General features: G+C 50.7%; 6 protein-coding genes and 1 long non-coding RNA gene across 11 annotated transcripts in view; 4 read left to right on the top strand and 3 right to left on the bottom strand.

Annotated features, from left to right (window-relative positions):
- The window catches only part of LOC122389930, a 5,192-nt gene extending 1,758 nt beyond the window's left edge, over positions 1–3,434 (top strand). The window contains exons 4-7 of one of the 2 annotated variants that reach the window (XM_043382438.1): positions 539–801; positions 961–1,124; positions 1,384–1,560; positions 3,003–3,434. In XM_043382438.1, the coding sequence (XP_043238373.1) occupies positions 982–1,124; positions 1,384–1,560; positions 3,003–3,231 (549 nt within the window). In that variant the 5' untranslated portion in view covers positions 539–801; positions 961–981 and the 3' untranslated portion in view covers positions 3,232–3,434. The remainder of the gene's footprint in view (positions 1–538; positions 802–960; positions 1,125–1,383; positions 1,561–3,002) is intronic. The other variant, XM_043382439.1, reaches the window with a different exon arrangement.
- Positions 3,435–5,803: 2,369 nt separating this feature from the next.
- On the bottom strand, positions 5,804–14,710 carry LOC122389929 (POU domain, class 4, transcription factor 3-like). The gene is made up of 3 exons (XM_043382437.1): positions 13,844–14,710; positions 7,999–8,298; positions 5,804–7,169 (listed from the first exon to the last, which is right to left on the bottom strand). Exons 1-3 carry the CDS (start codon positions 13,994–13,996, stop codon positions 6,483–6,485), a joined length of 1,140 nt encoding a protein of 379 aa, XP_043238372.1. The 5' UTR covers positions 13,997–14,710; the 3' UTR covers positions 5,804–6,482.
- Positions 14,711–26,674: 11,964 nt separating this feature from the next.
- Positions 26,675–28,671, top strand: LOC122389903. Its single transcript, XR_006258044.1, has 2 exons — positions 26,675–26,751; positions 27,726–28,671. It is a non-coding gene; the product is annotated as an uncharacterized LOC122389903 (long non-coding RNA).
- A 22,918-nt stretch (positions 28,672–51,589) lies between these two features.
- On the bottom strand, positions 51,590–56,974 carry LOC122389910 (corticosteroid-binding globulin-like). Its single transcript, XM_043382404.1, has 4 exons — positions 56,941–56,974; positions 56,127–56,215; positions 52,857–53,018; positions 51,590–52,534 (listed from the first exon to the last, which is right to left on the bottom strand). The coding sequence occupies exons 1-4, from the start codon at positions 56,972–56,974 to the stop codon at positions 51,590–51,592; spliced, it is 1,230 nt and encodes a 409-aa protein (XP_043238339.1).
- An 868-nt stretch (positions 56,975–57,842) lies between these two features.
- On the bottom strand, positions 57,843–76,064 carry LOC122389912 (cilia- and flagella-associated protein 74-like). Of its 4 annotated transcripts, none has more exons than XM_043382407.1 (19): positions 76,043–76,064; positions 74,988–75,194; positions 74,302–74,510; positions 73,909–74,059; positions 73,186–73,344; positions 72,725–72,898; positions 70,717–71,433; positions 69,346–70,410; positions 68,867–69,003; positions 68,478–68,591; positions 67,955–68,246; positions 67,472–67,608; positions 67,107–67,233; positions 66,819–66,932; positions 63,380–63,514; positions 62,806–63,002; positions 62,179–62,455; positions 61,797–61,952; positions 57,843–59,549 (listed from the first exon to the last, which is right to left on the bottom strand). In XM_043382407.1, exons 2-19 carry the CDS (start codon positions 75,132–75,134, stop codon positions 59,100–59,102), a joined length of 4,758 nt encoding a protein of 1,585 aa, XP_043238342.1. In that variant the 5' UTR covers positions 75,135–75,194; positions 76,043–76,064; the 3' UTR covers positions 57,843–59,099. The 4 variants fall into 4 exon arrangements, with proteins under 4 accessions (XP_043238342.1, XP_043238343.1, XP_043238344.1 ...); XM_043382408.1 differs by having other exon boundaries at positions 76,019–76,043; XM_043382409.1 differs by lacking the exon at positions 76,043–76,064 and adding an exon at positions 75,990–76,027.
- Positions 64,136–66,570, top strand: LOC122389914 (chitinase-3-like protein 1). Its single transcript, XM_043382410.1, has 2 exons — positions 64,136–64,283; positions 64,821–66,570. The coding sequence occupies exons 1-2, from the start codon at positions 64,278–64,280 to the stop codon at positions 66,360–66,362; spliced, it is 1,548 nt and encodes a 515-aa protein (XP_043238345.1). The 5' UTR covers positions 64,136–64,277; the 3' UTR covers positions 66,363–66,570.
- Positions 76,065–76,296: 232 nt separating the features above from the next.
- LOC122389924 (phospholipid-transporting ATPase VA-like) lies at positions 76,297–141,772 on the top strand. The gene is made up of 22 exons (XM_043382430.1): positions 76,297–76,389; positions 77,402–78,283; positions 113,476–113,680; positions 115,888–116,083; positions 119,014–119,267; positions 122,100–122,249; positions 123,659–123,778; positions 124,435–124,626; positions 127,101–127,251; positions 127,830–128,039; positions 128,940–129,055; positions 130,741–130,875; positions 131,261–131,387; positions 132,103–132,280; positions 132,527–132,736; positions 132,994–133,148; positions 133,536–133,862; positions 134,155–134,312; positions 135,256–135,360; positions 136,288–136,478; positions 138,195–138,350; positions 139,408–141,772. Exons 2-22 carry the CDS (start codon positions 77,412–77,414, stop codon positions 139,469–139,471), a joined length of 4,272 nt encoding a protein of 1,423 aa, XP_043238365.1. The 5' UTR covers positions 76,297–76,389; positions 77,402–77,411; the 3' UTR covers positions 139,472–141,772.
- The last annotated feature ends 374 nt before the right edge of the window (positions 141,773–142,146 follow it).

Here is a 142,146-nt window from a genome sequence, read left to right as displayed (position 1 = left end):
CCGATGTGTCCCGCCAGTGTGGCTTTGCCCGTGGCCTCGGGTTGACCTGTAGCCTTGACAAAAAATTTCGTGTCACCGAAACTTTGAAGCGGAATAGCATGTGCCACGAAGCACCGAGCGAACCGAGGCCAGCACCAAAAGTTTACCTCGCCGGAGACGAGTCGAACGGTCCCACTTTCGTCCCGATCGGTCCACCCATTTTGACTCCAGGTCCAAAAATGCTTGGACAAACTCACTCACATACTCACATACTCACTCACATACTGACAAACAGGCTTGGCCGAACTTTTCTTCAGCGACCCACCAATGGGAATTTCCGGATGCAAAAGCATGCTATCGCATGCTTTTGATCCTCCAATTCTGGATAACTACGACCGTAAACAAACTGACCTTCATCCGTCTCTTTATTGTTATGCAAAAAAAAAAAACAACAACCACCAAATGACGCTTCTTATGGAGCTCTTTTATACCTCTCTATTAATTTCCAGTATAACCAGGCGTGAACAAGCGTGACCTGACTTTGACCTCTTCATTCCAGCACACTATCTCAGTGTCTGTCCCTGCGGCGACAGCAGCGGGGTCGCAGTTTACGTCTGAGGGTGGTGGGCCACGTACGGGAGGCGTTTTTTCGCCGACTACCTGCGCCAGCGACTGGGCGCCGCTCCCGCACAGGAGGGGTGCCGCCTTGTCAGCACCGGTCCCGGAGAGAAGGTGTTGGGGAAGGAGGAAGACAACCAGGTGGTGACCAAGGATGGAGGTCAGACGTGCGTCAACGTCTACCAGACGAACGACATACGGCTGGTGAGACGGGACGGAGGGTGTGAAGTGCGAACCGATGGGCAAACGAACGCAAGAGGGTGGGATAATGTCCGTGGTGACTGAGACATAACGAGTGCTGATGTATAAGCATCGATACAAACTGTGACACAGCCGACACTGCTGACTTGACCTTATTTCCAGGAGTACAAACTGCTGGGTCTGATGAGCGAGGACATCTTCAACTACGTGGGCCACCTGAAGCAGGAGTGTGAGACACACGGGTGTGAGGCGGACCTTCTGATCATCTCCGGAGGCGCATCGGAGCTCCTCAACTCCACGTTCCTGGAGAGCTTCGAGGGCGTCAGGTGAGATGTGCTTATTCATGTAAATGGTTCGATGAAAGCACACAGTTTACAGTTAAATATCAATTTGTCTCAAGAATGAAATAAATTTTCCCCTAAATAAATCGAGATAAATTTGTCTGGAGTAATACACAAAACTGTACTTAATGTTATAATCGTAGAATTAGCGGCGTTTTGAAGGCAGTTCCATGGACTCTACTCACAAATGTCACCACTCTTCATTGTGCTGACTGCTGACGTTTGGACGTTCTCCTCCTGACAGGCGGTTCCAGCGCCACTTTAAGCGTCTGCTGCCGCTGCTGTTTGAGCTGGTCACCGGCCACGGAATGCAGGTGGTGTGGAAGGTGCACGAGCCGGTCACAGACGAGCTCATCGCTGACACGTCCATGGTGCGCAACGACCTGCTGCAGGAGTACAACGCACTCATCATGGAACAGACGTGAGTATAACGCACTCATCATGGAACAGACGTGAGTACAACGACCTGCTGCAGGAGTATAACGCACTCATCATGGAGCAGACGTGAGTATAACGCACTCATCATGGAGCAGACGTGAGTATAACGCACTCATCATGGAACAGGCGTGAGTATAGAGCACTCATCATGGAGCAGACGTGAGTATAACGCACTCATCATGGAACAGACGTGAGTAAAACGATCTGCTGCAGGAGTATAACGCGCTCATTATGGAACAGACGTGAGTACAACGACCTGCTGCAGGAGTATGAGTTCATCAAGCAACAGACGTGAGTACACCGCGCTCATCATGGAACAGGCGTGAGTAAAATGCACTCATCATGGAACAGGCGTGAGTAAAATGCACTCATTACGGAACAGACGTGAGTATAACGCGCTCATCATGGAACAGACGTGAGTATAACACACTCATCATGGAACAGACGTGAGTACAACGACCTGCTGCAGGAGTATAACGCACTCATCATGGAACAGACGTAAGCATAACGCACTCATCATGGAACAGACGTGAGTATAACGCGCTCATCATGGAACAAACGCGAGTAAAACACGCTCATGACGCAGACGTGAGTACTGCGCACTCATCATGGAACAGACGTAAGCACAACACGCTAATTATGGCACAGACGTGAGTACAACACGCTAATTATGGCATAGGCGTGAGTATAACGCGCTCACCATGCAATAGACGTGAGTTTAGCCGACAACGACCTCAGCATTCAACAGTCTTTGACTTTTGAACACTGTATGCCATTCAGGCGCTGATAATGTTTTGCGCGCTTTTTTGCCACACTGATTCTGCCACAGTTTTAGACGAGCAGTAAAAAGTCAAGCTCACAAAGCATCCATGCCTCGGTCCCATGCATTATGGATGGCGGTAGCATGGGCATTGACCCCTAAAAAGCTGCGCATCTTTGAGACGCCTATTTATTATTCGCAACCGCAAGGAGACTTTGAGCTGAGGGCACTACGACTTTTGTGTGTATGACTGTAGAGCATCCGGTTACTTGTTACGAATATTTAGGATATAGGCATATGACGTTTGCCTACTTATCTGGAGACTTCGTAAGATGGGCACTGATCAGTGCTCGGTAGGCTCTTTGAACTGCGTGACGCGCAGTGTCGACCGCTAATGTGCCGTCCTCTGTATTGAACTTTATCTCAAATAGTCACGCCCGTCGTAATACGCTCGGCGCTTCGCGTTTGGCCGTCCCGTACTAATGGTGAAATCAGTCGCCAACATTTTCTAGGCTCTGCTCGTCTATTAGCTCTGTTCCGTGTGCTACTGCTGTATCGTGCTCACGCTGCACATGCCATGACTGGCAGGATCCGCTCGCCTTTTCGCATCTTCCAGCGCTGTCCCGTGTTCTGTATCATGCTGACACCGCTGACACTACCGTCAGGATCCGCTCTCCTCTGCGTGTCTGGACCTCTCACATGCTAATGAAGCTGCGTCACATCGAGGACTGCGCCGGTCTCAAGGACACGGACCAGTTGAACTCTGCCGACTGGCGCTGTGAGGAGGAGTGGGTGGCCGGAGACCGCGCACACCGCGAGTACGCTGACGCCCTCTTCAACAGCGTCTGCCACAACGTGGTGCGCATGCCGGAGAACCCCTGCTGTAGCGCCTGAGACGGACAGGGGGGGGGGGGGGGGAACGTGGGAAGACCCTCCCCGGGAGGGTGAGGGTGGAAGGGCTGGAGAGGTGAAGATACTCATGGGGAGATATTAATGTGCAGATGTGGAGATGTGATCTTTCATCATTGTGACAACTGACGAAAACAGCCAACAGGCATGTGAAAGAAATGAGTGGGCATTAAATCAAATTGTCTGGAGATAAGCTTTGTTTACGAGTGACGAGCTAGCGTTGGAAGTGTTAACCACCGTATCCACGGTCGACAACAAAAACAGTCACAATCGTTCGTAAATTATATTTATTTGTGCAAATACGAAAACGCATTTTGTACACGGTAAGGATCAGGCGATTCGTAGAGACACGTGAAAAAACTACAATATGCATAAGTAACAGTAAATTTAGGTACTTGCATGCCTACAACACATACGACATTTTAAGGGCATCGTGGATATTTGGATGATGTGAGTGTTCTGCCGAGCTTTCTGTGCCGCTGTTCATGTTGTACAGGCAGTCACTGTCATCTGGGGTCTTTCCGGACAGGTGGAAGGAGGCGAATATTGTTCCCATACATAAAAAAGGATCAACAAAAGTGGCGGCAAACTATCGTTCGATTTCACTTCTACCGTTGTTTGGTAAGGTTTTGGAGAGGATAGTGTATGAGTCACTGTATGCGCACGTTCGCGGTGTTCTGTCTGAGAAACAGCACGGCTTTATCGAACATCGTAGTTGCGAAAGTAACCTATGTCACATTGTCCGTGCAGGCTGGCAGGCAATCTCAAACGGTAACCAGCTTGATTGCATATACACCGACTTCTCTGCCGCCTTCCAAAGTGTTGACCACCGTCTATTGTTACACAAGCTGCACAAATCATACGATATCAACGGCCCTGCTCTTGCACTACTAGGCTCGTTTTTAGAAAACCGTAAACAGCGGGTGGTGTTAGACGGTCAAACGTCTGCTTGGACTCCGGTGATTTCGGGCACGCCGGAGGGTAGCCTGATTTCTCCCCTCTTGTTCATTGCATTTATTAATGATTTGCCATCGTATGTTCACTCAGAATGCCTGATGTACGCTGACGATGTGAAGATTTACCGGGAGGTACGCACAGATGCAGATGCCGTGCTGTTATATGACGATCTCACCCGCCTAGTAGAATGGTCGTCATCCTGGAGATTAAAACTAAATGCGTCAAAGTGCAAGTCATTTACCATCACTCTCAAACGGTCACCCATCATCAGCCCCTATAGAATAGGTGGAGTGACGTTAGATCGCGTCACCACTATGCGCGATCTGGGAGTTACTCTGGACCAGAAACTCACCTTCGAGCGGCATGTTGATTCGATTGTCGCGGCGGGCAATAGAGCACTCGGCTTGTTGATTCGGTCACTCCAAGCCGGAGCGAGAATTAGGTATGACACTGGCGCTATCACCTCAGCATACTTCGCCAATGTACGTTCGGTTCTCGAGAACTGCAGTGTTGTGTGGGGCGGAGCGGCGAGAACACATACGGATCGCATAGAACGAATCCAGCATAAATTCCTTATTTGGCTTACAGTTAACTCTGTCACCAACTCGGATTCTCTCTCTTACGAAAATCTTCTTTCGGCACATTCTTTCACTTCTCTGGCAGCACGACGGGTGCAACATGACTTGGTTTATGTAGCTCGTCTTTTCAAGCACAAAATTGACTCCAGTTCCCTGCGATCTCATTTTGGCCTCGCCGTCCCGCCTCGATCAGTTCGCCGCCGTGATCTGCTCGCCGTGCCGTTCGCCAGAGTCGAAACCATCAAGAATGGGCTCTATTGTAGGGTGCCGAGGCTCGCAAATGAATTTCTGCGTGAAAACAACCAGCTAGACCTGTTAACGGACTCCTTAGCCACAGTGAGGAAAACAGCTAAGTCTTACGCTGCTCAGCTATCCTCCCGCGCCTTTCCCACAGACCAATGATGTTGCCGTGTGTCGCAAGATTGCGGTCTGTTTTGTATCATTTATTGTATACCTTTATTACGTGTTTGTATGATCAGTGTGCCTATGCCTATGTGACTTTACCCGTAAATGGGCTTTTCCCGTGGGTGATACTGTGAATAAATGAAAATGAAAATGAAATGATGCATTTTTGCGCAAGCGTGGCCTTTAGTTAGAGTGTCTGTGAAATTAAATGACGATTTAAATAAGTTCGTTCCTTTAACTGATTCAAGCCATCTTCAAAGTGCCAACTTATTCTTGCTGCAGTACAATACACTAAAACCGTCTATCGTGAGCACAAATTAAGAGATGAAGAACGACCCGCAGCGCTACCTAAACGGGAAATTTAAAGTCATCACTACAAACAATGCGCAAACGTTTTGTTCAATTAAACGGTGCTGTGCTGAATACGAGACAGATAAACGCTCCTTTTAGTAACAATGTAGGTATCCTTAGCAGCCTCAATGATGCGCTTTATACCGAAAAGCGCGACAAGGCCACAAGGCACGTAATCAAAGCACGACTGGTGCGTAATCCGCATGACTGGTATTACAGAATCAGCATTCATTTAAGGAAGTAAACCCTAATATTCACATACATATGTTACGGGTCATATGTATGTTACACATTACACGCGTCACGCACAAATTCAAGCAGCGATCAACAGGCGTACGATTACAATGGCAAGGAAAACATAATGGCGTTGTGCAAAAAAGCACTTTGCCTGAGTGAAACGGTTTCATGAGAAATTACACCCTTGAGATCTATAATTGTTTTGGAGCCTTAGACTTGAACTCTCATAGACTAGGACGACTTGTAGGCACACGAGTGTTTACCACTCATTCGAATAACACGCTTGACTAGAGGATTGTTCAGAAGAAAATTATTGCACCGTTAAAATTCTGCGCTGGTTTTCGGACACACAAGAGCTTCACGTGCAGGTACGTTTCTCCATATAATCGCCACTTCGTAGGCCAGCCGCGTCCCTTGTACTTACGTACCACAGTCCTCCAATGCCCTAATAAACACGACACCACTAGGAAACTTCGGACGAGACAATAAAGCGCCCTTAGCATTGCCGCACGATGGTACGTCGGGTCCTCTCGCCAACATCAGTGGAAACTTAATTGTTCTTTCCTTTCTATGCATTTCAATGTAGCAGTCTTACTTCGAAATGCAAGCCTTTGAGGCCTGCATCACACAGGTCAATGCAAATTATAATGTTATTCATACTCCGGTAGCTTCGCCTCTCCCTTCGGAATCAAGTCGGCAGGGCGTCGGTCAGCGCCGTAACGCCACAAACTTGAGCCTTTTCTGCTTCTGGCGCTGGTTGCAGAACCACACACGCACCACATTCTTCTTCAGGTCGAGTTTCTCGGCGATGGCGGCGATTTTCTCGCCGCTGGGCCGCGGCTGCACGCTAAAGTACGCCTCCAGCGAGCGTTTCTCGGCGGCGGCGATGGAGGTGCGCTTCCTCTTCTTGTCGTCGCCGGGCAGCACGGACGGCGCGGCCGGGTCGGCGCGGCGGTCGCGCGCCTGCGCCTCCGCCTCCTCCAGCCAGGCGTGCAGCACGGGCCGCAGCGCCAGCATGTTGTTGTGGCTGAGCGTCAGAGACTCGAACCGGCAGATGGTCGACTGGGAGAGTGCCCCGACGCCCGGCAGCCGGAGCGCGCCCAGCGCGCGGCCCACGTCGGCCTGGGTCACCCCCAATTTGATGCGCCGCTGCTTGAAGCGTTCGGAGAAGGCCTCCAGCTCGCGCGGGTCGGCGTCGGCGGAGTCAGCGGGGACGACCGACAGCGGAGGGTGCAGCGGCAGGCCGAACATCGCCGCGGAGGTGTGCGGGGGCGGGGGCGGCGGCCGGCTGTCCACGGCCGGAGCTGTCAGCGCCGTCAGCGACCCGGCGCTGGCAGAGGACGCACACAGCGGCTCGAGCAGCTCCAGACTCTCCATTCCGTCAGCCGAACACGACTGGAAACAGACAGTTGCGAACCGGTTAGATTAGACTCACGGTGCACGCAGGACAATTAATGCATGCAGTAGGTGCATAAAAAGGGCACAGCAAATATCGATCGAGCGGGTACAATAACCGCAATTCGCCTCACACACATGAAGCAAGGTGAAGACACCACAGCACTCAGAGATATGCTTTGTTTTGAGCAGCAACACAGCACATCATTTTCGTGACACGGAGTCTTTTCCAGCGGACAACGGTCGTTTACCAACAAGGTGGCGACACGGCCTGCCAACCTGGACGGACGAGCAAACAACGTGTCTTCAATCCAATCCCCCGGCCGGCCTGGCGATAACAGAGCCATTCCACGGCAAACGCACCCATTCCAGTGCCATAAACAGGTACCAATTTTAGGGAGTGAAGGCGACTATTATAGCACCATCTACGCTGAAATATTTCTCATTCCTTTTGAAGTATGCTCGTTTTGTACGGAATATGCCCAAAAACCTCCGGTCCCGTATAGATCCGGCCTCAAACTATGGGCATGAAGCGGGAATTATTTCGACAACGTTTTCAGTCCTGGTGCCATCGAAATGGAACTATAGGAGCTGTCTGAGAATATTATAAATACAATAGAGAATAGTTCAAGAAAAGAATATACCTAGGTAAGCCGCAGGTAGGTATAGCCTATAGGATTCATTTCAACTCCAGGCAGTCATGTAGGTATAACGTCTTGAAATGGGCGATACGTTACCCCATGGATGGTGCCTTACTACAACATCTAGGCTCATGTGTCGGACCATTCCGCACTGGGGACGCACATTCCGCACTGGTTTGGCACATTACCTGGTGTTTGACGGCCGTCTGTGGCTGCGGAGTGAGGGGCGCCGGCCGGTGCTGAGGCGGGGGCGCCGGCCGGTGCTGCTGCGGCACCGGGGGCGCCGGCGGGGGCGCCCCGCCGTACACCATGTCCCACACGGCGGGCGGCAGCGAGGTGGGAGGGCTGTGCGGCGCCGCCATGGACGGGTGCGCCGCGCCGTACCCCAGCTGCTCGGCCGGTGGCGGAGCCACGCCGTGACGACCCATGTCGGCCAGCGCGCCAGCCCGGCCCAGCAGGGCGTCATTCAGACCGCCCAGCAGAGGTCCCTGCCGACAGAGAGGGTAAGGGCAGGTCGGGTCAGGTCAAGTCAGCTCAGCCCAGCAGTAAGCCATTCAGACCGTCCAGCAGAGGTCCCTGCCGGCAGGTCAAGTCAGGTTGGGTCAAGTCAGGTCAGGTCAGGTCGGTGGTCCCTTACCATGGGCTCCGCCACCGGGGGGGGGGGGGGGACGGGGGGACTTGTCCCCCCACCCCAATATTTTACATTTTTAACATTATGCCTACGGGTGCTGCATGGAAAGAATCGATTTCAAACGGCTTTGCCCCCCCCCCCCCCCCAACCATCGGGTCGAGACGGAGCCCTCGTCCCTAACGAGTGCCTACCGGGGGCGGTCACCGTTCACTATTCACTGGTCACTGTTGACTGGTCACTGTTCACTATTCACTGGTCACTGGTCACTGGTCACTGGTCACTGGTCACTGGTCATCAGTGGTCAGTGGTCGCTGGTCAGTGGTCACTGGTCACTGGTCAGTGGTCAGGTCAGGGGTGATGTGTTTTCGGTCCGGCCCGACAGCAGGAATGACAACCATTAGCAAACGCGAACAAATATGGGATCGAAGCTCGAATCGTTGATTGTCGATTGAACCATATCCAATGCATGGCCGATGCATGCCTGCCTATCAGAAGAGTGAATGAAAATCCGAGTAACTGGAATTCGTCTGATATGATCGAAAAATGATTCGTCCGAGGACACACCCCACACTACGCCGCTTACGCGACCAGCGCATTGTGTGTCTCCGGCAGAATCGGTCACTGTGTACCGTTAGAAGGAAGACTACTTGCCTATAAACTGGTTACCGTAATTCACTTCACATGTACGTAACAAATGCATTGTGATCATAAGCCACTGTTCATGCTTTAAACTGCGTGTACGCTATGATACAACCAAGATTATCATTGAACGTTGCATTGACTTGGTTTTGTTATACAAAATTTTCCTTTTGAACAGCGGAGTTGTAAGTTATTTGGAAATTCTGGTCTCAGTGAGAGGGGTAGCGACGCGCCCGGTCGTGGCCCTCTGACGGTGCAGAGCGAGACTACCATGCACTGCACGGTGCAGGTGCATTGTGCAATGTCAGCATGGCTGGGCTGGCAGCCGGCAGGTGTCATGACTGTAGCGGCGCCAGCGTCCCGAACGGGTTTACGGAGCGGCTCTCGCCTTCCAATCAACTCGGCGTAGCCGGCCCGAACAAAGGGGGTCAGCTCAGCCCCAAGGTGGACAGTTGCCCAATCCACCCACTTTTCCAGAATCAGTTCCTATGAGGGGATCCATATTTTGTCCTTTAACCCTTCCACTTCTCGACCGAAACCCTCTCATCATTTCGGGTGGATTCTTGGACCGAAGGGCGGCCAAACACGCGGTGACTCGGTGACTGCGCACAAGGCAAAGGACCAGTCAGTGCCCTGGCACCTAGGCGAATGTTGCTTGAATTGATTTATCAATAAATCGATAATGACAAAAAAAGGAACGAGAAAATAGCTGTAGTTTAAATGCATTGAAACGTTTGCCATTATTTGATTCATTTATGAATTTTCGCCGCAGCAGCACACTGGCTCATGCCGCGATTGGAAACAGATACCAACCGGATACAGCATCATATCCTAGATATTGATATAGAATACTTCTTTCATCAACATTCCACAATTTCATGCGTCTTTTTATTCTCGACTCTCGAGCGAGGAGCACATTCATTTACCCGCTACATTGTGCATTTCCCAATAAATGAAGATATAGAGGATTCTTCATGGCTCCGAGTGGAAGATAAGGATATCTTTTCCAAGCGGGTTACTGAAAAACCGAGCGACGAAGGAGCGAGGTTTTTCTGTAACACGCGAGGAAGAGATATCCGATCTTCCACGAGTGAGCCATGAGGAATCCTATATCTTTCTATGTTGAGGTTTATTCTTAATTAATAAAATATTATATTTAAATGCATTCATCTATATAAAAGTAGATTCAGAGTAGTTCTTATTTCATAAGTTTCATCCATAAACAACCATTAAAAATGTCGTTCGGTTATTGACCCATCATCACATGAGCTCTTGATTTTTCGCTATGAACCCTCGAGACCTTATCTTTGCATCTCAGAGGGATGCAGATATACCTAACAAATTCTTATCTTTGCATCTCAGAGGAGTGCGAGATAGAAATAACCCTGCACTGTAGACCCAATGGCAAATAAACCTCAACTAGAAAGAATTATCTTTCAACTAGAAAGATAAGCTGTGATTAGATGGTGTGCATTTTCAGGCAAACTTGCACTTGATGTTACGGAAATATTATGGTCTAGAAACCCGGTTATACAAACAATCATTGCATATTTGCCAGGGCCTCCTCTAACATACCCACTGGGTGGGCAAATGCCCACCCAGTCGCCACAATTGCCCACCCAGTGGCGTCGATTTGCCCACCCAGAAGCAAATGCAAAAATAAAGGTCCGGCCGGACGTCCGGTACTACCTTTCCGGTCTTAAGCAAACTGGATGCTGTTTGAAGGTCAAAAAAAGTTTTCTGGTTGCTCGATATTCAGGAGCGTAGCCAGGATTTCCTCAAGGAGGGGGCTAAACGCACAAGGGCGCAAGATAACCCCCTCAAAATCCAAAAAGCCATCGGGTTGCATCCAATATTTTTTGGATGGGGCCCAAATAAATGGAAAAAATATTCATTAACAAACAGTGTTACAACTGAGGGGGTAAGCAGTATATAGGCCCCTGTTAGACAGGCCCACGAATAGCTTCATAGAGTCGCCAGCCGGTTCTGATGGCGGTCTGAGGACCCGTAGGTCGGATGAGGGTTCTTCAGACCGTCACAGGCCCATGAGAGCCTCGTAAGCCGTCTGAGGGTCATATAAGCCGTCTAGGGCCACTCAGACCGACAAAAGGCCCCTTGCACTTGCAGAGGCCCAGTCAGGCCGTCGTAGGGCCCTCTCAGACAAACTAAGGGCCCGTTCAGGTCATTTGAGGGCCTCCTCAAACCGATAAGGGCCCCTCAAATCGACAGTGGATCCGATCCGAGCTCCCTCAAACCGATATAGGGTCAGACCAACAGTCGGAACGCATTGATTCTGTTTACACACCGTTGGACCCAAGTTGGACCCATGCCATCCAACTGGCTCCCTGGTTTCAATAGGGCCCCAAGGCTCTAAAATTGGGTCTCTCTTGGCCAAAGAATAACTACTCAGCTGTGTCAAAGGATCTGCCTCAGGGCCTTTGCGTCGCCAAGGGCCCACTGTGTCAGTCAGGGGCCCCTATGGAATAAGGACCCCTGGCTTCCAGGAGGGGCCATGGTCCCTTTGGCCCCCTCCTTGGCTATGCCACTGCAGGTGACAAACGTTCTTTCAGACGACCAGGGGGCAGGGGCCCAGGCGACCAGAACCCCAGGTGACCAGGGGCCCCCAGGCGACTAGCTCCCCCCAAGCGACCAGGGGCCCCCTGGGCGACCAGAGGCCCCAGGAAACCGGGGGTCCTCGGATGAGTGCAGGGGCCCATTGGGTAATCAGGGGCACCTCGGGTAACCAGGGCCACAGAAATGAAACTTGAATTGATATAAATTTGCTTCCGAGTAAAATACGTTTTATCCAGTGTTAGAAAAAATATCCCGGGGCCTGTGGGGCCCCCATGGCGCCTTCTGCGCTCAAGGGAGGGGGCCATTGCCCCCGTGGCCCCTCCCCTTCGCAACGCCCCTGCCGATATTGGAGTTATCAAGTAATTGTCTCGTAAGTGAAAAGGCACGTACAATAAAGGTACAACCCTCTGCAAGCTGCGTGGTAGGTATTTTTTTTCGACAAAACCGAGAATAACGCGAATACGCTAACGGTCATTCGGAAATCGTAACAGCAAGACGCGCGAGACTCCGCACCTTAGATTGGGCTTATTTTGATATACATTTTCCATCTAGTTTGACAACAACACACAAAAGCTTATATTTCCCCCCAAATCAAACTTTTGCTTTTTTGCTACGGTAAGAGTACACATTGTTCAGTGACTGAATTAATCGAAGGGGTGGAGCATGGCGCATCTATATGCAATGTGTTCCGACCGACTGATAATCATAACCTTTGAGATATTAGGTATCGGTTTTGTCGAAATAAGAATACCTACCACGCAGTTTTTGCGGAGGGCTGCAAGTACAGCCCTCTGCAGACTGCGTGGTAGGTATCCTTTTTTTCGACAAAACCGAGAATAACGCGAATACTATGCTATCGGGCACTCGGAAATCGTAACAGAAAGATGCGCGAGACTCCGCAGCTTAGATTGGCATTATCATCGTATGCATTTTCCATCCAGTTTGGCAACAAAACCCAAAAGTTTATATTTGCCCCCAAAACGAACTTAAACATTTTGTTGCCACACAAGGCGTAGGTATGCTTTGTTTATTGATAGGCCCTATCGAAGGAGTGGAACATGGCACATCTATTTGCAGTGAGCTTCGACCGACTGATAACATGACTTTTGAATTATAATCAGTTTTGTCGGAAAAAGAATACCTACCACGCAGTCTGCTGAGGGCTGTACATGTAATCTGGAACGAATCGCTCGAGCATCGCTAACCATAAAACATACGACAAACGTTAACTATCATCTTATTTCCAATAATGGCACAGCTTATTTCGTCTCATCCCCGCACCCCCCCCCCCCCCCGGTAACAGGTTTTGAAATTGGTTGAACCCCAAAACAAGTGGCTGGATCCGCCCTTGGGCGGGGAAGTGGCGAAAATTTTGCCCACCCAGTGAAAAATCCTTAGAGGAGGCCCTGATATTTGCCGGGGGAATCGACGCCTTCCGGCATATCGCTCTCCCCTCCTCGGACGTAAATCGATGTGATCTGATTGGCCCGAGGCGCTCGAGACGCCGGCTGCTATTGGTGGAGGCGAGATAGTGGGCGGGGCCACGTCGGAGGACAGATGAGAGGCGGAGGAGGTCTGGCGAGATCCGTGGGAAACCGGTGGGAACGGACGGTTAGATCTCCGTGTGGCGTGTATTCATAATTGCATCGAGCTTTTGGTGACATCCCATGCAAAACCAGCATAGATCAAACATTTTGCGTATTTCTTTGCAGTTTGATAGAATTCGTTATTGTTATAGCCTGTTGAACCTAGGCATTCTGTGAATATTTAATGCCGAATCGCGAAGATGAGTTGTTATATGGTTGCTAAATATATAATTCGAGCTCACCATTATCAGCTTCAGGACAGCATGAATATTCATGCTGCTGTATTATCTGTAATTAAAACATTCGACATTGGACACTGGACAGCCACGACTGAAATAATGGGCGAAGGATCGGGAACGTGACCCCAACACAATTAAAGCATCCATAAAACATACTTCACACGAGGTCATAGAGTTGCTTTATGTAGCAGATTTACCTTAGATATTGAGTCAGCCATTGAGTCAGTAAGAGCCACGCTCAAAACTATTTTTGCGCATGAGAAACAGCCATGTGATAATCCAAACAAAAGGCACGACAAGACCCGTCCATGAGAACAAAGCGAACAACTCGCTGCGCGAGCGCCCGTCCTTATCCGCGTCTCACCGTGTGATCGAGCAGGCCGCGCCGACCCGTCTCGTGGTGTCGGTAGCTCGGCGGCGGGCTGTAGTGGCCCGAGAAGCAGGCGGTGTATCCGCCGCCCGGGGCGCGCTCGCCGCTTCCGCCGTACATCCGGCACGGCGACTCGGAGGCGAGCATCGCCGTCACTGTCCTCACACACTTGTCACTGTCCACAGCACGACAAACGCGGCACTGAACGAATAATCCGCCACTGGGTCAGCCACTGAGGCGCCGGGGCTAGTAGCGATCAGTCTTCCTTAACTCACAGTATCGCAGCTTCGCAGCTCCAGAGACGGCTTGGTATACCACGTGATGCTCCGGTGAATCAGCCAGCCGGAGCAAAGTTCCAGTACAGAATCGTTATCAGGGATGCCTCTCGATTTTCATTCACTCGGAACTCCTATAGGCTCCATTAGTCCGAACCTCTTCGTTTTGAATCGCCCGTGAAATTTGTGTGCTGGAAACGCTTTAGAGACGATTCTAAACCAGAATGTAAGTCGGACGAAAACACTAGAGCCAAAAAGCTCCGTCTCCTGTCCACACTACGATCAGGTGCCACCTCCCGGCAGTCCGGCCGTCACCCTCACGCACGAGCGCTGACCACCGACTGAGCCGGGGGGTGCGGTCCACTAGCCCACCTGTCCGTCCCCCTGGACCGGCCGTCCCGCTGGCCAGTGAGCAGGTGGGCCGCACGGGCCCTGTCACCGCCGACCGCCGACGCAGCCGACAGTCCACCGACAGCTACCCCCGCCGCTACCGACACTGTCACCGATTCCACCGCCGCTGCCCCAGCTACGGCCCGCGGCCGGCGGCGCACGCGCCAGCGGCGTCCATTTTGGCGTGCGGTGAGCGGAGGACGGATTGTCGGCGGCGATACCGGCTATCAGATGGCGACGAGCTCATTACACCGCCACAGCGACGCCGACGGCCGTCCCCAGCCGCCCCCGCCCCCGCCCCCGCCCGACGGCGGCGACAGCGACGGCGGCGGCCAAGTGGCTGGGGAGCCGTTTGATGATATAAGCCGTCGTTGTCGCCTGATGGGGAAGCCTGGAGGGACGGGGGGGGGGGGGGTTGGAAGGGCAAACAGAAGTCAGGAAAATATACTTTTGGATGTGCCATTGAACGACATTGACATTGATTGATCTTCGTTGAATTGATGGCAGCTGCGGAAACAGTAAAATAAAGGTTAGCAGTGCTATAATGGGTCCCAGTGCCTGAGTATTGGCATGCAAAAACCAATTTGGAGTCGTAATATTGAAGAGCATAGAGGCTTTACTGCGCCGCCTGAACCAGCTTTTTTGAATATTTGCAGAGTTCAGGCCCTGAACTCTGCAAATATTCAAAAAAGCTGGTGGGTAGGTAGGTATTCACGAGCACGATGCACTATTTCATATAGGTACGCCTAAGTGTGATGGTCCGACAAAGCCCTCGAGTGTCGTAGACGGTTGGACGACCCACCACGGAAATTTAGGCTCCGCTGCTCTATGGACCATATTCCCCACACACCCGCCCATAGCTTATAATTTTACCGATATTGCATGTCATCCAGGGGGGTTCGCTCCCGTGCCTTCAGCATTACGAAAAATGGCAACAGCCCGTGAGCAGCATCAGCGCTCACGCACATGTTCAAGGAAAACGACATGTAATGGACTGCTAACGACGGCCCTCTCCACCAATCAGCGCTCGGCATCTCGAGCGCTGATTGGCTGGTAGCAAACGCGTCATATGTGGGTCTCATTTTTTGCGATCAGTGAACGCGTTATTTAATACACAGTGGCCAATGGAGAATGGCACGCGGAACTGAAGGTCAGTCTTTTATTGCTTCGTACATGCGAATGGGGGTATTTGAGTGACATTTGACACCATTTTCGAAATCTACAGTGAATTTCTGATCGACTCATGTATATATTTTTATGAATTTGACAGTATTAGTGCTACATAGTCGGTGTTTTATGTTGGTGTTGTTTCTCTCGACCTTTGTCTTGGACTCTTATCCTATCTTTTCTCGAAAATGCTTGCCATAACCAGGTCTTAACTGTATCTGTATAAAGGGAATATGTGTTGAATATGAGGAGAAGGTAGTAATGACCATTCTGCCTATCAAACTGCCAGAAGGTGTGCTTGTAAGGTGATTGAAACTGCAGTACGGGTTGCAGATGTGGGTTTGACATTAGCATTGTTGTTGTAACCCCACTTGCTCTAATAAAATGGCAACATGGGGTTATGTACCCACTATTGCACAGCCTGGTATCAAGCTGGTTGATATGTGGAGGATAATGAAAGCATAAAAACTTTTCTCTAGTGAATAGGAGCGTTGCGTCTTGTGACTTATGTCAAGTCATTTTAAATGAAATGATTGTTATTGTAACTTTTACTTCAATTATTATTATTGCTAGTTTTGACCTTTTTAATCATCAAGTTTTATGTGTACCAATTTCATATGCCAGTGTAATGTCTTTGCGGCTTTGTGCAGTGAGCGTGTCTTGAAACAAACCAATTTATTTTGTACCTTTTTTTACTTCAACAAATGTATGTCAAAGGAAAAAATGTCATGTCTATTATCATTGACACTAGTACTACTACAGCTAACTTTGCCTATATTCCTATCTTTCAGAGGCATTCATCTGCTTTCCAGTGCAGTACCTAGGAGGCTGCAACTGAAACTCGCACAAAGGCAACCAAGTGTCACTTCATCAGCCTACAGTAACAGCCCATCTGTAATCAAGATATGGGTGAAGTGGCATAGAAGAACAACCAGTAAACATGAAAAGATGTATTTTGTTTTGAACTATTTCTTAGCATAACTGAACAGCAAAGTGCACACTTACTGCTTTTTATGTTTGCCCTGTGTGCACTGTGCAGTTTTGAATTATTTTAACTATGAAATGCTTTTGCTAACTACTCTCTTTACATAAGCTTCCTTTGTCATGCCTGTGTAATTTTGAGTTTACATGCATGATGTAGGCATGTTAGCATGTATTTCCCTTGGCTTCATAAAACTACTTCCAAGCATTTGTTATGGACATTGGTGCTACCTATATATGATGCTTCAGATGTGTCCAGTAGTTGATGAAGGGAGAAGAGTAGTAGGACAGCTGATAGGCTGATAGCTATTACCAAAAATATGTGCTTGTCTGCACTTCGGGCTGTTCCATCATATGCAACCTCTATTTACTTCCTTGCGTTAGAAACACTCCATCTTTTGTTTCTTTCCTGTGCGCCCATTGTTTCCGTGGTGCTATAAGCGTCAAGTTTGAAGTTGGTATCCAAGTGAGCAAAATTTGCATTATTTCAGGCCGTCTTGAATCATTCGTCTTGAATTATATCCCTAACTGACATCCTGTTATTTGTCCTGCAATGTCTGTGCCTGTGTCCGCCCTTACCTCCGGCTCCAGCCTCCAACCAGGCCTGCTGAGCTCTGTCGCCGGCGCGGTGTGTCGCAACGTGCTGTTTCTCCACTCCACCCGACAGCTGCTAGGAATCATCCTGTGCCATGCGCCATGCGACACAGCAATTGTAAGCTGCAGGTCACATTCGGAATGATTGGCTCCGCGTATGTGCATCCGGCCGGGTGCTAGTCGATATCAGGGACGTGGGTCGGACTGTTGTGGCGGCGTGCACTGTGCTGGTTGAAGTTGTTGTATTTCTGTTAGTGAAAAGCATTAATACATAACCGTGGCCGCAGTCCAATGTTATTGTGGATTTCAGAGGGAGTGGTCAGTCAGGAGGGCCCCACGTGGGTATAGATCCAGTGTCCAGTGGGATTGGCTAAGATTTCCGGCGATTGATAAACGCTTCTATGATAGTAAACCTATTGAGTTATGAGGGGAGGTCACGTGAGGGACCTGACCTTACTAAACTCTTGTGAAAACACGACACATACGAACGGTAAGAAACCGACAGCTCTTCTTTCTGCCAAGTGTCATCTTTCTGTGAAGGATTTCTTGGCACTGAGTGTCCAGAAATTGCGTTGCTTTTGGACTGTGTAGAGGCTCACGAGCAATAACATAGGTCAACAACCTGACGTACCTTAAATAGGTATGCGACTTGTACCAGAAGATCCAGCTTGATCAAAAGATTGTACATGTCAAATTTCAGCTCTTTAGCTCAAAAGAATTTTGAGTTATCGTAAAAACCGTCAGTGTGGCACCGTATCGCCTCCCCGCGCGGTCGGAAGGTAAAAGTTCGCCGGCTTTAACTAAACAAATAGTCGTCGTATCGCAAATTCATTGACGGCGTTCGAAGCGTCGTTCAATTTACTTTCGAAACATATCCTAACATTAACATTTATCTGCCTAGCGCAATCTCCAACAAGCAAAAGTTCCGTGCATGCATCCTCATACAGTGTTAGCGGCCGCCGGCCGCCGGCCGCTGACCCACATTCGCGTCATCAGGGAATGCCGCAACTAATTTATTGTTTCCAACTTTTTTCCCGGAGCGTTCTACCTGGTTTATATAGCCTTGATGTCATCCCGCACCGTACCATTCTGCCTCCCACACTGAGAAAACAGTGTCCCGATTTTCGGGCTCAGAGACCAGTTTTCGGGCTAATGTACCATATTCAAAACAGACAGCACATTTCGAGAATACTTTCTGAGCTAGCGCCACATGGGCTCATACGATCCCTTAAATCGGTATCATTGATCGCAGAAACAGAGCTCAGTCAGTACCCATTATCGGTGTCAAGCTCTAAAACTAGTCTCACTATGATACCAGTTTTCAGCCTGATCCCCATTTTCGAGCTCACCTGATTCCAGTTTGAGGGCTCAAATTGTGTGGTGAAGCCAATATTAGGGCTCACGTCATCGCTTTTCGGGGCTTTGGTAAAAGCTGGATTGCGTCAGCTGGCTGGCCAGCTGGCGACGCACGAAAGGTATTTAATTTTAGATATACCTAAGCGCGGTAGTAGGATGGACATAAACATTTCAAATGGCTTTAAATGAAAAATTGATTGGTAAATATTCATTCTTTTATATCTAGCATTGATATGTAAGAAGCTCTGCTAGCGCCACCATACGGCGCCAGCTGGCAAAAAATCCAGTTAATACCAGAGCCCGCTTTTCGTCCGATGCAGCCCCTCCTCCCCCCCTCCCCCGTGTCCAGCAGCTGCGAATAAGACGAAGCCGCGGACAAACTTTATTTTTGCTCGGCCAGCCTAGCGCCAGTCTCGAGCGGTGGGACAGTTAACCGGCAATTTTGGCCGGGATGCAAAAGTTACGTTAAACCGGTTTATGTTAACCCGGGAGCAAATAACAACGTGGGAGCCTATCTTAGGTGTGGCAAAGCTAACGGATTACTTACTTGTTGCCGAGGTGCCCAAAGAAGGTACTGGAACCGAAAACACAACATTGGTTCATGTATTTATTAACATTCATACACACAGTCATACTTGTGCAAGGTGTCAGTGTTCGGTTGTGGGGTGTAATAGCCAGGGAAAAAGTTCTATGAACTGAAAAACCCGGCGCCTATTACTTCGCAACATGGTTGTGTATTCAACATGAACTGCAAGGACTGCAGACGACATTGCCTGTGCTAACTTAACGTCTCACGGGCAGCGCCGCGCTCTGACACCTTGGTCCCAGAAGCGGCGGCGTTTCTGACCGCAAATCGCCGGAGAGCCGGTCGACGCCGTTGAGGGGACTGAGCAGGCCGCTGCCAGCTCCACCTTCACGTCCGCGCGGCGCAGCTCGGTGTGCGGCGGCGGCTCATCGCGCGGGCCGCACCCGTCCGTCCGCTGCACGAGCCGCTTTTCGATCCGACAGCGCAACACCGGCACGCCATTGTGCTGGCTGAGCGGCGGCAGCGGCACGTAGGCAACAAAACAGTAGAAATCGATGGGCCTGGATCGGCGTTGCCAGCAACGCCGGCAGCGGCGCGGCGGGAGGCGCCAGTGCCGCCGTCGGGGACGTGTGCCCTTCGCTGCGCTCATTCGAGTTGGCCGGCCGGCCGCGCGGCGTAGTCCTTTTGACACGGTGCGAGAAGAGCCGGATGAAGGTGGACTTTTTATTGGCGTTGCTGGTGCTCACGCCGCCGGCGTCCAGTTTGGGCGGCAAGTCCGAGTACCAGGAGTCGGACAAGTCCCGCGCGAACGCCGCCAGCCGGTCGTCGTCACTGCTGGCGGCGGCCCGCCGACGGCGCTGCCTCAGAATCGGACGAGTCGGTGGTACTGAGCACCTCGCGGGACGGGTAGCTGGGAGTGGGCCGGCCGCGGCCCCTGCCAGGCCGCGCCACCTTCACCGGCGCAGCCGCCTTCAAACTGCCCTTGCTGGGCGGCGGGTTGGTCGGCGGAGGCGGCAGCGGTGCCTCGACGTCAGTCCGAGTCGCTGTCACTGGGCGGCCGCCGCGGAGACGGCTTCTGTTTGACCCGCAGCCGGCCTGGGCCGGCTCGGCGCCCTCGGCCGGCGGCGCGCGCCGTTTCGAGCGTTTCACCTTTTCACTGTTACTCTCGCCTGGTCCTCAGCGTCGAGCGGCTCGGCGCTGTTCGGTTTCATGTGGCCCATGCTGCTGGGAAACTCGGGTGGGGACAGCTTTCTGACTGGAGTGCCGTCGAAGATGGAGGAGACGGGGGTGCTCGCAGAGTCCTTGCCCAATGCCCATGATAGAGCCGAGGCTCCACTGGACGCCCAGCTTAATCGGGCTATCGCCGCCCTCCTTCTATGGTGGATTCTTCGGCCCCCTACAGCCACTAGGGCCATCATATACTCCCAGATGGCGGCACCTAGGGGATGAGGGGGGGGGGTGTCTGGGCCACTTGTCCACCTCGTGGCGTCGCCAGCGACGCCTGCGAGTCGGAGCAAATGATTATGGGGTCTTCCTCGAAGGACGGGTGCTTCAGGAGATGTTGCTTTGCCGTTTTGGGCGCCACCATCTCAGATCGGTAAATGGAGCAAATCCTCCCCGCCGCCTCCCGCAGTACCAATGTTGTACTGTCTGGGTGCTCGGTGAGGACCCCAGCGCCGCCTTCCTATTACTCCCCCGGTCGCAGACCCGTCGACCCAGGCCCACGTCGCACGCTGGGGGAGCGCTCCCAGTCACGCCTCCGCAGCACTCCTCCTCGCTGTCGCGGACGCCCCGATCGGCAGCAGGTCCAGGTGGACCGTGACGCCGTCTGTTGGCGTCTACGGGGGCAGTCTCGTGGATAAGCGCGCCTCGGCGGGCAGCGCCACTCCAGTGGTCCCACACCGCTCCCCCGCGCTCTCTCCAGCCGGTCACTGACTTCAGTCACGGTTGGGGGGGGGGGCTTCCGCCACGACGCGGCGGGTCCTCCGACGGGAGGGAGAGCGCCTTCGCCAGTAGGCGCGATGCCAGCGCATCCCTCCTCATCTCTCCATCGGCACGACGCCCGCCTCGGCCCTCACGGCGAGTCTTGGAGCATGGAAATCGGGCAGCCAGTGATGACTCATGCCACCATCAGCATCTCCGCCTCCAGGACGCCAAGATGTGTGGCCGCAGCCGCAGGCAGCCACGCCGACCCCGCTGCCCGCATGCCCAAGTAGTCTCGAATCGCTGACACCTCTCCTGAAACAAGAGTGGTGTCGTAAACTTAAACACCTTGCTGGAGCCCGCCAGCCGCGACAACACCGCCACACCAATTTTTGTGACCCCGGAACTTCCGTCCCGAGCCTTATTTCACGGCACGATGCTACAGTGCGCTACACGTATTGTGGTATTCAGCTTCCATGGAAACATCAACTAATTTGGACGCTCAAACATGGGAGTCAGGAGTGGTTAAGGCCCAGAGCGTTCTGTCTGGTTTATAAAACCTTGGCCAGCAGATGTAAACGTGCTTTTTGTATAAGTGGCTTAATTTTGACGCAAAAGGGCACTAACCTTCGGCGCAAATAATGCAGAAATTTCAGCGCAAATTGCAAAATAGCTTGCGCCGAACTTCGTCGCATGACGGCTTCACGGGCGTCCGGCGTACCATATGGATGTTTTCCAGTTTGGGCTGCAGGTTTTAGCTCTAGGTTTTAGACTGTAGGTTTTGGGTTGGGTTGGGCTGGGCTGGGCTGGGCTGGGCTGGGCTGGGCTGGGTTGGGCTGGGCTGGGCTGGTTGGGGTGGTTGGGTTGGGTTGGATTAGGTTAGGTAAGTTTAGGTTAGTTTAGTTTAGGATAGATATGAATACCTATTTTTTGTAAGTTGAATTATTTTTTTCATTTTGTAGCATCATATGCCTTCCATCTTTGAACTGCCATATTCAAGCACCAGAATAAGTATGGACTTGAACCTTTTCCAGTCTGGATGCCTGTATGGAAGTTGTGCAAAATCATGCAGTTGAAGGTATTGTAACCACAAATAAGAGCTCATGACTCAAGTCTCAACTTGTCCATAATTGGTTATCTTGATGTATACTTGTAGACCCTTCCTCTTACTTGGCACACAGGCATGGTGTCACAGTGTTCTAAAATTGGATTTCAATTGGGTGTCCCAATAAAAAAAATCTGAAGACAAAATGAGATAGATTTAGTCTTTCCGCAAAACTGCATAATGCCATTTTTACCTCAGATTTTGTCAGAACCTTCACAGGATCTGAAATGAAATGATGTAGCGTAGATGCATCAACTGTCAAGTCATGCGTAACCTGGCAGCTGGCTGTTGAATCAAACTTTTGACATATTTTTTTTAGCAAAGATGAAATAAAGCCACTTGTCATATCAGTTGGGCAAACTAGGCGGCGGGAATCAAAATATGGAGGCATCAAAATATTGATTCTAGTGGGCGGAGCTTTGACCATATATGGGCATAGAATCAATATTTTGATTCAATTTGGGACATTCCCACCTTCAGACGACCCGTTACGGCGGAAATAACCCCCATGACGGCGAGATTTTTCGACAAGTCAATACAAAAAACTTCCCCGCTTCAATTTTTCGCTGCATGGCTATCAGCCGTTTGTCGCGCGTACCTTTACGAATGGCATAAAGTTTTCGCCGCCATAATTCAACAAAAACGTGCTGTTAAAACTTGCTCTGTTTATCATTAACGACGAGCCTTTGTAATTTTTTCATAATTTTGTCTAAAAGAAAATAAAAAATGCGTTATTTAGTTGTATAATTCATTTATAAGAAATATTCTTTTTCTTTGTATCTAGCCACGATTTCCGGTTCCCGCCATTTCGCGCCGGCGTATTTACAAATTGCAACCGAGCTCCGCCGTAGGGTATTTTATTTCCGCCGTAGTGTATTTCACTTGGGGGATTTTCTACCATACATCTGCCTGAGCTTAGGGCAATTACAATTTGTCGGCGACGTTAAAAAAATATTCACTTTTTTCGCAGTATAGGATATCGCATGTGCATATTTCTGCCTTTTTGGGTGCGCTTTATCGGTTTTTCGTGAGTAACTCGCGTAAAAACCGTCCGATCGCGACGAAACTTCCAATGCCCCCGATTTTATCAATTTTACACCTACCCTGAAAATTTCATGACCCTGACCCAAATGACCTTTGACCTGTGACCTATTTCTCGAGACCATGTTTGGCCCGAATCGCGATTCGGCGTATGTCGGCTCGCATTAGCCGCGCGGTTGCAGTCTTCACGTGGCTTCAAGCGTTGAAACATGTGATTTGATGCTGGTCCCATGCATTAGGGTGGGTGTCAACTGTCAAGGCCACCGGTGACCGGAAGGTCAGGTCAGCTCAATGACCTTTGATGACCTCGGTTCCTTTTTCGAGTTTTACATGTTTTTAGGCTAGTTTTTGGAGCTGATTTAGAATTTGGCAACCATTTGAACATTACAGGGGGTGTAACGAAATTATCCGGACACCTTTCTTCCCGCTGTAATTAAAAAGCAAAACAATCTGGTACTTGTTCTTTTAACCCGGCAGTTGCTGGGGTATTTCGCCACCCACCGTTTGCTGGGGGGGGGGGCGTTAAACGCCCCCAGCCGATAACTCGAGAACCAATAGGCGCAGCGAAACGCACGAGGCGGCAAACGAAAGAGCGCGACGAGACGCTTCAGATGAGTACTTTAAAGTTGAATTTTGAGGTCACAGGTCGGGTCAAGGTCAGGTCAAACACCTGAAATCGGGCTTTCAGTAGCATGGACTTCAGGACTTCGCAATGGGCGCCTCTCGTCATAAACTCTGTCCAAACGGTGCACAATCCATCATATAAGGCCTACAAGAGTGTCAGCTCCATGTAGGGGTCAGTCAAGCATAGGTCAGGGTCAAGGTCAGGTCAACCGGGTAGGCACATATCCCCGAAAATCAATACTGATATTCGCAGCCTGTGACACATGTTTTATAGGTAATTTGGGGCGTAGAACACGATGGTGACATTCATTTTATCATATGTGTACGCGTTTGGCTCAAAAAGTTCAATTTAAGAAATGCATGTATCATGGTCGTGAAGTAGTCACGAAAAATTGCCTGGATTCAGTTCAAGATTATGGAAAATGCGGAGCGATAATCAATAATCGAAGATAGCCATTTGATTGATCATAGTATTGGCAGTCTAATGGCGTTTACGGCATGTCTGTATGCCTATTCTGTGATTTTATATGATTTTTTGAACATATGCCGTTTTTGGTCGAAAACTCAGAAATCATGACGTCACTAAAACCTCGATATCTCAAAAATTTTCCGACCGATTTTTTTGAAACTTTGTCACAATAAACTTCGATCAATTCCCTACAGGTACCCAAAATTTGGCGCGCCTGCGGCGCGCCGTTTTTATGCTATGGCCCGGCGAAAAAAGTGGGGGCGTTTAACGCCCCCCCCCCCAGCAACTCGCGGGTTAACTAAGCTTGTAGCCACCTTTCATAAAAACACAGTGGTGAATGTTCTGGAGCATTTCAGCCAATGAATTCTCCAGCACACTGGCTTTGATGCAGACCAATGCCGTCTAAACCTGTGCCTGCAGTTGAGCAGTGCTTATGGCGGGTGGCTCTTCATATACCTCCTGCTGAACAAGAGCCCACAGGTTTTCGATTGAATTGGAATCGCGACTTTTTCCAAGTCATAAGCGTTAGCCCAGAATGATTGAGGGTTCTATCGGCATCACTTCCCGTTCTTTTAGGGAGTAGCGCGCCGCCCCGCATGAAGACAGCGTGGCTTGAATCAGGCATCAGTGCGCGTTCAGAAATCGTTCAGGCATCTATGCCGTCTGGTTGAGCGCCTCCAATCATGCTCCACCACCTTCCCTGGAAAAGCTCCACTCTGGCCTATGGGGCAAAATATAAGGGACAAAAACACAAAACAAGACAGATAAAAACAAAGCAAAATTAACTCATTACCTAATGAAATTCAGGCTGGAGCAAATACATAGGTAATAGGTATCTATGTCAAATTAGAATGAAAGATTAAAATCAACCTGACCAGGCCTTACGGTCTGACCTGGTCCCAACCACCTTACTTCGCCTAACTTAACCCAATCCTAGCCTACCACAACACCTGCAGAGGTACCTTCCTGTAAAAATGACGCCCAGGGAGGTGACTGTCCAACTTATTGGAATACTACCATGATTGCTTGTCAAAATGTGTGTCATCATGCTCTTGTTTGACAAGTGATGTATAATAAATGTGATATTCAATCATTATCTCCTGACTGTTGACTGTTGAGTGGTCAAAATATTCAAATAATCAGGGTACAATGCTGTGCATAGTGCACACTAATCATGTTGTTTTTGTGTAGGCCCTGCCCTCTGCACATTGTTGTGTGCACTGCTATGTGCACCTTAAGTAAAAAAGTGACTGGTGGTACATGACAAAAGGTTGTGCAACTGTGAAGTTCATGCCCTTGGTCAAGCTGGTGCCAAATGCCTATAGCTATAGCAGGATCAGTGAGGGTTGTAGACATGCCACATACATTGTGTAATTTGAAGATATTGGCACAAAGTTCATCCGCAATTACTATGCTTAACACCTAATGTAAGAAGCGACATAAATGCCCAGATGATAAAACTCTCTGGTCAACATCACACAAATTTATTGACATACTTTGCAGGTTCATATTTATATTCATGGCAAATACTTTCAATTTGATTCAGAAACTAGTTGCTAGTCAGCTTGCATTTTTGTAGGTACAACAACGACCATATATTAAGTCATAAAAAACCTTCTCATAGCATTCATCACATACCTTTTTACCGAACAAGTACCTAGCTACCATGCAATGATTCTTAATTTTTTTCCGCAATCCATCTATATCTCAACAGACACAATGAATTTGAAATACCCTAACAAAACCTATAACTGTACATAAGAAGAATGCAATACTACAAGAACTATGAATTTCTGAAGTTATTCTCACATGCTGGAATGTTGAAACTCTACTTTTGTCGTCCATTTCCACGTATGATTGAGCCATCATATCAAACTGTTTTCGTTCTTCAGTTACAAGCTTTCGCACAAATCTTGAATTTTTACGCATCATCTTGAACCATGCTCCAGTCTTTCCAACAAGGTACTATGTAACATCAAAGCAATTTTGATTTGTTACAACAGCTTCAGATCATGATAGGCTTGAGGTTTGTTACACCATTTGCCAGACAAATATCTACAAAATGTGTATCAATTCCCAAACGTAATTGATCATATCAGTATTTGCAGTTTCCGCAAAATGTTTCATAATACTATTCTATGTTTATATAAAGAAACTCAAATAATCCACAAATTGTTATTGAAACACTCCCACTTCAAGAGTTCACAGCAATAACAATACAAAGAAGCAAACAAACATTGCGCCAGATTTCGTATGAAACGCGCCATCGTCCTGAAGTTTCTACCACAGACGGTAGTTCAACCGCAACCGTAGTGCAAAAACCCCTGCCCACCTTACCCCACGGCGGAGCTCGGTTGCAATTTGTAAATACGCTTCGCGCCGGCGTCGTGGGTGTTTGGATGCAACGTAGTGCTCCCGGTTTTATTTTGTTTAAGCGACCTTTTCTGAAGTGTAAGTAACAATGGATCATATTTTAAGATACTTTGAAGTGTGTTTTTCAATTTCAGGCATGTGATCTTAACGTTTCTTACCGAAAACTCGTTTTAAGAGATGGTTTTAGGAACATGGCGCGGTAGCGACGTCAGCGGCGCGGGACGCCTTCTCACTCTTCTATTGTCTTTTTAAGCTATATTTTTTTGAAAATGATGTCTTAGGTGTAGTATTTCAGTGAAATATGATGTCCTTTAAAAGTTACGGTATAAATTAGTTACAAGAAGCCTAATGTTTTGTCTCACATGATAGAATTGTTGGGTGGACTCATGAAATGGGGGCAGTGCATGTCCAGTATTTTGCATAATTTGGATGTTTTAGCCTCTGCTTGTGTCTCTCTCACCCAATTGTTGCTACAACTTTAATTTGTAAGTGTAACAAAAGCAAGTTGCTGAATGGTGTAAGCCATATTTACATTATGCGTGATCTTCAAGAAAATTATATGTGTCTAATGTACGTCAGTCCAGGGAATGCTGGATAGTTAATTTTCAGGATTGTCCATGCCAAAGTTAATTTTAGAGGCCAGTTTTATCAACACAAATAGCTGCCTGCTGGAATTTTTTGCCTAAAGACTGCTTCACATATGGAGCGTTAACATGATGGGCACGTAAACGGATAGGGCTGTACCGTTCATGCTCTGTATGTGAAGTAACTTTTAGACCCAAAAAAATCCAGCAGCCACCTATTTTTCTGTTGGTACAACTGGCCTCAGATCTACTTTTTTGGCAGAATTTATATAACTGCATGAGATGACAGTTGTTGGCGCAACTGGTGGCGTTCAGTGGAAATTTAAGCGACATCAAGTATTTAATTTTTTATTGAATATATTCTAAAATTAATAGTTGCTGAACAAGTAGAATAATAACACATATAGTTTCCTGATTTATTGTCCACAAATGTCCTAATTATTGTGTTCTGTTGACTGTTTGCTGCAGGTCAACCAAGGATCAAACACTGGTCGTTGCGGGGATCGGCTTCAGAGGGTCAAGGATGGCGTCTTGAATCGCTGTTCAGTCGACAGGCAACTGTATGACAACGCCATCCCTGTCAACCAGAGCGTCGACCGAAGTAGGGCGGCGCTGCGCGGACCTGGCCGCACCCGACCAACCGGTGGAGTACCTGACTCGGGCTGGGCGGAGACTACCTACATCACGACCTTTTGAACTTTGATCTCGTGGCGAGAAACAATATGACGTAAGGAAGTGTGTATGTGGCTGGCGGGGCCGAGGGTGAAATGCGCCACGTGTTTATCCTGCCGGATGACGACAGCGTCACCAACCTGTCAAAGAACGAGCTGGTGCAGCGCGTGATGACTGCTATCTCGTCCCTAGAACCGGAGTAGAAAAACGTGCGCATAGCCCAAATGAAGCGAACCAAAACACAGACAGGACTGATAGCTTTTCGGTCGAGAATGTTCTGAAGATGCTGATCAGTAGACCAATTGGTGACCGTTTTCGGTGGTAATATGGGATCTTGTGGTGTTCCAAAGCGACCTGCTTTGGGTGTGGACATAAGTGGCTCAACCTGACAGGATTGATGTTTTAGGTAGCCGTGCTAATCATAAACCCTATAGTGTATCTGTACAAATTTTGTTTATATTTATTTCATGTATTTGGTTCGAGACCGAAAATCGCTCTCAGTAATTAGGCAACATCGAGACGTTGAGGTCATTCTCCAGACATTTATTTGTTTTTTCTTACCTGTCCACGGTATGTCTTACTGGTTAGGTCTCAGTTTCAAATATTATTATATGGATGTGAGCATCAACGACAGGGCTTTGTGATGGCAAATGTGTGGCAATTGCAGGGATCGTTGTGAAATGTGTTATGAATATCATCGTATTATTTGCGACTGCAAATACATCCGTGTATCATATTTTCATTCAAATTGTGCAATTTGTGCAACGGGCTGAGTGTATCGTTCGGCGAAATATCTCTTACTGTACTCCACAGAAATGGGACGGGATACAGATGCGTAGAAACACATTCATGAACACGTGAAAGACGATATGTTAACTTTTTTTTACTCAAAATCAATACTACAAAGCAGGGATGTGGAGTCGTGAAAATGTCAGACGGCTTCGGCTCCGGAGGAAAAAAATCGGCTCCAGCTCCGGCTCCGGCTCCGAGTAAAATGGTCGGGCTTCGGTTCCGGCTCCAACTCAGTACAACCCCTATACAAAGGTCAGCACGGCTCCCTTCACGCATTCCCTCGAAGGCTTGCAGCTTTGAGCAGGGAGCCAGGGTGAGTGCTGAAAATCCCTGGTCTACCGTGGGAATAAGGTCTAGAAAAAAATTACACGATCCTGTGCTGATAATATCTTCATGAATTTATTGAATTTGCATTATTTGCACACAAGAAACATTCCATAAATCAATTTGAAGAGTTAAACGCCTGCAGAAAGTCAGTTTGCAGAATCAATATATTGATAAACCAGCTGATTTCAGAATCAAAATAATGATTAGCCAGCTGTTTGCGGAATCAAAATATTGATTCTCGCCGGGATTAGCCGCCGTGATGAATCAATATCTTGATTATTTTCAAGAAGCTTTCCTAAACTAACCAAAGAGGTTAGGGCTATTGTTTCGTGCCTGGCGGGTAGCTTCAACGTTGTTCTTCATTTTGTGAAGAAACTATCTTGAAATTATAGCCGGTTGCTGAAGAATTGACGTTTCTGTGATGGTCTGCACGTATGCCCATATATGGTCAAAGAGAATCAATATTTTGATGCCTCCATATTTTGATTCCCACCGCCTAGTTTGCCCAACTGGTATGGAGCCCTAAAACGCAGCTCGAATTGAGCCCGAAAAGGAAGACGAACTGATGCCGCTTTCGGGGCTAATGTACTTTGAGCCCGAAAAGGGCGCCTAACTGATCCCGATTTTAAAATCATACAGATTTGAGCCCTGTTTTGGCACTCATATGAGCCCTTATTCAAAAATGTTCTCAAAGTGTTTTCTGAGTGCACCCCATTATCTGAGCCAGCAAATGACGGCGGCACCCTATCGCCATCTCCGCGGCTGCCTCCCCGGGGAGGAGGGGAGACTCCCGGAGCACCGCGTTCTGCCGCGCTCCCGCGCTCCAGGCCGGGAGGCCCCATGAAAGGCAAACATTCAATTACACTTGATTGGGGGGCGGCTGATTGTTGCCGCGACTCGGAGTGGAGGATAACGACCAGGAGCGGCGGAGGACGAGAAAGAGAGAGAGAGAGAGAGAGAGAGAGAGAGAGAGAGAGAGAGAGAGAGAGAGAGAGAGAGAGAGAGAGAGAGAGAGAGAGAGAGAGAGGGGGGGGACGGTGGTGACAGGGGTACCTACTCGACCGACACACAGCTGAACTCGGCACCACGGCTCCCTAGCTCCTCGTATGTGTAAATAAGACCAATATGTGTATGTAAGTACGACCAATGATATGGTCGTGTTGGCTCCACGACTTCCTAGTATGGTTCGGTAGGCATGTCATGGTACATACAGTAAGTATACTCATGGTAAGGTAAGTACATTCATAGGTGTACCTTCCCATATAGGTGAGTTGGCTTGACATTAAGAAGGAGGATAGTCGCAGGTGCATGGTGTTAAGGCGGAATCGTTATGCAAAGCAATGCAGAGGCTAGGCGCCTAGCCTACCTAAGCACATGCACGGAAGCATCAAGCAACAGGCACAGTAGTCAAAGTCAAAACTTAAAATATTCAGTTGCATATTTTTGGGCGGACAATGACGTCTTTATACACAATAAAGCTGGTGAATGCACGTCGACATGCATATCGCGGGGCATTCTAATGCTACCCAACCGGAAAGCTTCAGAATATTCAGACACCAAATCACGGGCTAACTGTACCTTATACTGACAACTTGGTTGCACCAAGACATATCACAACAATGCTAAAACACGACACATCACCTCAATAGCATGCTCGAGTCCCGTCGATCGCCGCAACGGTTCACCGCTTCCCGAAACTCGACACTACGAGCGGCCATAACACTGCCGCAACAAAACGCGCCGCTCGTTTGGCCGACCGTTAAAGGGACCCTCCCACCTTAACATTAGTTTTGAGTTGAGATAGCCAAGTTTGCGGCCAGGCTGAGAAACCACCATTTATCCTGGTCGCAACCCCCGCAGCTTTATGGTGTTCAAGAAATTTCTTCCCTTTACTTGCAGGGTGGGACCAGCGCGTATTTACAAATTGCAACCGAGCTCCGCCGTGGGGTAAGGTGGGCAGGGGTTTTCGCACTACGGCTGCGGTTGAACTACCGTCTGTGGTAGAAACTTCAGGATGATGGCGCGTTTCATACGAAATCTGGCGCAATGTTTATTTGCTTCTGAACTTGTATTGTGATTGCTGTGAACTCTTGAAGTGGGAGTGTTTCAATAACAATTTGTGGATTATTTGGGTCTCTTGATATAAAAATCGAATAATATTATGAAACATTGTGTGGAAACCGCAAATACTGATATAATCAATTGCTTAGTTTGGGAATTGATACACATTTTGTAGAGGTTTGTCTGGCAAATGGTGTAACAAACTTCAAGCCTATCATGATCTGAAGCTGTTGCAACAAATCAAAATTGCTTTGATGTTCCATAGTACCTTGTTGGAAAGACTGGAGCATGGTTCAAGATGATGTGTAAAAATTCAAGATTTGTGCAAAAGCTTATGACTGAAGAGCGAAAACAGTTCTATATGATTGCTCAATGAAACGTGGAAATGGACGACAAAAGTAGAGTTTCAACATTCCAGCATGTGAGAATAACTTCAGAACTTCATAGTTTTTGTAGAATTGCATTCTCCTTTTGTACAGTTCTAGGTTTTGTTAGGGTATTTCAATTTCAATGTGTCAGTTGAGATATAGGTACATTGCGGACAAAATTTAGAATCATTGCATGGTAGATAGGTACTTGTTCGGTAAAAAGGTATGTGATTAATGCCACGAGAAAGTTTTTTATGATTAAATATATGTTCATTGTTGTACCTACAAAAATGCAAGCTTACTAGCACCTAGTTATTGAATCAAATCGAAAGTACTTGCTATGAATGTAAATATGTACCTGCAAAGTATGTCAATAAATTTGTGTGATGTTGACCAGAAAGCTGTTGCTGTATCATCTGGGCATTTATGTTGCTTCTTTTATTAGGTGTTAAGCATAGTAATTACCTATGGGTGAACTTTGTGCCAATATCTTCAATTCACAGTGTATGTAGCATGTCTACAACCCTCACTGATCCTGCTATAGCTATAGCCATTTGGCTCCAGCAAGACCAAGGGCATGAACTTCACAATTGCACAACCTTTTTTATGCACCACTAGTTACTTTTTTTCCTTAAGGTGCACATGGCAGTGTACACAATAATGCGCAGAGGGCCTACACAAAAACAACATGACTAGTGTGCACTATGATGCACAGCATTGTACCCTGATTATTTGAAGATTCTAATCACTCAACAGTCAGGAGGTCATTTTTGAATGTCACATTTATTATACATCACTTGTCAAACAAGAGCATGATGACACACATTTTGACAAGCAATCATGGTAATATTCCAATAAGTTGGACACCTCCCTGGGCGTGATTTTCCAGGAAGGTACCTCTGCAGGTGTTGTGGTAGGTTAGGTTGAATTGGGGTTAGGTGAAGTAAGGCAGTCAGGATCAGGTCAGACCGTAAGACCTGGTCAAGTTGATTTTAATCTTTCATTCTAATTTGACATCGATGCCTATTACCTATGTTTTTGCTCCAGACTGAACTTCATTAGGCAATGAGTTCATTTTGTGTTGTTTTTTATCTGTCTTAGTTCATTTTGTGTTGTTTTTTATCTGTCTTGTTTTGTGTTTTTGTCCCTTATGTTTTGCCCCATAGGCAAGGGTGGAGCTTTTCCAGCGAAGGTGGTGCTGGTGGGGCAAAAAGCTGTCAAACCTGCAATGCTCGGTTGTTAAGTTAGATTATGTGCAACACTGAATCAATTCTTTTAATTACAGAACTAACATTTTGAATTACACAGACATTTCAAAGCTCCTCAATGCGAACAACATAGTCGTTTGCTAAGCAACGAAGTTCTACAAATAAGCAAAAGTTGGAGGGGCAGAACGCTTTTTTTCTGACAGCTTCGTAACATGTTACGAAGGCACTAAAACTACTTCAGTACAGGGTGTAACGAAATTATCCGGACATTTATTTTTTCGCCATATCTGTTTGCACAGTTTCCTAATCCTTTCTGATGTTAGAAGTGGGAATATTGGATGAATACGTGCCTCTGCTATCGGTTTTCAACTCAGCAGTGACCTGACCTTGTCATGTGACTGTTGCTCTGCGTAGGAGTCGATTCACAGACGGGTTCACATGGTAGTTTTCGTCCAAGGCAGTTGCGAGAAAGGGATACAATCTCTCCTTTCGTGGTAAAATTGCATGGCGGCATCCACGGCGTCATGAGCCAGAAGCTGGTCTGCCAGCAGCTGGACATCAGCAGCGGCCAATTGCACATCTGCCTGAGGTGTAATAATCTGGGACTTCGGTGGCAGACTCAGCCCAGTCGCGACCACAAAAGCCGCCCTTGGTCAAGTGGTGAGGAGAGTCATCAAGATAGCGGCAAGGAAACGGCACCAATCAATCCGCAAATTGACTCGAATTCTTACCAAGTCAGATAATAAGAGATCCCATATCATGGTTTACCGCTACCCGCCCTTTAACTTGGTTCTAGTGCCCTTCAAACTGAAAAAGACAACGAAACTGACGGGAAAATAACCAGTTCACCACCTTTCGCCTCACGCCAGATCGCGTCCACTGGTTGAAGAATGATAAGGGTGAGGTGGTCTGGTTGGATGGGTAGCCGTTCGAGCTGTATTATCCTTTGAACCGTCAAATCGGCCATGTATGGGCGGCCAGCCGCTCGAACTTGCTGGCCTTCGCCGCCGTCAAACATCCGGACAACATCCAGAACTGGAGCATGTTCAGCTGCCTAGCGATCCTCCAATAGAACATAGTGTCACAAAATACCGCCATCAACGTCAAGTATTACCGGAGAAACATACTGGCCAATGAATAGTCGGAGGCGTTCAACCAGACGGTATAGGAGGCCCTCCTATACCGTCTGGTTGAGCGCCTGAGGGCTCGGTTTCTGAACGCGCACTGATGCCTGATTCAAGCCACGCTGTCTTCATGCGGGACGGCGCGCTACTTAAAAGTCCCTAAAAGAACGGGAAGTGATGCCGATAGAACCTTCAATCATTCTGGGCTAACGCTTATGACTTGGAAAAAGTCGCGATCCCAATTCAATCGAAAACCTGTGGGCTCTTGTTCAGTATGTATGTAGGGGAAGGTGGGGTAAGACGGCCCAGCGGGGCAAGACGGACCACCAGCCCTCCCGGCTGAACCGCTGCTGGTATCTACTGCTTTAAGCACTCACTGTGTTTGTTTTCCTTCGTAACAATGGCCACCTTGAGCTCATGCTGCTAGGATGCATAGCTTTTGAGTTATTGAGAAAAATGTTGTTTTTCGTCAAACCGATCTAATATAAGAGGTCTACGGGTAATTCAATTACGGCGCCTTTTTTGCATGATTAGTTTCTATTTTGCACTTAACTGTGAAGAACAAAGTTATAAATTTAGTTATAGTCACACTTTAGGAAAGGCAAGGTTTTGCAATGTTGGGCTATTTGACATATACGTCATGATAATGACATAATTTAGATTTGGGGCGAGACGGACCACTGTGGTCCATCTTACCCTGTGGTGGTCCATTGTACCCTGCATATGGAAAGTTCTTTTCCAAAACATTGACACAAGTTTAAGTAAGCTAATTTTTCAGGAAGGAGTCTTTGTTGCATGTGAGCCATGCATGCAAGTGCTCAGTTAGCATGCATTCATGCCAAACGACAATCAACACACATGTTCCCAGCTTTTAGCTGCACTTCCATCACACATGAGTAAAGAATAAAGGCTCATTTTGTTATTTTACCATTCTGGTTACTTTTTCTTACAAGAGTACAGAGCAAAAGTGTAACACACATGAACGGATAGCAGGCACTGCTGGGTGGTCCGTCTTACCCCACGTTTTTTCTTGTCTGAGTTTTTGACATGTCCCTCTTTAAGAGCACCCACCACCTAGATGTCTTTAATTTGAAATTTAGTCTTTACACATATCAACAGAGGAAGGATTGAGTATTCCGAAGAATATAAATAATATGAATTACGAGAGCAGTGTTGCAAGATATGCGGCCTCAAACCTTAGCTGGTCCGTCTTACCCCACCTTCCCCTATGTATGTATGTATTGACACCAAAAGCCTTCCACATATGGCGTGGCGATTACGGCTTAGGTGACTGAAGAGACGCCCGCCACAAGCACCGCCCAACCGCTGCCACAGGTTTAGACGGCGTTGGTCCGCATCAAAGCCAGTGTGCTGGAGAATACATTGGCTGAAATGCTCCAAAACATTCGCCACTGTGTTTTTATGAAAGGTGGCTACATGCTCAGTCAAAATAAAAAGTACCAGAATGTTTTGCTTTTTAATTACAGCGGGAAGAAAGATGTCCGGATAATTTCGTTACACCCTCTGTAATGTTCAAATGGTTGCTAAATTCGAAATCAGCTCCAAAAACTAGCCTAGAAACATGTTAAACTCGAAAAAGTGAACCGAGGTCATCAAAGGTCATTGAGCTGACCTGACCTTCATGTGACACCCACCCTAATGCATGGGACCAGCATCATATCACATATTTCAACGCTTGAAACCACGTAAAGACTGCAAACGCGCGGCTTATGCGAGCCGACATACGCCGAATCGCGATTCGGGCCAAACATGGCCTCGAGAAATAGGTCACAGGTCAAAGGTCATTTGGGTCAGGGTCATGAAATTTTCAGGGCAGGAGTAAAATTGATAAAATCGGGGGTATTGAAAGTTTCGTCGCGATCGGACGGTTTTTACGCGAGTTACTCACGAAAAACCGATGGGGTCCGCTCAACGCCTCCCCCTATACGGGCGAGGGAAAAGCGCAACCAAAAAGACAAAAATATGCACATGCGATAACCTATACTGCGAAAAAAGGTGCATCATTTTTTAACGTCGCCGACAAATTGCAATTACCCCAAGCTCAGGCAGATGTATGGTAGAAAATACCCCAACTGAAATACACTACGGCGGAAATAAAATACCCTACGGCGGAGCTCGGTTGCAATTTGTAAATACGCGGGACCAGCGTGGTCCCTATCTCTTAACCATTACGGGAATCTGATGACGTCATCAGGCTTTCGAACGTCCGTTAAATGTTTGACTAAAACGTTTTGTAGCACGCGGTGGTATATGCTGCTTTGCGCGCAACAAATGCCGCACTTTCAAATAAAGTCGCTAGGAACAGCGGAGATCCCAAAAAGTAAACAAAAGTAAAAGTCTAATATCTTGAAAACTGGTGAATATTTTTCGATGAAATTTGGTAGATATTCGTTTTTGCTCTTTCTGAACCGAGCGACATCACTTTCATGCCAATTCATTAACTTTTTTGAAGGTGGGAGGGTCCCTTTAATTGGCGCCGAGCAGCTGCAGCGGTGTCCGTGCGGACAGTGTCCGGCGTGGTCTGGCAGCGCCGAAATCAGCGCCCGCCGGCCGGCCGCTCACTTCCGGCGGACATCCGGTCCACCCGCGGTGTGCATGTGCCACAAAAAGGCCCCCTCCGCCCCCTGGACTGACCGCCGGACCCGCCGCCGGCAGTCGGTAGGTGCCCCGGTGGACGTATTGATTTTAGTCGTGCCAGGATCGAAAGGGGACAACTCACGCCCCGCTGTGATGTACCGATATAGAGTAGACTGCAGCGGCCAGACGGCGACGCGTTCAAGCGGCGGACGATGATGATGGGTCGTGTACCTAAAATTGAAAGTGGTTATGGACGGCAAAAAACGAAACTCTTTGCATTCCTCGCATTGGGAGATGAAATGCCTACATTTTTATGCTTAAAAGTTTAAACATACCTTTTACCCAGTTAGATGCTAAGTAAAAGTCAAAACAGATGCTTAGTCCAACTCTTTCGAGACGTTTTCTACTATGAGTGAATAAGCAATTTAATCCCTCTACGTACAAATACTGACCAGTGACCACCACCCGAGGACTGATAGCTGGTCACCACACATTCATAGGATTGGTGCTGAGGATATACGTAAGGAACAGCGGTGACAACGAATGCAACGAATGTTATCTAAACAGGTTAATAATACATATTGTCCCGATAATAGACCAGGCACGTTCGGAAACACTACTTGTCCAAACTCAAGGCTGAACAAACCATGTAATCCCCGAGTCCAAGCTTGCCTGTCAACACCACTCCTAATAGGGACGTCATGTCAGATTGAGCGCGACCCTCTAAAACAGCCCTCGCCAGACAGCTGGCGATCATGGAATATTTATGCGACAAACGCACGGCCGCTCGATTGGCCGTGATTTGACCGTTCCAACGGAACTGAACACTCAGTCCGACCCATGTAAGCGGAAGTAGCAGCACGTGCAGTCAACTAATTTGTAATCAATTACCGGGGTAATAACGGCCTTCGCCAGCAAACTCAATTAACATGACAAGCACGCATGGGGTAACCACCCCTTAGTCTCGGAAAGTAGCAAATAATGATATAAATTGAGATTCAAAATTACATAAATTTGATGAACTCTGTTCAATCACGTTATCAGCGGTGAGCTACGCATTTGCCGACTTTTGTCTGTAATTCTATTTTCATGTCATTCAAGGTCTGGCTATTTCATGCACAAACGCATTCTGAATCTCAAAGCTCGTTCTATGCAATAGTCCAATGCACAGAGTAACCTAAACGCAGAACAGAGCAATAACCACGTCGAAGCCGTAATCGCCACGTTATATATGGGAGGCTTTTATGTCAATACATACAATACTTACCTACATACATACAGATGTGCTGATAGAATACTTCCACTGCTTCGGTCAATTTAAAATTGGGTATTAAATCTGAGTGAACTTCGATTAATTAGAACGCCGATCCTGAAATGAAAATGTGCATTTAAAGTTTATTCAGAAAATCGACAAGGTCATTTCCGTGGCGACCGTCTCCATAATCCTTTGATATGTCTCGCTCTAAGTCGTCATATAAATCGTCACATAAGTCGTCTCATCTTAGCTAACTTAATCGCTTCATCATCGTTTTAACGTTGCTTGTATTATGCCATCTTCTAATTTAATTTATGGAGACAAATGCGTCGACACATACCATCTCCGGTGACGATAAAATATATTTGCATCTTTAATATTCTAATGAGGCTGAAGTTTGCCCAGTTACTTCAGCTTCATAACCGTTTAAAAAGCACTCCCACATCTTTCAGCATTCGTTCAGTTTTACGGAAAGGAAATTCACGAACTCACAAGAAACCAGTATCCGGAGGGGGGACAGAAAATGCCAGCTGGTACCTCCCAGCGTGGCCCCTAACCACAGGTATGTCGCGATAAATTTTTCAACTATGCAGCCCGCATCATTTCTGGAAAGCGTAAATTTGACCATATATCCGCCGTGCGAGAAGACCTGGACTGGCTGTGTTCCCAAGACCTGGTCGTCCATCACACCCTCACACTGCTTCATAAGGTCCGTCAGACTGGGCAGCCCGAGTCTCTGGCTGCTCGGTTCTGCACGAACCGCGAACGGCCCAACCATGTGCGCAGCACTCGCAGTGACAACCTGCTGAGTCTCCCTGACATAGGTACGCGGCACGGCGCGGCGGCGGGAAAGCGGCAGTTTACGTACCGTGCCGCAGAGCTGTACATTCAATGCTCTCCCCGCCGCCTTTACTGATCTGACCGTCACCGAGTTTAGAAGCCAGCTGAAACGTCGACTGACGTCTGGTGCGGACGAAGTGTGATATGTATAATGTATGTGCATTGTGTTGTGTGCTTTTATCGTGATTTTTAAGCATTTTTTATGTCATGGCATGATGTTCTTTTACCCACTTCATCGCCATCTTTTATTGACTCAGTGCCAAGAATAGCCTCTTTGACTTCGGTCATAGATAGAGGACGGCCAATACGAAGTAAATAAATAAATAAGTATGTGCTTACCACGGGTAGTGCCATTCGCTCATTACCACCTTTACCAGTCATCCATTCCACCCATATTCTCGTCCTCAGCGTCGGCGTGTTTGCAGCCGACTCCTAAGCTGGCTTGTTGTTATTTGTATGTATAAGGAGCAAGATGCAATGTGCAAGACAACAAATAGATAGCACAACATAACAAAATATGGCTGCTTCCTATATAGAGGGGGCTGCATAGACCAGAACTGGACGACTTTCACGGTCGATGAGCTACAACAGACGGCGAAATTAAATGTCGCGATAAGGGCACATGAACTGTGAACAGGCTGTCCGACAGATAGGTGTGGCAGTGGCATTTGGCAAGCTCGTACGAACATAAAGTTGGTAAGTTCACTACAGGTGCACGAAATTGGTTCGTGGTCTGATAAGGTGTGTCGCAAGGTAGTCTAAGTCTTTCAGCCATAAGTGTGTTATTTTCTGGTCCAACACTTAATTCGCCACGTGCCATTATTGTGGCACGAGAGGTTCCAGCGAGCACGTGGCGCGCCATTGCGTGAGGGTTCCGTTTAATTTTTAACACTAATTGCTCCCATCCGCGTGCATCGTTCGTTAGCCTGTCAGCACAACTATTGTGACGTCACAGGCGGTGTGGCCGCGATGACGTCATCGACGCGCTTCTGACGAAGTCACAAAGAGTTCCCCTGCCGAGTGATGTAATTAATTTCCAGAATGTCCATCTTTTTGGTTCATGGATCGGACAGCATCTGTTCGAAACATGCTGATGGTGCTTAGAAAATGAGGCTTACCTTTTTATGCAGGTTGGTTTGGCTGTTATAAAAAAACACCATAAAACATGACAAGAAATATCGGTTTTGTTCTCTTCGCCAGGCAAGTCTAATTAACCACTAAAACACAGCAAGTAAAAATAAGCGAATTGTATTCCGTTCTTGAGTGGAAAATACAAAAGGTACACTAAATATGAACGTATAAGGTATTGTTATATTACTAGGTAAATATACCCACATAGACCACTATATAGTGGTCTATGATACCCATTTTTTTAGCAACGAGTGGCGATGCTGAACGTTTGCTTTAATTTTAACAAAGACCCGTCCTAGGACTACAGACCTTGAACCTACCATTCTTTACATGAACCTACCTTTCATCCAGGGCTGCGGAGTCGGAGTTGGAGTCGGAGTCGGAGTTGGTCAGAGTCGACGAATCTGCCTGGAGTCGGAATCGGAGTCGCCAAAAATTTACCAACTCCGACTCCGGGGCCGGAGTTACGCAAAGCAAGGCGTTGAAACGCGCAGAGGGTCATTTCAGACAAGATAAAAATACCTATATCCGGACTCCGACATGAACTTTACTATCATGATAAGAACTTGAAGATAACGCCTGGGGTCAGAGTTAGAGTCGGAGTCAGAGTCGGAGTCGATCTTTGAAGCTGGAGTCGGAGTCGGAGTCGGATTCACCAAAAAAATCCATCGACTCCGCAGCCCTGCTTTCATCAAACTTACTCGTATATTTAACCGATTTCATCGACTAAGCGTGGGAGGCCATTCTTGAGCATTGCCTGCAATTTATATTTTACGGTGTAAATATCCAATAACCATCAATATTGTCACACATTTTCACTGTCCTGTGTGATGACAGGAGCAGCTGCCGCGGCTGAGACCGCGCAGTTCAGTCGGTCCCCCTGTAAGTGGAGCCGATATAATTAGAGCCGACCTCCACGCCAGCCACTTCAATATCAATCACATCGCCTGTAGGTACACCCATACAGCCACACACAGACAGACAGACGGTCACGCAGCGGGAGCGATCACCTGCCCGTCCAATCCGAGCCCCCTTCAGCGGCGGGCGTGAACAGCCGTTTGCAGCGGGGGTGTCGAGCTTGGCTGACTTATCGAGCGGGCGGTGCTGGGAGAGAGCGCACCTGCCTGTCCGCCGAGAGGTGACCCCATCCCTCCCCCGCTCTGCCGCCCAGCTATTGTCATTGATATTGTGCAATTATTCGGCAGCCGAACGGCAATAGATTCTCCATTACTGTCGAGGGATAATTATGGATCGACTGGGTCCCAGAGGGTCCCCACAGCACGCAGCTCGAGTGGAAGGCGAGTAAGCGAAAGGGGTAGGATCGGTGGACTATGAACACGCACGTCAACAGGGCCCTTAGAAACGTCCAAACCACATGACTCCCAACTTTAGATAATCATCGCTCATTTCCTAGTTTGTCAGCGGCTCGGGTTCATTCATTAGATGGTTAGTTTCTGTTAACTGTTAGATCCAACGCTTCTGTAGCTATACTGTGCATGCCTACTATCTTAACTACTTAACCGGCCAGTCCTCAATCCTTTCCTGAGCTCAGTACTGCACGCTGGGTAGCGGGCTGACCCCCTGCCGGCCACTGCCCCGGCAGCAGGGGGAGGGGAGGGGGGCAGCAGCAGTGATCGGACGGTCGCGTGCCGTCCACCAGCTCAAGGGGTGCCGGCGCCGCTTACCGTGACACTCACCACAGCACGTGCGGGGCGACCCACGTGCGGCCGGCGCACGTGACACGTGCCGTGAGTCGGGTATCGTGCGCCAACACTCACACGTGCGGACAAACAGTGGCGATAAGGCCGGCGTGCTGTTAATGACCGCAGTCGGACCCCGCGCTACCGGCTGTTGGTGCACAAAATAGCGACGATGTGGAACGTGCGTGAAGTTAGCGTCGTATTCCGCGACGGATTCAGCGTCGAGTCCGAATTTCAACTAAACCCAACCTATCCGATGCAGTTTGGGACGCTGATTCCGAATATTGTATTCATTTCAAATTTCAAGGTCATCTTCAAGGTCAAATCACGGATTGAAATTGAGTCCCCGATTTTTCCTACACCGATCGTCCGATCCGATTTCTGAAGGTCGCATTCGAAAGCTAGGGTCAGAATCTCGAGTTCCCTAATATATACCTTATTAAAAATATTTGACCTTAAAGGTCAAATCACGGATTGAAATTTTGAGTCCCCCTATTTTTTCTACACCGATCGTCCGATCCAATTTCTGATGGTCGCATTCGATAGCTAGGGTCAGAATCTCGAGTTCCGTAATATATACCTTATTAAAAATGTTTGACCTTAAAGGTCAAATCACGGATTGAAATTTTGAGTCCCCCTATTTTTTCTACACCGATCGTCCGATCCGATTTCTGATGGTCGCATTCGATAGCTAGGGTCAGAATCTCGAGTTCCCTTATATATACCTTATTAAAAATATTTGACCTTAAAGGTCAAATCACGGATTGAAATTTTGAGTCCCCCTATTTTTTCTACACCGATCGTCCGATCCAATTTCTGATGGTCGCATTCGATAGCTAGGGTCAGAATCTCGAGTTCCTTAATATAAACCTTATTAAAAATATTTGACCTTAAAGGTCAAATCACGGATTGAAATTTTGAGTCCCCCTATTTTTTCTACACCGATCGTCCGATCCAATTTCTGATGGTCGCATTCGATAGCTAGGGTCAGAATCTCGAGTTCCCTAATATATACCTTATTAAAAATATTTGACCTTAAAGGTCAAATCACGGATTGAAATTTTGAGTCCCCCTATTTTTTCTACACCGATCGTCCGATAGGATATCTGATGGTCGCATTCGATAGCTAGGGTCAGAATCTCAAGTTCCCTAATATATACCTTTATAAAAATATTTGACCTTAAAGGTCAAATCACGGATATTCGACCTTAAAGGTCACATCACGGATTGAAATTTTGAGTCCCCAGATTTTTTTCTACACCGATCGTCCGATCCAATTTCTGATGGTCGCATTCGATAGCTAGGGTCAGAATCTCGAGTTCCCTAATATACACCTTATTAAAAATATTTGACCTTAAAGATCAAATCACGGATTGAAATTTTGAGTCCCCCTATTTTTTCTACACCGATCGTCTGATCCAATTTCTGAAGGTCGCATTCGATAGCTAGGGTCAGAATCTCGATTTCCCTAATATATACCTTACTAAAAATATTTGACCTTAAAGGTCAAATCACGGATTGAAATTTTGAGTCCCCTATTTTGTCTACACCGATCGTCCGATCCGATTTCTGAAGGTCGCATTCGATAGATAGGGTCAGAATCTCGAATTCCCTAATATAAACCTTATTAAAAATATTTGACCTTTAAGGTCAAATCACGGATTGAAATTTTGAGTCCCCCTATTTTTTCTACACCGATCGTCCGATCCGATTTCTGATGGTCGCATTCGATAGCTAGGGTCAGAATCTCGAGTTCCCTTATATATACCTGATTAAAAATATTTGACCTTAAAGGTCAAATCACGGATTGAAATTTTGAGTCCCCCTATTTTTTCTACACCGATCGTCCGATCCAATTTCTGAAGGTTGCATTCGATAGCTAGGGTCAGAATCTCGATTTCCCTAATATATACCTTATTAAAAATATTTGACCTTAAAGGTCAAATCACGGATTGAAATTTTGAGTCCCCTATTTTTTCTACACCGATCGTCCGATCCGATTTCTGATGGTCGCATTCGATAGCTAGGGTCAGAATCTCGAGTTCCCTTATATATACCTTATTAAAAATATTTGACCTTTAAGGTCGAATATCCGTGATTTGACCTTTAAGGTCAAATATTTTTAATAAGGTATATATTAGGGAACTCGGGATTCTGACCCTAGCTATCGAATGCGACCTTCAGAAATCGGATCGGATGATCGGTGTAGAAAAAATCGGGGGACTCAAAATTTCAATCCGTGATGTGACCTTTAAGGTCGAATATCCGTGAAAGGTCAAATATTTTTAATAAGGTATATATTAGGGAACTCGAGATTCTGACCCTAGCTATCGAATGCGACCATCAGAAGTTGGATCGGACGATCGGTGAAGAAAAAATCGGGGGACTCAAAATTTCAATCCGTGATTTAACCTTTAAGGTCAAATATTCTTAATAAGGTATATATTAGGGAATTCGAGATTTTGACCCTAGCTATCGAATGCGACCATCAGAAATCGGATCGGACGATCGGTGTAGAAAAAATTGGGGGACTCAAAATTTCAATCCGTGATGTGACCTTTAATGTCGAATATCCGTGATTTGACCTTTAAGGTCAAATATTTTTAATAAGGTATATATTAGGGAACTCGAGATTCTGACCCTAGCTATCGAATGCGACCATCAGAAATCGGATCGGACGATCGGTGTAGAAAAAATTGGGGGACTCAAAATTTCAATCCGTGATTTGACCTTTAAGGTCAAATATTTTTAATAAGGTATATATGAGGGAACTCGAGATTCTGACCCTAGCTATCGAATGCGACCATCAGAAATTGGATCGGACGATCGGTGTAGAAAAAATAGGGGACTCAAAATTTCAATCCGTGATTTGACCTTTAAGGTCAAATATTTTTAATAAGGTATATATTAGGGAACTCGAGATTCTGACCCTAGCTATCGAATGCGACCATCAGAAATCGGATCGGTCGATCAGTGTAGAAAAAGTAGGGGACTCAAAATTTCAATCCGTGATTTGACCTTTAAGGTCAAATATTTTTAATAAGGTATATATTAGGGAAATCGAGATTCTGACCCTAGCTATCGAATGCGACCTTCAGAAATCGGATCGGACGATCGGTGTAGAAAAAATCGGGGGACTCAAAATTTCAATCCGTGATGTGACCTTTAAGGTCGAATATCCGTGATTTGACCTTTAAGGTCAAATATTTTTAATAAGGTATGTATATATTTGGGAACTCGAGATTCTGACCCTAGCTATCGAATGCGACCATCAGATATCCTATCGGACGATCGGTGTAGAAAAAATAGGGGGACTCAAAATTTCAATCCGTGATTTGACCTTTAAGGTCAAATATTTTTAATAAGGTATATATTAGGGAACTCGAGATTCTGACCCTAGCTATCGAATGCGACCATCAGAAATTGGATCGGACGATCGGTGTAGAAAAAATAGGGAGACTCAAAATTTCAATCCGTGATTTGACCTTTAAGGTCAAATATTTTTAATAAGGTATATATTAGGGAACTCGAGATTCTGACCCTAGCTATCGAATGCGACCATCAGAAATTGGATCGGACGATCGGTGTAGAAAAAATAGGGGGACTCAAAATATCAATCCGTGATTTGACCTTTAACGTCAAATATTTTTAATAAGCTATATATTAGGGAATTCGAGATTCTGACCCTAGCTATCGGATGCGACCATCAGAAATTGGATCGGACGATCGGTGTAGAAAAAATAGGGGGACTCAAAATTTCAACCCGTGATTTGACCTTTAAGGTCAAATATTTTTAATAAGGTATAAATTAGGGAACTCGAGATTCTGACCCTAGCTATCGAATGCGACCATCATAAATTGGATCGGACGATCGGTGTAGAAAAAATAGGGGACTCAAAATTTCAATCCGTGATTTGACCTTTAAGGTCAAATATTTTTAATAAGGTATATATTAGGGAACTCGAGATTCTGACCCTAGCTATCGAATGCGACCATCAGAAATCGGATCAGACGATCGGTGTAGAAAAAATAGGGGGACTCAAAATTTCAATCCGTGATTTGACCTTTAAGGTCAAATATTTTTAATAAGGTATATATTAGGGAACTCGAGATTCTGACCCTAGCTATCGAATGCGACCTTCAGAAATCGGATCGGACGATCGGTGTAGAAAAAATCGGGGGACTCAAAATTTCAATCCGTGATGTGACCTTTAAGGTCGAATATCCGTGATTTGACCTTTAAGGTCAAATATTTTTAATAAGGTATATATTAGGGAACTCGAGATTCTGACCCTAGCTATCGAATGCGACCATCAGATATCCTATCGGACGATCGGTGTAGAAAAAATAGGGGGACTCAAAATTTCAATCCATGATTTGACCTTTAAGGTCAAATATTTTTAATAAGGTATATATTAAGGAACTCGAGATTCTGACCCTAGCTATCGAATGCGACCATCAGAAATTGGATCGGACGATCGGTGTAGAAAAAATAGGGGGACTCAAAATTTCAATCCGTGATTTGACCTTTAAGGTCAAATATTTTTAATAAGGTATATTTTAGGGAACTCGAGATTCTGACCCTAGCTATCGAATGCGACCATCAGAAATTGGATCGGACGATCGGTGTAGAAAAAATAGGGGGACTCAAAATTTCAATCCGTGATTTGACCTTCAGAGGTGAAAAAACCCTGCTACTCGCCTGCGTGCGTAGCTGACAGCCACAGCAATAAAGAGACAGATTCGAGCATCTCAGTTGATGCATTTAAAATAGATAACTAGTCCGTTTCCGCTAAAATCAGAGCTGTCTTCCCATAGAGGGCCACTATGGACCACGGCACAAAAATTGAACAGCGTCATCTCTTTGTAGACAGCTGGGGCTGAAAAATCCCGCCGGTGCGACAGCCGGTGCGTTGTGAAGCGCCATAGATAACGCAGGAAAAACGGCGACAGCGCGACAGCTCGTCCCCGCTCGTCGCCGGTTGAACGGTGCCGGGGACCGGCGCGGCCTTGGCCGCCGCCGGAGTAGGGAAGGACCGGGCGACTGGGACGGGGGACGTCACATCTGGGCCACAACTGGGGTGAGGTCCATGACCATCGGTCCCAGAAACTTGGTAGGTGCGTTGATAATTGGTTCTGACTACTGAAGCAAAGGCAAGTGAATCAGTGACAATTGACAATCCTTCATAGACCCGGGAACAGGGGGGGCAGCGGGGGCGCTTGCCCCCCCAACTTGAGAGCCGAGGGGGCGGCGCCCCCTCAACATTGAGGCAGCGTGAAAGGATCTTTCTTCCCTTTTCCGGACTTCTTTCCTTCTTGTCTCCCATCTAAACATCATCACACGGCATTTTCCTAGCTATCTGAATGGTTTCTGCTGATACAGTATCGATTTCACAACATCTGCTATTGTCATCCCGCTTTGGTTTGGGCCTGGCCTTGGCCATGAGTTTGGCAGGCCAGATTTTATACTAGACCATTTTGAGAAAACTTTGAGAAATATATAACGTACAACGGTGGTAAAATCATTGCTATAATATAGGTATAAGTTATACCACAGTTTACCCGCTCCGGGTGTGAGGGAGGGGTGTGGGGCAATGAGTGCACTGACGTGGCGCCCTCGGAAGGCCGGTATCTATGGGATTAAAGCTCAGCGACACTAAGGGCTTGTCTGATGCATTCGGTTATCGGTAGCACCCTCAGAATCACCGGCGTATAGGGCCCTCAGAACCGCCGGTAAGGGGCCTTTAGAGGCATTGGTATGGGCCGCCATGCAGGTGCTGGTTCGGGCGCACAGAGGTGCTAGTGTGATTCTCTCAGAGGCGCCGGTGAGGGTCCTTACAGGCGTTGCTCTGGGATCTCATAGACGCTGGTGTGGAGCCGTTACAGACGGGTGTGGGGTCTTTAGAGCTCCTGACGCGAACCCTCTACAAACCAACAGGGGGTTCTCAGTGACCGGCACGGGGCCCCTAGGCCGGCAGAAGAAGTCGTGTGGGGTCCTTAGAGACCGGCATGGTACTGTCAGACGCCGGTGGGGCCCTCAGGGCTCAGAGTCACCGGTGTGGGGCCCTCAAAAGTTTCCAGTGGGTGGCCTTTAGATGCGCAGGTGTTGACTGTTGGGTCCTTAGAGCCGCCGATATAGGGCTTTAAAAAGCACTGGTATAGGCACTCAGAGTTGGGGGTGTGAAACGCTCAGAGACACCGGTGTGGGCACTCATAGGCGCCGATGAGGGCCCCCACAGTTGCCGTTATGGGACCCTCGGAAAAATAAGTGTGTGACCATCACAGGCGGGAAATGCCCCTAGAACTGGCCCCTCATAGGCCGGTAAGAACTCTCAGAGGCCAGTAACGGGCCTTTGGAGACCACCGAGGGGCCCTTAAAATCTGCAAGATTCCCTCAGAAGCCGGCGTGGGGCCCTTGTTGAGATTTATAGTTTGGTTATTTAGGGCCCATAAGGTGCTCTAACGAGACCTATGAGGCCATTCTGAGTCGAAATATGGACATCGTTAACCCTCGGCGGTCAAATGGCACCGCAGGTCCCCTCGGACCCGAGGGTCCCTTTCAACCCGATGGGTGGGGGGGTGGGGTGGGGGGGGGGGTACGTGTCCCCTTAGACCCCTAACTACGCCACTGCTTCATATGCATCATGTCAGGCATTTTAGGCTCGCCCCCCCAACTTGAAAGTCGTTCCCGGGTCCCTGCTTTCGTGAGTTCTGATTGAACTGGATCAGGAAGCCAGGACGAGCTATAGGAAGTCGATCAGACCTATAGGTAAGTTGGATGGTAGTGATTTATTTTTGTTGTGTTGTGTCACTGAAATGTGGTGATGCGTTGTAACGCCCAGAGTTCGAAATTTGAAAGGTCAGTTTCTTTCTAACACTCTAGCCTCATTTTCATTTTTAGGTCTAAAAAGGTGATGAGAAAACGTCAAAAAGTACCTTCTGTTTCAAGATTAGGTACTTGAAAAAAAAATCGTGACAGCTAGACATCGCGTAGGTGACAGCTTTTGAGTTTTATTCACCTCTGTTGACCTTTAAGGTCAAATATTTTTAATAAGGTATATATTAGGGAACTCGAGATTCTGACCCTAGCTATCGAATGCGACCATCAGAAATCGGATCGGACGATTGGTGTAGAAAAAATAGGGGGACTCAAAATTTCAATCCGTGATTTGACCTTTAAGGTCAAATATTTTTAATAAGGTATATATTACGGAACTCGAGATTCTGACCCTAGCTATCGAATGCGACCATCAGAAATTGGATCGGACGATCGGTGTAGAAAAAATAGGGGGACTCAAAATTTCAATCCGTGATTTGACCTTTAAGGTCAAATATTTTTAATAAGGTATATATTAGGGAACTCGAGATTCTGACCCTAGCTTTCGAATGCGACCTTCAGAAATCGGATCGGACGATCGGTGTAGGAAAAATCGGGGACTCAATTTCAATCCGTGATTTGACCTTGAAGATGACCTTGAAATTTGAAATGAATACGATATTCGGAATCAGCGTCCCAAACTGCATCGGCTAGGTTGGGTTTAGTTGAAATTCGGACTCGACGCTGAATCCGTCGCGGAATACGACGCTAACTTCACGCACGTCGATGTGGAAGGATTTTAGGGCAACAGCCGGACAGGAATTCGCAGGAATTTGATGACAATCGGCTGAAAATGTCAACGACTCTGCTTTCAACAAAAGAATGATAAATTTGAAAATAGGATATTGGGAAGGGGCACACTGGGCGAGATATAGGTAGGGAGCATCATCATCGGAGGATCGGAGAATGATCGAAGTTAACAAGGCATAAAAGGCAAATAAGCCTTCCACAGCGAGCAGCGAGCGCCTATATCCGAAACGTCATGGCAAATATCGGTCGTCTTTGACCTGACTCCAAGCGCCACAGTGCTTGACGTGTTTTCCGAAGCTCTAGGTAAACAAGGGTCGAACCGGCGAGGTGGGGTCGAGGTCCACCAAGCATTGATTCGAGTTGAAATACTTTACAATTCACAACCAACCTTTTGCAGAATGTAGGCATCATATTGGGGATAACCGAAGTTATATGATAGGGGAGAGTGGGGCAAAGCGGCCAGTGGCCACCCTAACGTTTCTCACGATGCCAACGCTTGATTTTTAAACTTGGAAAGATTCTTTCTATACCAATGTGATCCCTAGTAAGTTGCCTTTTATTTCAACTGCGTTTTATTTCCAAAGGCGTTCACATATGAAAGATATTGACAAAACTTTAAACCTATGCATATTGGCCACTTTGCCCCATACCCTGGGGCAAAGCGGCCACCGGCGTCTTCTCAAGTCCCGATATGAGAAACAAAATAGTTGCCTCGTGTACGACTAGTGTATTTGATGGTGACAAGGTTAATCGAGGATGGATGTTTACTTTATCATCTTCCACCTGTAGGTAAACAAAGAAAGGATTTTCATGAAAATAAACATTTAATTGCATTATTTGGTAACTCATGCAACTGAAAAGTGGCCAAGATGAATGCATGACGACACATTTCAATATAAATAATGTTTTTTTATCCAGATGGAAGCAACTTATGGCCAATTGGGGGTGGCCACTTTGCTCCGGCCACTTTGCCCCGCGCATACCGTCCGAGACAAAAATATTCCAGCTTAGCTATTAGTGGGGTAAAAAACATTAAAATTGGTAGAATACATGTATGTACGATAACCATGCAATGCATGGACAAGAACGCTTATAAAAATTCCAAAACGGTTATGGAATAACATAACATTTAGAAATTGTAAACATAGTTGGTAACCTGGCAAGAAATGCTTTTCCGTGTTTCACAGAACAATGGTGATGGGCCTGAAACCCCGGTCTGGCTCATTCGAACGACCGTGAAGAGAAGTATAATTGGAAACCATAAATTGGAACTGACGCCAGCTATGAAGGGCTAAAACGATGGGTGGCCGCTTTGCCCCACTCTCCCCTACCTACATTCTGCACATATGATACATATATGATACATATAAGTCATAACCGAAGTCGCTCTGTAAAATGTTCCCGGGCTGGCACTTCAGGGTCGCCTGACTCGACGGGTTCCCAGCGCCACCTCTCAGCCGTCCCGGTACGGCGGTGCGTAACGGAAGAGGGCGCTAGCAGCCCAGGTCGGCCGTGCTAGTTAGTCCCCACGGCACCGGGCACACTGCATATTGCACATACAGTATCAAGGCGTGTGTGGCCATCCAACGTGTAATTCAAGCCCAAGCCTCTTACAGACAGGCTAAAGTCATCATCTCGAGCCCAAAGTAAGGCGATCAGATGCCCGTTTCGGGGCTGCGAAAACTTTCGTAAACGTTAATGAAAATTGAGATGGCAATGGGAGCGTTGCTCGTTAGCAAGTAATCTTGCACAGCTCGCATGCGTTTTTCATACTGCAGCCTGCGTAGTGCGTTGTGTGTGCGTAATAAGCGTTTCTGTAGAAGTGCCTGCTCACGCTATAAAGGTCAGCATTCTACGCGTTTGTGCCTATAACCCGTTTGCCACTATCATAGGTAATCGAATCGCACGTCGCATAAACTAAAAACTTCACTGGAAAATGACTTTTCAGAAATTCCCGGCATCCGCTTCTAAACCTATAAGTCATAATAACAACGGATCAAACGAAAGCTTAAGATCCGTGACATACATTCAATGTATAATGATCCAACCAAAACTAATCAGACTTAACACCACTAAGAAGCCAATAATGACGCACGCTGAACGGAATAATCTGCAATAAATCGTAAAAGTTCAAAGGACGATTGTATCATCAGAACTACATTCGATGTGCAGGTTGCAGCGTATATTCGTGACAAACGCAGTAAAAAGGTCGCTATTACAACTGATTTAATGCCGCTCTTCAAGACACGATATGTGTGACTCGGCTGAACTGAGAAGCAGATTCATCCATATTCCATAATATTCCCTACCGACGTAACTGGGATTTTATAGCTGAAAGGAAACACAGGTGAGCCCACTCTGGTCACGACACGATTGCATCATTCAAGCACTGTAGCTTATTGCACACTTTATTTTGACCAACAAAACATAAAATCTTAGTTCAAAATGAATAACTCTTTACCGTGGGCTTTGCTCTCGCGTTGTACGCTCACGTTTTATGTAAAGCCACATCTCGTGATCCAAACTAGTGCATTTAAAACATCTATCATTGCATCTACCACCCGCGTTCAATTTCTACCAATCCCCCTCCCTTCCACTCCGCCTCACTCCCCGCCCACCGGACCACTCCTCAGAACCTGACGGGACTGCGGCGGCCGGCCGGCGCGCCGACCAGCGGGTCCACCACGTGAGCCGTGAACAGGGGCAGGCCCAGCTCCACGTGCATTACAGAGGCAACGAACGGCCGGTCGAGCTGCAGCACGGCGCGCGGCGTGCTCTCGTCAGAGCCCGCTCGCGGGATGATGCTGATACCGGCCGCTCCAGCGGCGCGCGTACCCTTCTCGTCGACATCGATGACGGCCCGGTGCACGAGCTGGTCCACCTTGTCGGCACCGTTGGGCCCCAGGCCGCCCTCCAGCATCGGGCCCAGGCCGAGCGACAGGGCCACGTCGCGGTAGTCGTGCTTGACGGACTTGATGGAGAACTTGGGGAAGGTGAGAAGCACCTGGGTCTCGAGCGGCGATATCTCCGCCAGCGCCTCGTAGTGCCGCCGGGAGAGCTTGCTCACGACGTCCTCACTCCGGTTCGCTGCCACAAAGAAGAACATCTCCATGTGGAACGCGTTGTCGTTGTACGGCACGGCCACGCCGTACAGGCCGTCGTCGCTGGCGTTCAAAAACCGCATCGAGCCGGAGACGAGCACGGCGGGCACGGCCTGCTCGCCGGCCGGCCGGCGGAATGGCAGCTCCTTGGTGGAGATGGTGAGCTCGGGCAGCCAGGGACTGGAGAAGGCCAGAGCAGCGGCCAGCACCAGGCGCGAGTCCGGATCCAGGTGGGTAAACAGGTCCGAAATCAGACCGTCCGTGGCCGCCGACACGTCAGAGTTGATCTGCCGCACCGCCTCGGCGGCGCCCAGGTCCAGCTCCCGGCCGGTGGGAGGGGACAGCAGCTGCAGCAGCCGCGCGCACAGCTGCTGCTTGGACACAGAGGTCACCTGCGGCTTCGAGCACTCGGTGCGCACGCGAGGTATGCTGTACGCCCGGAAGAAGCTCTTCACGGAGGACTTCTCAGCAGCCTGTGGGAAGGGAAAGAGGTGAGACGGAGCCGAATTTACGATCTGCTGAAAATCTGCGTTCTGCTAAAATGTCGGCAATGAGACTGCATTGTATGATAACTTGATCATATCAATCGCATACATTGTTTCAGGCAGCCGAACAGCTGTCATCGCACCAAACAAGAAAGGCAATGACATGACGGTTTTTAATAGCATAAATGCCTTAAAATGCTGCAGCACAAATAGCACGTTTATAGCAGACTTCAACTCCTTTACACTGACACGACCATACTGCGATTCAGAGTGCGCCCCTCCCACACCACCCCACACACTGCCTACTCACCATTTGGTCGATGGCCTGGCTGAGCTGGGCCGGGTTGGCGGTGCCCAGCTGCCTCTGAATCAGACTCTGGATCTCCGTGTTGGCCGCGCGGTGGGCGCCGGCAATCACGTTAAACAGCGCCGCCGGACACACCACCTCGTTCTGCTGGCCCGAGAGCACCTCCTGAGGGGAGAGAGGACAGATCAGGTCAGGTCAGGTGCCGCCGGCACACCACCTCGTTCTTCTGGCCAGAGAGCACCTCCTGTGGTGACACAGAGAAAGGTCCGGTCAGGTCAGATCAGGTACCGCCGGAAAAACCACACCAGACGGTGAGGTTTGTGATGGTATGATGCAAGGTTCGATAAAGAGTATATAATGACGACTCGTGAGCCATGAGCGGTGTGTATATTCTATTAAAGCACACCCCTCTAGCTACGTTGCTTTCGGGACTATATAAAGGACAGTTGTCTACATTCCACTGCGTTCACGTGCCATCGTACCAAGGGAATTGTTACATAAGAACCCAAATTGGTACCGCAAAGCATTTTCAGCCTGGATAGCTAGCTTTGCAGTGCCGCGATACTGACGATTTGTACCACCGATATGCGGCTGTCGCCAGCGTTCTGCCCATCGGGCCATACTTGAAGCGTGCTCGTTATGGATCGTAACGCCGAAAACTTTGCACTTTGCTTGGTAAACGGTACGGCTTAACTCTTTGGAAGACTTAACATGACACCATCGCTTCCCATGTCACCGGAAAAGAATGCTTTCTGACCAGTGACCACTCCTGTCTTATGCTTTGAAAAATGCATAATAGTTCACAATGCATCGCACATATGCGGTTGCATTCAAAACCATATACTCCAAAGTCCAAACTATCTAATTCCAGGGGAGAGGGGGGGGGGCACCTTTACAAGGTCCTATCAACCTATCAGCTAACCTCCGCGACCCGACATATTACATGTTTTTGACCGCACATTGCTATTCTAAACGAATGTTCCTCTTTCCCAGCGGATAGCTTTTGCTAGTAAGATGCTCATTCTTCAATCGAGGATCAATCGCGCTCATGCATTTATCTCAAATCACGAGGACTCAAAATAGGCGGTCACGAAACCTTTCGTGAAATGCTCAGGACTCCAGAAGTAGGTACGCAACTCGCAATGAAAAGGTTCGGCGACGGCCCTCGACGTTGCGCGAGAGCTGACAGATGCGCGCAGCAGCAGCCGGAGGCGACCGGAGGCTGCAGGCTGGCTATATGGGGATGGACCTTTCACCGAATAAATCTGAGGCGAATCTAGTATACGGGATGGGCGCAGCTGCGAGCCAGGAACGGTTGCTCGGCACTCCAGAGACTGGCGTTCAAAGCTCCTATGCAGATTTACGGGTCGGGGGCTGGCTCATAGCTTCTATGCAGATTTACGGGCCGAGGGCTGGCTCATAGCTCCAGAGCAGTGAGACGGTGACCCAAAGCTCTACTGCAGAGAGACCGACCGGCGCGGCGGCTGGCAGCTAACGGTACCCGTATGGCCGTTACGGCGCATACACCTCATTACCGCAGTGGCGAGCCGGCGCCGACCTGACCCGGCTCCAAGGCGCAGCGCATGAGATCGTATCCAGGAGAGCGGCGCCCACTGCTGGCTCTCCAGCTCTGACAGCGGCGGCTCTGAGGTGACACCCACGGCTGATGGGCCGATAGGCCCGCCGCGGCCGCCGGCAGCGCTCAGGACAGTGACCGGCGTCGCCACAGGCCCGGTCAACTGCACGACAAACCGGTACAGACATTCACTGCTCCGTCCGGCGGCTGTCCGTCCAAGGCCGACCGCCGAGATGGCCAGGAGAGGCGGCAGAGGTGTCGTCGAACCCCGGAGACCTTTCAGTTGCAGTGTGTCCCAAGGGCAATCCAGTCCGTTCTGATCACTTGTTCATAATATGTTTGGGAGAAACAAAGCTAGACATTTCTAAATACCTTTGTGCATCGGAGCTGCACCAGCGGCGTCAAACTCCTAGAACATCTTACGTCCTTTCATATGCAGATGATATGAACAGATTATCTGGACACGATTTCTCACCCAGATTCGTAGAACTGCACTGACTCATCCCGAGACACTTCCGCGTTGAGTCCGGTAAGACGCAGGTCGGGCTAACGCCTGGGTCACCGCACTCTGATCCGAGCAGTGCTCAGACCGGTTCGGCTCAGCCTGAGCCTCAGTGCCATAAGTCACGACTTCTCGACCCAGTCTCAGCGGTAGCTAGACCTGGGGTTACACACCGAAGCGATGGCACTGTGCGGCGGCGACCACCGCACTATCCACTCAGATCAGATCAGCAGGCGTTACGACGGTGGAGTTATAATCCAAGGCTGTCCAGCGCCATCCGAACGGCAGGGAGACAGAAGCTAAACTCTGTCCAAAATCCAGCCGGTAGATTGGGCCTGGCCGAAACCAGCATTGGCCGTAACGGCGGTGGTTAGATTCCGTGGATCGCAATTTACGGAGATCCCGACGTCAAACCAATGCACTGAGGGAGACAGGCCGTGCAGCAGCGAATGACAAAAGTCAAAGAAGGGCATAGTTGTGGACTGTGGTAAATGTTATTATCGGTGGGCTTCAGAGACTCCTGTGCTGCTTTTTCAGCGGTGAGCCATCACCAAAGGGATAGCTGACATATTTGGCGACCAGAGCGACATTCGAAAACCACAGCAGAGGCGGACACACTGGGCAGTAGCAGAATCAACAAAACACCAGCGTGCAGCAAGAAATGTCGCGTCTCGGGATCCGGGACGGGAACCATCGATAAATAATGCTGTCGGTGTCCCCGCCCACACACTATGCTTGAAGGGAAGTATTTGCAGCGACCGGGGGTCACGCACCGAGCTCATGCACCGCAATACTGACACCGAAACATAATTCGAAGCGTCCAGACCAACATCGGCAAAACATCGGCAGCCGGCGAGCGTGACAACACGACACGCTCACCGGGCCAACAAAAGAAGCGGGCCAGGGTCACGGTCACGGTCAGACGGAGAGGCCATCAGCTGATCGGAGACGGCTCGCCTAAAAACGAGACGAGCGAGTGATAAATAGGCCCGAGCCCGAAGCATTACAAGCACTTCTAACTTAGATTCAAGTGAGAAAAAAACTTGATTTTAGAAAGGAAAACGTGGTTAGCGTAATTTAGTTCAATCAACAGGCGAGGTTGGAAATGTGGGGATAACTATATAGTGGCATTTATATCATAATCTTACATTTGCTTCCAGAACCCATTCGTGCATGCCCGTGAGCACGTTCTTACCCTGAGGAGGTGGTCATTGAGATCGAGCAGCGGGCTCTCCTTCTCGATGACGAGGCCCGCGGCGGTCGCAGCCAGCAGCAGGAGCGCGGCTGTCAGAGGGAGAGGGTCGGCCGAGGTCAACTGGCCGCCGGCGGGGTCACAGACGGCGGGCACCCGACACCGGGCGGGCCGCAGGACAGGCGGCCGCACAGCCCGCGGCGCCCGCAGCGAAGGTCGGATTGCGCTAGGCGCACATTGCAAAATATTACACAGACCGGGGAGCAGCCGGGATTTGAGCAATCGTGCCGAAAGGACCACCGGTTCCTGACGAAATGGACTTCGGCCATGTGGTGTGACGTCATCGACGGAGACCATGTGCCGATGTCGTACTTTAACATGTGGTAGTTCATGCCGCAACCGAGATTAGGGAATGGACTTAATAATCAAACCAAAGGCATGCTACCGTACAAATTTAGGCTTCCTTTTATCAATGCTGCTGAAACCGATTGCATATCCAGGCTTCGAGCAGACGCACATTAAAAATGACGGTACGACCTCTTTTTTTCGGGAAATTTACGAAAGTGCACGATTGAGAAATGGATGAACACAGAATCGCCAACGAAAGCAGTTGAAGCAACAGTGACCACATAGAGGCGAGACACCCAACCGGTTCCAGCTCATAACTGAAGCTCAGCTTCGACCCTCCCCACTGACATCACAGGGCGATACAACAAAACGAACCAAACACAAACACCCAAATTAAGCTCACAACAAATTAAGCTCGCAGATCAGTCTGACCCCAAACACTCCCGTCCCATCCCCAAATCTCTCTCACCTGCTCTGAGATAGTGTCTCCCCGTTGTGTCCATGTCTGCAGCTGGCGCTCCTCTCACTATGGCGACCGGTACGCGACTGACTCCCGTCTGCTCCGACCGTCCGACCGACCGGCCTCCTCCCGGCGACCCAGACCGGGGCGCGGCGGCCGATCAGGTGCGCCGCGCGGTGCAGCCAACTTCTGGAGCCGACCCGCAGCTCCGACCGGTTTCGCAAGCTGCGACTGTCGCTCGCTGGCGACTCTGGCTCCGGGTCCAACTTCGGTGGGCGGTAGGAGGCGTGGGTGGTGGTTACTGGTTGAAGACTATTTTAGACTCGTTGAAGACAGGTTGGAAGTGGGTTAGCTAATCGTGTTCCAAGGAGGATGAATCTGGTTGAAGGCGCTTCAAAGCAGTTTCCGGCAGCTGAAGGAGGTGCTCGCCGCTGAACGCGGACTGGAAAACCAGCCGTGACCGGTCAGTGACCAGAAGGTCACAGTCGACCGATGACCAGTCAATGACCGATAGGTCAAGGCCACACCTGAGATCAGCCGATGACCAGTTACACCAGTGATCGCCCACTGAGGTCCACTTCCAAGGAGCGATCAGTAGGGTCGATTTTCCACGCAGGTACTGCGTCAATAAAATTCAGCCATCCATGACCCGACAAGCGCCGACCGCTCAGATGATGCACGCAAACAGGGCTCGGTGGGAAAACGAGCCACAATGGTGCAGCCCTGACATACACTAACGGTACAAAGGTAATGGCACGGCAATGAGCGGGATTGCGGTCGTCACGAGAGGGTTCCTTAGAGAGATGACGGGCTCGATACGGGCATCTTCTTACGTCACCTAACCTTCAGCCAGGGAAAAGGTGATCAATGATCATTGATCACTGTCCCAAAACCTGTCTGAGTTTGTCGTGAAATTGTTATCTTGTCTCACAATAAAACAATACTGACAAAGAAATAAGTTCGACGCACGGCACTAAGCGAGATAATTTGAGACCCAGACGCAAGGAAGATGAAACGGACAAAACCGCGCAATGAGCGAGACTTGGTGACCCACATCAACACAAATTTAGAGTGACCGCTTTCCGCCTTAACAATTTTACCAATTTTAAGGACAACTTGTAATTAGCATGGGATTCATGTTGGTTCCGTCTTTCAATAGTCGGATCAATTGTCAAGTCAAGCGACCCCCTTAACGTAATGTACCTGTCAGACATCTATTCCAGAACGTCAACTTCCCAGTGAACGACAAATATGTATCCTTAATTCTCTTGCTTCTCAAATGATCCCTGACGGTTTAATGTCGCATATCGCAACATGTGTAATTTACTTTTTAAACGGGAACTTCTACATGCGTTCACTGACAACGACCCCGCCCTAGAACGGTGCTATGCATTCATTCGACTTAGCAACATGCTAGTAAATGTACTAGGAATGGGATCTCGACCGTCTTCTCCGGAATACCATAGACCTCCAAATCCAGCTACGTAGCCTTTTAGGTCATGTCGGTATTTCCTTGGTTCTAATTTATGTACACATAAATTCTAAACATTTACAAGCAGGCATCACCATTGTTTTCATATTTCAAGATCACAAATAAGCTACCACGAAGGTCTTCACACTCGTTACGTGGCTACTGGGCTCGGGGCTTACGCCTCACGCGAGCAAAGCATTAGGATTGCACATTGTTTGCCCTCAAAATCCTAAAGTTTTACCCGATTGTGAAGTAGGTCAACGTCAGTAGGTCAAGTCCGAAGTCTTTGGAGCTCATTTTTCAGGCCACGGAGCTTCCGCGCATTAATCGGATTGGAAATGACCGTTGTGGTTTGTACTCCGAGAGATGAGAGGCGCGGAAAAATTAAGTCCCATATTGTTCCCGCTTCAATGTTATCTCAAGAAATCGGTTATCGGTGCCCTTGCCAATTTTCAGAAATAGAAGAAATTGCTAAAAACCTTGAGAAACGAGACGAGAAATGCATCAAGTTGAAGTTCAGAGTCGTGCCTGCTAACGCTTCATAATTCGGACAAATGAAAGAAATTCGCTGCATTTGCGTTCACAATATAATATACACAGGACAATTTTCAGACAAATGACTATGAGACGCAAAATACTGTTAAGATTTCTTTCACGTGATTCCATGCTTAAATTTCTCTGCCGCTTCGTGTATTCTTTACTTCTTCTTCTTTCCTTTACCGCTCTTCTCCGCGCTATGTCCCGCGCTCTTTTCCGCACTCTTCTTTTTCCCATCTTTCTCTTTCGCGCTCTTCTCCACCTTAGGCGCCTTGTAGCCCGGCGTTTTCCCAGTCGCTGTGAACACCAGCTCATCCAGCCTTTTGAAGAGCCTCAGCACGAGCTGTGCCTCATAGAGCGCCTCCTCTGTCGGAGTCAGCAGCACCTCCAGGGTTGCCGTCCGGTAGGGGCCGACCTCCAGCCGCTGCGCCGACACCGCCCACGCGGCCGCCAGCGCCGGCTGCGGCTCTGGCTCGCGCCGCCCGCTGCGCCGGTCCCCTCGCGCCGAGCCGGAGCCGCGTGACTTGACCTCCGGGTCAGCGGGCAGCAGCGGCGGCGCCGGCACCAGCTCGACGGCGAACTCGAGGGGAGCCTCGCACTCGTTCGTCACCTGAAACAGCACATAGTGAGGAGTGTGGCTACGACAGAGCGCCAAAGGCGAAAGGCAAAAAAAAAAAGCGAAGAAACAAAGTTAGAGGCAAGCTTGAAGATGATTGGTAGGTATGAGGGGCAAGACCACCATAAAAGACAAGGAGTCCGAAAATGAATGCCCAGGGTCCAAAACCATCAAAGTTAATCTGTTATACTACCCCAGCCTATCACTTGATGTGGATTAAGCTAGCCAAAGCTGGTGTAAATTACTGGACTCTCCTGATCATGAACAACAGACACATTAACCCGGCCACTTTCAATCACGACTTGAGTGCAAACTAAGGTCAACTCGGTGTTCTGGATCAGAACGAACACAAACAACAATAGGTGTCCCAGAACACGACAGCGGACAGATTTAAGCTAGAATCCAAAGAGCCTCTGAGAACTGATCATAAACACTCCTCGGGAAGCGGGATTACTGGGGCGATGCAAGACACGAAGGGTTCCGCGGGCCTGGCTGTAGGGGAAGGTATAGCCACGAAAGGCCGGAACAGCCGTTCCGTCAGGACAAACATGCCGTCAACGCTATTTACAGGAAACACTTCAGGCAGAAATTCCAAGGGCGAAGTTTATGAGAAATGCAAACAATCAGGCGACAGCAACAAGATCAACACAGCATCACAAACAAGATAATGACCACGACGACTGACGAGGCCTATTCCAGGTAAAACACATTGCAAGTTACATGGATTTGAAAAAAAAATGCGATCCCAAGGACACAAAATGATCGTACACGGTATTCTGCCAAACCACGTACTAGCTTTCGAACATCTTCATGAGACTGGCGCTCTATCATCGGATAAGGCTACTGTAAAAAATGTGTCGAGTGTCGAGGCCAGACAGCTCTGTGGCTTTGAGATTCAGATTCGACTGCGCTGGGGGCTTCTGGTAGGCTTCACAATACATTGTCGAAGAAGAAAAAACATCCAGTGAAACCAATGAACGCATGCTAGGCGGTGTAAGCACATCGGAATTCAAGATGCATCACCTCAACAAGACTGGCAGCTGACAGCTACCATAGTTGAACAGCCCATTGTCGACAGCAATAGCGACTACACACACGGCTTTCACCCACGAGCTATTCCCATTCTCCGTAACGTTTCTATATCGGCAAACTACGCCGGGAGTACGCCCACCAAACCAGTCAGACAGTACGACTAGAACGAGCTCGGCTCCCGGCTGCCTAATCCGTCACCAGACGGACTAATCCGTGCCGTCTTTCTCGTCAGCCGGCTGGCTTCTATCCCCACTCGTTCCTACTGGATAGTCCACGTGTGTGAACTGTGAACTGTGACGTCGCGGACCGGACTGTCGAGAAATACGGCGCAAAACCATTATCGGTACTATCGGCAAACGGTACAGGGACCAGCCTCGGTAAATTAAACTGAGGAGAAAGTGGGGAATACAACTTATCAAACAGCATCACTGGGGCCAATATTAATACCATGCCGAGGTCAGGGCGAGTAAAAATAGCAAACAGTTTTGACAGAACTTCACAGCATTGAAGAAAAGACAAATTGCACAAACATAATAATAGCAGACACTGCTATCATAGCAGTATCAGGACCATAATGAGCCTGTGCTCCTGTACCTTTGTATCTTAAAAAAGAAAGCCCATTTTGCCAAGGGATTGTGATACCAAGTTGTCAATCAATACAAATTTCACGAAAGCACCGCAGTGAGAGACATTTCATGCTGCTGCGGTAGGAAGGGTATGGTGGGTATCTCGGATTATTCGACCGAAACTAATTTGACGGAATGTTAAAAGCGGTGCTCCATTTCTTATTTAGCTAAAGGCCTATACGGTACCTGGGGGGGGGGGGGAGGTCGACAGTATTTGTTTTTGTTTTGTTGGGTTAGCCCTTTCGATCCATTGAGACCGTTGCAGAGCCAGAAGAAAGATAGAAATTAAGGGGAGACATTGGTCTGGGCGGGCACCCTCGTGAGTCACCGGGGCTGAGCCCGTTGAGGGACAGGTCGACCAGTTCCCCCCCCCCCCCCCTCAAGCACTCACTGCACCCGGCTACGGGTGTGCTCCTTTAGGAACTGCGGTGCGCTCCAATGGGAGCCGCCCGCATAGGATAAAGGTGCCTGTCCAGCCCGGACCGAGGGTTGCGGCGTGGGGGAGAATGATTTGTTTATCCTGAGGATGGAAACGACGGAAGGGGGGAGGCAGTATGGTGAAGATAGGGCGACAACAGCTTACCGTGATCTGCTTCTTGCTCGCTTTACCGAGCTTAGCCTTCCCCATGTTGATGATGCCATCTTCCGGAGTGAATGAGAACTCTTGTTTCACTCCACGACCGTAGAGGGCGTATCGCAAATTGGTGTTCCCTCCGGTAATGTTCCAAAACTCCAGCTCCTACCGCAAAGCGTCATCGTCAGTCTTGTCAGTTAACGCACTATTTTTGCATTAGCACCATCAGAACTCATTCATTCATCAGTCATTTAGAAAGAGATTAGAGTTACTATCACTAGACAAGGAAGAGAATGTGATTTAAAGTGAAGCACAGCCATTTCCATTCACGTCACAGTCCCCCTTCGCCCCCCCCCCCCCCTGACTGAACCCTATCTAGTCCCTATCTTACCTGACTGAGCCTCTCTGGCGTGTAGCAGACGCGCGCCACACTCCTCTCTCCCGGCGGCACCTCCCTCAGCGGTTCCACCAGTCTGAACGGTCCGTGCGGGTCCAGAGCCGAGGCGCGCGGCCGCAGCGGCCCCTCACCGGCGCCCTCCAGCGCCACCTCCAGGTAGGCGGGCGCGCGCAGAACGCGCGGACCAAAGTCGAGGCACAGAGACGAGGCGGGTACGAGGTGGGGCGCCGCCGTGGTGCAGACTACCTCCAGGTACAGTACGTCACAAGGCCTGGGGGATAGAAACTGGGTGTTAAGCGCAGTCATGATGTAGACAATTTCGAGATACAGAACGTCACATGGCCTGAAAGACGAGGACGGGTGTCAGAGCCGCGCCGCTGTGGTGCAGACTAGGACAGAGACTAAAATCGGGCCGGGGACCAGCCAATTGCTGATCATGTTCAGAAATAATCGATCATCTACCACGCCAAAGCTTACTACATAAGCGAAGCTCAGCCAACCGAAATGTAGGTGGTGGCGCGATTTTAAGCCACCGCGCCGCTATGGACCATTGAGAAGCCAGTTGTTTAAGTCTTCCAGTCTTTCAAAGACCCCCGATAACCCCCTAATCCTCTCTCTCACCCACTGCTCTCCTGACCGGTGTCCCCGTGCCTCACGCAGCACGGGATCACGTAACGGTACGTGGCCGGCTCGTACGTCCTCAGAAGCACCTGCTGTGCCTCCCGGTACAGATCGCTGCCCGGGTGGATGGTGGAGGGCTCCGGACACAGGATCATCTGAGGCCTCTCCGCTGACTTCTTACGACCCTTCTTCTTGTTCTGTGGAGAGTATACGACACGCATGCAACGTGAAAGGAAGCAAAAAAAAAAAAAATGAGCGTAAAAAAACATCAACGGACAACTAGGTGCGCTTTGACGTCCCTCATCATCCGTGTTGTATGTCATCGCAAATGTCATATCATGCTTGGTCAAAATAAAAATAAAAATAAAAACTGAAACTGACCAACATAGCCATTGAGCTACTGTTACTTCAAAGGCAGGAAACCATAAGAATCGTATAAGAGTTACACTAGAAAACTTGCACGCCATCGGGAGCTTATGATCAAAAGCCATTTCGCATATCGCATATTGCTCATAGCATATCGTTATGAGACGTTCTCAGATTGATGTTCCGTGCCGTGCCGTTTCGGACGCACCTTGTCACCTTTGGCGGACACCTCCGGCTCGGCGGCCCGCTCCATCTCCAGCTGTTCGTAGCGGAGGAGCGAGGCGGTGATACGAACCTCGGTCGGATCCAGGATGGGCGACACCGTCACCTCGACACGGCGACTCTGAGGAAACGCACGGGAACGGGAGGTGAATACCGACGCTAGAGTCGGAGCGGGTAGGCCCGCAACCGTGGGAAGCCCGCCAGCAAATACATCTGTCAGTGACGTGAAAAAAGGATGGTAATAAACATGGGAAATATTATTTAGGAAAAGTATCGTGGTTTTCGGATTTTCTGTTACCACATAGCGTGTCTTTTGCTAATGTCTAGTAGTGAAGCCTAGGATGTGTGTCCAAAAACAAACTTCCCGGTGCCGTGGTACATACAACCGCTAAAATTCCACGAACATGAATCAGTACCTCAAAGCTTCCACAAGATATTATCACCGAGTCTGAGAACTGGGTGAACTCAGTCACCCGGGACTTCTTTTGAGCGCCTTGCTCATCGCGGGGATTCCAAAAACCGACCACCAGCTTCTTCGAACCAGTACAAATCATCCCGAGCCCCACAAAGTTCCCCGAGGCGGCCGGTAAACCCACACCTCAGCCGCGCTCTACCTCTCCAGAGCAGCCAGCTTTTAGCAGCACGTCTGTCCCTGCACCGACAGAATAGTGGCGCCAAACCGGTTTCGCGCCATCTCCGCATCTGTGGGAGCCGTGCGGGGCTCAGAGCGGCGCGAGGCACAGCGCTACTGGGCGAGTAGTCGGCGGAGTGGCGGCGGGAGGGCAGTTTATAGGGTGCGCTGGGACGGTGGTCACTGCCACTTCTCCGCCCGGGCGCTGAAAGGAGCGTGTTGGGGAGAGGCGACGAGAGTGCTACGAGTTAATATGAAGGTGAGTGGGTAGGAGAGAAACATTGGGTACAGGTAGACGGCCGTGTGCTTGCATTTTTCTTTACTGGGAATCGATTGTTTATGCATGCGGTGCCTCCTGACTGATGCAACTTGCTCAGTGCTCACTATACTGGTTTTGAAGTCTGAAGGTGACGGTGAAGAGATCGAACAGTTGAAGTAGTCTAAGCATTGCAGGCACATGCAATGATTCGCTGAAAAATATTTAGGCGGAAACTGAGACCTTTTAAGAAAATTCCTACCATAATTTGAGCCTGTCACAAGAATCTCACCCCTCGACCCCACCCAGTCCCTTACGAGTATTTTCCTCTCAAGCGCTGCCCCGTAACAATGCACCACAATCAGCAGGCGGGCGACAAGAAAGACGCCAAATACGCTGGATACACTCAATTCGAGCAATGAGAGCTGATAGCTGACTATGGCAGATTTGCCGATCGTCAAGGTCAAAGAACGCATAATGTTGGACTGCTGAGATACCTATCTATGTATATGCCTCTAACCAACACGCTCCTGGTTTCAGCTCCCCTCGTCTTCACTGCTACTGTTGCTGCTCACAGCACTACCACCTTCCTCCACCGGCCAGTCCGCCCCACGGGTGGTGTGCTTCTACGAGAACTGGGCACGGTACCGTCCGCCGCTGGGCCGCTTCCTTCCCACCAACATCCCGCCGCACCTGTGCACCCATATCCACTATGTGGGAGCCGGGGTGCACGCCGAGACACTTCGGGTCGGACCGCTGGACGTGTTCGCTGATATTGTCACCGGCGGCTACCGGAGCACAGTGGAACTCCGCGAGCACAACCCCGATCTGAAGGTGCTCACGATGATCGGAGGCAGCGGACAGCAGCAGGATTCGCTCCGAGCCGCCGCCGCCACGGCTGAGAGCCGCAAACAGCTCGCAGAGGCGGCGGTGGAATTCCTCCGTGAACACGATTTCGACGGTCTGGATGTGGACTGGAAGCCGCCGCACGCGCCCGAGGACCACGCCGGTCTGTTGGAGGCACTGCGAGCGGCGTTTGACCGCGATACGACCTCCACGGGACGCCGGCGGCTGCTGCTGGCCGTCGAGCTGACTCCACATCCAGACGAGCTGCGGGAGCACTTTGACATGGAGCGAGTGACGGCTGCGGTGGACTACGCCAACGTTCTGGGTTACCGATACCAGGTGACTGAGCGGAGCGTCACCTCTCATCACGCGCCGCTGCGGACCCCACCCGGAGCGCCGGCCGACGCCGCCGGACGAGATATCCTGACCACCCTCGAGACGCTCAAACAGATGGGTGCAGACATGGCCAAACTGAACCTCGCCGTGCCAACGTTCGGGATGAGTTTCACCCTGGAGGATCCCCGGCTCGCCGGTCTGTACGCTAGCTCGTCCGGACCCGGTGCTGCCGGGCCCATCACTCGTGCCAAAGGATCTCTGGCTACGTACGAGATCTGCGACAAGACGGGTCGGAGGGGCTGGACGGCGGCGCGGCCGTTCCCTCAGGATGTGGGACCGTACGCCGCCGGTGAGGATCAGATTGTTGCCTTCGACGACGAGACGTCGCTTATGATGAAGGCTCGCATGGCTCGGGAGGCGGGTCTGGGCGGAGTCGCCGTCTGGACGGTCTCTCTGGACGACTTCCGCGGGTTCTGTACCGGAGAGCCGTTCCCCATGATCCGCGCTCTCAAGGCTGGGATGTTGGGTATCGACGAGTCCGGTCTGCCGACAACACCAGTGCCGCCTACCACTCCCGCCTACGACGCCAGCGATATCTTTGTGTGTCCGTCGGATGGGAAGCACGCGGCGTCCGACTGTGAGCACTTCTACCTCTGCAGCGGCGGGCAGCCGGAACTGTTCAGCTGCAAGGAGGGCGAAACTTACGACGAGGAGCTGCGGGCGTGCCGTCCCGGCGGCCGCTGCACGCCCCAGCCGGCCGCGCGGGTGGCAGGGTTCGGCCCGACCCCCACCCCCACCCAGTCCCCCGCCCCCTCCGCGGGGGGCAGAAGACGCCGGCCGCTGACACCGCGGCGGCGGGGCCCCTCAGCCGGCCCGATCAGCTTCTATACATTCGGGTAGTGTTCATCGGGATCGTAGTTAGTCGTGAGGCTGCTTTTAAAAACTCTATTACACGTATCAGCCATAGTTACATTAACGCGTAATCAGTCAGTGTGCAATGTGCATATGTTGAAACAATAACACGGTTTTTGCCAATCTTGCAATGTCTGTACTCTGTACTCAGCACTGTACATAGATATGCGTTATGCAATACATCACCGTGAAGAGATGATTGCGTTTTCAGCACATCCACCGTGTTGCCAGCTCGGTAACACAGAGGAGCACTAAAGCTTATTAAATCTAACCGCTATAACCAGGTGTGTGCGTAGATCGGCAAAATTTGGTCACTTCTCCGCTCTAAACGACTCAACTACGTCAACTAAAGGTGACTCGAATTACCCCAGACTTGACAAGCGTTTACTGAAGTTAGTCATTGTCCCACCCCCACCCAGATACGGTAACCAAACCACGGCTGACCTGTTTGTAGGGTACGAACCCCACCATGGGGTGTATGGCCACCGGGATGCCATCTGGCGGCTGAAACTCGAAACTGCCGCCCATGGCGAAAAACTTCTCCTCAGCCAGCGGTACCTGGAGGGGAAGGACAGAAAAAGTTAAAGCTGGTGCTAAAAGCAAAGTGTTGAGCTAAAGCATCATGGACATTCCAATGAGCTCAGTGAAACCAATCGCAATCACAGAAAGCAAAATATCGAGTCGGTCGAGTGATGTCTACAAGCGACGCAGATTGCCACGGTAAACACGCACCTTAGGACACTGCACGTAAACGGCCGCCTTCTTCTCTCCCTGGACAGGCACGCCGCTCAGTTTGATACTGGTAGCGCTCAAAGAGAGGGGCGGGGTGGTGGCCAGGCCGTGACATGTGACAGTGGCTCTGGGAAGAGAGGGAGGAAGAGTTGGAGGAGGGGTAGGAAGAGAAAGGGACAGAGAAAGAGGAAGAGGCTGACAACTCGAAACACTTTGTACTTCACAAGCAGCGATCGACCATTCAACGAGCGCCAGCAAATAATGACATCCAAATATCCCTCCTACGAGCCTGACTTTCAATTCTATCTCAAACACCGTGGGGCAGTGACGAGTGATGCCTGTCAACTTCCTTTCCCCGCTCCTACCTGCCGCCATCCAGCGTCTCCACGACCAGTGAGAACTGGTGCTGACCGGACACGGACGGGGAGAAGATGACGTCCAGAGGCACCGTCTCCCCCGGCAGCAGCACCGCACCGCCGTTACCCGGCTGAACGGTCACACTCTGTGGAGGTAGAGGGTGTAAGGGTCAGAACAGGCGGTCATACAGACGGACTGGTGAGACAAACGCAGTGATATCATGCTCAGCAAGTAGTTCAGCGGATAGCTGGTGGAGCGATGTGGACATTTCTTGTTTTAACAAAACCATTATATAGCATAAACATTGAATTTAGCAGCGCAGCGATACGAGCCACTGTAAAAATGATCATGCAAATTTTCGAGTTTCATTAAGTTCCTGGGATTCAACCATCGCCCAATTGCATCACTTTTTAGCCTAGACGTCTAGGGTTTCACTTCTATTACACTGCCATCCCCCTCCCCCTTAGGTCTCTCGCCCTCTCGGTTCTCACATCCGGCAGTCCGGTGAAGTGGCACTGCTGCACCGTCAGGCCACCATTAGTCAGCTGCACTCTCCGACACGCCGACTCCAGTAGGGTGACCCTCCCAAACTCGACTCTCTCCGGCTTCAGCCACACGTGGTTACTGGAGACAGCTGCCTGCACGGAGCCCACGATCGGGGCGCCTCGCGCGCCGCCCAGAGAGGCGCCCAGTGAACCGGCGTCCACGTGGAAGGACACTGGGAAGTCGAGAATGTGTGTGGCGGGGTCGAAGAACCGGTGTGGAGGGCTGAGCAGCGAACGTCTGAAAGAGGGGAGTAGAGGTTAGACGGGGAAATTTGGGACAGCTGAGGACAATATGGCTATACTAGCAAAAGTCCATCACTATCCGTTGGTGTATCAATCGACAAAAGTCGATAAGCTAATATGCGGCTCATCGGGTTTGTTAATGAGTTATTTATTCGGTAACTTCCAAAGTGCGTGCCATGCTTATTGCTTAGCAGCTGCCGCTCTTACTGCGAACAAAGGCACTTACTTTGGTTTGAAGAAAATCTTGACCTTGAACGAGTTGTCGGCCTGAACCAGCGCCGGGGATCCCTGGATGTCCACGAACGGCTTCATATCATCGGGCACAACAGTTCGCACACGGCTGAAATCGAAGTGACAGTAGTCAGATCATTCAACATGCCCATTGCCCAGCCATAGTCACAGTTTTATCTAGCTCAAATAAGACACTAGAATAAGAATGAGACTAGAAACGCCCTCACTTAAAACCCTGCCAGTACCACGACAAAAATCCAACTGGGCAAACTTAAGCGTAACCACTCCCAACATCACTGCATAAGCACAGAACATTATTTACAACGGAGATATGCACTTCATACATTCACGCACGTTCCTCACGTTCAATCGAGCCGCACACACCTGGCGACTTTACCGGTGTTGACGATCTCGAAGGTGTCCCAGTAGGTGAGCCCGCACAGACAAATGTCCAGCGAGAGGTGCGGGTTACGCACGGAGATCGGGAACTCGTGACCGGAGTAGGACGCCGTCAGCGTAAACTGAGGATGGGGAGAGGAGTGTGAGGATAGATATGGGACAGAAGATAGGGCAGAGTCGGCGCTTATTAGCAGTGAGCATACTTTTACCCAGCTACGCTTCACAAATCAGCAAAAAAAAAAACGCATAGCTACGAGGATGAATGAATGCTACTTTTTTCGTAAAGAAAATGTCGTTTCCGTGTGTACCCACGGCTGCATCGTGGCTGTATGTTCTGTATCATAGCCGACACCCAAAATAGCCAATAATGCATCAATAAAAATCAGCACCACTCTCACTTCCCGTATCCTAACCCCTCCCAGCTGACACCCACTCACCAGTTTACCACCAACCCACATCCTCACCGGTTCACAGTTGGGATCGTCAAACTCGACGACGAACTGCTGTCTCCAGGCGCCCTCCAGGTCGGCCACACAGCCCAGGTGAAGTCGCGCTCTGCCGCCGGCCGGCAGCTCGCCCTCGCCGCTGCCGCACACCCCCAGTCCCCCGTCGAAGTCGATGATGGGCAGCCGGTCGAACAGCTGATCCAGGATTGATGAGACGATGTCAGTGGCCGTTTTGGCGGAGGTGGGTTGTTGTTCGGTGCTGGTGGTGACTGCGGGTTCTGGGGAGGTGGTGGACGCGGCGGGACCAGCTGATGATGACGCCCCAGAGTTCCCTGCAGAGCCCGAAGCGAGAGCTGGCGAGGCTGTGGTCGCAGGGGCGGGTGAGTCGTTGGTCGCAGGAGCGGGGGAGGAGGTTGGGGACGTCGAGACCACCGCCGCTCCGTCGGGAGAGCTGGAAATCGGTACCACGGCTCCCACCGACCCTGCTGTACCTCCGCGCGGAGCGATAGTGATTGCCACAGCTCCGACCGACCCGGCAGTCCCGCCTCGCGGCGCCCTGCCCGGCCTGTCCACAGCGACTGCCGAGTGCTCCGCGGCCGCAGAGGTGACCTGCCTCTGGCTCTCTGTCCGTTCCTCCTCCGCACTCCCCGTGGGGGTCGGTACCAGGGGCCTCACGGTGAACCGACACCCCTTACTACCAGTGTTCCTCAGCACCACACTGCGCTTCACTCGCGTCCCCAGCACCAGATCCCCAAACTCCACCGCTCTCCGGTCTAGTCTCGGCTCTGCTCGCTGAGCCACGAACCTCACAGGCACCTGGAACTCCCCATTTGGCGCCTGGAATCGTACCAGACACTCTCCGTCTCCGAGCATACGCGGTGTGAACTCGAGCTCGAGTTTCGCCGCCAGCCCGGTTCCCAGGAAGCCCGGCGGCTGGAAATGAACGCGCAGACTCTCGGCCAGCGGCTGCTCCAGCTGGTAGTAGTTGTGCTCGAACAGGCCGATGTAGCGACAGCTGGAGCGGGTCCGGGACAGGTTCACGATCGAGACACGCCGGTAGTACGTCCAGCCCACCTGGAAGTCCTGTGGGAAGGAGAGAACAATATTTAGACCATTGTCAAGGGACAACATGAGTACTTATACATTTCCTCGGTGTGGGAGGGCAGCGAAACGATCATATCATTTTGCAAAACTTGAAACATGATTTGAACAAGAACCTAGCCCAGCCTAGCATAAACTCTTTTTTGGAGGTTCGACAGTACGAAAGTAGCAACTCCTTTCATTTCTCACACCATATTGGTCAACATATATCTTCCAGTCTAAATATACGTTAACCTTATGAACAGTTCGAATAGACTCCCATGTTCTTCCTGCCACCTCACAACCCACCTTGAACTCGATGACGTCCGGTTTCCAGCTGAACGGACACGGGTCGCTGGTGACCGGCGGCCTCTCCACCGGCATATCGGGCCGCCTCTTCATCCACTGGCGTCCCACACTGCCCAGCGAGCCGCCCAGGGAGCCCTCGTCACCCAGATCGTCACCCTCGTCATCCCCGCCCCCTCCCTTGGCCGACGTCTCCAGCAGGTGCTGCAGCCTCTCCAGATCTCCAGAGGAGAGTCTGGAGGCCCGCGCTCTACCGTGGGCGTCCGAGGTGGGCCCGCGAGGCGGAGTTGACGATCCAGAAGAGTCCGGAGAGGACAGCGTGTGCATGTCCTCATGCTGACCGGCCGAGTCAGTCAGACCATCAGCTGAGGCCGAGTCAGTCGGGCGCGCTATCGCCGAGACGGTAGTCTCCGCACTCCGGCCAGCCTCCTCGCCTGCTCCACCGCTATCCGGACTGGCTGACTGTTCTATACCTGTGGTAGAGTCCGGCAGCTGCCCTGACTCTGCGGTCAGCGGCGGCAGGCTGCGGGGCCGGGTGGAGCGGCCCGGCCGGCGGGGTCGGAGCGGCGCCGGCGGCGGCCGCGGTGACTGCAGCCGGCGCCGCTCCTCCTGTACCAGCCGTGCGACGATGCGCCGCGTGTTGTCCCGCTGACGAGCGGCGGTGTCGACACGACACTGCTCGGCGGCCGCCCGAGTGGCACGGCGCTGCTCCAGGTGCGCCTGGGGAGGGGACGGGGTTGGTGAGTGCTGAGAGGGAGAGAAGATTAGGGAGACATCCGAGCGATCAAAGGGGAACAGTAAGATCAAGAGGGAAATGCAGGATGAAAAGAAGAAGCGGAAACGTTTACAGCCATCATTTGGGAGAACAAAAAAAAAAAAAACAATAAAACTGATCTTATTGCTAACTTTTTATTGCCTATCAATGATGCACGCGTCCTAAGTACTGAAAAGAAGTTCAATTACTTTTCAAACAAACAGGCTGATGTCCGGTCCGGTAACACTACCGACTCGTCCATTCCCCCAGACACTAGCACAATTGAAGTGGAAGGTCAACGGCCATCGGTCGGCACTTTTCCCGTCGGCCGCGACAGGCCAACAACAGTCGCTCGATCGATACCTACGCCACGAAAATGGGTCACGGCGACCGAACGTGACTGAAATGTCACGAAAACAACGTCTCAAGGACCGGCCCTGCCACGTTAGCCCTTAGCTTCACTCTGAACCATTCTGAGCGTCTCTCCGCCGCCGGTCACTGCCAAACAGCCTGCCTCCGGCACCGGTCACCGCCGGGGTCTGCCGCAGCTCACTCCGTCCTCCCTCACCATGGCTGTGTACCGACATCTTCTGCGGCTGCTAGTGCTTCTATTCGTCTGGCACATGGAGGTTCTCAGCGGCCAGATGAGAAAACCGTGGTGCTACGACCAAATGGACCCGGGCCCCGGGAACCGGAGCATCTCTCGCTGGTACTTTAACGCCGAATTCGGAGCGTGTACAACCTTCAGCTGGAGTGGGGAGCACAGCTTCGCCACCATCGTCAACGAGACGAACAACTTCGCCAGCATCACTCTCTGTCAGAAGGACTGTGAGCCGTTCTGAACGACCGGCACTGGCGGCGAACGAAAGGAGACCAGCGTACTTCACTTGGAAGCGTCTTCAGGTGACACAATGTGTCGCTATGCGTGCCCGCACATATGTGAATACATGCGCGTGTTCGCACATAGAACGTGTGAGGAAATCAACGCTGATAGCGACTTAATGTCAGCAATCTTTTGCAATAATAGTTAAAATCATGATATATAATGAACGTAACCGGAAAAAATCGATTTAAGTTAAATACATTATCGTCTCCTCGACACCACTGCCATTGTCGATATACTTCAAGATAATGAGGAACTGCAGCCGTGTGTATACCAATACAACATACTAAGCGTGTGCCTTTTCATCGTGAGTCTGTGGCGCAACAAGAACCAACGCCATTCAACCCAAATTCAACCTCCCGTTCCGCACTGACCTGTAGTTTCTGCGTGCCGCTGGAGAGGGCGCTGTGCTCGCCGGCAGCCTCCCCCGGTGCGCGGGCGGGCAGCTGCTGTTGCACCCGGAGCACCTCTCGCGTGTACTCCAACTGACGCGCGAACTGACGCACCGCGTCAGACCGACGCTGGCGCTGACGCTCCGACGCCAGCAGCTGGGAATGAACACAAAATGGGCGGTTATCGTACTGAGATACTGAGCCATGCAAAGATTGGTACGAAGAGCGACTAGGAGAATTAAGGGGTAGCGGTACGAAAGATCGACTTAAGCTATGACTTAAGCTATCGCGCATATTAATTTCAGAACGACAAAAAGAATACCTGCATTTAAAATGCATCGAGAGAGGTATTTTATAAGAGTATGAACAAAAAGATAGCTCAGTAACCGGACTGCAATGTCCGTTAAAACGTGTGAATCCACTGACGGTCCACGATCCATTACCTGTTGTTTGTGCTGTTTATGCAGGGTTTTCAGCGTGTTTGAGACATGCACGTCCATACGCGCGGCTGCGTCCTCAGCCTGCCGCCTCAGCTGGTCCTCACGCGCCGCCATGGTGCGCAGGGTCCTCCGACTGCGCTCCTCCCGTCGGCGCACCTTGTCCTGGGCGTCAGCGGTCGGTCACGTTAGCGCAGTGCAGGACAGAGTCGGTAGCGCGTACAGAGCCACAGAACAGGCCGAAGAATCACGGCACAACGAATCACTTCTATTGACAGTATGACAGACAGTACGACGGTATGCGTAATCATAATGGGCAGTCCTACGCACATCCAAGACTGCAGTACGATCTACGACTATGCTGATTGCGAATCCTACAAACACCGTTCCATGCTTCTATCCTCAGGATACTGAAATCCTTCTCCTCCACGCCGCAACCCCCCTCCGGGCTGGACAGGCAACTTTATCTCATGCGGGCTGCTCCCTTGGAGCGGCACCGCTGCTCCCGAGGGAGCGCACCCCGTAGCCGGGTGCAGTGAGTGCCTTGGGGCTGGGTGGCCTGTCTTCTAGACGGGCTCAGCCCCGGCGACTCACTAGGGTGCCTGCCCAGACCAATGTCTTCCCCTAATTCCTACCATCCTTCCGGCTCTGAAATGGTCTAATTGGACCGAAAGGGCCTAACCCAACAAAACAAACAAACAAACAATCCTACAAACGTGCTGAGCTCACCTCATATATTTTGGCCAGTTTCTCCTCCCGCTGAATGTAGCAGCTCTTCTGCGCCTGTTTTCTCCGTTCAAAGTCCTTTTCCATCTCGTTTACGAAAAACTTTGTGCTGACCAGCTTTCCGTCGTCAAATGCGGCGGCCGCTGCGTACTTTCTGGCGATAAAGCGAGGGCACGTTATGTTAACCGATCCTAACTATCGGGTACTACTCAAGTAATTGAGACCTAAAAACTGGTAGTCATAACTGATAGCGTTAGAGAGCAATTATCGCGTTCCTTGCAGCAGTACAAACAGCGATTTATCGAGCGTATATTTGGTTTCGACCGCAGCACGGCGTCGTTAAATGAAACACCTTGCAATGCCGAATATGACACCGACCACCCGTTTACTGCTCACTCTAGCGTGACGAGCCGGTGCGTCAGCCAGTGCCGCCGATGCTGCTGCTGCGCCACGTTCGCCTCCAGGCCGGCCAGTCGGTCCCGCAGGTATCCGAGACTGGCGTGTCGGCCAGTGTGTGCCGCATGGCGCGCCTGTGCCGCCGCCTGCTCGCGTCGGCTGGAGAGGACCTGCAGCCGCTCCCGGCACTGCCACAGCTGCTGTCGAACCTAGGCATGGACAAAACATCACACAAGCCATCATCACAAACAAAAGGGCCGTCAAACATTGTGGACAGAACAAGCATGATACAAAGACCAAACAACAAGCATCATGTGTCGATGGACACTGTAGCCCACCCCAGCAGCTGAATGGGAGATTGCATTATCCATCCCTTGAGCAAACCAGGAGCCATCCGTCAAAACCATCCAAACATTTTTATGCAGGGCTGTACCACCTTTAAGGTTATGCACTCTGATGCCTTTATGTTGCATTGTGTGGACCACATAAGTCAGGCCCTCAGGGGACATTCTCCTTGCATACATTCTAGTAAATAAAAATGATCAATGCCTGACATCAGCATGATAGAGCAGAAAAACATGTATAAATCAGCCCATATGTTCCTAGAGCATACCTACAGACTTGGTTAAAAATCTGCATTGACCTACTCATGACCAAAATCCTAAATATTGATTGCAATCACTAACCTCATCCAAGAGTATGTTGTATCTCCCACATTCTGCATCAGAGGCATCAACTTGCTGCTTGGCTCTGACATAATGATGCTGCTCATCCAAGGTAATCAACCCTTTACTGCCACAGAGCAGTGTGCTGTCTTCATCTTCGTCAGCCATGATCGACTGCTAGTTGAGAAGAGTCTTCTTTTAGACAGGATCAGGTTGCATAATTTTCAACTGAAAAATAATGCACATGTTAATTATAAGCCAGTGTTATTAAAACATGAGAGGCTGTTGTTGTTGTTTTGGGTTAGGGTGCATAGCAGCTTGGCTCTTGCATCCAACATGAAAGGCTGGAATAAAACACTGACATCAACATCAAATATCTGATGACACTTACACCAGTTGAGATGTCTTTGAATTTTGAAAGCGATTATTAAGAGCTTGGGGTCATTTCCGTCTTTTGCACTCTTTTTTTGCACAGGGTGCAAAAGAGGGATTTGACTGGTGGTGTGCATGGTGCACCCAGTGGTTATTGAAACCCAGTATGAAGAGCATGGTCCAGTAAAAAATGGTCAAAAATGGCTCAGGTTAGCTTGGGTTAGGTTCAGGCCGGATTCGCCTTGGATTCGCCCAAAGGTAAAGAATCAAAATCATAATTTGGATCCGAGCCCTCCATTCAGTTCTGAAAAATAGATTTTTTTTTTGCTTTTTTTGCACAGGGCGCAAAAGAGGGATTTGACCGGTGGTGTGCATGATGCACCCAGTGGTTAATGAAACCCAGTATGAAGAGCATGGTCCAGTAAAAAATGGTCAAAAATGGCTCAGGTTAGCTTGGGTTAGGTTCAGGCCGGATTCGCCTTGGATTCGCCCAAAGGTAGGTAAAGAATCAAAATCATAATTTGGATCCGAGCCCACCATTCGGTTCTGAAAAATAGGCTTGCCCATGTTGAGAGTGCTATTTTTTTATTTAAGTGGGTGCCGTTAAATAAAATTCGACTAAAACAGTGATCCCACGGCTGTACTTCTCACGAAAAATCTCAAAATATCTCAAAAATCACATCTCAAGTTGAATTTTTGTTTACCTTTTTGCGCTTTTTCGCCATATTTTGTATTTACTGCGCCAGTCACGGTGACATATGTGGAAGTGTTGTCATAGCAACTTGGTTTTAGTACCTTTTTGTAATGAATGTTTATACTTTAACTATTTATATGACGCGTCGTATATATTTAAAATATCTTAGATCAAAATATTAAGAATCTGGCGAAAGAATCATGTACAAGATTGATAAAGATGTGCCTTTTTTACCTCTTGATAAACGCAATCAGCTGTTTGCCCCCGGGCTTTCGTGAGGTGTCAGTTTTGTTTCAGTTGTTGTCCGGCGGTCTTCGTGTCGTGTGGTGTCTGCTTCGTGCGTCTCTGAAATAGCGGGTAGGTCAATATGACTCGTTTTATGTGGCTACAAACGAAGTTTCAGTTAATGAGATGGTTTGGGGTTGAAACAATTATCGCTGAAAAGCTTAATGTTACTATAATTGGCGTGCAGTGCTATGAGTTTTGGCGCCGATCAAATGGTGCCTAGAAAATAATATGGAAAGTTATGTTTTTTATACAATTAGGTCAGGTTTATGTTCATGATTAATCATATGCAATGTAAAATGTCGTGCACCACAGTAGGTTCCTATCATTTTATCTCCTATGAATGAGTTGACTAACTTTCATTGCATGATGCAACTCACTGATATCAATAGTTTTGCCTTTGAGATTGATTTTCAAACAATTTTTATCTTCACATGATGTCCACTTTATATTGTTGACCTTCCTCCAATATAATTTGTCATTGAATGATTTTCCTTATTCAATGATTCATCTGCTTCAGTTTTTGGTTCAGTTACGACCTACGAGTTCATTTGATGCTTGACACCTCTGAAACTTCTGGCAGTCCAAGCTACTTTGGTTGACTTATGACAAAAGCCAACTGCTATGCTGTGAAAATTGAAGTTACCTACCTAGTCCCTAGTTATCAATATGGTCTCTTCCTAGAAGTTTGTTGAATGGCTATGAGGAAAGGGCCTCTCATTCATCCCTTGAATAATGAATTAAAATTAAGGATGTTCCTAGCTGTTAGTATTTTAGCATTTGTCAGTTAGCTTGATTTGTGATCAGACACTTTTTAAAGTTACATTTATCCGTACAGTTCAATGCCTACATTTCAATGTTAGCTTCCTAGATCAAGATCAGGGATATATCTTAATTCTAGTGAAAATTTGATGTGATGGTAAAAGTAATTTATAATAAACACCAATACTTTTTACTAACTTTTTAAATGACACACACACATATCTTGTCTCTGCTGATCTCTTCTAAGGCCATGATAGTGTATTGACACATTTTGATTTATTTCTCAGTTGTTCACCCTGGCTCATCCTGCTCTATTTCCCAGATGCACCAGCATGGCCGCACAGGGAGCTGATGGTGTAACACCGCCGGCGGGCGCGGCGGCGGCCGGCTCGGCGGTGGCGGCCGCGCTGCTGGAGCGCTCCCACCCACCGGCCGGACGCACCGTGTCCCACAACCCGACCTCGCCGGAGCGGCGCGGCCACGTGCGGTCGGCCAGTCAGGGCACACAGCTGCCCGGACCGTCCATCCTCAAAGGGCCCGAGCGGGCGGGCACGGCACGCCGGGGCCACGCGCGTGCCTTCAGCCACGGCGGCGTGGGCCTGGAGGGCCTCGACGAGGTGACGCGCGCCGGCTCAAAGACCGAGTTCACCCTGCCGCCGGGCCATGAGGCGCGCGAGCGGAGCGGCCGCGGCTCGACGGCGCGCCAGCGGCACGGCTCCCGGCCTGATAGTCTGTTCCGCGGCCACTCGCGCCAGGCGAGCCGCTCAGAGAGTGTGTACACGCTGCGCCAGACCCAGCAGACCTCCTCCCTCTTCGACTGCCTCTGCTTCTGGCGCAAAAAGACGCTGGAGGAGGCGCGCGTGCGAGTCGTAGTGCCAAACCACACCGTGCCGCCGGACACTCCGGCCAAACAGCACCCGAACGCGGCGTTCGCCAACAACTACGTGCGGACTACCAAGTACACGGTGCTCTCATTTCTGCCAAAGAACCTGTTCGAGCAGTTTCACCGGTTCGCCAACCTGTACTTTTTGTTTATCGTGCTGTTGAACTGGGTGCCGGAGATATCGGCGTTTGGTCGCGAGGTGGCCATGCTGCCGCTAGTGTTTGTGATGGGTGTGACGGCCATTAAGGACCTGTTCGAGGACCGGCGCCGCTACCTGAGTGACCGCCGGGTCAACACGTCCACCTGCCGCGTCTACGACAGGTGAGTCCCGCCGGGGCAGATATTGTGCGCTGGGTGGGTGAACGCTGTGCAGTGTGCATGCAATACTTACAGGGCCGGGGAATGCTGAGAGATCCTACTGTCGTGTATTCCGCGTCTGGATGGCGATAGTGGTGACTAGCAGTCACGATTTCATCGGCAAAATGCGTGTTCATTTAGACATTCTTTCTAGACACTGATGGCCTCTCACTTGAAGCTTCTCGGTTTAAGGCAGCATTCATAACGTTTACATCATGACATCTGCAGCAATGACCATGAAGCTCGCATTATTTGTTGCTGGATCTTACGTTCACAACATTAGATAGCGGTACTGTGGGACTTTTCAGCGTTTTACCCGCTATGCAAATAACCTCATTGGGTGGCGTGATTTAAACACGGCGTAGCAGTGCCTACGGTCAGGTCATCCAGGAATATATAGCGCACGTTCTGATGAAAACACCGCGACTCTCGTTTGCATGCCTACACTACCGCCTTCGCAGAATTTACTGCGCTGCTTTTCTAAACTTTGATCGCAGCTAAGTGGTGCTCTCTTATCCTCAGTATCGATATCTGACCATTATCAAGTCAGGCTCTACACATATTCTGCTGGCTTGCGTTCTCAGATGCCCCCTCCTGACATGGATGATAACATTCGCCAGTACACGGCCGTGAATATGACCCACGGCTGATGAGTCAGCTCTCTTCTGCTGCTGCACTGTGCCGCGTCTGTCCGTGAGTCTGACGTCGGTCACTCGCCGTCTCTGACTCACCGCACCTGACATTTGATCAGACTCTGTGCGCTGATTAGTGATTGGGTCAGCTGGGCAGCTCACGGCCCAGTGACTACGGTACTCTGAGGCTTGAGGGCCGCTGCCTGCTACCATCCGCCTCCCGCTGAGCGGTTGGTTAGCGGGGTCACCAGGCTGGGGTGGCCGGTGGGCGACCCCGGCAATCGCCATGCGGCCATACCGAGCTGGGTTGTGGGGTCACCAGGCTGGGTCCGGCGACCTCGACGCGTGACCTCTCCGCCGGTCGTCCTGATGGGCCAGTGGACCCCACTTGGCGAACTCTGATCTGAGATATAGGGGCGTTGAACTATGATCTTAAAGGCATTTGCTTAGATGTTCCGCTTTTTGCAAAGTGACCTTTGTAGCACATCTACAGACTGCCGGGGCAGGGATGGGTGGGTGTCTCAGGGCCGACCGACAGGGATGGGTGTCGCAGTATCATTGTGTATGACGGCTGTAGGTAGCTATTTGGCAACATTTGAGAAGCCACAGGGGTGAACAAAATTGCGGACGAGCCAAACTCAGGGCTAGTAGATAGCAGCCTTGGAGACTCTCCTAAGTGATGATTCCAAACGGTGAGTTTTTGGCTCTCAGCTGTGGATAATAGTGGCATAGCCACGCAGATACAGGCACACGCTTCCGCTGGTTGACGGAACTGTCTCGCCGGTTGTGACGGGGGCAAGGACAGCGGTCCTGTAACTTCCTAAATCCTGGTATAGGCGAGGGCGACCTGTCAGCTAGCGAGCTCTGCCGGTCAGCCAGCATGCTCCGCCGGCCAGGTAGCAGCCACGGTCGGTCGGCCGGCACAGTCCACCGGTCCAACTGTGACGGACGTCTGAGGTCGGCGTTACGACCGAGCCACCCCCGCGGCAGTCGCCTCCCACCGCTCGTGCTCGTCAAACGGTCGCGGCGGGCGCTGGGAACGACCACCTGCTGGCGTCATCAGCTCTCCGACGTCAGCGGTGATGACGTCGAATGATGTGGACGGACGTCATCAGCGGCCAGCCGGCGGTGGCGGCGCGGCGACTAGGGTCGTGAACTGTCGAGACGGCTCACCCTCGCTCTCATGGAACGTGGGTGCTAGGATTGGGTAACTGAAACAAAAGGCAGTTAAAAACTTTTTATGGTTTTATTCTACTAAATTTATCAGTGATGCAAGGTGGGATGATGAAGATCGTACTAAAGGATTTACTTTTTTTAATGTAAAGGCAACGATACCTCTGGTGTTGCGCCTGTTCGCCTTTAAATAACAAAGAAAAACTGAGACAGCTATGGTAAGAAGCGCAGACTAGGGAGCACGTTGAGCGCTACGGTAGAGTAATGGACTGGTGGCATGCCTGACTCAGTTAGGGGTCGCATTAGGTAGGCTGTTTTCTGAATGGTGATTGCGATAGGGGCTCTGGTTGCGGAGACATGCAAAGTAGTCATCATGCGAGCACTGCACTCTGTTCTGTTTTGTTTGTGATTGGTTAATTGTTAGCCAACCATTCATCCGTTGAGGGTTCATGACCGCGTACAAAACATGAATAAAAGAAAGGTTAGGTAAGTACCGGAAAATACTGCAAGCTTTGCAAAAGAGCGAGCTTAATCGCACTTCAGCAGCGATAACGACATTACAAATGAATGTTGAAACGCGTCGCATTTTATCCGGACGCCGGCAATCTAAATTTGAACTAAAAAATGTTTTGATAATAGATGAAATTGAGCCAGTTGCGTTGTGCAATGTACGTGGTGCATTGTGCAAGCAGAAGATGCCTGATAGAAAGACGTTATGGACTCTGTACTGTGCAATGTATTGATCCACGTAAAGCAATAAAGCAATTGCGCCGTAACGGATGTAATGCAACTGTGGTATCATTTCACTCAGCGCCCATTGTGTTCCGTGCATTGTGATCAGCGGTGCGCATCCGAATTTAACCACCAAAGTCATCTGCTTCCGACCACCATCTAGAGGATGGTGAGAGTCTGATATGACGTCGGCGCTCATTTCTACGTGTCGTTACTACATTGGTATGGGGCGAAACTCGTTATGCTGGCCAATGCTAGTAAAAACATCGACTGTGTTCGTATCTCGATCGATGATTCATGTGCCAGCCCTCCGACCGAGACTGTGATATGATATAAATGGGAATATAATAAGACTGTGATATATTTAACAAAGATGGTATTGTTGGTAACGACCGAGCGGTCACTTTATGAAGAGGATTGTAAGGTTATAATAATTTATTAAATGTATTCTGCAGGCGGCGCATTTCTGAGTTCCCTGCGTGGGCGTCACTTGCAGGCATCATCTCTCAGTCCTCGAGTTTCACCACATACCAATGTAGTAGCAACATGTTTGAAGCCTCATGTCGGCCTTATCTATTAGCCTGGAGGACGCCGGACGCGAGACCGAGCTAAAAATACCTGGGGCTCGTCTCCGTTCGAGGACCTGCAAGTGCACTGGGGCTGGCCAGTGGTCAGTATCCGATGCATGCCATTGCCATAGATGCATGCATGCCTGTATCCTTATGTGTAGCAGAATCAACATACGTGAAGTGAAGTAGATGGCAAACTTCATGCGGTACCCATACATTCAAGCCAAGGGCAACCTGAGTCGATATGATGCTTAAAGATATTTCTATTTGTAGCTATTCGCCTCCGCTTCTGAAGACATACAATGCCTCCGTGCCCCGTGGCATTTCGAGCGAGCGATGTGACAGGTGGCTAAATCGACACTGTTTGGATCTCCGCCACGGTGCTTTGATGCCCGTCGCTAGACCTTCAAAGCGGCAAGAGTATGCCAACGATCACTTGGTATAGACAAGCACAAGTTGACAGCATGAGACACGAACGAACGTGACTCCTCAGCTGATACGATTGTTGCAGGAATTAAGTGAGTTCGATGAGTTTCATTACCTTCCCGCCTATAGTAACAACTTGACTCATTGCACCAGTCGGTCTGCAGTCTGCGTCGACGGTGCAGCAGAAAAGTTAACTAGCGGCTGGTTAGGTCGGATTTCCCGTTGTGACTGAGCAACTCGTTACCTATCCTCGAGTATCGGGCGTGGTTCGCGGCTGTTTCCTCGTAGTTGGGCGCGATGGTTGCAGATAGATATTATGGTCGTGACCGTGCAGCCAACTCGTGCAGTGCCGTTCCAATATTTTCTGGTGTTGAGAGAGCTGAGGGGAGAGCTGTTTCGGCAAAACCAGAGGAGAAGAATGACTATGTTTTCGAATTCATGTTGGAACCAAGCCTAGATTGAGCTGGCAGGGGAAGAGCCATATGTGGAATGTGAGGATCGTTTGGGAGGAAAACATGATGAGGGAGTAGTGAGGAGCTCCTAAAGGTGGATGGTGGGAGGGAGAGCGCGGGAAGAATGATGAGTGAATAAGTGGCGTTCGCCATTGCTGTCGTGGGTATCCCATGGGAATTCTGCCTTAATGCCTTGTGTGTTCGTTCCCAAGGCCATTTTAATGACCTGGGACTTTAACTTTTAACGACGCTATCTCATCAGTTGCGCCGTGACTGGCCGCTTACCGGTGTGAGTCCGCTGAGACTGGGAGCGGTGCAAGTCAGTGCCAGCTGTTCTCTCAGCCACCGCTCGTATCACCTCCCAATACACAGCCTATAGATCCCCGGACCGGTACCGCACAGTGGCACCGGTAGCCAGAGCGCGGCATCCCCGGTCACGCTCGGTCGGGGTTCTGTGGTCTGGGACGTGACAGTGGCGGACGCTCCACTGGGCTGTGTGCTCTCTCGGCCGTCTGCTTCTGACCTGGTCTGGTGACCTGACGCTGTGATTAAGATTGTCTAGAGGCTGGTCAGGAAAGTGTACTACATTTGTATGTGTGGGGAAGATATCTTCTGACTCTCGACAGATATGCCCGCCTGTCTTGTCATAATGACCGACAAGACGGTCGCATGTCCTCATCTGTCGCGTGTGGGGTCTAGGACGCCGGTCACTGGGTAGTGGGTCATGGTCTCTGGCCAGGATGATCACCGCTTCTGACATTAACCCGCGCCCTGCTGGGGGGGGGTGTTTGAACACCCCCCCTTGTGGTTTTTCGCGAATATCTCAAAAACGGCGGCGCGGAGCGACGCCGTTTTTGGTACACCTTATCATACATCAATTCTACACATGTTGTGAAAATTTCAGACCAAGGTCATTCAAGGTCAGGTCACCAGGTCACTTGAAGTGACCTCACCTCATAAAAAGTTTCAATGTCTGTCATAGCTACACCGAGTGACCGATCGCTTTCAAACTTTCAGCGATTGCTAAGAGCAATAGCATGTACAAAATGTATATCTCAGAATTTTGATATCGATGACCTAAGGTCAGGTCAATTTTGCGACCTCCCCATTATAAGTCAATGGGAGAAAATTGAAATGCGCCTCTTTTGGACGAAAGACATTATAAACACTCCCAAACACTGAATTACAAGTGGTTTAGACACACTGAACATGAAAATGGTGTCCGTGACCCCTGTTTATGCCCTGAGGTCATCTTAGGTCACGAATGGTATCTAACAGTTTTTCGCAAATAACTTTTGATAGAGGCATGCTAGAGCGATGAAAACGCCTTAGATGTGTTCAGCTCGACGATGCGGATCGACTGATATGCAACATGACCCTTTCCGGTCAGGTCATGACCTTGACCTGAGGTCAAATTTTCAAGTTGACCTTTCAAGGTCAAGTTATAGTTCATTCGATGCGTCTTGACGAGAGGAACACGATGCCGGTAAAAGTAAGCTCGTACAAGGCTTGGGTCAAAATTTATTACAGAAAAACTGTTTCCGAAAAAATCGGCTATTTTTGCAGTTTTTGCCCCCTGCAGGCAAAACCGTTGACGTTAGGTCAAATCTGAGAACATTACTCAGAAAGGGCGTTAATAGGGCTATCGAATGCGCTTTTCCGCGGCGCTGTAGCTCTATTGGTTCCCGAGTTATGCGTTGGCTTCTTGGAAATTGTCGACATTCGACCTGGAAATCGGCGAAATTTTGCCTTCAATGACCTCTGGTGACCTGACCTTTGACCTGACCAAAAAATTGACCGAAGTGATTTCGTCATTATTTTTGACGCTCTTTCGAACGCCGCCTTCCGCGTATCGCTACGTGGCCCAGGAGCCGAGTTAGAAGGGGGGGTGTTCAAACACCCCCCCCAGCAGGGCGTGGAAATCCAGGACCCCCAGCAGGGCGCGGGTTAACTCCCAGCGCGAATATTGATGCGGATTTCGACGGGTGATTAGTCAATTACAATGAGAACTGTGTCTAGGTCAAACATCCTACGAGGGTTCGTGGGCTTGATTTCTTAGTATCCCACGGTGTCTTGCCCAGTTGCATCGTTCGGCTGCCCCAGGTTTTTTATGCGTTTTCTTCTATATTTTTGCCACTGTGGGACCACACAGGCCGGTCAGACGGCGCGAATCGTGCCCGTATTTCCACAGTACACTGTGCCACATTTTCGCGCTGCCACGGTCTCCCCGCCGGCACTGGCGCTACGTGTCTATCTCTCCGATGGCCGTCCGGTCACAGCAGCCCTGAGGGCGGGGGCGGGGGCGGCTCCGTGTGCCAGGGACACGGCACACGGCCCCTGCAGTCGGCCGGTCGTGCGGGCATGTTTCCTGTAGGTACCCACTGCTGTCTACGATAGCTGATCGTGTCCTGTGATGTAATATAGACTGCTGGTAGACTGTGATGCAATATGGACTGTTGGCCACTGAGCTTCTTCGGCACTCAGATTTAAAATGCAAAAAAGTTCAAAATTTAAATGTGTTGTGCTGATCCTAAATGTTTCGGAATAGCTCCAAACGGAGTGGATGTTATTGGATTCGGCATTTAACGATCTCTGGCTGCAACTCTCTGCCGCCGAGATTGACAGTCGCTGTCAGTGCCACTCTGCCGTACTCTGGCCTTTGTCGAATGCCACCGCCTGCCGCATGTGTCACCAGCGTGGTGTTTGCCGCGGTGGAAACCGCACAGCTGACTGCGCTACCGCTGGCTTTGTGCGCTGGCTGCGCGTGACCCGCGCTGGCACTGACGTGGCCAGAACCGCTGCCCGGTCCGCTCGGAATTTCTGTCGGACGGTGGGATTCAGGACTGAACAGCTATCGCCGCACGGGGATGTTTGTATTTCTGGACTTTGCCGATGGAAGAAGTGTAGAGCTCAAACGGGCCTGTGCGATAGCTTGATTTATACAGTTCTACACACTCCTAGAGTGCAGTTTGGGTGCACCCAAACTGCACCGCGGCTGCACCGGCGCGGTGTTTGTACCGGCTGTGAGTGCAGTCTCGCCCGGGTGGAGACTGCTGACGGTGGGAAGCGTCCATCACGCCGCCTCCACGGCCCGGCGGATGAGTGATGGGCGATGGTGACTGCGGTGTTTCTCGCTCCCTCGGGACGGAGCCGTGTAGCTGTAGGTGGCTGACCGACCGGCCGACGGGACTGGTGTGTTGGCGTGGCGAAGGTCACGGAATCTGCTGTCAGTTTGTTATAGGAAGCTGCTCTCGTTTGACAGAGAAACACTCATGGTTGATACATTGTCATAAGTTATGGGTGTTGCTAGTTGCAGGTAGCTTAGGTTCCATCCAAGATCATATACGCACGACAGTCGAAATTGTGACATTCGCTGATACATCCATGGAGATTTACAGTGCGTGTAAATGACTTGCGTGCTCAGATGGGCGCGAGCGTTCTCTTTATCGGAGGCATTTGATTCCCGTGGTGAAACTCGGCTGTCGCGTGCGCTCGAATTCAATCACGCTACATAAGTGGCCCGTCGTGGTGTGGCATGCAGTAGAAATGGGCCGTGGCTTCCCAGCAAGTCACCGTCGTCTCACGGAGGAAACTTTCCAGGATATAACGCCCGTTTCCTAGTAATCCGCCATCTATGATCACAGGGCTTTTGGATGAGCCTGCTCTACTTACCTGCTTTTATTGAATAGAATACTTAAGGAAATATTTTCCATTCTGCCTTTTAGTTCCCCTTTCAATTGACCTATACTCTACAAGTGTCCACAAACGTGAAACAAAGGTGATCTATAAGTGTCTGTAGCGCGAGACCGATGTGACCTGTGGACCGTTTCTATGCCTTTCGGTCCTCTGCTGCCGTGACTCAGTGGAGGCACGTGTGTAACCTTTGGCCCCGCACTTTGGCCCAGTTGGTTTAATGCCACCCCAGCTAACGCGACCTTCAGCTCACAACTGCCATTAGCTCCGATAGCTGTTGGCTAATGTTAACTACAAACGACAGACCTTTGGGAACGCCGAAGCCCTTCTCAAAATGAGGACCCATTCCGTTGTTTTCGAGACAAGCGTCACGTCTAAATATACCCGTCCTATTTGTTCCGCTGTGTGTATCGGGCGTTAGACTCTGTCCTTTGGTAGTAGCGCCGTTCCCAGTCGGTGACCACGGTGACCGCTGGGCTGTAGCGTAACCGTAGGAGCTGTTTTCGCTCGTCACCGCGAGATTGGCTCGTGTCTAATGGGCGTTGGTTCCGTGTTGACCGGCCGCTCCGCATGATTGCATCGTGTCCTTCCAGTGACCGCGTCACCTTCCCTCCGGTCCCTAGCCCCACGCAAAGCCTGCCCCAGGGCCGACCATGTTTCTTCATTGTCCCTGCTGTTCCTAGCCTAGCTCTTACCAAAACTCGCCCCCAAGGTTCACCAATGTATGTCGCATTTGCGCTCTGTTCTATGTGTTGCCACCGCGCTGCCTGTGCTTTCCTTCCGGTCCCGCCATGTCTCTCCTGCCTGGCTGTCTCCGCCCCCCCCCCCCCCTTCCGGTCGATCGTTCGACCGCGCCTCCCTCTCCCCTGTGCTGGCCGTGTGCCATCTCACCCGCCTCCCCTCGGCTGACCGGTGTCGTTCCGGCTCGCGGTGAGCCGCCTCCACTGCCGGGGTCGGGCCGGAACTGGGTCGAGGCTGGACCACATGATCACCTCTTCGGGCCGCGCCGGCAGGCTTCCTGATCCTTGGGGCGGCACTGGCGGAGGTGACGGCGACGGAGAAGGGCGCCCAAATTGTCACTGCCGTTGCGTCATATCGGTTCTGTCGCGCCCAGGATGACTGGGAGTTTTTATTTGGAACGCTATCGCAAGGCCAGTTGAGTTGTAAAGTGGTCGAAGGCGCTGGTGGTGGGATGACTGTGAAGTGTCATAGCCTACTCCCCATTTCTGGGCCATTCTCGGTCCCCGTCTGCGTACTCTCCATACCTGGGCCGTTCCTGGCCGCCCCTCCGGACCGTGGCGTGTTGACTAAGCCCGCGCAACAGTTATCGTGACGCTATATTCGGGCCGTGATAGCGTGCTGTCGGCACACGACGGCGGCTATTCGTACGGCTTGTGTCGCTCCAAACACGGCTGCTATTCCGCTGATGCGCCCGACGAGCCCTGCGTTGGATTATTCCCATTGGTCATATTCCATTTGTTACGTCCACACACGCGATAACGTATGCTGTTGTCGCCGGAGTAGGTATGTTTGGCTTAAAAGGATTTTTGTTTTGATGAAAAATTTTGAGCACGGATGCGTGAGTGACTCGTTTACATCATGCCGGAACTGTCGCAGGCCACACGGCAGCACGGATGGCCGGGTACTAACTATTTTGTTTGCCTACCAGCTCATCGTGCTTCCTCTTCTATCCGACTCCCCACGAAGCCCATCAGTGACGATCACTGGACCTATCTAACCTCCCTGGTGGTGACACTGGAGGTCTGCGTCTCTGCACAGTGCAGCGGCCGTCACTAAACCAATAAACATTCCTGCTGCGTCCCAGACGTATCGAGACCGCGTCCATGACTACCAAGACTGCATCTCAGGCTGCTGAGAGTGCGTCCATGATTATTGAGAGTTGAGACTTACTGACATACTGGGACTGGGACTTACAGCCATGGGCATCCTCCCATTGCGGCAGCGGTCTCTTCAGGCCAACGCACCCGTCGTCCCGGTGGACGGGCGAACGTGTGGGAGGCTGGAACACTACGAAATATTATACCCGGACGAGTAGGCGGCGCGGGGGCGACCGAATTTGGCAGAGAAAGCAGCGGTCATCGGTGAGAAGACTGGGCTGACCTGGGTCGTGCCGGTTCGGGGCGTGCCCTATTCAGCCGTGTCCAGAAGTGCTCAGCCGTGTCCGAGACGTGCTCAACCGTGGTGAGACCTACCCTGGACATGCCTGAGACCTGCCCAGCTGCCGACGATGGAGTGCGGCGCACCCACGCAGCCAGTCACGCATTTCAACGTCAGCCGGTCACCCGAAGAACAACGCCTTCCAGACCCCTGTGGAGCGTCAACACGCAATGCAACCCACCGCAGACTCCGCACTGACTCTGTATTGACTACATATCCCGCAACAACACGCGGCGGTTATGCTCCAGCCGTCACCGTTCCGCTGATCACAGCGGCGCCTATTGCGCCCGTGTGCTGGTGGAAAGCACGCGCTGACACCATTCAGCTGCCGACGCCAGCATTGTGGGCCGATGCGGGCGCAGGGTGGGGTATACGCCCGTCTCCCTCTCCCCAATGACTTTGAGCGAGGGTGGTGAGGGTGTTTGCGCGATGAGTGACTGGAAATGCTGTGGGCTAAAGCGTCAACAACACGTGGAGTTAGCGACGGCGAGTGGCGTTAGCAGTAGCGGTTGACATTTGCGACAGCGGACCTACCATTAGGGACCGATGCTATCGTCAAGGTCCGGAGTTTGTTTGGAGAGACGGGGACGATTGAAGGGTTGATAGTTGCGGTGTACATTGATAATGACGCTGAAAACGACGAAGGTGAATCTGTGGATTGATAACGTTATCGCTATGTGAAGTAAATTCAACGTGCGGCTTGGAAGGAATGGCGAGTGCATGCATTTAATCATAGCTTACCGCACTGGCGCGGTCTTGTGGAGCCACTAAGCGGTACTGCGGGGTGCGGTCAAACGGACTCGTGGGATTGGGAGGAACGAACCGTGAACGCGTCCGTGTGCGACCGATACTTCCAGGAAGGAAGCCGGCGGATGGATCTCATTGATCAAAGTTACCCCGCTATTTTAAAATTACCTCCGCTTAAGTTTGCCATTCGCAGTTAAACTTTCGCGTTCAGACGCTCGACGACCACCGGTTCCAGTGCAAGGACCTGAAGCGCGCTGCACGTGGCCTGCCCGTGATCCACCCACGGTGTCGTCAGTTCAAAAGCCCGCCTATCGAGTGAACACCGTGAACGGATCGGCGGTGCCTCAGGCAAGGTGCTGCTCCGTTCGGGGCGGGGGCGGCCGACGACCCCCGGTCCAGGTCGGAGCGGGGGCGGGGGCGGCCAGCGGTTCCTGCGGGCCGGGGCGGGGGTGGTGCCATCGATTGGGCCCGGCGGCGCCGTCGGCGGTCATGCTGGCACTCACCTGTCGCTTCTCGGTCGCGGATAGTCACCTGTTTACCGGTTACCAAGGTGATGGCCTTGTGACAGCCGCCGTCCGCAAAACTGCACACCGTCGGCTCCCCTAGGGGAGGGAGGGAGGTTCGCGTGCGCCACCGCGGCCCTACCTGCGGTTCTGTGCAAAATGTGCAGGGCAAATGTTCTTTGATTGGTCAAGCAAGCAGCAATTTGCCGGATAGTGCTGGGAGGTTTCGTTGCTTTCATTGTGAATTGTAATGGGTGGCGAAAGTGATGTGGTGGCGTACGTTTTTGAGTTTAGAACCGCCTGGGTCTGCTCAAAGTAGCTTTATTTATGTAGACCATGAGGTGAAATCGCTGAACTTTAATAAAGTTCTCATACTGACTTCCTCGTTACTCATCCTCGTTAGTTAGCTAGCTACTGAGTAGTTTTGTTCGAAGTGCAAATATGATTAGAGCTTTCTTATAAGAAGCTGCTTGCTGAAAAACACGTTCAACAGACTCCCACATCAATGAAAATAGTCCAAACACCCGTGTGCGGACCACACAAGCACCAGGTTCCAGCAATCTTTATGACTCGCAGCAAACTAGGTCGATCCTGGAAAAATAGGCTATGACTGATGGCACACACTCTGAAGTCTGAGCACACGCTGGGGCTCTGAGGAGCTATTGGGACGTGCGGTAGCCGTGCGGTACTCGTGACGCGATGGTTTGCGGATGTCACGGTCGACAGGGCAACCGTGACTGGGTCGTGACGAAGCCACTTTTGTCTGTGACGGTGGCGCGGGGGATGGAGATGCGGGCGACATAATTGGTGTGACGCTATGGCACTGGTTACGCTCTAGCGCACTGCTGGAAACAAATGGTTTTACTTTCTTTGAATTGTTCCGTAACCTCTTACTTGGCTAAGTTGGTTTGATGTCGAAAGTCTGCGGACAACGTTTATCGTAGTTAAACGTAGCGAGCGTATTTTTCAGCGCACAATGGGTCTCGTCGCGGCCGGTTCGGCTATTATGACGTCAGGAAATTTCCGTCTGTCTGAGGTGTGCTGCGAACTCGGTGTCATTATCCGGCTATCGGTGACATAGTTTCCACCTGTAGGTCATGACCCCGGTGTGAGTGAATGTCCCTTCCGTCCTTGAACGTCCGCGCAGCTGAGACCGATGTATTGAGTACGATTGGCTCAGTTATTATGACGCTGTAACTGGCTCAGTTGTAACTTGTAAGTTTGTCTGAAGCCTGTTGGAAGTTTAAAACCGGACACCGATCCATAGTCCATGCTGTTCCTTGCCATGGTTGTTATCCATGTTCAAACCATGTGCATTTGCAGTATACCGTGTGATTCTTCCAAGACTCGTCTTCCTCAACACTATAGTCCTTCACTTCCTTGACACTATGAATCTGGAGCAGGTGTGGAGCAAGATGGGGCACGTTGATATTGCATCATGATCGTTATTTTTGGCTGGGTGAATTTGCCATGAGCCGATGGTCGTCTCCTGTTTGTAGTGTAAGCAAGTCTGGCGAAATTGGGCGATGTATGTATAGTGAACGCATCACGTTGACTGGTCCAGTGGTACGAAATACGACTGTTTTCACGATCCCCAATATTCCATTTGATAGATACTACACATTTGTTTTTTATGCCTGCATTTTTATTCACAAAGAAATGAATCCTCTCTTGCCTGTCTGTTGAGACTTGGCAATCGCCGTGTTATTTATCCCAAATTTAAAGTGAAACGTTTTGGATCCCGTTCAAGACCTGAACAGAGCGCGAAAGAAAAACCCACCATGACAAGTTGTTGTTTTTCGGCGGCCGTTGGACTCAATCAGATGTCCAACCGGTCTTGTTAGCTCTCTCCGTTAGACCAGTAGGTGAACAGCCACCCTTACCATCAACCTCTTACACCCACCCATCCAGGTGAACCTTGGTGCTTTTGATCTCCTCCGACAACTGGGCGCTGATGTATGATCCTATAAAGCGGCTCATCACGTAGGTCACGTTGAACTATTGCTGCATGTGGATGATGCGGCGTCACGGCACGCCTGAACCCCTGCACTGTGCAGAGATGAGATATTGTGGATTAGCTGAAGTTTTGGGAAATTTGACGGTTTTCTCTCAAAGGTTCCAAAAATGCACGCCATGATTTCGCTGAAGTTGCTTTTTAGTCCGTGATCATCGACCACAATCATTTATGGTATCTATCCTTACAGTCGTGTAGCTTTATCTTCATGTTTCAAGGTTACTACCTATCTCGAAAACAAAAGTTTGCCGAAGATAGAGATTGTGAGTTTTTGCGTAGCGGTAGGCATACGTTCGGTGGAGCATTTGGGGATTAGAGTGAAGGCTTTGGTCCTTGGTGTTTTTCGACCTAAAGTTCAGATTTGGTCAACTCCTTATCGAAATATCGGTTAATGCTTCCCTATATTTTTAAGGATGTTACTGATGATAGCTTGCTGCTCTACCACCGCCACGTAAGTCGCGAGTAGTCGCCTTCTCAGCATCTGGACATTAAGCATGACCTCAGCTGTTCAGACCATCAGACAACTACTCTTCTGTCGAGGAAGATGACCGGGTAACGACCTCAAGTGGCCCGATTAGGTGACCTTGGCCGCTGACCGCGCTAGACGATGTGTTAGATCACTGTCCTCCGACCTTTCAGTTCCCTCAGAGAACTGTGCCGCTCCAAAACTGAACACGCAAGGGGCGAAGTCGACGCCTTATGTGCGTCGTGGGCGACTGAGGACGTCAGAGGTTGGCTCGCGGTCGAACGGGCCCCGAGGAGCCAGCTGTGGCGGAGGCAGTCCCCAGGCGCCGGTGTGGAGCACAAATACGGACGCTGTTGATGCAGCCAGTCACTTTATTGGGTCATCTGTTCTGACCGCGGGCCGCAGCCGGCCGTTGAAGGTGGTGCTTAGCTCCGGTGAAGACGAATTACGTTGCGCAGGGTGCCTGTGCTGCACCGCCGCGCCGTCGTTGTGCGTGCGTGGGGCTGGTGGGTGAATAGGCTTCAATCAGTGCGAGGTGGCGTTATACCAGGGTGCGTTATATGTTCTCCAGTGTTCGAGGCTGCAGTCGGTTGGGATGGTTGGGATGGTTTCCGATGTTTTGACGCGGCTCACAGATCACGTGATGAACTTGTTTCTCCTGTCTCCGAAGGGCACGGTGGATGTTTTGGGATCCACGTGGTTATACGTCACATCGCCTCATGGCGGGTATACCAGGCAGCGTGCTGGATTTTCCCATTGTGAGACGGCGCGAGGAGTTTTCAGGAACGGGCTCCGCACTCTGTTTGTTGTAAACCTGTTCTGGAGATCAGTAGTGGTGCAACGGGTGAACCTTGTGCGATATGTAAGTGTTTGGGTGTTTGGTATGGTCAATGAGGCTCTGCAGCTTGAGGTGGAAGAGGGACTGAAGTTGAATTCGCCCAAAAAAGTGCAGAATGCAAACGTTGAACTGCTCAAATGTTTACGTGCAGTTGTTGCAAAACTGGCATTCCTCGTATTTCCTACAACTTACAAGGAAATACGAACTGGATCGAAAATGTTTATCTCAAATCAACAGTATGACCAATCTCAGCTCCTTAGCATTGCAAAGGTAGTTCACTTATCCTAGGCGTTTCTCAGGCGATTAGAGAACCAATAATACCTTCCACATTACCTGCAAACATCCGAGAGAGCGGGGTAAGTCTTTAAAGCTTTAGCCAGCTCGGTGTTTTCGATATCAGATAACAAACCGGTCTGTGTCCCCTCCCTTACCGAGCTCGGTCGACCGGTCGGCACTGCGGCCCCTGCGTGGGCCTCCGGTGCCGCTCCTCTCCTCCCCGGGCCTCGGCACCGAGAGCCGGTTCCTTACGGTCACCGGACAGCTCTCTCCGCTCCAAGACCCGACCGTCGTGCCCAGCCCGGTCCCATGCCTCGCGGCCCGGCCGTGACTGAGAGTGAAGCCACACCCCTCAGTTGCAGCGATGTCGTGTCTACAGTCTCCGAGTCTTGGGTCTCCGTTCTTGGTATTGTGTGTGCCGCGTATGTGTACAATTTTGCTCCATTTCCGTGATGTAACCCTCCCATATTGTTACAGTGCCTCTCTCGTTCTTTGCGATATTATTACCGATTCATTTTCCTTTCCGTGGGCCCTCTGTGGTCTCTCTGCGAATTCAATACGCCGACGACTGCCCGCGGCTGATCCATAAGAGCCTCTTGTCTGCCCTGGATGGTGTAGTGACCTTGGTTCCGCGCATGCAGAACCTCCCAGTTGTGTTCGAGTAAACAGGGGCCTCTGACGGCCACCACTGGACGTGGCTGCATCGGGTAAACATGAGAGGTCGAGACCGATTTGAGCCAATATCGGGAACACAATGGCTCATAATTTTGATACATACCTAGCCCATTGTACTTCTGCAGAACCTCACACAGCAAATCACCGACTGTTCTTGAATCTTTATGATGGGCACGCACCTGTCTTCTCTCAAGTTCCGCCATTGTTATTGTGATTTAACCCTCTCCTACGTCGCAGTTAATCCCGTGCGATGTCCAGCTCGGTATCAGCCGATGCTCACCTTTCTCTGTCGTCCCAATCTCCTGCACGTCCCTCGCCTGTCTCCCTGCCTATATCGATGTCTATTCAGGTGACAGTGATCTCCTGCCGGCCGTCAGTGCCTCTGAAGTACTGCGTGGACCGGTACAGCCGCTTTTTGTGAGCACCGCCCGGCAGGCGACCTTGTGTTGTTTGTCACGTACTGTGTCCGGTCCAGATGGAGTGACGTGGCGACGGCCAGTTGCGTGGATAGGTTACGCACAACCTCTGCATGTGTAATGTGTATTTTGAATCCTGGGCCCTGCCTGGGCCTATGAGATCTGAGGAACCCCGAACCTATACCTACTGACCCTTGGTTTTGCCGCCTTTTGCATTTAATTTGGGGCCAGAATATTTTTGTTTGATTGATGTGCTGCTAACAGCTCCTTCATGATATTTTGAGCGGCAATATTTCACTTTGCAGGATGAGGCTTCAGCATGAAATTGCCTGTTGTGGGCTTCATTCGCGTGGCTGACAAAAGGCTCACGGCTTCTTCTGACACAATCGCCTTGTTACCCTACTGCGCATTTTTTTACCGCTGCCTTCTCACCAGAGCATCGTGGGTATGCACTGTGTGACGGTTTTCACACTCGTGCCAAGTCATGTCACAGGGTTTGTTTCGACAAAATGAAATATGATTGTGTGACTATCAGTCCTTGTTCTGGTATTGCTAAATTCATAAGTATTTAGTCCCAGTAAAAAGGAAGCGCAAATATACAATGGTCTATTGGCTTGTAGTGTTTATATTGAAGAATCAACGCATAATATACATTATATACCCGTTAGGAACGCCAGTTGGAATATTTACACCTTGCCGCTAGCACTTGGCTGTCGTTCGTAAATTAGTCCGAGGTGACCCGTGTAGCCATGTTTGCCTGGCATTTGCAAACAAATTTGTGAGGTGACCCGCATTCGCCTGGAACTGTTTATTGCTAACTCATGCATGGGTTGACCCTTATCGTCTGTACCGTGCTGATATACCGATCTTGCTTGTTAGTTGCAGGCGGCCGGTGTTCACAATGGCAGGACGGTAGCCGGGTCAGGTGCTCACGAGCGGAATGGATGCCGGCTCACGGACGGGATGGGTTTGATGCCTCGAAAGTGACTGACATTCGGCATGACTCGCAAGTCAACGTGGCTTGAGTGTTCAAAAGTTGACTCAGTTTTATGTTTAGTTGAACCATGATCGGTTTGGAGTTGAATGGCCATTAGGCTAATACCCTTTGCACAGTAAGCGCGCATTTAACATTCGAGCCTCGCTTTTGTGACGTGCTGTGTCCGTACGCTGCAGCGGGGGTGCTGCGATGTTGATACGGTTGCCGTGAGACACCCGGTCCCACCAGTCATTGGCCCTGAATTGTGAACCGTTTGGTGCGCGTATTCGGACCACAAATCGATCCCTGTGCGCAGCGCAGGTCCGTCTACGTGGACACGGCACGCCCCGTCGTAAGTGAAATCGACTTTGAATGGTCCCCGTAGTGCGCGAAGCCGATGAGTCCGCTGGGACGATTGTGCAGTAAGCATGATCAGCGCTTTGTTGTACTTGAGGGAATAACGTCAATGGACCAAAATACCCACAGGATCTTTGGGGGTGGGTGCTGAGGAATTAAACTGAAATAGACAAGGTTGAATAGAAAATAGGAGGAAAGTGAGATGCCGGCTTAACGAAACCTCATTGAGTCAAAGCATCATTCCAGTAGATCGATTTTTTTTGTCAACTCCTGCACCTTATGTATAGTTGTATGGAGCTCTAGTGTAGGTATTTAGAATTGAGATACTCCGCCTTGAATAAGTTAAACTTAAATGGGTTTCCTGTTGGCGTCCGCTTTTAAAGGCTGGATACCATAACGACGAAATGGGCCTATGCAATGTACAAGTATATTAGTACAGCATATTTGGCCGATATAGCGGAACATGCTTTGGCGCTATTGCATATAGCGATTCACTCTGGCGATAACGTCGGAAACTGACGGAAGTAGTCACGCTAGTACGAGGACAGGCAGACAAACAGGCCGGATGCTGGGCTGATTTAGGACGCTCGCGACGTGTCGTCCGCGCTAGTCGATGCATGCAGAGTGTCTTCCTTCCCTTAGGATGTCTCCCCCCCCCCGAGTTCTATTGTCGCTGGCGCCAGGGGGCCCAGACTTCCCAGACGCCTGGCATACCCAGACAAAGGTCGTACATCCATCGACCGCTGTTCTGTTGGCCGACGACCGAGCGACGCTGTAACAAGCGTCCCAGTCGGACAACTCAAAGCCTCTCCAAAACAGCCCATTCGTTTGGCAGGGCCATTTATCTATCTGTTTCCAGGCCGTTTCGAGTTCCGTTTGGATCCGGCCTGATGCGTCTCTGTTGTAGAAACGGAGTCGTCACGGCCGGGTCCGGTTTCGGTCGCCGTCTCCCTGTCGCTTGTGTATTTGCCGACTTTCTGGGTTTGTTTGCTGCAGTACGGCCTGGTTCAGTCGCTGGTCGGCAGTTTTTCCGCCACACTACTCTCTGTCCCGCTGGTTTGGCGGCTGTCAAGTGTCAGGGTCACCCCGTCTGCTCCCTGTGTTCGAGTCATTCGTTGGCGTCCCCATCTGCCGATCCGTCCTGTGAGGAGGCTGCGTCCCTGTCCCCGTTTCCGCCTCCGCCCTCGTTTCCGTTCCCATCTCTTCTCGCCCGGCGCCGTGTGTGAAGATGACACTCGGCTCGGGCTCTAACAGCCGTGGCGGCCCGCCCAAGGCCGGTTTTACGAGCGGTTCCCCTAATTTGGTCCCCACGTGGCCGGTCGGTCGGTCGGATAGCGCCGGTGCCTTCAGAGGACACAGAGCGCGCCGCTGCGGCTCAGATGACCTCTAGTGACGCACAATCCGCGCTCCGAGTGGTCTGGAGAGCAGGGCGGAGGGCCGCGCCGGCGTGACGCACCGCGGGTGGGGGTTCTGCTTTGTCCAGCTGTGGGATTCCCTACTGAGTGACGGCTGGGGACGGTATGCTGTTTAAAGTCACCAGACGCTTTCTCCGTGGTTTGACAAATTGCTTGGATTCGCTTGACGCCCGTCGTATGTAAGAGCTTCCGTTGCTGTCATTTATGTCGATGGTCTTACAATCCATCGTAACCGGATGCATCTTCCGATCGCCCTACTTCCTCACTGAAGTCGCATCCGTGTGGTGAATCCCCACAGTCTGTGTCACCTCCCTCCCTCCCCGAGCCCGTCGGCTGCTTCTCGTCAGTTGCCATCTCACCCTCCCAATCATCCTCTCCCTTCAGCACCCTCGACGGCGCCTGACCGGCTCGAACCTGCGGCGCAGTAAGTCGGCCGGTCGTCGCTCGCCCCGGCCGCGAAGGGCAGGTGTGGGCGTCGGCCGTGAGCCGCAGCAGGCAGCGCTGTGCAGAAGCCGCCACTCGGCGTTGGCAGATTCATGAGTCCTGGTGAAAGTCGGCCGGTCGTAAACTTGCCCTGTACGACATGAAAACTAGCAAACGGTTGGGGCTAGGCTATTGCCGACTGCGCAACTTACCGGGCTGGTCCTGGTGGTGGGTGGCGGTGGTGTTTTGGGAGCGAACCCGGCCAGCTGTTGACCTGTATAGGTACAGTATCGATCGGACGCGTAGGGGGGAGGTGGGGGAGGGGAGTACACCAGGCGCGTGACCCGGGCACTGATAACACTGATCGCTCGCCTGGATGGGTGCTGAGCTTCATATAGGTACTCCCAGTGGATGTGTTACCCGCGGGATCTGATATGAGTTTTGAACAATACCTAGCTGTGGTGCAGCTGAACAATTTGACACAAAACCTTGAAAATAGGGTCTGGTTGTAAAAGGAATTCCCGCAAAATGTCTTGCACTAGTCAGGATAAACGCAGTTACGCATGTGTCGTGCTTCGTGAACCCCAGACGTGCCACTTTTCTAGCATAACCCGTGTCGTGTGCGTGCCTCACGGCGTAACCTATGACCATGTCGTCACAAGTTAACGGCACCTTTACCACGGTTGTACTGACGTCAGAGACCGTTCCTGCGTCCCGAACGTCCAGGGGTTTTCCGGGAGCGACTGGGCCGGGCGACACTACCTATCGGCGACCATCATGCAATCGCCGGCGATAGTGGACGTCCATTAGTGATTGGCACCGCGGCGGAAATGGTGTCTGACCATGGGGGATTAGTGCCGTGGGTGTCCTGGATGCGATGACTGACAGGTGATGTAGATAGACCGCTTCACTCGTGTGTTCTGAGTCTCAGCAGCGCGGGGTGGGAGGGAGGTGGAGTGTTGTGGCTCACGCCGTCCGTCTCTATTTTCGACTGCAAGGTCGGCAGCTGTGCAGGGCGCATCACTCAGCCGCGAGTCTGGCCTCGCCGTGCCGCTGATAGTGACAGATTGCAGCTGGCGGGGAAGCTGCAGAGCTTGAGACGGACGAACCTTCAGACCTTGAAAGAAACCGGTGTGGGAGGGACGGGAAGACGCTGCTGCGATGATTGCAGATTCTGACGTGGATGCGAATTGATAATTGATGGCCGCGGCGTTCCGAGCGCGGTGGTCAGTCGTGAATCATTGAGCGTCCCGGACTTCTTGTTGAGGTCAGTTTGCGTTAGCTGTACACCGTCACGGCGTCACATGCCTCGGCTGTAGCCGAAGTTAGTGGATCAGCTTTCAAGCACGCCGGCTTATGTAGTTATGAAATAATACTCCTTGTGTGAGATAAATGGCGGTAAAATTAGCAGGTTTTCTGACCCGCCGGGCCCGTTTTGCGGAAGCTTGCACTGTTCAACAGTAGCAATTCACGGCGTCACGCGTCACAAATTGCACTTCCCAGCCAGCAGGCGGCACTGACGACCCACCGTGATGAATTAGCTCCGGCTCCCGGCGCCTCCGCCAAGGGAGCGAGTGACGTGGTGTGAGGGTACGTTGGCCTCCTCGGTTAGATGGCTTCCCGTCCCAGCCAGCCGAGTACGCCTGCACTCGGCGCTGCGTCTCGGCGGTATCAGCGCCGGGCTACAGTTTGTGCAGGAGATGGTTTTGAGCTGGCGCAGAACATTGTAGCGTGCACCTCGAGTTCGCGATGAACAGTGGACCTGTCCGCACTGGCACGTATTCAGAGCATGGCGTACCACGACGTTCCTTACGTTTATCCAGCTTGCAAAGATCCAGGTCAGCCATGTGTTTAGCCATTAGTTACCCTGTAGTACACACTTGGTGCGTGTGTTTGAGAATGTTCGCGATCGGTGCCAGGAGCCGCGAGGTGTCCTGCAGAGGGCAGTGACCTGGCTGATGTCATCCCGCGGCGGGCGGTCCAAGGCGGAGCGAAGTTTAGAGGTGTGTCGCAGCTGCGTGGCTGCGCGGTGATTCATGCCCTCAATGATACATTACACTGGTGCTTAGACAAGCCGCACAGAAGCTGTGAAATACGCATGGAATGTTGCCTCCTGACGCCGCCGTATAGTGCCGCGGTGTGAGATACTGCCAAGCCAGACACTCGCCGTACACATGGCGTTTTGGCACTGCCCCGAGCTCTCACACCGTGTCCTGGCCTCGTGCCAGCCTCCTCCGTGGACCACCCTCCGGCGCCGACGGCGACCGGTCACCGCTTCACGGCCTACCGTCGACAAGCGGCGAGGTGACCGTTTGATAAATGTCTCAGGCTGGGGGGATCCGTGCTATCGTAAGTTATATCGGACGTGGCTGCGAAACTTCTCTCGGTACGAAACTTCTCTTGATCGGAAGAAAATCGGAGGGATGAAAAAGAAAGAGCGGCAAATCGGAGCTACGTCGTACGTAAGTTGTTTCGCAGCGTTTAAATGCCAGTTTTACTACGATTTAAATGCCAAGCAGATCAGCTGACCTCGTAGTACCATGTCGATAAGGTCGAATTCCCCATACGTCTATAGTGTAAAAGTGACCCCTATTGCAAATAGGCTGTCAGGGACATCTCCTCCTCTGTAAATTTGGAGGGATCATGTGTCGGCATTCCCACGTTCGTTTCGGAGTCAATCTGTTCCATTTGGAGCCCGTCAGTTGGCGTCAAGAGTTGGCGCAGCGAGCGCCCCGAAGACTGCGTCTGCGCACGAGGCTTCGCGATGGAGGAGTATTTTGACGAAATCGCCCTCGCTGCAGAAGAAATAGAGGGACTTGTTGAGAAAGAGGAGGCCGCAGTGTGCCGACGACTTTAAACTGTACGCCAACGCCAAGACCAAGGCAATCAGGGGGCGCTCAGATGATCGGGAGGTCTCAATTGATCAGGGACCCACCAGGTGACCAGGGAACCCTCTGATAACCAGGGGTCCTTCCAGTAACCAGGGACTCCTTCAATAACCAGGGGCCCCTCAGTATACGTGGGCCACTCAGGTTACTGCAAGAGACAGGAGTCCCTTATAACCAGGGACCGGCAAGGTCTCTCAGGTCCGTTTTTGACAAAGCTGTTATTGATGCCATATGCGAGCCCTTTGCCACCAGCAGAGGGCCCTTTCAAGCCTTTTTAGGGCCGTTTAACGTCTCTTGAGTTTCCTTTGAGGCTAAGGGCCTCTTCAGCAGCCGAGGGGTCTTTGAGGCCTTTTTGAGGGCCTCTTAACCCGCGCCCTGCTGGGGGGGTGTTTGAACACCCCCCCCCCCCCCTGTGGTTTTTCGCGAATATCTCAAAAACGGCGGCGCTCCGCGCCGCCGTTTTTGGTACACCTTATCATACATCAATTCTACACATGTTGTGAAAATTTCAGACCAAGGTCATTCAAGGTCAGGTCACCAGGTCACTTGAAGTGACCTCACCTCATAAAAAGTTTCAATGTCTGTCATAGCTACGACGAGTGACCGATCGCTTTGAAACTTTCAGCGATTGCTAAGAGTAATAGCATGTACAAAATGTATATCTCAGAATTTTGATATCGATGACCTAAGGTCAGGTCAATTTTGCGACCTCCCCATTATAAGTCAATGGGAGAAAATTGAAAAGCGTCTGTTTTGGACAAAAGACATTATAAACACTCCCAAACACCGAATTACAAGTGTTTTAGACACAATGAACATGAAAATGGTGTCTGTGACCCTTGTTTATGCCCTGAGGTCATCTTAGGTCACGAATGGTATCTAACAGTTTTTCGCAAATAACTTTTGATAGAGGCATGCTAGAGCGATGAAAACGCCTTAGATGTGTTCAGCTCGACGATACGGATCGACTGATATGCAACATGACCCTTTCCGGTCAGGTCATGACCTTGACCTGAGGTCAAATTTTCAAGTTGACCTTTCAAGGTCAACTTATAGTTCATTCGATGCGTCTTAACGAGAGGAACACAATGCCGGTAAAAGTAAGCTCGTACAAGGCTTGGGTCAAAAGTTATTGCAGAAAAACTGTTTCCGAAAAAATCGGCTATTTTTGCAGTTTTTGCCCCCTGCAGGCAAAACCGTTGACGTTAGGTCAAATCTGAGAGAATTACTCAGAAAGGGCGTTAAAAGGGCTATCGAATGCGCTTTTCCGCGGCGCTGTAGCTCTATTGGTTCTCGAGTTATGCGTTAGCTTCTTGGAAATTTTCGACATTCGACCTGGAAATCGGCGAATTTTTGCCTTCAATGACCTCTGGTGACCTGACCTTTGACCTGACCAAAAAATTGACTGAAGTGATTTCGTCATTATTTTTGACGCTCTTTCGAACGCCGCCTTCCGCGTATCGCTACGTGGCCCAGGAGCCGAGTTACAAGGGGGGGTGTTTGAACACCCCCCCCCCCCCCAGCAGGGCGTGGAAATCCAGGACCCCCAGCCGGGCGCGGGTTAACGTCAGCTGAGGACCGTTGGACGCCATCTGAGGACCGTTTGGGGCCTTCTGATGGCCAGTAGATGCCAACTGAGGGCTCTCTGACACCAGCTGAGGGCACGCTGACACCAACTGGGGGCCTCCTGACACCAGCTAAGGGCGCTTTTATATTTGACACGAGCTCAGGGCCCTTTGACGCCCTTTGAGACCTTCTGAGGTCCGTTTGACGCCAGCAGAGGACCCTTTGGGGTCATATGAGGGCCCTTTGCTGCCTTCTAAGCGGCCTTTGAGGCTTTTTGAGGGCCGCTTGACGCCACCTGAGGACCGTTGCGGTTGGACTCCAGTTACGGACCGTTTGAGGCCTTCTGATGTCCATTTTGCGCCAACTGAGGGCCGGGGGCCCTCTGACACTAGCTGGGGGCCCTCTGACACTAGCTGGGGACCCTCTGACACTAGCTGGGGGCCCTCTGACACTAGCTGGGGGCCCTCTGACACCAGATAAGGGCCCTTTAAGGCCTTCTGAAGTCCGGTTAACGCTAGCGGAGGGCCTTTTGAGGCCAAATGAGGGCCCTTTGAGACCTTATAAGGGCTCCTTGAGGCTTTTGAGGGCCGCGTGACGGCATCTGAGGACCGTTGTACTCCAGCTGACGACCGTTTGAGGCCTTCAGATGGACTTTTGGCGCCAGCTGAGGAGGGCTCACTGACACCAGCTGGGGGCCCTCTGACACAAGCTAAGGACTCTTTAAGGCCTTCGGAGGGTCGTTTGACGCAAGCTCAGGGCCCTCTGACGCAGGTTTAGGGCCCTTTGACGCCCTTTAAGGTCTTCTGAGGTAGGTTTAACGTTGGCTGAGAGCCCTTTGAACCCATCTGAGGGCCCTTTGAGGCCATCTTGTGGCCCTTCATTTGGCCATCTGAGGGCCCTTTGACACCAGATGAGGGCCATTTGACGCTAACCGAGGGCCCTTCGAGACCATCTGAGGACCCGGTGAACCCATCTGTGGGCCCTTTGAGGTCTTTTGAGGGCCATTGAAACTTCACCACAATACCCCTGGCTGCGCTACTGGGCATTTATGGACTCGTATGGGCCTGCTGGGGAACGAGATGGGCCCTCCCGGTCTTTTTAATCATTATTTCAGTTCATTTTACATGGTCTTCGGCGGTGTAAAGATTAGGGGCCCCAACTCGAATGGGGGGGGAGGCCCGTGTGCCCTCTCCTGTGTGTGGCCTTGCCGACACTACACCGCTTCCCCTCCCTCCGCCATAAACGCACCGCTGCACTGCTAGGCGCCGACAAATACGGACCGGCTCCCCCGCGGCCTGCCTCGCGTTGACATAGCCCTTCCCGAACACCAGTGTAACCCCTGACGCGGCCTAGGTATCGCCGCGCCCACCTCTCCGCGGCGCGGCCTCTGATGGCGTATCGGATCATTGATGGTGCGATACATGTTTTGGTCAGATTTTCGCAATTAACGCGAAAAATTGCTCAAAACATTTTTTAAATTTCAAAATTGAAAAAAAAAATTACAAAAATGACGTGAAAGTGACCGTTTTCAACGTGTAAATTTAAAACGCTCTAGCGCAGCCATTTTTGAAGAAATCGACTTCAAATTTTGCACACGTGTTCATCAACCATATTTGTTTAACATATATTTCGGTTTTGTGAAAATTTTGAAAATTTCTTATATTTTTCTCTTGAGAAAGAGGTAAAGCTTCGCTACGATCGGCCTTCCGATCGACCGAGAAGATTCGTAAAGTTAGTTCGTATCTTCACCATTTGCGATACAACTTGCGTATCTACTTAGCCTACGATGTGATGGATCCCTCCAATATCTGTTCCGATTCAACTTACGTTTGATCGCAACTGCGAGGTGCCTTGCGATCACATGGATCCCCCCAGCCTCAATGCGTCCATTGCGCCCATTGCCGGCGGGCCAAGTCGAGGCCACCCGGCTCAGGCTAGTGGTGGCGTGCATGGCGCTCGTTGCTCGAGGGCCGTGCGGTTCTCTCACGCCTCTGAGCCTCGACCGCGGGTTTATCGTGGGCTCTGTTGCCCAACGCGGCCTGACCTGCGTCTTGCCATGCATGGCTTCACTTGACGCAACGCCAGGTGTTGCTAACCTGCCGCTCCCACATCTTGGAGATGTATGTGGTTCGAGTGGTTGACGTGTAATAACATAGCGTCGTTGCAGGATGTTGCTGACATGATAACTGATGTGAGATTGGCTTTGGCACCGACCAGAGTCTAGTCAAGGTCGTGACAAGCCTGAAGCACGATAACATCCCATCGGCAGTGGTGCTGGCTGTCTACGTGCCGTGCTGGGGACGTGTTGTGTTGAGCTTGCACGTCTGTGCGTGGTACAGCTGAGGTTAGGTTAGAGTTACCTTTCCTTTGATGCTGGCCGGCCGGTCTGACTGGCCGGTCTAACTGGCTCTGTAGACCTCATCCAGGACCGGTTTCTGAGCCGGCCGAGCACCATTCCGACCTCATCTGGACGGTACTGCGTGAGGTGGTGTACCGGGCCGGAACGACCGAGCGTCAGACGTGTGCCGGATGGTACTTTGTTAGCCTTCTGCCGTCTGTGGTGTGTGCCGTTTGGCTTGAAATAGGCTCAAGTTCTTTTTCCTTGATTCTGTCGTTGTCATCGTTGATCGCCAGACTGTTTCGACGTTGAGGGATAGTCAGCTATCCGGGATTTATCATCGGATTAGTGTCTTGAACGCTGAACAGGGAGTAGTCAATCGTCAAGTATTGGCACTCCACCTTTAGCAACTGGTATCAGTGGTATGTGCTCAGCAGCAGCCTTCCGTCAGGCACCAATGCCCAGCAGTCGTGCGGGCCTCCGAAACTGACCGACCTCACTGGGCAGCCAAACCTGAAGTGCTGCTCGCAGAAGGGTGACCCACATACACAACTGGCGGTTCCGGATCCAGACGAACGCGAATCCGAATTCGCACAGCTTTCAGTGACAGATATGGATCCACAGATGTGGTGTATCCGGGTCCACCCTATGGCGGATGCACCACCGTGCTGTCAGGACATGCCGGAACCGCCGCTAGCGGTGCCGTATCCGGTATCGCTCTGTGCAACATCCGGCACAGATGCCGGCAGCGTTCGAGCTCATCGGAACAGGAACCAAAGTAGGACATACCTAACTCAGGCTGACTGATTATTGGCGAGTCTGTTACAGAGAGAGATTATTTGTGAATCTTACAGAACATTGCCCTGGTAGTCAGTCTGAGCTGGATTATGTCGAGGCATTGTCGTTGGTGAACTGATAGGATTCATAACTCTGAGGATTCGATTGTAAAACAAACACTGAGTTGTAGTACCTGTATCACCATTCACTGGGCGGTATCGATTTGTCGGACACCTGTCTAGCCCGGAGCTGACGTGTGTCGCCTCAGTGTAGCGGTGGCCTTGACTCGCCCTATCTCGAGACGGGTCCATCCTCCCTCGTAAGACATCCCCGCCTCCCTCCTGTTTAGCCGAGCGATGGGTGACGGACATCACATCTGTGCTAGGTGCACTGGCTGTCTATTGAGTCTGAACACAGAAGCGTGCTTTCCTACGCCAAGCGGCTACCAAGCGTGCAACGGTGGCGTCGGCGAGCGCGGCGGAGCGGCGGCGGCGGCCTGTGTTCGTCGGAGCCGGCGCCGCGCTCCGCATAAATATGACGGCGGCGGTGGTGGGCCCCAGCCCGCTCCGTTCGGCTATACCACCGCCAGCCTCTCAGTCGGGCGCTGACAGGTCGGTGCCGTGGCGTTCTGACGGAACTGTAGAGCGGCCGCGGCCGTCTGCCTGTCGCTGCCCTGCCGTCTGTGAGCACGTCACAGCGCCGCCGCTGGCTGTGTGTTGAGTCGTCTCGTCGGCGGCTGATGGGGGTTTGTTTGGCTGCCCCCTCCCTCACCCCGCCCCGGCTCCGACCCGGCTCGGCCCGCTCTCTGTCGGCGAGTGAGCGGGCGGCTGGCACAGCTCCAACTGGGCCTCCTGAACAGCTGTGTGGCCCCAGAGATCCCCTGACCCCCAGCCCCTGACCCCCTGGCTAAGTGACCGGTTCATTTGGCATGGGACTTGCGCCCCGTGCCAATAGCTGGTTGGCACTGGACAGTCGGACTCCTGTGGCTCTTGTAAGGTTTTTGTGGCTTAGTGTTTGAAGTGACATGTTGATTTAGCGATTGATCTCTGTTTGGCGGATCTTTTTGTCCGGATTTTGCTTATTTGCATCGCATGCACACTAGAAGCTACTCCGTGCAGTTGCCGTCAGCGGCTGTTGTCTGCAGAGAATCTGAATACCGATCCCCGCAGCTCAGGGCCCGGTTAGATGCCTCTGTTGTTTGTGACTATCCGTTGTGTTTACGCGGTGGACGGGGCTGACCTTGGAGCGCACACCAGTGCAGTGACTGAGCGGTGAGGTGGTCGGTGGGATCCTGGTGTCGCACATCGGCGGAGGTGGTTAGTGACGTGTCATAAGTGGTCGAACTGTTTCCGTCACACACGATATGTGCTGATATGCGTCTCAAGTATTTGAGAACAGGCAGTGTCGTCTTTGTTCAGAGTTCATGGAGATTGATGTCGTTCAGCCCCTGTGTGACGCCTTTGCACGGGCTGCTTGACGCGAACACGTTGAGATGAAATGCAATGCAGCAGGTCAGCTGCATTAAGTATAGTGTGGTCCGACGTAGTTCGTCGTAGTCTCTTCATAGAAAGAAGTAGCCCAACCACGTAAGAGTTCGGCGAAGTTTCGGTCATTTCATAAAGGCCTGCCCACGATAAGCGCGCACATACTCGCATATCTCTGGTAGCAGCTCCGTTATGAGACGGGCGCCATGTTACGCTGACAGCTGGCAGCTGGCTGATGACGTCACAGCTGCCAGCGTGGCCGCGGCTCTGCGCTCCGTCTCTGAGTGCAGCTGCACTCAGTACGGACCGGGCCGTATGACCCGTCCCGGTGCAGTGGAGTATGACGCTCTGCGCGCGCGGCTCGGCTGAGCTGGGAACGGCTCGATTTGGGTCGATTTTGACCTGATTGTGAGCAGCCAAGCGACGGACGGCTCTTTATAGTGGAGGGTTTTCTGCTTTGTTGCAAGGCTGTTCGACGAGCGATGAAAAGAATGAATAAAAGATTGCCGTCGACTCGATGCAGTAATTACTCCGGCGCTGCTGAAAGCGTGCTTGAAATTCCCTTCTCTGATATTTATTGCAGAGTTTGATCAGATGAACTGCCACGGCTTGGGGCAGTCACGATCCGGCAATGTTTGCAGTGAAAAAAGTACACCAATGGAAGGCACCCTCACTATTTGCAGTGCCGACGTTCGGTTCGGGAGAGAACACGTAGCCCTCACCAGCCCTTGGCCTCGCTGCTCTGTGGCGCATTTCACGGACGGATTTTTCGTCATACCAGCGGTGTTAATTAGCCTGCAATGCCGAGTTGCATTCCAGTTTGTCAAACGGCAAGGCCGAGTGAGACCGCCTTTGGACCCTCTGTAAACAAACTCTGGTACCATGTGGCAATAGCACTATCACTCAACATCATCAGCGTGCCACAGAGCGGTATGACGTCGTCCAAACACCATTCCAGGCGAAGTTCCCCAGTCGGTGACGCGCTAAACACCCAACCGAGGCCGCACGACTCGCTTTGCCATGTTCCGTTTACATATGGATGGCTTAGTCACCGATAGCTTATGGATTATCCCTGATTTCTTGGATGTGGCTCAGCAGTAGGCAGCGCGGCCTGTCAGCCATGTCTGGGGTAACCTCGTCTCTAGCCTTGGAGGAGTGTCGATGTGCAACTACAACCACGTGTTTCAGGACCGGTAGGAATGTTGGCAGCGGCGCCTCATGCGATAGACTTAGTGCAAATAATCCCCGCTGTGACAGACAGACACTGTGTGCCATTGGACCGACACTAGTGAGCCGGATTAGAAGCTATGATCCGGTAAATCGTTTATTTTTCCTTCGTTTTACATGACATGTGTACAGCTGCTCTTCGTTGCTGGTTTTTCGTGTTTCGTGAGCTTTGTGATTAGGTAATGGATTCACTGAAATGAATTAACTCATCTGCCTTCTACTCGTTAATTTGGCTTTTCATTAGTATTCGCCGATCCATATTCCATGTCCCATAGGTAAAGTATATAGTTCACGATTGAAAACCATTCTGCTGAATGAGCTATGACGAATGCCCTTCATTTGTACTGCAACTAGTTGATTGTTTACCCGCTCGTTGCATAACGTATTCAGGCGTAGCTGGTATTACTGTCATTGGGCAGTGTTAACCACATTCATCGTGGGCCGTATCTTTACGAGCGGCCTTGGAGGTTAGGGCCGGTACTTGGAGTTGTGGCTGCGGGTGCTGAGAAGAGGGCTGGGACGCAATGAGAGAGACTCGCTAGACGGTCAGAGAACTGAGAGACAAGAAGGGCACGATCGCTCAGCGGTGGAACACTGAATCTAGGGCGATGAGTATAAGAGGCTGTGAGACCTGGTTAGAGGCTATAAACCCACTGCGTGACCCATGGAATGCCCGGGGCGACAGGCGACCGGCTGGCGTGCTCTCCTAAGCACTCAATCAGTGTCACCGCCGCGACGGGTGACGTGTCGCCCGCTCCGGGCCCCGGTGTCGACAGCAAGTGGTGTCGGTCACTCCAAGGCGTCATAATTGGGCCCGGGCCGCCTAGACCACGTGACCGGCAGTCAGTCACGTGACCTTCCGTCAACGTCACCGAAAATAGCGCGGTGACGTTTAGATGTTGCGTCATTTGAAATAAAGTCGGATTTAAAATAGTGGAGGAGCTATTTTGCACCACAGTCATTCTGCTGGTGTCGGGTGCTAAGGAGGCCTCTGATGCAATATTTTTCTCCCACCGCATGCATGCCGGAGTTGCAAAAGTCTCAGAAAGCTCTACACCTCTGAGGTCTGGCAGGTGACTTTGACTGTGACCTTCACTCTGTGTACCGTTGCTGGCGTCACCCCTTCGTTCACGGTGTGCCGTGTGGGTGGCGCCGTCGGCAGCTTCTGTGGATTGAGGGTGGATCCGACCGGAGTCTGGGCTCTGGCTGTCAAGGTTGCAGACTATTGTGGGCATTGACGTGGCTGATAGAGGGTGGAATACGGCCAATACGGGTACATTCTTAGCGAATAGAAAATAGGTATTTTATTGGTTGTTGAATCAGCGCGTTTTCCTACGATAAAGGCCGTCCCCTCAACTGTTCAACGCAGCGCTAACCGATTGTGATTCACATTTCCAAGATCCAGTCCTCTCCGCATCCCGGCCTTTCCGTCCCCACTGCCAGCCGGTGCAGGTGGCGGTTGGAACCCTCCGGTGTCTCAGCCACCCCTCGGTGCCTCTGAGAACTGACCTCGGTGTTGAGCTGGGGCCGCGACCGCACCGAGACGGCAGTGGGGGATTCCCCGGGTACTCGAGACACGGCTGAGGTGTTCCAGTGCTCCGTGCGGCCTGTCAGAGCCGAGTGATTTGTTATTCACTTACCGAGCACCCCTGCGAGTTGTGCGGGTGTTTTGCATAGAGGGGGAGTCCCTGGGCATCAGACGAGGGTCCGTAAAGCATCAGTATGACGTTTTTGAAATGACGTCACCAACTCATGTTTGTCTCTTCCCGAGAACCCCCGCTGCCGCCGTCGTGGTGTCCCCTGCGGGGTGACTCGTCCGATGACGTCACACGCGAGGTGTCCGCTCATCATGACCCGGTACTCCGCCCGCCCGTCCGCCCGACCGACCGTCCGCCCGCATAAGGCGGCGCTGTGCCGTCACTTTCTACGGGCTGAAAATGGCACGAGCCGGCTGCAGTGATGAGGCCGTAATTTGCGCCACCTCTCATGCTGTCTGGGTTCGAATGGCCGCTGTGGACGGACGATGTAATTCATGGAGGAACCGTGCATGGATGAATACAGTAGAACGCCACGGCATAACGAGCGAAGCGGCGAGGTCGACCAACAGACGCGGGCTGTTATACCGCCAGCTGGCTCGGGAATTGACTAGAATGGATGGTGGCTAATGTTGGTATTTTTCGTCCTGGCGAGTGTACAAACATGCCTGTAAGATAGAGATGTTTGGTGCAGAGGCATGCCGAGCTATCCGGTGTCCTTGTGCTGTGTCTGGCAGTGCCATGGACGCTGGCGAATTTATGGTTGCCATCGTGAGTGGCCGTCCTTTCCTTACCAGGCTGTTTGACTTTGTTGTAATGTCATGTGCCATAGGACCTCTGAGACGCCCCTAAACAGGGAACGGTAATGCAAGGGCCAACGGGCGGTTGTCCCTGGGAGTGGGACCTCGGTGAAAGTCTATACACATGATGTTATGATGAGATACTTACTCATTACTCGTGGATTGACTCGTAGAGGCTTGTGTTCTTGAATAACATTTCCCCTTCATAGGATCACTAACAAGCATATGTGTTGCCACGATGCTTAGAAACCATCGACAAATTGAATTTCCATTCATATTCATATGTCATTTTTTACCTCGACGGCCCCATACGGCGCCCATTGTACCGAGTCTAACAGCTCTTCTATCGACCCTGCACTCAATGACCGCGCCGCCCCGCTGCAAGTGTCGCACTGTTCCGCCGCACCGCGTCATTAGTTTCGGTGACACTGCACGCAGGTCATCAGTCAGGCGACCTTTGAGGCCGTGGGAGCCGCCGAGCTGCGCGGCCCACTCTGAGAGGGCGGCGCCCACTTATAAATGGGAGCGACTTTACGAGGGCGTAACTCGCTCACCGCCGCTCCCGGCGATAAATGTTTATCGGGAATTAACTACGGTTGAAAGGAGGGCGGCCACTTCCAATAAGACGCTTCACCAGGCGGTGTTTCACTGGTTAAAGTAAGCGGTGTTCCGTTGTTAATGCAGGACAGGATCTGCCTGATCGCGTGCAATGCGTGTTGTGGAGGTCAGAAGCGTAGAGGTCATATGGTGCCCATACTTGCGATACCTTCCGAGAACGTCAAGGGATTATCGACCACGGTTATAACCTGCTTTATTCCAGTTTAGCATTGGTTCGGGAACTCTAAAAATGCTTCTCTGATCGAGCATCCACGCGGCAGACAGCAAACAGTGAGCGTAATTAGACATTTCTAGTTGCTGCCATGTCGGCTTGTATGCAGAGCCGGCTGAACTGAGCTCTGAAGTCACAGGTCACCTCTGACGTCAGACCGTCACCCCTGTCGTGACCTCTCCACCCGTGAACGTCACCACTGTGGCTCAGGCGCCGAAGTCCGAACGGAGCTACTCGCTGACGCTGGGAAAGAAGGGATCTGTGTCCCATGGATGGGAACCCCTCAGTCCCCAGACCTAGTTATTATTGACGCTGGGAAAGGAGTGGGACATGGGGCGACTGCCTGTGTCCCATAGATGGGAACTGTGTTTCTCTGTAAGCTCGGCAAGTGGCGCAATGGGGACTTACTTCGGCAACCCCAGTCGAAAGTGCATTGACTTGTCTGGCTTGCGTTTTTGCATTGCAAAACAGTGCACGGTCCCTGGTGCGCGTTAGCCGCTGTATCGGTGACTGCGAAATCGCCGAGAGGCCCGCAGTCCTGCAGCGCTGCGGTCCTAATCACGCTGCCTGTGTGTGCCCTGATGATCTCTCTGCGGTCGAACACTTCACCCGGCTGCAGTGCGGGCCGGATGCCGGCGGAGCTGGCGCTGTGTACACGGCCAGAGGGGGTCCGGAACCGGCGCTATCGGCGGCCGACGGAATCCGGTTATGTCACCACGTCTGAGTCAGTCGACGCCGCTCCTCCGGCGGTTTGCGCGCGGGAGAAGTGGGAGGGCTGACCTCTGGAGGAGCCTGTTGGGCTTTGGTACGGAGGCGTGAATATGAAGGGTTTGTGGTTTGAATTTTTGCCTTTAAACATAAAATTTATGCAGAATTCCCCGGGAAGCCTGTTTTACTTATTTTTCTCCAGATTGTGACATCCAGGCGAGCTTGTATCCGTCTACAGAGATCTAACCTAGCCATTTAGTCCAGATTAGTTGTAGTACTCGGCTACACACTTACACAGCCACCGTTCCCAGTGTTGCATATGCTGAACCAGTTGGGAGTGGAGTACCACTCTGCTCAGCGCTCTCACTCGCGCCGACTCCCGAGTTACACAACATGCAGAACGCGCCGCCGCCGGGATGCTGACGCGGCGTCTTTCGAGGCGCGGACCGCGCATTGCGAGGCGTTCTCCCATCCTACGCGCTGGGAGCGTGCAGAGTTCGCAGGCACGGCCTTACACCATATCGTCGTGGCAAATAAGCAGGGTTGCATAACTTGACTTGTGGCATTGGCGACCGGGGCGGTGTTGCCTGTCAAATCGCTCGGTAGGTAGCGGGTGGTGTGCATACTGCACTGTGCAGTCACGCCGCCACAGCTGAACATTGGCCGTCACTTGTCGCGCGGCGGACGTGACGCGCCGTGCGTCACGTTTGGCGTCACGCCGCAAGTTAGTTACACTGCGTCACGCGGCTAACGCGGCGGGTCAAGTAAATAGACTTTGAGATTGGTGCGGAACTGACGCAGAAAATGTGGGCAGCGTTATCAGGGACACGGTTTAGAGTTCGTTCGGCGTATTAGCAGTGCCTACGGGCTGCAGGCTACATGTACTGCAGTCACAAACTATTGTGACACAAGGGAATGGTGACTTCTCTGATCTCTGCCTACTACACTTTTATTTCTTATGCTCGCTATGGTGCTTACGGACTACGGAGCGATCAGTTCTCTGTGCTCTGTTATAGATCAGGCTTAATCAGTATATCCAATGTGTTAGCATTATGATGCGATGACTTCTCGGAGCTCCTCACTATCTATGTTTCGTCCGATGTGTTTGTTATCTGCGAGGCAATGAAATAAGCTTGCAAGGGCCATCATCACACAGCCGATGAGCATGATAAGCTGTTGCACATCATGCTGATGGAGATTACTCACAACATTTGCTGGGTGTCTGCATTCGGCAATGGTTGAGCCTGTGCAATCTCTCAGCATACATACCGTTGATGAATGCAGTAGATAAGACTGGCTTCTTGCAATGGTAGAGCTTGGTGAGTAGAGTATCAAATGCCACATGGTGCTTAATCCTGATCTTATCCCGTTGGAACTGCTAATGTTACTATAGGCAGCACTGCCAGGGACATCCAACACCTCTGTCAGGTCTCTCGAAAGGTGCACAAGCTCAAGTGACGTCTCTGGCAATGGAGCCTGGGCGTTCTGATAACACCACCAGTAGTCAAGATGGTGTTCGTTTCGTTGGACCGGGCTGGTGGGGTCAGCGATCGGGTCAACTAATCCCGCGGCCGAACTGAAATAATGACGTGCTAACCGGCCACGGGCAGCTGGGTCAGCGTGTCTCCTGTCGGTGGAGACATGTTCGGACCTCAGCTGGAGAGATACGCCCGCGCTCAGAGCCAACTCGGCTGATGTAACATGGTCCATCGGAGCCAAACGGACCCTGACTGACCCGTAGGCGGGTGCCGTGCGCGGGCGCGCAGGGTACAGTATTTATTAGCTATCAGTGATGCATATCAGAGACCGCGTGCGTGACCCGTGAGGTCAGATGTCGCAAAGGTAACGAACGAATATCGGAGAAGGTTATGTATGAGCGGAGCTAATCTTACCCTGTCGGCGAGCGACTTAGCGTGCGTCGATGTTCGTGCTATTGGCGCTGGTCTAACCACATTCATGACAGTACCTCCCCTCTTCTCCCCCGTGAGTGCCCCTATCGACCTGTTTCCCTCATCTGACCGTCTCTCCCTGTCTCTCCCACAGGGACAGTGGCCACTACGTTCAGCGGTTGTGGCGAGACGTGCGAGTCGGCGACCTGGTCCACCTCTCCTGTGACGAGCTGATCCCGGCCGACCTGCTGCTGCTGCACTGCTCCGACAGCCAGGACGTCTGCTACATCGATACCTGTAACCTGGACGGCGAGACCAACCTCAAGCAGCGGCGCGTCGTGCGCGGCCTCGAGGGCAAGGTCAGAGTCATCTAGCGGCGCCGGGAGGAACTAATAGCCGGGTGGTGGGCGGGATAGGAGGGGAGGAGAGGAGAGGGGAGCTGGATTTTCCTTCGGTAGTCTCGAGGTTTGTTTGCGAGTTTGTGTGGCTTTACGTAGGTGGATTTCCATGAGGTGTTTGTATCTGAATCGGTGGTCTTTCGGTAGAATTTAGGCTGGTTCTTGGTAGGAGGGTTTTCTGTCCATGAGTTGACCACTGGGTGTTCTGTTCCCGAATGATGAATTTGATACTCTTTGACGGGCCGTGTACAAGCCTGATCCAGAAAACAAACAAGCCAAAAGCCGTATATAAAGCTGCTTGTGTTTATATTATCAGTATGGCTGCGCTATTTGATCTTTTTATCACTGGTCAGCGTTCTTGCAAAGTTTCCTCGGATTACCGCGCTATCCAGGATGTTTGGGATTGTGTGGCTTTGAGTAGGTTTCCGTGAGCATTATATTGTGTAAGTAAATTCATAGGAAGTCTTTCGATATAGCAGAACATGACTATTCGACCGTGACTACAAGCCAATCTCACACTGCTGCTCGTGTAACCTTACTGGATGCGACGAGCGGGATCCGATAGTGTCGTACTGGGGTCCATTTGCTTCTTTAATATCGTTGTGTTAGGGCATGTTAGGCTGGTATTAACTGCGTAAGTTGTCCTCGTGGCTCACAGCTGATACGATTTACGAAGCTTTGTTCGCAAACAGTAACGATCGAGCTCAAAATGAACAATAACTTAGGCACTGTTTAGTTGTTCATTTATATTGTTTGTCGTTCTCAGAACTGCCATTGTGAGTGTCAAATCCATATCAGCGGCGAACTATAAAGCCTCTCCATCACCGCCTCCCATCGTGAACATGCACAGTCCGCCTTTCACAGGACTTTTAAGACCTTCCGATGTTGCGGACTGGGTTGTGGCCTAACACGTGGGTCACACGTGTCACGCGCGTGCCACGTATCCACTGGAGCGTGCACCAGCCGGTGACACATGCACAATACGTGCCATCAGACACGTCAATGGCTGCCCTCGGCTCATCGATACACCTTGTATAGATGACGTCATATCTCATACACAAGGTGCAGCTCATATCAGAGGCCTTTGTTATGTACTGATGATAATTAATGGTCGGTTCTTTACCAACCTTCTGCTTTCTTTCGCATATTTTTCTTCCAGACTACGGTAGGGTGACACTCCGGATCATTTATCCTCGCTTCGCCGTAGCTTATTGAGCTGGCAGGTGGCATTAGACCTTCCATATCACTCCGGCATTCGCGGAAACGTAAGCGTAGATCACGCTGCAATCGAACGTGGATTTCGTTCCACTAAGTGCTTTCTGTTTAGGATATTTGTCTGATGACATTGCAGCACCGGAAGGAACTGCACTATGCAATCATTTCACATTTAGGTAGCATCACTGAAACATCGACCGCTGTTTGATCTATGGTAGCGTAATACTCTGTTCTGGTGGACAAAACATTACACATACCTAATGAGTTCTTTCGGTCTTGAGTGGTATGAGTCTAGTGCGACCGTGACTGATGGACGAAATCGCTCCCGGGATTGACGTGCGCTAGATAACTGAGTCGCACGCCAGTACCGCAACAATCTTTAATTGATTATTATGGCAGAAATATGTCTCACACAAATATCTGTGTTGTTGGGGAAATTTATGACTTGTTATTGCCTATTAGTTTGTTATTTAGTCACATTAGATGCTATCACCCATCTCGTATTCTCATAACTTTCCTCAAGGCCTCGTCCTGTGAGGCCCCACGTCTCCGTCCCTTCTCACGATTCTCATATTTATGTCGCTCACGTGCTGGAGTTGATAATCTGATCACCGTGGCCCCGCCCAGCTCCAGCTCCCAGCCATGTAGCCCTTCAGGGCCCAGGCCGTGCACTGTGCACTTGCAGTGTGCACCATAGCCTTGTTATCTGACTAGTGGACACCTTAACCTCGTGGCAATAGCCCGATCGGTGTTCAGGCTTGATGTCAGTGTCTCTGAAGAGCAGCGTAGAGGAGAGGTATTTTGCAATATGTCACTCCCAGAGTCTGAGTGTTTCCCTGCTCATAAGCGACCTGAGCTGAGGGGTCCTTCTGAAGTTAAAATAATGCCACCCCATCTCTCGCCCCCGTTTCCCGTGACCTACCTCGCTGACTTCCCCCCCCCCCCTCCTGCAGCACGAGACGTTCCACGCCAGCAAGTTTTTCGGCACGGTCGAGTGCAACACGCCGACGACCAAGCTGTACCGGTTTCACGGCAGCGTGATCCACCAGCGGAGCCAGCAGCGCGTGCCCATCACCAGTGATAACCTGATGCTGCGCGAGGGCGTGCTGAAGAACACCGACTACGTGGAGGGCATCGTGGTCTACGCAGGTAAGTGGCAGATGAGAGGGGGTGGATGGGATGGGAGATGGGGTGGATAAAGGAAAGGGGAAGAGAGAGAGAGAGAGAGAGAGAGAGAGAGAGAGAGAGAGAGAGAGAGAGAGAGAGAGAGAGAGAGAGAGAGAGAGAGAGAGAGAGAGAGAGAGAGAGAGAGAGAGAGAGAGGCGTGGTTTATTGATAATGGTTATTTAATTATTTATTAGCGCTATTCCGTCTGAAGGTCAAAAGACCACCCAATTTTAACTCCCAACTCACGAGGTGAGATATGTGCCTGATTAATACGACACTTGGTGCACGATAAGGCACACTGCGGGCAAGGTCAATGGTGCGCCCTGGATCACGAAACGCCGCACATGTGTCCCGATCATAGTTTATCGCGCTTATAAAATAAGTTACAACACGCTCTGGGTGCAGTCAATCATATTCAAGCAAACCTAACCATCTCTTTGATGCGTCCGACACACTCGCTGTTTACACAATCACAAGAGTTCACAGTTTCCTTCCGACACCGATCGTCGCCCATCAGGCACGCACCCACCGTCAGCTGTGCGACCTTGGCCGGCACCGTGACTGCGGTTGACTCGGTGGTTTACCTGACTTCCTCCGTCCTCGAAGGAAGACTGCCGGTCCGCCGCGGGGTACGGTGCCAGAGGCACTGTCCTGTCGCGAATTATGGGGTATCAGTGCGGTTTTAGGTGTAGATTATTGCCGAAGGACAGTGAGGCGACTGGTGACGTGCTTTGCGGTAAATTGGCGGGCTGCCTATTGGCTACAGGTGTATTTGATCTTTTGATATTTCGTTTGAGATCCTGCCGTGCCCACAATGCAGCATATTTCCTGGTTACGCACTGTGTTGAGTAGGAAATGGCAACCGTGCGTTTACAACAGAGTCAATACGTTCTGATGAGCTGCATTTAAAATGTACGTGTCGTATTGGTTGGTACGTGACAATGACTTCGGGTTCCACCGAATCAATCCACTGTTCAATGCCACAACATTGTTAAAAGTGCAAACCAATACGGATTCCGGGTAGCCGATTCGATGCCTCGGTAGATTGCAGGCTCAGAGGGCGTGGCTCCTGCGTTGGGGTAGTCCCGTCCGGTGATTTGGGGAGCGTGCCGCTTGTCAATAAACTCGTTAGTACTGGAAATCAAAGGCACTCCATCCGGCACCAGCACGGAGTTGCAATGAATCACGACTTCATTTGGTGACGAGCTACGGTAGAATCAAGATTACTAGAACATAGAATGTCATCGAAAGTCGTTTTGTTTGAGATTGACATGCGTGGACAAAGCTTCTCAATATCTGTGAAGCAGCTCCGATTGCGTTTCTCATTTTAACTCTGCAATAACCTTTCCTAAGTTTTTGCCAAGTTTGACATGCGAGCGGGTATTGGTTTAATTTGCATTCCTTTCCAGACGACAAACAGTCCAATGTTAGCCGATTTTTCGCACAATGACGCTAGAGCAAGTCAAACAAAACACACTTGCACACTAGCTCGATACTTGGGCCATTACTGATACTAACTTCGCCTAACTATTAGAGCCTAAGGGCATGTTTTTACTCGTACAGCTTTGTATAATGTCGGGAACGCCGCAAAACGCGTGTATAATTGTATAGTGCTTACGTCACCGCCGACATTACATTGCGCTGGCGCTGACGCCGGAGGCCGTGTTTTCGTCCTACATCGGACACGTTGGAAATCCGAACACAGGCGAGCGACATCGGACACAAAGGTCCTCCCCGTCCGCAGGTCGATGTGATGTGTGTTTTGGTAGCTGTCGGCGACCGCGCGCTGTTTGCGACTGTCGACCTTGTGTGTGTGTGAGGGACAGGGGCGGGGACGGTCGATTTTCCCGTGAGACTGCGCCGGGAGATTGGCGCCACGAAAATTGGGCGATGGTGATGGTGTTTGGGTATTGAAGGACGCGGTAACTACCGACTGGGTGAATGGGACGGGAATGACCTCTGCGACTTGGGACGGACATTGACGTTGGCGAGTCCGGCGATAAAGAGCTTATCTGTTACATTTATTTTGTGACTTCGTCCAGCTATTACATTGGAGCCAAGCTCTATGTGTTGCAAATCTGGACATGAGACTAGTAGCAGCTAAAGCCCTCAGGCCCAACGAATGTCTTCAAATTATAGTCATTTTATCCACTATTCCTTTTTAATTATTTGTTTTTGCTTAGCTTGGCCCAGTCATCCACCAAAATTTGATATCGTTAAATCGGTGATACACTGTAAAGCCGGTTTCCCGTGTTTCTCGGCGCTATCGTGCGCAGTTGTTCCGTCTGTGATTGGTACCTGTCCGCCAGCTGTGACCGATGGGATACAAGTTCCCACCGCGGTGGGAGACGTGCGAATGTGGGCGCCGTCGAACTGACACGTGCGGTACATGTTGTAATTTCGGCGTCATTTGTGGTCATCCGCAGCCACGTCGTATATTGGTGGTATTTGAAGGTTGAGAATGCAAATTTAGATGTCATGTGAAGTCTCGTATGTAGATTGAAGGTAGTGTCATTTCTCGACATGCATCTTCGCTGAAACCCCGCTGTTTTGCTTTGCTGTTGCATGACGTTTAGTTCGATGCCAAAATGGGACTGCTGTATAAAGCGACATGGAGTGGGAGGCAAGATATTTTAGTAACCAGCAGCAGCCATTCCATATTTAGCTGAAGAGCTTGTATCGCTTGATTGATATTTCGCCACGCTCTCTATAAGGTCACGAACTATATTATGCGTTATAAGGATATGCGCTGCATTGCAACCTTTTACACCTACTGCACATAATTATCGCCCTAATGGCCCACCCGTCCGCCTCGGTCGTGTCTCATGCGCCACATAGCTTATGGCTGCGATACCCGTGTAGTTTCTCTCTTCGGCATTCTCTTGTCTCACCAGCCCTACCGCCGTTCTCAGGTCACGAGACCAAGGCGTTGCTGAACAACGGCGGTCCTCGCTACAAGCGCTCCAAGCTGGAGCGGCAGATGAACATGGAGGTGATTTACTGCGTCATCATCCTGCTGCTGCTCTGCTTCACCGGCGCTACCGGCTCGGGTCTGTGGCTGGGCGGCTTCTCGGACACGGTGCCCTTCTTCCCCTACTCGTACAACTCGCTCAACCCGCCGCTGGAGGGCTTCATCACCTTCTGGACCTTCGTCATCATCCTGCAGGTACGTGAACATGCTGCTGGCGTGTTATAGCCTGTGATTGTAATGCAGGGAGAGATGGAGAATGGAGATGACATGAGGGTACTCAGAAGTAAGCTGAGATCTTATGCTGGTATCAGATGGGACGTGTGATGCGGTGGAGCGTCTGACACGGGTATCATGTGACTCATTTGTTTTACGCTGGCTCAGCTAACAGCGCCGTCATCAAGGTAGAGTTACCTTGAAGTAATGCTGACTGTAGGCTCGGTAAGCTGATGTTATTCCCAGGTGCGGGGTGTATGCATAATTGTGTAATGAGCTACGATAAGGGGGCTCCCACCTGGCCAGATAGGTCACTGCATAGATAAAATATGTAAGTAATGGACACCTCATCTGTTTAAGCGCAACGGGATCCACCGAATCCTGCGTGCAAGCCGCCCTATAGCTGGCGTGCTGTGAGCCTAGCTCCGTAGTCGTTTCAAGTAGTGTAGTTTGTGTGCAACAGGCTGTCGTCGATAGAATCTGCATTATAAAGTCAGCATCGCTGTTCAAACAGTAGTCCGTGGCCGTCACGGCAGGGCTAACTTCACTGCTTCTAGGGATGCGCGGTTACAAGGAAATTCACGGAAGCGTTCAAGTCACATCGGCGTGCAACTCACGGGAACTCACGACTCAAGGAACTCACAACTCACGGAAGCGACTCACGGGTGTGACGATACGAGCAGATCCCGCTGCAGCAGCGCGGTCGGGACTCGGATCGTGTGACGGTAACGCCCTCGTTCCGCGATGGCCGGCGCGAAGTACTGCGGCCGCCCTGTCCCGTGACGCCGCTCCGTGACGATGCTCCGTGACGACGCTCCGTGACGCCGTGCGTCGTAAAGTGACGCTTATTCCCGGCGCACGCCGAGCGATCTGAGCGGTCCGCTCCGACACTAATCCGACGTGCTGAACCTTCCGCACTAGTGACGGGATGGAAGCTACAGGTAGATTAGGAGCCGCTTAGGAGAGATGGGCTCAAACAGACGACGTGCTTTACGCAATACTAAGCTGTATAGTTCTGTAACAGGTATCGCTTATTTATTTGCTCATTACCACTGCACGCTTATTGTATATTTCCATCGATGTAATGTCCATGACTCCATGTAGTAAATAGTAAATTGAATACCAATTTCTTGGATGCAAGTATTAGTGCAATCAACGGTACGCTTCCTTGTAAATAAGTCATGAACTGTATGCATTCATTACCTTTGATGGCACAGCGATGCTACATGCAAATTTACAGTCCTCATTGGTGCTGGTCCAGCCTGTATGAGTTACACAACACGGCAGTTGTAGTGTAGCACACCTGCTCCAGCAATAGGCATTGTGATGTACCGAACAGCCTGCGTCGTAAACGGTGGATGAGTCGCTGTGAGCGTTGCGCCTTTATTTAGCGGAAAACATGCAATATTCATGTAGTTGATTGTGTGGACGAAGGCTATACATTACAATATACAATATTAGGGATAATTTAACAATACCCAGCGTTTATGCATTATGTATCTCTTCTTGCGACGCATGTTATGTAAAGGAACGTTTATTTCAAACTAAGTCTGTTGTCCGGTTCAGCGTCCATGCATTTATGCGTTGTATTCGAGTTGACCCGTGAACGATTCGTCCTGCACAACTGTGACGTCATCGCGGTTTGTTTGCCCCTTTTTCATGGCAACCTGACACAAACGCGTGATTAACAACTCGGCACAGTGACGTCACTATCGTTTAAATGTCGAAATACCGATATCATTATCTTGCACCCAATGTGCCAACTGAAAGTTATACTCAATGTTTTTTTTTTCTTCTAATTACGTCTTTTTATAATAGGCGGGACCGAAGATACCTACCTATGTATATTTCCTTTTTGCCTAAAGGTGTTGTGTCTAGCTATGCTCATCGTGTCCTTGAAGACTCCTCAGTGAGCGAGCCCATGTCACACTAATGACACTGGATGGCGAAATTGCGCGGTGTATTGGGACATCGTTCTGTAATTGTCGCCTGTTTGTATGTGTGTCAGGTAGTAGGAGGCGACTGTCCGATCAGAATTGAAGTTCATTATGTTATCCATTATAGCCGCTGATAGCAGAATTGTTTTGCGCTACCCCAGATCGCTAACGAGTTGGAAACTGGTGGGTGGGGATGCGTAAGATTATCGCTGTTGATGACCGCATTTGTTTGCGGGTGATACATTTTTCTTCGTGAAATAACTTTACAGGCTGCTGAATGGAGTAGTAAAGTAATCTTGGCTGAATGACATTTGCGCCCATTACAATGTACGATGCATCGTTTCTCTTGAATCTGTGTCAAGGGACATGTGGATGACCTTTGATGTCGTTACTTGTGTCGTCACTCGTTTGTCGCTGCATGCCTGATCCTGTCATGTCCGAAGTCCCAAGTCATCTCATATTGAGCTGGCATGCGATGGTCCATTGCGTTTCATCGTTACATTTCCTGACATACAGACCAACACCTACTGGCTACTGCACCTACCAACGCCTACTGTTTGGCGTGGTGTCGTTGTCTTGACCCTTACCGTGTCTCCATTGGCCGTTTGTCTACAGCTTTTACCTTGCAAAGGGTGTACTTCATGTCAATACCATTTTCCTGTGATAAACACCGGTCGATTTTCGTCTATATGATTATTTGGTTGTGTTCTTCCTCACTGTAGCTCGTCCCTAATTCTTTCTTCTCCCAGGCGACGGACACTGTGTCGTTTCAATTTGATGTTCCCTGCATCATTTCCCCCTCCATTTAACGATTTGTGTATCATTGCCAGTAGGTGGTGAATAAGTGATGTTAACACTTATGTATCATTCCCTGCAGGTGATGATTCCCGTGTCGCTGTACGTCACGCTGGAGATCATAAAGCTGATGCAGGTGTACCACATCCATAACGATCTGGAGCTGTACGACTCGGGCACCAACAAACGAACAGAGTGCCGCGCGCTCAACATCACAGAGGAGCTGGGGCAGGTGAGAGCGGAGGGGTGGAGAGAGGGAGGGAGGCAGAGGGAGGAAAGCTTTTTATTAGAGTGATAAATCGTTTAGGACAAAGCTCGATGCACCTCTGATTAGGCGTAGGATCTTTCGCGTGCTTCTTAGCTGTGTACATAGTATGTGATTGTACAATCATAAGAACCGTGGAATACTTTCGCTACAAAGTGCCTATTAACTGTATTAATTTTCTTTGACTGTCCTGTGCGACTGTAATTTTACCGGTCACGCACAAGATCATTCTTCAGGCACGATTTTTCAAAGTTGCTGCCTCATCAATAATAAAACAAAGCTGCACCAAGTTCGTTAGTTTGTTAATATGTTTGGCAAAACGGGCATATGCCGAGAATATTCTGCTGCAGCCCTCGGGTGGCTCATATGCCGCCCAAGGCCATTTGTTTAGGTAGTCGTAAGTGAGATATTTTCTATTTTTACGTTGCTACTATGTAGAAATATCGTTATAACAAAAGCGTACGTTTTTAAGTGGACCTCACGTCTTGTAGTCAGATATCTTAATGATGGCTATTGGTTGTTTCAACTCGTTTCTGGATCCTCGTAGTATTCTGGCAGTTACTGCTCTTTAGAATTATTACAGTTGTTTAATAAGCTGACCCCCGCCATCACTCTCAAGACCGTCTCACCTCCCTCCCCCCTACACACACACGTACGTACCCCTGGCCCCTTCCCCACGCCCCTGTTGACGCGTTGCTAGGCTGCGCGAGCCGAGTCCGGGGTGCCCCTCTGCCCCCTGACCCCACCCGTATCGTCTCACCTTCCGTGGCTAATGTGTTAGTGGCGTGACCCGTGGCCGACTCAATGGCCATTGCCGCTGCGTGCTCATTGTAAGAAACCCGCCCACGTGAGGTTGAGCGAGACATTTATGGCCCTGGTTTTAGCTCAGCAATGATGTCACTGCTATGGCGTATTGTGGAGCAGTGTTATATTGGTGGTGCGACATTTCATGCGGGGGGCTATGCATCATTTGAATGAATATTGCGCCTGTACTTTGGATCCTATAACCTGAATGTCGCCGTCCATTTTCATTTTTCCTTCTGTGGTAATTTGTATAGAACCCATTTCAATGATTATATCATGCCAACGCTGAAGTTGACACCGTGGCAACAGATGTCATGGATTACCACTCCCATACCACCCATGGACATCCACCACTATTGTCATGGATTACGGTTTCCCCAACTTCTTAAACATTGACAGCAGGTCCTGCGCCCGTGTCTGACTCATTTGACCTGTCATATCCTAGGCGTCTAACCTCTCTCGCCTACCGTGTCTCAGGCAGCTAACGCCCTTGCCTAACATGTCCCAGGCATCTGACTGCTCCGCTTTTCGTGTCCAGGCATCTGACTTTGTTCCGCCCTCCGTGTCCTCAGGTGCAGTATCTGTTCTCGGACAAAACGGGCACCCTGACGGAGAACAAGATGGTTTTTCGACAGTGTACCATTGGCGGGATCGACTACAGCCACGACGCTGTGATGGAGGGCACCGGCAAGGTAGGTGTGTCAGGTCGGCAACAGGATGTCAGTCAACATCTGGTCATTCTCGTTAGGCGTCAGTCTCTCTAGAAGACGTTAAGTGGTTCTCGTCCCACCTGCCCTCCTTTGAATCACCTTGCCTGGTGCTCGCTTATCACCCAACCGACCGACCGGCTGGCTGGTTAATGTTTTATTCCTCGACACTTCCTACATATCCCCAGCCCTGTGAAACGGGACACAGTTCAAGTCCCGGGTGATACCGGAACTGTGTCCCGATAGTGCCGGTCGGCCCTCTGCCAGTCAGCTCGGCCTCACTCTGACGTCCGCTCCGCAGAACGTCACAGGAAGTGGTGTGCAACACGTCATGATAACTGTGGCACGCGCGGCGATGAGGGTGTATATTTGAAAACATACTGTCAAGGGCAAGGGCGAAGACTGGCGCAGATCGCGGAAAATTGCTGTTACGATGCTTTCATGAACGATTTCTGAATTAATTTATGAAGATCGATACTCGTTGTTTGGCGTTTCAAAAAAAAAAAATCTTAACAGCTTTACAGACAGGCAGCTTATACTCAATTGCTCACCATGAAGCTCCCATGCCTCTGGCCAATGAATGCCCATCCTTCCGTTCCACATCCCTCGCTGACCGCCCCGTCCCTTTCCGTGGTTTTCAGTTCGAGAAGCCGTCGTTTGTGCTGAACCGGCGCCTCCAGGACGAGCTGAGCCACATGGACATCCAGCTGTCTGTGGTGAACCACACCGGCGAGCTGCTCTTCACACCCCACGCGGCGCGGGTGCGCGACTTCTTCCTGCTGATGGCCTGCTGTAACACAGTGGTGGTGGCCAAACACCCGCACAAAGACAAGGTGAGACTGTGAGCCGGGTCGATTTGCACTAGACGGCCTAGCTGAGTGCTTAGAGTTTTACGGTATTGTTATGGTGGACTAGCCAGTACCCACTTACTATGATGCAATAATTACATACGGGAATGAATCTAGTTACTTTTTTGTAGAGATACAGCGTGCAAATCTGCATGAAGTCCAATTGGCTGGATGGTTTTAATCCATTCTTTTAGTTGCATGGGTTTTTTTACACTCGAGGCTAAAACGCTATGAATTGCTAATTCGCTTTGCATGATACGGACACAACTCTATGATTTAGTATATATTATCGGCGTCGGTTCCAGTTCCCGGTCGGTAGTTCCTGTCACGTCAGGTCACCCACACTGACCGCACGTGCCCCGTTCTAACGACTACTGTTGAGGCTCATGATGACGCTATAGCGTGCCGCTGCGAGGAAGTTCATGCCTGGTTTGTGCACCGTTCATGCCCCCTGCGTGCTAGTGTGGCTTAGCAGACCGCTACGTTGTAGCCGAGAAGGAGGCGGAAAGCGGATCGGCTCTCGGTAGTTTAAGATGGGTCAGCCAGTTGCCCACTGCTACTATTCTTGTTCATTGTTTGCTGTTTGTTTCGTACTTATTAGAAAAGCGCTGTTAGATCCAAATGAGTTTATTCTAGCGACCACTGATGTCAAAAGCTGCATTGACCGAAGTAATGATACTGGAACGATCGTTTTATTAGACCCACAGGTGGTAATCGTCTTGCTATTTGTGCAGTGCATTTCCTTCGTTGTCATAGCAAACATATCCGCGCAATTCCAAGAACTATTGGCGATTTTTATCCAGGACGTGTCGTTTCTTGCGGTTGGCAACGTCGTCCGTACATAGCCCTCCCCATGTTTGATGTACAACTGCACATGTTTTATGTACTTCACCTGCTGTGTTGCTGTGTACAAAGATGGTGTCTCTTCTACTGACACGTTTGAATCGATGTCCTGACATTTGACGTAATGTCCAATCGGCGAGGTCATTAGGACTGGGGTAGTGGGTGTACGGCCTGCCACGCACGTTCGGCTGAGGGTGGGAGGGGGTCGTAGCGAGGGCCAGGGGAACGCCTGTTTGTGTGTCCGTTGCCCCGCGACGGACATACACTGGCGACAATGGAAGGAGTCGCCGGTAACACTATGGTCATTGCACAATGGGAATGACATTGGCTTACGGAATGGAGTGTGTCGTTATGCGAAGTTATAGGTGGTCCCTCGGTGTTAGACGTGGAGTAATGTGTTTATGCTGCCGAATATCAATTGAGCACGTGATCGTTATTTGAAGTAATTTGCAGGGACTACCTGTGATAACAGAGTATTTATTTTACTTTCACTGTCATGTTTTGTGATATTACTGATGTTTACAGCGTAAGTGTAATTACCGCAACATTTATGTTGATCCCTCCAGCTGCTATTGCCGCAATAATTGGATATTTACCCGATGTGATCATGGCTCTCGCGAAGCCGCTCCGTCAGACTGGGGCCACTTCAGGCTGACCTAGGTCACCGGCTCGAGACTCACAGGCTGTGGAATGTGACGCACGTCTCAAATTTATGGTCGATACACCGTCCTGACATCCATTTAATTCGCCTCGGTCGGTTCCGGGACTAACCAATATCAATACTGCTACAACGTTGCGCGAGGTCTCACCGTCTCCGGTCCATTTTATTTTGCGGTACGCCACAATCGTGACCTCAAAGCCCTGAAGGATTGTCATGTCGACCGCCCAGCGGTAGCCGTAACTGTCCCATAGGGACGCTGTCCCAATCGTCCGGGAGTGGACCCGTCATTGATCCTACCGTCAGTGACCGTTTGATATCGATGCAGCTGGCATTTGCCAATGCGTTCTGTTAGTTCGTGGAGCAATGGCATCCTGTAGTTACGGCAGGTGAACGGTTCATCGCTCGGCCACTTTGAATACAAGCTGACAACATCCGTGAATGCTGACAGAGACTAATTGCCTTGTTAAACGAGGTGAATTTTCATTTTCCACTGGCAATACATATGTGTCAGTTACGACTGCAGGTGGAATAGAACTGTAAAATGAATACCAATTAGAGTGCGCTTTGCAAGAGCGGCGCTTCCTCATATTCGAATGGCAATTAGCCCAGTAAATAGCACCAGAAAACACGTGCGATCGACCTTCTGTCTGCTTGTGCTGGGTTTTAAACGAATTGTGGTATAGGCTCAAGGTGGCCCCCAAGCGGCTGCTTCACATGTCTGCAAAAGTACTAACCCGCTCGGTATCTTTTATATGACATGCTTGGCGCCCTCGTACAGGGAAGGATAACCGATGCATTGGAAAGCAATCTAGTTTGTTTTGATGCTTACAGCTGTATTTCGATGCCTTTGCCATGTTACTATTTTCTCGCTGATTGCCATTACAATTATAGCACCGGCAAAAATGTATCGACTAAAGCCCACCCACTGACCTTGACCATATTTCTCTGTCCCCAGTTGTCGTCCTCTGGCACCACCCTGCTGGAGGACAGTGCCGACGAGAGCTCCCAGACCATCCAGAGCCAGACCCTGGCCACCACGCCCGAGGAGGCGCCGCTGGAGACCAGCGACGCGCCGGACTTTGTCCGCACGCCCAAAAAGTGGAGACGTGAGTAACTATCTATTTGATTTTCATGGAAATTACTTCGAAAGTTTTTTATCAGTCTTGGTGGGTTTTGTTCACATTTGCTAATAGATGTTTATAGGTATTCCACTATTACAGCTGATCTTTGAGTGGTTGGATCTTGGTTAGATCGTAGTGCGGCACGAATTAGATATGATACGCGCTTCATAACGATATGCTTATGGACCAACTGAGCTAACTTCGCTGCTGAAATGGACGAAGTTGGCTCTGTTACGACAGCTTCAATCAATTCATGCCCGGTCCCGCTGGTTATGGCTCCCGCCTACAACTTTCGCCGTTTGCTAGTCTCATTTTCGGTTCCCTTGTCGCGTTAGAGTTAACTTTATTATGCTGTTGTCTCCCCGTTTTTAATCGTTTGATTGATAAGATTGTGTCATCATGCAACAGTCGTTTTTCAGAAGCCGTACTGCGTGCTGCATATCTCGGTATAGTCCATAGGAAGTTGTAATGTGGCAGTCGACGAGTAATCCTCGACAAATGCCCCAACTGCACAGTCCCCTGGCCCTGCTCCGCTCTGTGCTAACCCTCCCCTCTCCTCACAGGTAAGCTGGCCATCGGTAAGACCGACTGGCTCTCTCTCCCGCTGAGTCTCCCTCGTAAGACGTCACGCTCCAACACGCCCACTCCGCGCGAGCTGCGGCCCATCTTCGAGGCCGAGAGCCCAGACGAGATGGCCCTGGTCGAGGCGGCCTACAAGTACAACGTCAAACTACTCCGAAGGACCAACACGCACATGGTGGTGTCGCTGCCAGGTGGGTCTGACGGGGAGTGATGGGTGAGTGCAGTAACAGCGCCCTAATTCCCTCTGGGGTTAGCGGGGTCGTTGACATTTACGGTCGGTCCCGGAGGTTTGGTCATTCATGGTATTAGCGGTCGATGATCGGTGGGCTGCCCATCGGTGCTGATCGGGCCCGAGCTGCAATTTCCACCGTGCTAATCCACTATCCAGTGTTACTGGGTGATGTGATACGATGAATAAGTAGCTTTGTGTGCAGTGCGACTTCGAAAGCAATCGAATTATGGTAATGTTTGAATGCCACTGATGATGACGTGTTGCGTAACAATTCACTTTCATGCTGGTTGTCATCTGTTGTGAGATTATGTTAATCGTCGACACATTATTTCATTTTACTAATTTTTACCTGGTGACCCTCCTCCAGCTCCTGTCCTGTGATGGAAATGTTCCTGGCTCCTGTCAGCATGGTTCCTACTCCTGCACTCCTTATCGAAGGGCTCGTGTCCTGAGCCTGTCCTGGGTTCTTGAGAGGTGAGCTCTGACTGGTGGGGAGTCACGGAACAAGTAATGGTAGAGTTTAAGGGGTGGGGGTGTTATTGCTGTACAATAAATGGCGGGTAGATAGTTAAAGTTACATTTTTACATCTTGCTGTGTTGCTCAACACTTGACATCTTATGTGTTCTTTCTGTGTTCCTTATTTTTGTGAACTCATTCTAGCTACACTCCCTAATTTGTTACGAGTGCTGTTTTTGCAGGTTGTTTTGTCAACGCCCACAAGAATGTATTCTGGGTAATAGTCTTACCATGTTTCATCCTAACGTGTCCCCGTAACCACAATTACTATCGCCCCTTCCTTCATCTCTCCTCCTTCCTTCACTCCCTCTCTCTCATCGTCTCCCTCCGCTCTGTCCACAGCCGAGGGTCTGGTGGAGTTCGAGATCCTGAACGTGCTGCCATTCGACTCGGACAGGAAGAGGATGTCCGTCATCCTTCGGCACGTGGCGACGCAGCAGATTGTACTCTACACAAAGGTGGGACTTTGGTACAGGGGGTACTTTTCAGACGGCCTTGCTACAGGGTGTATTGAATGATGTAGGGGTACTTCACAAACACGTCCTGTATTGTGTTTTGTTATATTATTCAGCAAGCAGTTCCTGGGTCTGGGCTGAAATTTGAACATTTTCGCTCTGGTATAGGCTGGCCTGGGGTGTCAATAAGTGAGCAATGTTGGGATGTTTCGTATCGAGTTAGTGCGGATTAATATGTGAGTGCGGCTGCTTGTATGACGAATTTGTTTGCTGATGCATATTGTCCATTGTTGATTTCTTGCATTCCTAGCATTCCAATTTCTCTCTGTTGGCACTGTCACGAGTCTTGTTTATGAGGTACAGGTAAGATGATTTAGCTCTGCCCCAATGTCGGTTAAGACGGCTAGTCGCGTGTCCAATGTAGCCTCCAGCGGCCCATCGCGCGGCACATGTTACAGCACCAGCCGCCGTGCCACCGACGCATCCCGTGTCGACCTTGCTGCTGAGCTGTTGACCTGCATTATTAAGCGCCGGTACTCCCCACTGCAGACATTGCACGCTGGGTCGATCACTCGACCCGCTGGCGTCGGAGCGGTTTCACTCCGGTATTCTAGGTTAATTTGTCTTTGGCGATACGACCACTGGTGAAATGCGAGCCCCCGGCGCGCGGTGTAACTCCCAGGTCGATAGGGTTTACGGGATTTCGGTCAGCGGGTTATGTCAGAATGATGCCGGGGCTCGGCTGGCGCGATGGTTCAATGCGGATCGACCTGTGACTGGGTAGGGGAGAAGGTGGGTCATTTGACGATCGACTCGCATTGGGTAATGTTTGATAGACCCGAGAAAAAAAAATTGTGATCAGAAAGCTAGCTAGTAATGAGACAATCACGCAAAGACGTATCGCCGTGAAAGTTGTCTGCAACGCATGGTGGTTAGCGGGCACGAACCCGATTTAGCTCGCTGTAGAATTGATGGTGCACTGCGTCTTTTGTGCGTCGGTGTATCTATTGTTCTCATTATTGGATACGACGTATTACTGTCATGAACCTCTTTCTCCGATATGACATTTTCGTGTCGGATTACAATGCCAACGTTCACCCACGTACCGGAATGGGGCTGTGGTCGAAGACGGGAGACTGTAGCAAACCGACCCCTCACGCACAGAGCGTTGCGTGCAACGAGCATTCTTGAGGGACCGCTGTCATCTTAACGCACGCTAGGACATGGAAGGATCCATTAAATGAATTAATACGGCCTTCAAATGCTATTACGTCGATTAATTTTTTGAGACTTTGCAACGTACTTATGTTAAATATTTTGGCATACATACATGTGTTAGCCGAAGTTTTCTTATGTATTGTTGTGAAGTGTTGTCTGGTGGAACAGCAATCCAGTCTGATTTTGAATCCTACTTATGTAACTGGCTCAATCTAAGCATTATTCGACCTGCTTGAGTGCAGTGATCTAGCAACCTACGGACATGCATTGCTCTCCCTACTTTTAGTGTCCAAATCTACGGCGCTACGCCATTCTCTCCCTGCCTTTTGAGTGTCGTACCCATCCCACTCTTGTTCCCACTGACCCCTCCTCCGCGTCTCCAGGGCGCCGACTCGAACATATATTCCTCTGGTGGAGATGTTCTGTCTTCACACCCTACTGACCTCTCTTCTCACCTGTCTGTTTTCCAGGGCGCCGACTCGAACATGTTGCCCCTAGTGGAGACAGCCACCGACTACCAGTCGCAGGAAATCCTCTACCGCACACAGCAGCAGCTCAACGTCAGCTCGCGGCGCGGACTGCGCGTCCTCGTGCTCGCCAAAAAGGTGAGTCGACGGGTGTACAGGGAGCACGTATGTTGGGGTGTTAGAGTGAGCTCATATCTTTTTCGTCTCTGTTTTCGCTGATAACTTCTTGGAGAAGTTGTTTATTTTCAGACAGCCTGTTGTTCACTTCGTTTGTCAGTCCCGTTTTGTGGCTTGTTGCCTGTCTTGACCATCTTACCCTAGACTCGTTTGTTCCCTTTTGACGGTTCTTTGAGTCCACTTACCTGTGCGTTTTCGGATTCCTTCGGCTCTGACCTGCCTGAAGTCTGTCGGACGACTATATTACCTGATCACCACCAGCTGCCCCGATTATAGCCGTCGCATACCTGATCCGCTATAACATACCTGCATGACCCCTGTGACCTCCCTGGCCCGTCTCCGTCAGAACCTCTCCGAGGAGGAGTACCAGGACTGGCTGACCGCCCATCGGGAGGCCGAGTCTCTGGTCGGCGGCCGCGAACACAAGCTGCAGCGGTCCTACGCCGCCATGGAGAACCGACTCGAGCTGCTCGGTATGCATTGGTTCGGGTTGGGAAGGGGCGTAGGTGTGTTGTGAGGGATGGATTTACCCCTCCTCATTTACATCGTGAGTCATATAAAGTGGGGTTGGTTGCGGCCTCAATTAATGCAGTGAGTCACTGGGCATAGGACTGGGGTGGGTCATGTGACTCACACTAATGCATGTGAATACTAATCGGTCCCAAATATACGAGTATAGACTGCTTGCACTGTCAAAATACCAATATCGTGCGTCAAGGCATTTTTGTCATCTCTTCCTAGTCTCCTTTCAGGACGTATGGTTATCAACTCCTCCCCTCACTCCCTTGTCAAGGTGTACAGCCCACCGCTAAAGTAATGTGCGGTTTTACCAATCTCAACAGATGGCTTTGACTGGCGATTTTTTAATGCGGACTGATTGAAAAGAAGACGTCAATAAATAAAGTTGCAGCTGCAAGGGTAACGATACAGGTTTGCTACAGTCAAAGTTTCATTGTGGTCTGGCTAATCATTCCTAAGCTTCAGAAGCAGAACATACCCAGGACTGAAACCGCACATTACTAATTATGCTGTGGACTGTACATACTGCCAGCTGACCCACCCCTTTCAGGGTGTACTGGTATTAGCTTACCCTCATTCCCCTCTCCTGCCCTCGTCTCTCCTTCCTCTTTCATCTCAAGGTATACTCATACTGGTATCTAACCTTCCCTCTCCCCTCCCCCATCTCAGGGTGTACGGGTATCGAGGACCGTCTGCAGGAAGGTGTACCAGAGACGCTGTGCGCCCTCCGAGAGGCCGGTATCGTCGTCTGGGTGCTCACTGGAGACAAACAGGAGACGGCCATCAACATCGCCTACTCGTGTCGGCTCTTCAGCCAGGACATGGAGGTCATCAAAATCAACGCCAGGTAAGGACGGCCGGTGGCGGAGGGAGGAAGCTCACTTGCGTACAGAAGGGCGTAGGTTTCCCATGGCCTAGGGCGTCACGCCGGATAACCGTAGCGGTCCCGCTAGTGCCACAAATTTTTGTCTTATCGCAATATCGACAGACTAAAACACGCGGATACTGCCAATGATGTGGTACAGCACAGCGCCTTTCTCTACCACCAGATTTCAAACTGCCCCTGATAGATCCATATTGTACTCTCCCCCAGGAGTAAAAACGCCGCGGAGCGTACCGTCAACTTCTACCTGGACCAGCTGGAGAGGGAGCGGGCGGAGGTGGCCGGCGCGGGCGGCGGCGGCGGGGGCGGCGGCTGGAAGCGCCGGCCGCCCACCCCGGCCAGCCTCTGGTCCACCGACACAGCCAGCACCGTGGAGCGCGGCGGCAAAAAGGCGCTCGTCGTCGACGGAAAGACGCTCACGTGAGTGGCCACGGACTTGGGGCTCGGTTGGTGCTGGTTTTGGAGGCTTTTCAATTGTTGTGTTGTAGGAGCTGAGTTTGTCGGTTGTGCGTATGACCAGTATAGTATCCATTTTTCTGCTTGTCGTAGGCTGAAATTACAGCTGATTTCTTGGTCACTTTACAAAAAGTCGTGGACAAACCTAAGTATTACAGTGGAAATCAAGCTACTCATTCTTCAGCTCTCCATAACATTTGTTTGTCTGTTTGTCCGCGCAGGTACTTTTTGGACTCTCGGTCGCAGCTGCAGATCCCGTTCCTGCGGCTGACCGGCCACTGTTCGGCCGTGCTCTGTTGTCGTACCACGCCGCTGCAGAAGGCCTACATCGTGCGCATCGTCAAGAACCAGCTGGGGGCGCTCACCCTGGCAGTCGGTAGGTGGCGGCACGGGCGGGATGGTAGGGTAGAGAGCTCGCTCGATAGCGATACGTTGGCTCGGTCAATAGAGAAGCCTGTAAGGTGGTCCAGTCAGCTTTTAGTTTTCTTGAATGTGGGCTGTTATTATGACACTTTTTGGTCTTCAGAAAGGTGCAAGGTGTCTCCGAGACGCTTTCGAAGTTGAGCATTTTCTTCTTCTCTTTTTGCGAAGTACCGTAAAAAGTGTGATCCAGTTAAGATTTTGCTTGTTTGTAAGGAACCTTCATCTTGTTTGATCTTTATCTCGTTTGGAGTCTGCATTGCCCTGAAAATATTGACGGTGCCTCATTAGCTGCTGCCGAGCAGTGAACATTGAACTGCCCCCCTCCCTCCACCCCCGCCAGGTGACGGCGCAAACGACGTCTCGATGATCCAGACGGCGGACGTGGGCGTGGGCATCTCCGGCCAGGAGGGCATGCAGGCCGTGATGGCCTCCGACTTCGCGCTGGCCCGGTTCCGCTACCTGCAGCGCCTGCTGCTCGTCCACGGCCACTGGTGCTACGACCGCCTGGCGCGCATGGTGCTCTACTTCCTCTACAAGAACGCCACCTTCGTGTTCGTCATCTTCTGGTATCAGCTGTACTGCGGCTTCTCGGGCGCCGTGATGATCGACCAAATCTACCTGTCGCTGTTTAACCTCATGTTCACATCGCTGCCGCCGTTCGCCATCGGTGAGGACGGAGAGAGGTGTGGCCCTGCAACAAGTGATAGAACGTTACAAGTTTTTCACAGTTTAGTGGCTGAGCTAAAGTGGAGCTTGTGAGATTAGAGATAGATATTGGTATGTTGATTATAGAAGATACTTTAAATATTTGAGTTTTTTAACTGTGCTTGCTGACATCCTCTCGAATTCACTGGACACGTCAGCGTCGCGTTGGATACTTTGCTGCGTTGCCTCATCTGTGGCGTCGGATCCCTGGACGTTAAGCTGTCTGACCTGTGCATTTAATCCGTTTCCCTCAGGTATCTACGACCAGGACTGTCCGGCCGAGCTGCTGATGGCACAGCCGCACCTCTACAACCAAGGCCGGTTATCACAGGTCTACAAACCCCACTCGTTCTGGGTCAACATGGCCGACGCCCTCTACCAGAGCATAGTCATATTCTTCTTCGCAGCGCAGGTGCGTGCTGGGATTGGGGACTTTTGGGATCACATTCACGAGTTGGGTCTCTGTGGGAGGTTGTTAGGTTGTTCGAGGAAATGTTATGCGCTGACTTGTAGCATATCATAGCGGTCCTTATGAAGGACATAAAAGAAGTGTTGCCAGTGGTGTATCATTTCACTTCTTTGTCTACGTTCTCTGTCCTTGAGACCAATGTTTGGCTAACTGCACATAAACTGAACATCATCTTGTTTTATCGCGGAAGAGACGAAAGAATTTCGACCGGCTTGTTTTCTTAGTTGAAGATGGTTTACTACCGTTTATGCTAACCAGACGATATGAGTGGCCTTCAGAACCTACAAATCACATGTAGGTATATTTGAGAAAGCTTGCATAACGTTGTAGCCGTCTGTAGAATAGCGAGCAGAGTGAGCATCAGCTCAATGTCACGTCTTCTTCGCTTCAGTATCATCTCAATATTTAGCTCCTTCTGTGAAGAATTCGCTCTCAAATTTACGTACGCTGGCTTGTGTATGTATAGATTATACGATCGCGGAGATCTATCCAGCGTGGTCTGTCTCCCATCTCTTGCACCACACTGTTCTGGGGAACTGTTTAGTCTCGAATTCATACTGTTTCTAGGGTGTTCTCAAATCGTGTGCACTTTGTAGTCCAGGCCTCGGCTTAACGCCCTGAAAAGCGCTGAATAGTGGAATTCAGTTGATATCCTTTGATCGGTTGCAGCAAGTATTCCGCTCATGTTCTCCTCTTTGTCCCTCTCCCTCTATCCCTTCCTACCAATCTCCTTTTTCGCTCCTTCTCTTTGCTGAGTATCTAAAATATGCCTCTCACCGCCATTTTTCGTACACATTCATATCTCATCCCGCCTTGGGTGAACGCTCAGTCGTAGGTATCTGCCGCTGTATTACTAACGAGTCCCGTGTCCCCGGCATGCCCACAGGCCTATGAGGACACGTCGGTGGACATCTGGGAGTTTGGCACCACCGTCACAGTCATGTGTCTGGTCACGATGCTGCTACACGCCTGCATCGAGATCAAGTCATGGGTGAGTGTCCCGGCGCCCCCTCGCCCATCCGCCCGCCAGGACGGATCTCGGTGGTCGTATGTACATTTTAACGCAGCGGTCCCGCCCCATTCGTGTAGCGCGGCTGGCTTCTTGGCAAACTAACGCGCAGGTGGCGTCTGGTGCGGTCGCCGGAAGGTCGCCATTGGTCATCGAGAGGTGATTGAATCTGTTGGTATGACTTTGAATGAAATCTTGCCCGGTCAAACTGCTGATAGATGTATACCAGGCGACATCGGCATTCAGTAACAGATTTCAGAGCGTGTTGTCGGAGTATTTTTGCGTTCGAGTCTAGAGACAGGTGGGCAATGTTCACATGATTTGATAAGGTCTGCCTCCCGTGTTGCATTCATGAGGCGCTTTACTACGATGCCGGATGTGGGTTTTCAGATTCACTACAACAGGGGATCCAGAGAGTTATGGGTAGCGCAGCGCTCTAATAGACAGGCTTGACAGTGAGGAAAGCGCGCGAGAAAGAGCGAGTGTGTAGAGTGTCTTGAGTGTCAGTAGTGTTACGGACTGTCCATCGTGATAAAGGACATGAGAGGTTTATCTGTATGCCATGGCTTACTGGTTCCTAGAAAATGCAAAGTAGGAGTGCCTGTTACGGGGAAGCGCAAAAGACGCTTATCGATATGGGTAGTTGTGTAACCGCTGTTTCGAGAAACTATAAACAAATGCGAGAACTTGCTGCGATGTGTGTCGATTATGCACAGGATTTATTTCACTGTGAGGGTCAGTAAAGAAGTATGGAATGTATCCCTGACTATGGACTTGCATCTCGATGCCTGGCCCTGTGCAGGTGCATTTCACGCATTAGTATTTCCCCTACCCCAGCTTTACATCCCTCTCCAGCGCCCTCGCGCTCTCTCCCACACACGAGTAACCGGCCGTTTTCTCCATTCACAGACGTGGATCCACGCGGCGGCCATCGTGCTCTCGCTGGTGTTCTTTTTCGTGTTCGCGCTGGTGTACAACGCCGTGTGTCTGGCGTTCCCGAGCCTGGCCGGCTCCTACTGGGTCATACAGATGGCCACGACGGACTCGCCCACTCTGTACCTGGCCGCCGTCCTGGCCGGAGTCACTGCCGTCCTGCCTAGGTGAGTGGGAGGAACGCCTAAATGGGTTTTGGTGGAAAAATACGGTTGATTTTTATCCCTAGAAAAGCGCTGCATATCTTTTCTGGAAAGAGGAAGAAAGAGAGAAAGAGAGAGAGAGAGAGAGAGAGAGAGAGAGAGAGAGAGAGAGAGAGAGAGAGAGAGAGAGAGAGAGAGAGAGAGAGAGAGAGAGAGAGCTCGGGTCAGCATTTCAAAATTTGTTAGCTGTCATCGCGATTGACCATAGATACACATATGCATCCCACGCAGTAATCATGCCTGCCATCGCAATGTTTGCGGTTACGGGTGGTTAGGTGCCTCGTGGCCTGTCTCATAAAATACGATCGATGACTTCACGTCACGAACATTCGGCTTTCCGTCTCTGGAGATTACTGTCGTGCGGTTATCGCCAACGCATCTGCCGCCGACGCGGATTACAATGTGTTCCGATAAGCATCTACGGCGTGTTGCTAGGCACGCCTCTGTTGCCGGCTCAACTGCGGGTGCCTGTGGGTTTATCAGCTCAGTTTTATGACTTTTCCCCGACCACCGGTGGAACAGCCATCCCGATCGGCGGGTCCCTCGATCAAACGCTGACCGCAGACATTTGAATGACCTCTAAAATGCATTCCGATCGTCGGGCGCGTGCCGCTTTAGGTAGATGGCCTCCCTCCCCCGCTCTTCTCTGAAGCCCGACTCGAGTGCGACCTCTCCCCACGAGTTCCGTACCGGGGGGGGGGGGGGGGGGTGACGGGCGGCCGACAGTTCCGGCTGCTGCTGTCACAGACCATCACACAGGCGGCCGTGTGACGGCTCTGGTGACGGCCGTGACAGGACGAACGTCACGGCTGGGTAGCGTGGCGTCACGGGGACATGGGTTGAACTGTGCGTGGGTGTAATGTGCTATTCGAGTTTAACAGACTGGATGGTAATCTTGCTGGGTTGAAACTTTAGAGCTAGGCTGCATGCAAGGTTGTAAGTCATGTGATGTAGTTCACCGACCGACTCTTGTCTACATCTGCCCTTCATGGCGTAATCTGCCCATGTTCAATTACACAAATTCAATAGGTATCCGTAATTCGCATTAAAATACAGTCATGTATCGCATGCGATCTTCATAATAGAAATATTGCATTATTTCTCCCGTGACCCCTCCCGCTACCATGACTCTCGCTCCTAACTCACCTGACTCACCGGTCTGACTCTGACTCACCGCGGCCTGACCCCGACCAGGTGCGGCGCTGCCACCCCGACCCACCTCCCGGCCGGCCGCCGCGCCTTGTTCCAATCCCTCCACACCATATGGGGATAACGTATGCGACTGCGGCGGCGAGCCGGTAGACGGACGGGCTGCGCGGACGGTCGGCGCTGTGGCCCGCCGGCCGGTGGGGGATGGTTAGATTGGAGACTGGATGGCTCAGTTCGAACTAACATTCGATTGAAATGTGCAATGGAGCTGTAGGACCGGATATGGCAGAAACTTTGAATCATTTGCGCAGTGAGCATATATTTATCTTGGAGGTGTGTATCCGTATATAAATAAGTGTCATTTTAATTGCCAGTGTTCCTATTGCAGTACCCAAAATCACATACTGGACTGTCTATCTGTCCATCTGCCCATCAATCTATCTGTTCTAATACCACCTGTCCGTCATATTCTGTCGTTATGTCCGTATCATAACGATTGTCTAACGATCTTTCCCCCCTGTCTTTCCGCAGACTGGTGACGCGGTCGTTGCAGCACACGTTCCGCCCGTCGCCGGTGGCGCGGGCCATGCTGCGCCGCCGCCGCGCCGAGGAGAGCCACCCGATGGAGGTTCTCTCCACGGTGCCCTGGTCCAGCAGCACCTCACTGTCGTCCGTATCCGTGGTCAGGTGAGTATCAGGGGGAGAGTGAGGGTTTGGTGCGTCCGTCTCCGTGGTCAGATCAGTATCTGGAGGAGAGTGGGGTCCGTATCCGTGGTCAGGTCAGTATCTGGGGGAGAGTGGGGGTTTAGTGTGTCGTCGGTACCCGTGGTGAGGTTAGTATCGGTGGCATGGAAGGGATACGGGGGTACCGGTTGGGACATGGGCAGGCCAGGGAGGGGTCGAAACTCGGAACGGAAGGTGAAGGGATAGGTAAGAGTGAAAGGTGGAAGAGTGTTCACGATAGATATCCAGATGTCCGTCTTCTCCGAAGGTGGCCTTTGCGCCATTACGGCGAACTTGGCTATTCCAGCTTCCACAATATGCAAATTCACATTTCATCCATAAGTCATAGCTGCCTGGAATCCGCGGTAGCCACCGGTTGGTCTCGCTATCACGATATCTCTCGCTGGTATTGGCTGAGGCCTGTAGCGTGGTGTGTTGGTCGCAGCGGCATGGTATTTCCGGTCTAGACCCGCGCCGGGCCGGGGAGGGGGTAGGGGCCAAGTGTTATATACTGCGGTCCGTGACGCCAACTGGCACGTGCCCTGGCCAGTGGCCACCATCGACCGCCTCTGTGGGTCAGGCGACTGAGAGCAGACAACGGACAGAGGAGGGAGGGAGCGAGGAGTCATGGGGATTTCTAGTTGGTATATGTATGGGGTGGGTTCGGGATCGTCAGGGGGTGTCTGGCTGGTGATTAGCCAGTAGATGAAAGGATTGTGGTGTATCAGCTGCTGGGAAAGTTGACCGTGTTGTGATTGATGTGGACAGGTGTTTGTTTTCATCTGTTGCCTTACAGATAAAGGGGATAATTGTACTGTTGCAACTCTTTCTCGCTGTCGTACGAGTAATGAACTAGTAAAGTGCTGTTGTGGAGGCTGACTTTGCTACGTTCTTATACTCAGATATAAGAACGAATGAAATTTGACGATATCATTGACCCTCCCTGGCTGATACTTTTTTCGTCTTATCCCTCATACCGTTATTGTTCTGATTCTGATTATGCTTTTTGTTTCTCCCGCAGGACGAGCGAGTACAGCGGGGTAGGGGAGCGTCTGGAGCAGAACGGTATGCCCTCGGTGGCGTGATGAGAGCGCAGTGGGAGGACTACGTGCCCTGTGAGGACCGTCTGAAGACCAACCGTCCACCGGGAGACCGTCTGAGGACATCCCGTCCTCGTGAGAACAGCCCGAGGACTCCAGTCTCCGTGAGACGATCCGAGGACTCTCTCCCCAAGGCTACCGTCGGAGCCAACATCTCGTTCCTTTAGGACGTTCTGTGGGCTCCAGTCCTCATGAGGACAGTCCGAGGACTATGTCCTCCGAGTTACCATCCCGTCTGTGGGGGACGGTCTGGAGACTGCAGTCCTCGTGAGGACGATCTGGTCATCCTGAAGGACCTTCTGTGATCCCGGCTGCGCTGCGGCTGACCGGTCTAAATATGTTCCGTCTGTGATAGTGGTCGGTGGGTGCAAGTGCCTTGGGAGAGCGACGTTCATGACGCCCTGAAGACTGACGTGACGCCACACCAAGAATGAGGAGCCATTCCTAGGTCATCGGACTGTCTGATCTCTCGTCTGGATATCTATGTGTCGGTTCTGTCGGTTCCGTTGTTTCTATTCTTCACTTTCACCTACCAAATACTGTGTTTTATTATCTTCGGGTTCAAGCAGCCTTCTTTGATCCTGTTTTATACCGCCTCCCTTCTGCGGTCTCTACCGTCTTGGCATGGACCTGGCGTCTACCCGACCATTTTAATCATGTTAGCAGTGCGGGCCATCATTCCATCGCTGGCGATTGCGCGTCGACCCTACTGGTTGAGTGATTGATTCAATGCACTATTTATCCCAGCCCGTATGCCTTCGTTTGTGCCTGCATTTGTGTAATTCAGCACGGAGAGTGGCCGTTGTCACTGTCGAATCGGTTGTTAGTGCCTCAGTGAGGCGCCACTGTACTGTAATGGGGTTATTCGTTTTCGTGGGTTTTGATACTTGTTTTGTATTGGTCGTCAGTCTAGCATGCTATTTATTATATATCCCGGAGCGCCGCGGAGGTTAATTATAACTGAGCTGCGGTTGTATGTGTGTTTGCGGTACAGTGCTTTACCCAGCTGCGGACCGGCCGAGTGTAGTGTGGTCGCCTCGGGCAGCCAGTTGTTGGTGTCGTGCTGAGCTCGCGTGGCGTGCCATGTCTGTGCTGTCTGTCCGGGCCCCGGCCGGCCCTGTGGTGCGACCTGGGCGAGCCGGCGGCGGTCGGAGCGGTCGGTCAGAGGCGTGGTATGTCGCCGCCCGCCGGCCGCCGCTGTTACGCACCTGTTTTGTTGGTGTTGTTGTCACGGCACTGAATGTCCGAGCCTGCCAATGGATTGTGTCGTGATGTGTGGACACTCCCCGCCCTCTCCCCACCTCCCTCCGCCCCTCTCTCCCTCCGCTCCGCTCGCTCGGCAACTGACCAACCTTCTTGTGCCAAACTGGTGACTGACCTGGCCTCTGGCCGTGTCCTGACCACTCCTCCCCCGGGTGTAACGAGTACACGGCGCTCCGTGTCGCAATATCTAGGGTCCAAGACAGCACCCCCTTATCTCCCCTCTCCCACCTCCCCACTCTATCCTCCCCACCCTCTCCACTCTGTCCTCACCACCGTGCCTTTGCCGCCTGTGGCCGGCAGAAGCCGTCGCGGTCAATCTCAGAGGTCCACTGTTGCTGCCTTGACACGACGGCGGGGTAGCGTCTGTCGCACTAGGGTGTGCACGCACACGGGCCTTGATGTTCAAAGGGGACACTGCTAAAATTGGGCACACGTATCGTGGTCAAAAGCACGTGGCACGCGGTCCCTCTGGTTCTTTTTACGTTCGTTTCTTATTACAGCGTTCTGGACTCTGGTCGCTTTTTGAAATACGTAAAGCCCTTGAAAATAATTCGAAGTAAGTATTAAATCTATGCCCCCTCGGATTCTTTCAGTTTCTGAAACGTGACAATCGACCCAGTCATCCGTTTCCCCAGTGAGCTTTTTCGTTGCCGTGCTCTTTCTATCCCGGTTCCCCCACTGTCATTGCTTCCAGCCTTTCCTTTCATTGGTCCGTCACCTGACTCGTAATATTGACTTTCTCTCTGACAAGTGACAAAAACGGTTTCCTGACCTGACTATTCCATCCCGGACTTACCTTCCCCTCCCCATCACGATTTGCCACGTACCTGGACTATCATGTTGACCCTGTGATCCCCTGTGACCCCCCAGTGACCCCCGTGACCTCGTGACCTCGTGACCTGTCCAGGCGAGCTGGCAGGTCGCCCAGAGCTCAGTGCACATTCCATTCGCTCGTCCCCGCCACCCCTTGTTGTGTCGGTGTGGTCGCCTATTTTGGGAAATAAATCGAGATGTGTTATTGTATGTACGCGTGCTGTTTGGAGCGGAGTGACTCGGCGAGTTGGGGAGTTATGGGAGTGTTTGTCACGGAGTGGAGTGAGAGAAACAGTACTGATGGGGTGACTGGCGGATTCCGCGCGGAGATGATGGATTAGAAGGCGGAAAACAGCCAGTCATCGGGCTCATTTCCGTTGGAAATGTTCGTGTCGAATGACAAAACACAACAGGCGTGTGTGTGTTGGCAGCTCGAAGCTACATGTTTCTCTTTACGCATGGTTGAGAATGAGGATAGAGCGGACAAGTATCCGCACTGACGTTGCTTATTGAAATGTTTTTAACCAATTAATTTGATTCGGACATTTTAGCAACGGTTTGAGACTTAAGTCCATACTAAATGG

This window comes from Amphibalanus amphitrite, unplaced genomic scaffold (assembly GCF_019059575.1).
Source record: "Amphibalanus amphitrite isolate SeventyFive unplaced genomic scaffold, NRLGWU_Aamphi_draft 000376F_arrow, whole genome shotgun sequence".
In the NCBI taxonomy this organism is placed as follows: Eukaryota; Metazoa; Arthropoda; class Thecostraca; order Balanomorpha; family Balanidae; genus Amphibalanus; species Amphibalanus amphitrite.
Note: the sequence above shows the minus strand (reverse complement) of the source record. Positions and strands in the feature narration are given on the sequence as shown.

Excerpts from the sequence above, each read along its gene's own strand:
- LOC122389929 (XM_043382437.1), bottom strand. The coding sequence starts at position 13,996 with ATGCTCGCCTCCGAGTCGCCGTGCCGGATGTACGGCGGAAGCGGCGAG. Across the intron at positions 8,299-13,843 it reads GCGGCCTGCTCGATCACACG|GGACCTCTGCTGGGCGGTCT; the intron begins GTGAGACGCGGA and ends CTCTGTCGGCAG. Across the intron at positions 7,170-7,998 it reads AGACGGCCGTCAAACACCAG|TCGTGTTCGGCTGACGGAAT; the intron begins GTAATGTGCCAA and ends GTCTGTTTCCAG.
- LOC122389910 (XM_043382404.1), bottom strand. The coding sequence starts at position 56,974 with ATGGACACAACGGGGAGACACTATCTCAGAGCAG. Across the intron at positions 56,216-56,940 it reads GAGACACTATCTCAGAGCAG|CCGCGCTCCTGCTGCTGGCT; the intron begins GTGAGAGAGATT and ends TCCCTCTGACAG. Across the intron at positions 52,535-52,856 it reads GCCAGGCCATCGACCAAATG|GCTGCTGAGAAGTCCTCCGT; the intron begins GTGAGTAGGCAG and ends CCCTTCCCACAG.
- LOC122389912 (XM_043382407.1), bottom strand. The coding sequence starts at position 75,134 with ATGGCTGACGAAGATGAAGACAGCACACTGCTCTGTGGCAGTAAAGGG. Across the intron at positions 73,345-73,908 it reads AACTGGCCAAAATATATGAG|GACAAGGTGCGCCGACGGGA; the intron begins GTGAGCTCAGCA and ends GCTGACGCCCAG. Across the intron at positions 63,515-66,818 it reads GGTTCGTACCCTACAAACAG|AGTCGCCGTGTCGAGGTGAC; the intron begins GTCAGCCGTGGT and ends GCGTTTCCTCAG.
- LOC122389924 (XM_043382430.1), top strand. The coding sequence starts at position 77,412 with ATGGCCGCACAGGGAGCTGATGGTGTAACACCGCCGGCGGGCGCGGCG. Across the intron at positions 78,284-113,475 it reads ACCTGCCGCGTCTACGACAG|GGACAGTGGCCACTACGTTC; the intron begins GTGAGTCCCGCC and ends TCTCTCCCACAG. Across the intron at positions 134,313-135,255 it reads TATTCTTCTTCGCAGCGCAG|GCCTATGAGGACACGTCGGT; the intron begins GTGCGTGCTGGG and ends GCATGCCCACAG.